Source organism: Ictidomys tridecemlineatus, chromosome 8 (genome assembly GCF_052094955.1).
Source record: "Ictidomys tridecemlineatus isolate mIctTri1 chromosome 8, mIctTri1.hap1, whole genome shotgun sequence".
In the NCBI taxonomy this organism is placed as follows: domain Eukaryota; kingdom Metazoa; phylum Chordata; class Mammalia; order Rodentia; family Sciuridae; genus Ictidomys; species Ictidomys tridecemlineatus.
Genome location: NC_135484.1, coordinates 89,972,921 through 90,117,099, shown reverse-complemented (window position 1 = coordinate 90,117,099; position 144,179 = coordinate 89,972,921).

Here is a 144,179-nt window from a genome sequence, read left to right as displayed (position 1 = left end):
TTGAAATATATTGATATAAATGTAGTAAGTTGATATATACTTGATTCTTATTCTAAGATAAATTATTTTCTTTCTGATCTGATCTACATAAAATACAAAAATATGTAACTAACATGTTTCATGTTAAAAACAGCTGACAGTTGGACATTTATGTTCAGCAATTGTTTTACTCAGTTATTTTAAGTGTGCAGTTGATTCTGAATAATTTCCTAATTGTGAGACTCCTTTTACAACTACATATTATAGTTACTCTTAAGCTATAAAGATATGAGAAATCTAATGCAATATTAAAATGAAGATTTGGGGGGTTTGATCCTACAGCTTGTGATGAGAAAGTATGGGTAAAATGGAGAAATCTATATGTAAATAATCTCTCCATATTATCCCTACACAGGTAGTCTCAAACATTTAAGACCTGTGCATTCATAAACAGTTTGCATAACAATTAAGAGACAGTTTGAGTTAGTCATTGTACTCCAATATATTTTGTTTCAGTGAGAAATTTTGTGAACTTCATAATAAATAGTGTTATAATTGGATGAATTTCATTCTTTAAACAATCGAATCTATATTCATAGTCTCCTATATAGATAACTTTATTTGAGACAGAATTCCCAGGGTGAAACATTAAGGACCATCTGTCATCTTTGCAGAACCTCATAAAACAAGGGGCACTGCAAGTTTTAGTAAATGGATTATGCTACATAAAACACTGAGAAAGCACCTTCATGCATTGAAACACCATACAGTGGATTTTACAGTCTTCTAGTACTAAAAAGTGGTTACTATTATACTACAATCTTCATGATAAACTTTCAGAGACTTGCTGGGAGAAACAAAGTGTCTAGGTGACTACAATGAAAAATAATAATATTCTATTTCAGAGTATATTTAAACACTAGATAAATTATTTAAAATATGCAAAGCTGGATTTAATGGCACATGATTATCATCCCAGAAACATGGAAGGCCAAGGCAGGAATGCAAACAGGAGTGCAAGTCCAGGGTCAGCCTCAGCAAGTTTGAGGACAGCTGAGACAACTTTGTGAGATCCCATCTCAAAATAAAAATGATGAAAAGTCTCAGGCTACAGCTCAGTGATAAATTACCCCTGATGTTCAGTCCTGGTATATAACACACACACACATACACACACACACACACACACACACACACACACATACATACAATAAATAAATAATAATAATAATAATAATAATAATAATAATAATAATTTGAGTATGTGCAGTTCAAATCAAAATAAGAAGCTGTGTAAGAACCAAATTATTCTTGGCTTCATCTTAAAATATATATTTCATTGTTTTTGTAGTTAAGATAAAATATTCCTGATGTATAAGCTAGCAATGAATAGACACTTTGTGGTAAAAAGTAAGAGACAATATTTATTTTCTTCTTACTGTTTTTCAGGCACTGTGCCCAAAATATTTAAGTCACATGACAGTTCTGTGAGTTAATATATTAATGAGTGTTCTGTGGAAGAAATGAAACAGTCATGTGCTACAGAACAACATTTCAACCAGTAATAGACTGTGTAGGTGCTGGTGGGCCCATAAAATCACATATTGTAGTGGTGTCAGAGCCATCTTTTCTGTATGAGTATACTCTATGATGTTTGTAAAATGATGAAGTCAACTAATGAGTCATTTCACAGCATATATCCCTATTGTTAACAACACATGGTTGTGTATGTGTGTTGTGTATTGTGTGTGTGTGTGTGTATGTAAGCACACATATCTATATTTTAATATACAGACAGACAGAAGTAAATAGAGATTTATTTTATGGAACTGCTTCATTTGATTATGGGTCAGGCTATAATCTCCATGGCTTACCATCAGGCTGGGAAGTTCCACAGAGTTTGAAAATTGCACTGTTGATCTAAAGACAGTACAAAGACAGATGGATTCTTCTTTGGGAACCTCAGTCTTTTTCTTAAATTCACATCAAAACTGGTTAAGATCTGCTCTCATATGGAGCACAGTCAAAGTCTACCAATTTAGATGTTAAACACATTGGCTACATAGGCTCATGACAGTATCTACAGTAGTATCTGGCCAAATAATTGGGCACCATAACATAGTCAAGCTGAAACAGAAAACTGGTCCTCATGGGTTAACATGATTGTTATTTCATTTTACGGAGGAATGAACTGAAGAAAAGAGAAATTGCAAAGATTTATAATATCATAAAATGTATAAAACATGTCCAGGACTCAATGCCAAGAGGTGGAACACCTGAACACACAGCACACAGATCTCTCTTCAAGAGAAGACTTGATGCACATTTGAGAACTTTGATGAGTGGCACAGTGTGGGACAAGCAATTTATGGGTTGTTTTGGATGGAACTCGACTATAGAAAACACTCTCTATGTAGAGGTAATCTTCTTCTCCTGATTTTCCTCCCTACCCCATTTTGAGTCACCCCCCTTATATCAGAGAAGATATTTGGCATTTTTTTGGGGGGGGGATTGGCTAACTTCACTTAGCATAATCTGCTCTAATGCCATCCATTTCCCTGCAAATTCCATGATATTATTTTTTAGTGCTGAGTAATACTCCATTGTGTATATATGCCACATTTTTTAAATCCATTCATCCATTGAGGGGCATCTAGGTTGGCTCCACAGTCTAGCTATTGTGAATTTTGCTGCTATAAACATTGATGTGTATGATATGTCAAGGTCATTGTACTGTTATACGTAACTAAATAAAACAAATAAAAAAATACAAAAAGAAAAGAAAACACTCTCACCTTTGCTTGGACAGCTGCATGTGGTGAATAAGGCATGAATGGAAGGGCTGTGCTATTCAGTCCTATGGAACATTCTGAAGGTCAATCACCAGTCTCTACCAGCTTCCCCATTTTCTGAGGACTGAACTGAAGTTTGATTTTTTTTCTTTGCCCAAATTGTTTTCTGCTTTTTCTTTCACTTTGTGTGTCTCAAAGTTCATCTTAGCATCTTTTTCCAGAAATTGCAGAGGCCATTTTCTCCCATGCATGAGCTCATAAACCACCAGTGATGTATCTTATGCAGCATGTAGTTATAGTTCTCTTTCTATAAATATAAAAATTCATGGGCATATGTAAAATAATTAAATTTTAATAAACCATGGCAAATTGCCTTATAGCTGCACAAAAAAAGAAAGTACATTTGTCAACTTTTGTTTTTGAACTTCACCTTGTGTTCCCTGCAATTGTAAAGAACTTGGCATCTGTATCAAGAAAGATAAAAGGCAAGTCAATGAAAGAGCCCATTGCAAGCAGTGGGGCTTTCCAGCAAGACCTGATGTCTCCGTTAGTTTTTTCATTGCTTTGATAAACAAACAAACAAACAAAAAAAAAACCTGACAAAAGCAATTTTGGGAGTGAAAGTTTATTTGGGGCTTATAGTTTCAGGGGTCTCAGTCCATAGATGGCTGACTCCAGTCCTCTGGACCTGAGATAAACCAGAATATCATGGTGGAAAACTATGGTGGAGGAAGGTGGCTCAGGACATGATGGACAGGAAACAGAGAGGTGTCACTCGCCAGATACAAAATAAAGGAATACCCCAGGGACCCACCTTCTCCAGCTATATCCTACCAGTATTCAGTTACCACTCAGTTAATCCCTAAGAGGGGATTAATTCACTGATTGGGTTAAGGCTCTCAAAACCCAATCATTTTACTTCTAAACCTTCTTGTATTGTCTCACAATGAGCTTTTGGAATGCACTTAATATCTAATCTATAACACAAAAAAGAATTTGGGGAAGGGACTAAAACAGAGAAAAAGCTGGATAACACTTAGGGACACATATCTTGCCTTCTTCCTTTTCTCCTTCCTTTTTCTCCTCTATCCTGTACTTTCCTATCACTACCATGTAATTGTGATGGAGTTTGGGAAATGTAAATGTACAAGCCAGTTCTGTAAGAATACAAAACTGGAAGGACTTAGGAAAAAGAGACTAATGATAGGAACACCACTGAGATGTTTAGTGAAGTCAGTGACAAAGACCAAGCTCTATAGCAAACTGCTATTCCTATCTCTATCATCACTTTGTGACTACATGATTAGTCAGTTAATCTCAACCCTTCTTATGAACATTTCATCTTATCACAGCATCTCATGACATAAATAACAGAAATAATATAACAGAAATTTCATAACAGAAATCACAATATGTTTTTTCTATGTGTTTGTTTATTGACCAAGTGGACTGGTAACTGTTCTCAAAGAAACCAGGTTTCATTGTCTTTTTATTCAAATCTGCAAAAATAACATTTTTAAGTTTACTAGATGAAAAAGTAGGCAAATTTTTCAAAAATTTCATCAGAATAATAAGGGAAGCTTGAAAATGTATGTAATCATACTACAGGTAAAAGCAAGTCTAATAAAATTTCCCACTTAAGTCAGAAAAAGTGTCTTGCCCAAAGTTTCACAAACTTTCTCTAGGATATTTGAATATGGTGATGTTTTATGTACATAGAAGTTAAAAAAGTTATTTGTAGGTGTTATGGTTTGGATATGAGGTATCACCAAATGTTCCCATTAATTAATGCAGGAATATTCAAAGGCCAAAGGATTGCATTGTCAGAGATATAACATAAAGAAGCCCTACAAGTAAGAATGGTTGAATGGGCTGGATCATAACTGTAGGCATGTGGGAAGGCTGGAGGAGGTGAGTCATTGGATAGGTGTCCTGGAAGGGCTCTTCTTCCTGAGTCCCCTTCCTCTGTCTCTTCATTTCTCTGTGTTTCTCTCTCTGCATCTCTGTTTCTTTTTGTCTGACCTGGCCATGAGCTGAGCAGTTTTCCTCTATTGGGCCTTTCCCCCATGATGTACTGCCTCAAAGTGAACAGAGAAATGAAGGTTGCATCTATGGACTGAGAACTCTTGAAAACATGAGCTCCATATTGACCTTTCCTTCTCTCAGTTGTTGTTCTTAGGCACTTTGGTCACAGTGACCAAAAATCTAACTAAAGCAATAGAAACACTGGGAAAAGAATTAAATACTAATTAGTTCAGGAAGTATTATGCTATCACTCATGAACATCTTAGGCATCTTTGTTAATAATTATAACAAAATAACATAAATAAATAAACATAAATTTTGATGAGACGTTTCTACCATTTTGGTTTCTTTTCTTTTTTTTTTCAGACCCTTTTTTTTTAAAAAAAAAAAACAAGGTCATAATTATTAGCAATTTACAATGAAAATGGAAAGTAATTGACATGTGATGTCTCTTCTACCTAACAGTTTAGTAAAACTATTGTGTCTTAAAACTTTAAAACAGACTGGGTGCAGTGGCACACACCTATAATCCAGCAGCTAGGGAGGCTGAGGCAGAAGGATCACCAGTTTAAATGCCAGCTTCAGCAATTTAGCAAGGCTCTAAGTAACTCAAGGACAAAGTGTCTCAAAGTAGAATATAAAAATGGCTAGGGATGTGGCTCAGTAGTCAAGAAAACCTGGGTTCAATCCCCAGTACCAAAATAAAATAAAATGATATAAAATAAATTTTTAAAAAGTTTAAATGTGTTTCATGGAAGTTAGTAATTAAAGCTAAATGTACTCAACATAAATACACATTTTGATGAGTTCTAATAAGTTCATGCAACAAATTACTACCATGCTTGATATATGAACAATTGTGTCATGCCCCCCACCCCCCCAAAAAAGTCCCTTACTTTCTTTCCTAGACCCAGGCTATAAGGGATCTTTCTTTCTTTTTTTTTTTAAATGTATGTTCATGGGTTGGAAAAATTAATACTGCTAAAATGCCCATACTCACAGTGAACTAGCATAACTCCTATCAAAATACTACCTGCATTCTTAGCAGAATTAGAAAAATACAATTATGAAATTTATATAAAACCACAAAATACCTAAATCACCAAAGCCATTTTAAGCACAAAGGATAAAGTATGAAGTCCATGATTCTACCTGTCTTTAAAACATGCTACAAAGCTGTAGTAATGAAAACAGCACAGTATTGGCATAAAAACAGACCCATGGATGAAAGAAACAGGATGAGTACCCTAGAAGTAAACCCACACATATACAGTGAACTGATTATTGACAAAGGTGCTAAGAATGTACATTTGAGAAAACACAGTCTTTTAAATCTCATTTAATCTTCCTCCCCCCACTCCTCGATTTCACAATTTTTATTCAACATTTAACTGGCAATTTTAGTTAGGGAAATAAGGCATGAAATGAAATAATGATATCCAGATTTGGAAAAATAAAGAAAAATTATCTCTACTTGCATGTTACATGATTCTATATATAAAAAATATTAAACCATCTACTAAAAAGCTATTAGAAATTACAAATGAGCTCAGCAAAATTTAGGGATACAAATCAATATAAAATTGATTATATTTATATACAATAGCTGTGGAGAGCAGTGATGTATATCATGGCCTGTCTGATTCTCATGGGTGCATTTGCAATGGGTCGCTCTGCGAAGGTGCAATTCAAGATGCCCCATTTGCTATTGTAATGCCATCCAGGTGTAGCTACTTGTAAAGGTACCTGATTCTATATGTCAAGACTTTGAGTTCACCACCTTCACCCAGGGATAGAGAATTCTGAAACCATGAGACCCTAATGTCTCTCCAGTCCTGTCTTCTTCAGATTGCTTGCTTTGCTGAAACTTTCCCACAATTAACCTTTTGATGATGAAACTATATAATAAACTTGCTGAGCTAGCTCTGGAGTCAGTCAAGACTCACCAAGGCTTGGCTGCTCACCTAGTCCTGCTTTTTCTCCCTATGCATGTTTGTCTGTCTCTTCTTTATCCTCCATTACCCTGTGGCTGGTATCTCTTGAATTAACAGTCAGGGCCCAAAGCAGAATAGAGATGGGGCCTTGGCAGATGGCACCTAAATAGGGACCAGAGAGACCTTGACAACTAACAAGAAGCACTCCAGAAATTAAATCAAAATTTTTATTTAAAATAGCATCTAAAGGCTGGGTACAGTGACACATGTTTATAATCCCAGTAGCTTGGGAGGTTGAGGGAGGAGAATCACAAGTTCAAAACTAGCCTCAGCAACTTAGCAAGACCCTCAGATCTTAGTGAAATTTGTCTCCAAATAAAACAGGGAAAAAAAAGCTGGAGATGTGACTCAGGGGTTAAGTGTCCCTGGGTTCTATTCTTGGTACACCACGCCCCCAAAAGTATAAAAACAACAAAGTACTTGAGAATAAATTTACTGCAATAACTTTAAAACTTATGCTCTGAAAACTACACATTATTGTTTAATAAAGTTAAAGATATAAATAAATTGAAATATATGGTACGTTCATCTATCAGACTATTATTAAGATGAAATACTTCCCAAATTGATATATAGATTTAGTGCTTTTAATCATGCTTTTAAAGTCTTATTTCATTCATGTGTGTGTGTGTATATATATATATATATATAATAGCCACTTTCATCATAAGGTCCTGAATGCAGGACTTCTTTTACATACCAGAGTTAGGTTATTAGGAATTCAGTCCCTTGGGTAGGAGCTGTAAAATTGGTTCATTCAATGTATACACAATGTGCTTTCTGGGAGAACCTGCAAAATTAAACTTTTTGCTGAAGGGGGGGAAAGCAATATAGGCATTGCTCACTCTTCCATTCAGACTTCCTGGGGTCTACTATTTCTCTAACTTGATAATCTCTCAGATGTGGGCTGGTGAGAAACCCTACCCTCAGGAGCAGCTAGAAAATTTCACAATAAATTCCTGTCCATGAAGAAACATGGTTGATTCTCTGCACTCATACTTAGGGGTATGTTTGCATGCCTGCTTAAAACCACTGATATGTTCTCTGCAGTCAAGGAAACTTGGCAAGTACAGACTCTTTTGAGTCTTGAAGTCCGGTCAGAGGAAGCCATCAAATTTCAGTCTTCCAGAGTTTTCATGATGTAAGGCCCATATCATCTTAGAACAACAAAAGTTGTCATGCAATATTTTTTAGGACCCAAACTCATTGGACCTAAGGAAGAAGCTGGGAGTTGGAGGTTCCTTCCTGATTATAAGGCAGTGTACCTTAGTTGGGATTTGTAATGGTGTGAATTGTAGCTTTTCTTATCTGTTTTTATATGGATATTCTCTTATTGTTTTGTGTGTCAAAATCTCTCAACCAGTTCTGAGTTTCTTTTAGAGACAATTGATCCCTGTGTACATGTTTACTTGGTTCATTTGTGGAGGGATGTAAAGTCAGGAGCTTCTATTCTATCATCTCACTGCCATCCTCAGGCCAGGATTTTATTTGAAACATTTGAGAGATTTTGCTCATACCAGGGAAAAATCACAAAGTCATGGATTTATAAAACACTACAATTAAAAGAAAAGTGAAGTAGCATTTAATAAAATATTTTATTTGCTTTGTGACAAAACTTGTAAGTTGAGAAAATATGGTATCTTGACCAGTCTTACAGAAAAGGAGTTTGAAAGACTGCTTGGAAATATTTTTGCACTCTCGTCAACTACAATGTTTTTTTTAAAGTCTTCTGGCTTACAATCACTACTCAAATTTGACAAAGAAAAATATTAGTACACATTGTCTGTAGATTCCAAAATACATATTATCTCATTTATAAAAGGCATACTAACACTTACTCAATTTTACATTTTAATTTTAACATTTTTAAATTTCTCAGAATGTTTGTACTTTTCTCCCCAGATTACTCATCACTATTCTGTAGGAGGTAGGACTACTTTATGTTAAAGTATTATTTACAGTACTTCATCAAAACTCAAAAATCACACTTTAAACTGTAAAAATATTTTTATAATCATTAGTATCTAGAGATTTCAATTCACTTACTCATTTAATGACTTTTGTCATTTATTACAGGATAAAAGTTCCTTCACTGTTGATGCTTAGAATTTCTTGATAAGATCCTTTGCAGTTGGCAAATTTTTCTCACTGCTAAAAAAAAAATCAAACACATTATATTTACTATTCCATTTGTTTCTCTATGATTTGCCTAAAACATTGAATATAGAAATAATCATGAATATTCTTATAGTTTTCACATGTAAATTCAAAATTAATTTTATAATAGATATACTGAGACTATTTTAGTCCTATTATTTATGCATTTGTTTATAGATAAGAGTATGTTTTGTATAGAATGAAATACACATGAATTCTCATTAAAGAAATATTTAGCCAACTATGTTGTTTTTATAGTGCTCCTTCTTCTTTACTTACCATTTATTGAATTCATGAATGCTTAGAATTCCTTGATGAGATACTTTGTCATGTACTGTTCTAAGCCCTTTATGTATTTTATTTCACTTAAAAGTTTCAGAAAGCTCTTGGAGTATGTACTATTATTATCTTTATTTTACAGATACAATAAAAATTGTATTATTGATAATTGCCATGTCTAAAATTAGTGATCATTCTACCATGTTGCATCCCATCTCCTAGTATCTTTTATAATGTTATATTCTATTACCACTGAATTACTCCCTTATATTTTTACAACTTTTAAAATATTATTTGCTGCATAGTAGAGTGTACTTCTGATCATGCTCAGAATGTTTGTACTTTTCTCCCCAGATTACTCATCACTATTCTGTAGGAGGTAGGACTACTTTATGTTAAAAATAAGTAAAAATTGAAATTTCAAGTTGTACTTCCAATCCTCTGGAAGACAACCATGTCAACAAGACAAGGAAAGAATTTATTACATGGTTTTTATTAGATGTATATTTGGAAGAAAATGATTCTTTCTAAAACATCATTCAAATACACTCTATTGCAATTCCACTTACAATGTGATTTAAAACCCAATCAAGACTTGTTTAAAATTTCATGTTTAGAAATAAAAGTCATACATTGGAAGGTAAAAACCTTAGGTTATTGCTAGAGCCATAGCAGCTTAAAAAGACACAGTGATTCTACCTGGGAAAGGTACCTATGTTGATAAAGGTGGACCATGTTAAATCTGTGGGTGGTTAGGGTTGGAAACCAGCCATTTTACAAAACATTTGAGTCATGTGCTTCTAGACTTTTATAAGACCACCACTAAACTGGTTTACATATTGCCATACATGTATATTTTTATTCTTCAAAAATTATATGCTTACCCACTTTGTTTATGGAGGAATCATCAGACTAATTTTTGATTTCACAGCTTTTGAGATAAATGTCATTGTTCATATGATGTATATATGTATAAATTATGATGTATGTGTATAAATTATGTATATCCACTTATATTTTTATATAAACATATGTATCTATACATAGATAAAAAGAGATATCTTACATACAGTATACTTTATGAATTAATTGAAAAGTGTATTATTTTATTTTCATGAAAACATACTGCCTCTATATTATTCAACCTATGCAATCTATCTTAAGTTTTTACAAGTATATTTCAAGTCTAACTATGTGAATATCTGAACATACATCCAACATCAAGTCTATTCTTAATAAGAGATATTTTGTTTGACAAATACATGCAAAGTGAATAGATACTACTTATATATAACACTGTTTTTTCATCTTCCACTTAAATTACTTACCTTTGTAAAACTTCATATAATATTTTAAAGGAGAAGCTGCTGATCAGAAATATAACTCCAAAAAGGCAATGCATATAGTTGGGGTCTAAGATATCTTGATACATAGAAACAAGTGGAAATTTTATCTTCAAAAAATATTATAAGAATAAGATAGATTCCATAAAGTGTTTAGAGAATTTCCACAAAAGATGGATAGAAGATTTGTGTCATTCTCTATAAAAGTATACATAAAAACTATGGATTGGCAGATCATTAGAAACAATGTATAGGAATGCCTGGTGGCAATAATGAGGAGCCAGATAAAGATTTCAAAATAAAGGAAACGAGAATTTTTTTGCTAAACATTTAAATTTGTCTAAATGAGATGAAACATTCTCAAGATAGAATCAAATTTGACTGCAAACGAGTTACATAGCTATTACAATAAAGAAAGAATCACAGAAAGATGTTTAGTAACTGAAATACAAAGAGAACATGGATCATAATAGCCATCCTAGACTCCTACAGTTTCAATGGACATAATTCTAACAACCTAATTTAAGGAAAAAACAAAAGGATTTTTTGTTTGTTTTGTTTGTTTTTCCACTCACTAAATAGGAGTGACTAGATGTCATTTTGGTTTCAAGAAATACTGAATCCCTGGAACGCAAAGGATATCAAACAAGTTAGTTGTCCACTTATAAAGTATGTTTGTTTATAGTTATGTTCATCCAAAATGGAAAATTTTTCAGTGCTGTGAACATGATGGATATCACCAACTATATCCTCTCATCATAACAAAGATTACCAGAAAAAAAAGATTTTAATTTTTCTCTTTGATATTAATAATGTAATGTAATCTGAATTACCTAATATGAATTCCAACCTCTCTTTGGATCAATAACTGAAAATCAAGGAAATGATAGTAGCACAAAACAATAATGTAGTTAGATCCAAATGTTCTATATACTTGGTATGCATACAAAAATAGCAGTTTTATTAAAAACTTTTTAAAAAGCCCCAAATGAATGAATTAAACCTAGTTTGTATATTTCAAATAAGTAAGAATTCCAGTGAATGGATCCACTCTCTTATTTTTGAGAAAGTTGAATATTGCTCTGTTTTAAAATGAATTTTCAAAATTGTCTATAAACAGCCTCAGGGCACACTAAGTTGAACCAAAAAATTAAGGAGAAAATAAGGGAGATTTAAAAACAAGACAAAACACCTTTTTACATTTCTTTTTTGTTTTCCCAGTGATACTAACAATGGAACACAAGTTCTGGAACATGCTAGTATTCTAATACAAAGCTACATCCACAGTCATCCTTGTTATTGTTGTTGTTGTTATTATTATTATTATTATTATTTTGAGACAGGTCTGCCTTAGTTGTCTAGACTCGCCTTGAACTTCTAATGTTTCATCTTCAGTCTCCTTAGTAGCTGGGATTAAAGGCATGTAACACTATGCCCAACAAACCAAATATTTTTATTTTTATTATTCCAATATTTATATGTTTATAATTCTTACATGAAAGTACACATACTTAAAGTTTACATTTTTATTGAGTTTGGACAAATGTGTACAACCATGACACCAAAGCTATAATCAGAGTACTAAACACATCAGTCACCTCTAAAAATGTTCTTGATTTTGTGTGTGTCTTTGTGTGTGTGTGTGTGTGTGTACATGATTTGGGGGGAGTCATAAGAGCAATTAAGATGTGATCTATTCTCTTAATAGTTTGAAATGCAAAATATCATATTTTAACTGTAGAAACTATTATGCAGCAGATTATTAGAGCTTAATCATCATGCATCACTGAAACTTTATATCTGTTAAGCAAAAATTACCCGTTTCCTCATTCTCTATAGCCCCAGCTTGTACCATGATACTTTCTGTTCAATGAAGTTTATTCTCTCAAAAGTTCATAGATGCAGAATTATGTAGTAGTCCTTCTTTTGTGACTGGCTTGTTTCATTTCACACAAGGTGTTCCAGGTTCATTCATGTGACAAGGTGTCCCAGGTTCATTCATGTGATTTTCTTTATTTTAAGGCTGAATAATATACTATTATATGATTATATGATAAGGCTTCATATGTTTTTTTGCATATGGGTATTTAGTTATTATAGAAACAATTGCTTTTCTATTGTGTATTTTAATATGCTTAAAGACAAATTGACCATATAAAATGATGAATAATGAGAAGGGATAATGATTTGTAATGCAAACATTCTCAACAACAACAACAACAACAAAAAAAACAGGAAAAGAATTTTTGTCTCATTGATTTCTATCATAATTAAAGATAAATTCATGCCATTCCTGAATTTTTCCAAAAAATTGAAAATACGGAATACTTTCATAGTCATTTTATGAAATCTGTATTCTGATACTAAAGCAAAAATGACTACTATAATAAAATAAAAGCATAGGCCAATATCTCTAATGAACATAGACACAAAAAATTTTCCTCAAATATTTGGGATCCTCCAATTCAACAGAACATCAAAACAATTATAGATAATGATCAATCAAAATTTATATCAAGGATTTTATATTTTTCAAAAAAAAATCACCAAATGTGATGCAGTACATTGACAGAACAGAGGAAACTCATATGATTACAAAAATAATTTGTAAAATATGATACAAAAATAATTTGCTCTTCTCTTTTGTACCAGTGAACTGCACAAAAGAAAGGAAATTAAGGGAATAAACCTATTTACGATAGTATCAAAAGAATAAAATGCTTATAAATAAACACAGCAGGAATGAGAATAAAATGCACACTGAAAAGTACAGAACATTGTTGAAATAAATTAAGATACAAATAAGTCAAAAGATAACCCATTCCTGGATTAGACGTTTTACTACTGTTTAAATGTCTATATTATCCAAAGCAATCTACAGATTCAATGAAATTTATCATGATCCCAATGGCATTTTTAACAAAAATACACACACATACACACACACACACACACAAAAAAAAGTTAAGTTCACATTGAGTTACAAAAGACCCCAAAATAGCCAAAGCAGTGTTTAGAAAGAACACAACTGGGTGCATTACATTGCCTTATTTCAAAATGTGAGCCAAACTCAAAAAGTCAAAAGAGTTGTATATTTTCTCTCACAGGTGAAAGGTGGAGGGGAGAAAAAATGTAGGGGGATTCTCACAAAAAAATAGAAAAGACCTCTGTAGAGGAAACCAATAAAAATAAAAAAAAAAAAAGAAGCTGTGGCAGGGGAAGGAGAAGGAAAGGAGAACTACTAGGGGATGAAATTGAGCAAATTACATTGCAACATTATGTGCATGTTTACAGCTATAACAACAAATCCAATAAAATAAATTTATAATTATGTTATTAAAACACGATAGTACAAGGAGAAAAATGTAGACCAATGGAACAGAATAGGGAAGTAGCAGATAAAAGACTTTCAAAAGTGGACAATATTCTTGAGAAAAAGTGCTATAATATAAAATTATACAAATAAATAAAATTCCATTATATAGGAATAGGAGATAAATTGAGAACTTGGAACCTACAAGTTTCTTCTTTCTGGTCTTTTTTTTTTTCTCTTTTTGTTTTTGCAGTGTTGGGAGTTAAACCCAGGGTCTCACACATGCTAGAGAAGCATTCTAATACTCATCTATATTCTAGCTCTATTTATTTATATTTTGATACAGGGTCTTGATAAATTTCCCAGGCAGGCCTGAAATTTGCAATCCTCCTAAATCAGCCATTTGACATAGTAGTTTTACAGGCATGTACACCTATACCTTAATTTTTCTCTTTCTTTTCTTCCCTTCTCTCATTTCTATTTTTTCTTTCATAATTCTCTTCTCTTCTCTTCTCTTCTCTTTTGGTGTTGTATGTCTACCAAGTTACCTTAAATCTCACAATTCTCCTACACTGTTCAAAGTAGCTGGGATTATAGATTTGTGCCACCACACTCAGTTCAATTTTATTTATTATGAACATAACAGTTGATTTATGAAAATAAAACATAGGTTACATTTATAGACAGATTGCCAGAATTATGATGTACGAGTCAGAATAATGAAATAGCTCTTAAAAGACTTTGTGTTGTATTGTATAAGCTAATCCTTTGTGTGGATTAGCAATGGTATCTCTCTTCTTAAATTATTGCTCCAAATTTATAAACATAGAAAATCAAATTCAGCAAGAACTACGCTGTAATTTTTGGAAATTGTAGCATATTTTATTGCTGATAAGATGAAAAATAAACTGGAAAACTTACATTGCCCTAACAACACCAAAAAATCTTTTGAGATATAATGGTTTCTGGAAGTATAATCACGTAGCAGTATCAATGAGTTCAATCTATTTTTGTTTTGTACCAGGAATTTAACCCAGGTGTGCTTCTCCACTGAGCCACATCCCCAGTCCTTTTAGAGACAGGGTCTTGCTAAATTGCTAATGCCTTCCTAATCTGCTTAGGTTGTTTTGAACTCCTGATCCTTCTGCCACAGCCCCCAGAGTTGCTGGGTTTATAGGAGAGGGTCACTGTGCCCTGCTCAACGTGCTTTTTTTTTTTTAATATGTTTATAATTTATTTTTAAATTTTAAATTAAATTTTAAATAATACATAAAACCACAAAAATTATACACCTTTATGAAGTACCATGTGATGTTTTGATACCTATATATATTATAGAATATGTCAAGTTAAACTTATCTTCTGAAATATTTATCATTTCTTTGTGATAAAACCATTCAAAACCCTTTCTTCCAGCTTTTTGAAATATGCAGCATATTCTTGTTATCTATTTCCACCCTACAGTGCACTAGCACAGCAAAACTCTTCACTATTACTTACTAGCCATTTATCATCATCTCCCCATCCCTCTGTGGCCACTAATTTCCCAGACTCTGGTAATGACTATTCTACTCTTGATTTTTATGAGATGAACTTTTTAAAATATATTGTACATATGAATGAGATTGTGTGGTACTTGTCTTTCTGCTCCAGGATTTTTTCTTTTAAGGTAATGTAGCAAATTATTGGAATTCATTTCTTTTCATGGATTAACACTATTTTTTTGTGTATATGCACCATATTTTCTTTTTTTCATATTTTCTTCTTTTTAGAAGACTTTACAAATCTATTGAATTTAATCTTAAATGGCGTGTCACAAATTATTGGGAATAAATGGAAGGATGAGTGATAAGAAGACATTCTTGGCAAACAGCACAGCACGTACAGAGCTCAAAGTTCTTCAAGAAACTAGAAATAGCCCACTGTTTCTGGAGCACAGAATTTGGGAAGGAGGTGGAAGAAAATCTACTAGAAATCCAGGGTGGGAACAAAGTACAAAGGCTCACTAAACTAAGTGGGAGCCTGTCATTCTACTGGCCATTAAAAACAGAATTGATATTCTCTTGTCTTATAGTAACCTAAAAATATTAAATATTATTTTGTAAAATTAAGATTTTACAAATGAAAAATATGATTTAGTAGTTAATAGTAAAACATTTATATATTAACATTTTGATCATATGGCATTAGAATAGAAGCAAAAAAAATGAGATCAGTCCCGAAGACATAAATTATACATATGCACACATGCATTTTCATTTTTCTTTTGGAAGAAAGTTGTTAAAATATTCAAGACACTGATTTTAAATTTTGCTTAGTTTGTGAAATTAATAAATTTAAAACTAACTGAATAACAGTTAGTTAAAATAATATTTACTGGACTACATTTTATACTTAAATGAGACAAAAGAATTTTATTTCACTATATAGATAAACTATCCTTTTTGTATCTTTGCAAAAAGAAGTTACATTTTCTTGATAATAACTTGAACAATTTTGAATTTCTAGTGCAAATATTTTTAATAACAATTTGTCGAACATTTTCCATGTATATTCAGCTATTATTGGTCTCTGTAAAATTATTACAAACACAATAGAGAGGGGATATAGTCCCTGACAAGAAAACTAATTTAGCACATTGTATACATAACAAAACTAAGGAAAGGATGTTTTAGACTGGATGACAAAACAGAATTAAGAAATTTGCACATATTACTTATTAGTATTATCTAGAATTTGCCCAATCTTAATAAGTAGCTGTCATCTTAAAATTGAGAAAACTAAGACTCCTGGTTACACATGAAGGATTGAAATAATTCATCTCTGTTTTCTTGAAAAGTTCATATGATATCATAATAATAGGATAAAATTGTATAAATAGATAAAGATGAAATGCACGAAGCATATGAAGTGAGTATTGAAGACTAGAAAAGTCAACACAATTTTGAAGATGAAATTCAGAAAAATAAATGCTAAAGCTATCAAAATAGGGGGTGCTGAATTCTGTATGCCAGTAGGAGAATATGCCAAGTTGAAGAAAGCCAACTGAAATCAAATATATTTTGAAAGTGTCATGAAACAGAATTATCTGATAGTTTAATTGTGTAAAATAGCAATGAAAGCAGGAGATTTTTATGAAAATAAAATGCAAAGATTATTTAGACTCTCACCTCTCTCTCCAAAATAAGCAGGCAGGAAACCATCTGTCTCACACACAAACTGGAGGACAGAGCTCTATATTCTGCAAAAGCTTAAGGCAAGAGGTTTTTAGACTCACAGACATTAGGGAAGTATAGATTAGGCAAGATTTATTAAAGTTAGGAGAAAAAAATAAAATTTGAATGCTATGAATTGAAATTTGAAGAGAACTTATCCAACTCATCTGAAACAACAACCTCAACTGTATTTATATTTATTAGAAAAGGTGTTAGCTGATTCATCTCCAAAAACCTAACTCTGCATAGAATTTCTGGGATTTGGGTTTGTCTTTCCAAGTCCACTTTCCATTCAGAGTCACCTAATGGTATTTGATTATGCTAGTTAGAAAGGTTAGTCAGGATGTTTCTGGGGCCACTGGCTAATTAGATTGTCAAGACTGAGGAGAGATTTCAAAAAATGCAGGTTATTTTTCGATCTTTCTTTTGTTCTTTCTTTCTTTTTAAGTTTCAGTTTCATTTATTCCCCAAATGGAACAGAAGAAAAATATAAAAAGCCACCAAGTGTCTCCCTTCCACCAGAGAAAATGTTGCCTTCTGACCCTACATAGCCAGCTTTATCTTCCTCTTTATTTAATTCCTCTCATTCAGAAGATAAGAATTGTAATCTGACATTTTGAGATGGGTACTGGGTGAAGTGGGTGAAGGACAGGATCCGTTAATTATCTTTGGTATATACCTATATGCATTTTACGATGTTTATTTTGAAGAAAAAAAAAATATATATATATATATATATAATATATATTTATATATTTATATTTCCCCTCCAAGTGGGCAAGTTCTCAAAAGTAATGTATTACCAAAACACTCAAGTTTGAAACACTGGTTGGAGCATGTTCCTTTTCTAAATAACATAATAAATAAATATAGTGTCCACATAGTGTCCATAAACCTATTTAATACAGTAGACTCAACAAATGATAGAGATTTAAAGCACTTCAACTAAGGTCTGCATAGTTGATTTTGAGACTCTCCAATTCATATTGAAGCAACAGGAAAGAATGCTCCAGGACAATAAATATCTCCAAAAAACAAAAAAGGAATAATTATATTATCTGATGTGTTTGCCACATCAAGTAAAAGTAATATGGTTCAATGTCCAACTAACAAGCTAAAAAATGATTCTCAAATATAAACACAAAATTGAAACAAAAAATTATTTCTTCTAGAGGAAACAGTGAGTGTCAGGAGTTTTGAATGAATCACTGCTTTGAGTTGCCCAGAGACAGAGGCTGACACCTCCCTTGGGAATCTCTATGTGTAAAGGCACCAAGAAAACCACTCATTTGTATAATGACACCCTATTTAAAGAGAAATTTCATGGTAGCCATGAAGTTTATCAGTTCATGACCTAAGGTTCAGGCACCAGCCACCACTGGCTCGAGAATTATGGGCACAAGTTGATGTCTGTAATTGGGCTGTTCAAACTTGTGACCTCGGTTCTGTTTTAAAGTAACTTTCTCACAATGAATTTGATGTAAAAACCTATATAATAAACGTTTGGAGCCTATTCATTGTCAGTTGTCCTCCATCAGAGTTCGACTGAACTAGCAGGTCCTGCTATCTGTATTTCTGTTTGTTCATCTTTTTTTCCAATCCCTTCATCAACCCTGTTTGGAGAAACTGAGTAAATGGTAGCACTGGAAGCAATAAGTAAGGTGTTCACAAAAATATAAATAAACTACATGCTTTCACTTATAAACAATAGTTACTTGGTCTAAGTAAGGTATTGATATAACTAAAGACTGAAACATAAATATAACAGAAATTTGGGCAATCAGGAAGTTAGAGAGAAAATTTGGAAGTGTGGAAGTGGAGGAGGAAGTCATTTAAAATGTAACATCAGCTGGGCATATGCCTGTAGTCACAGTTTCCAGGGAGCCTGAAATGGGAGAATCTTTTGGGCTTGATGTTCAAGGTCAGCTCACGCACTATAGCAAGAAACACCCCCACCGCTCCTCCCAAGAAAAGAAAAGGAAAAAAAAAAAAAAAGAAAGAAAGAAAAAAAAACCAGCAGCACCATCATTGACTGTGTTTAGAAATCAATAGATAATATATGGAATGAAACTTTTATGCAAAGTAGTATATTATGCTATTTAAGATAGGGAAGTAGATGTGAGAAAAAACAACTGCTGGAGTGTAGGTGGGGCTCAGCCTAGTGAGTGTGACTCAGGAGTGAAATGGATTTAGGACAGGGTTTCATGGGTTTATTATATGTCCTGAAAATAGCACTAACTTTTTAACTGTACACATATATATTGGATGAAAATAAACTGAGAACATGGAGATTCAAATATTTAAATAGTCAATTAGAAACAGAAAAACAGAATTCCAGCAAATGCTACGTTTAGCCTACTATTTCTTTAGTTATACAAACATTGCTAGGAGAAATTTAAAACCAGGAATAATCATGGTGAAATAGATTTCATGAGGAAAGATACTGAGAATTCCATATATTAGAGCTGTTTTGCCTAACATAGGATCTGCAAGCTCCATTCCTCTACTTGAGCACTTTAATGTAGCTGTTGGATAAATAAATGATGTGATTAAAATAAATGTTACCTATTCATTTTTATGTTTTAGTTGTAATTTAAAATCATAAATCACATATGTAATTCTTACATGTGTCTCATTTTCTATTCTATAGGACAAATCATTTCTATAACTGAAATGAGAATGAACAGAAAAGGAACTTCAATTAAGGAAAACGTGTGGACATTGTGTACACAAGGACATAAAGCAGCAAGAATGACACTTTTATCTCTGGAATGAGCTTAATCAGACTAAAACTACAGTGGAAGTGGTAATAAAACACTTAGGCATGAACAACCAAAGAGTTCAAGAGATCAGGGACCATAGTATACACTCAATTCATTTGGATGGATATAGAAAGAGTAAAAAGGTAACTAAGGAGATAATGAAAACAAGATGATAATGGGGTTACCTAAGCATTATGGTGGTGGTGACTGCAGATAAAATAAGAGTGTGGATATGTTAAGATGTCTCAAACCTAACTTTAGGCATATGGCTGTGCTCTGTTGTTTTAAATTTAGCTATGAAGAAAGAACTATATAAGAAAGAAACATTGCAAAAAGACTGAAAACATATTGATGAAAAAAGAAAACAAAACAATGGAACATGATAGTCTTACTATTTCAAAGTTGGTACTCTAAATATACTAGAAATTCTAGAAATAAAGAAATAATAAAAACTGATAACAAATAAAAAAGTTACTCAGTTTTTAATGCATTCTTGCTTGCAAACCAATTATTTGTAAAGGAAACTGGAAATATTGTATTGAAAAAAAAAGAATAGGAGCTGAATTGGGAGACAGGAACTTTGGAATTACTTTCACAGAACTGACCATTGATATTGTAAAGGCAATCATTTCTTTTCTTTTTCTTTTTTTTTCTTCTTTTTTTTTTTGGTATCAGGGATTTTACCCAGGGGCACTTTACCAGTGAGTGACATCCCCAGTCCTTTTTATTTTTTTTTTAATTTTTATTTATTTATTTATTTATTGAGAGAGAAAGAAAAAAAAAATATATATATAGTTTTTGGCAGACACAACATCTTTATTTGTATGTGGTGCTGAGGATCGAACCCAGCGCCACTCACATGTCAGGCGAGCACACTACCACTTGAGCCACATCCCCAGCCCCTATTTATTTTTATTTTTGACAAAGAGTCCCACTAAATTGCTGAGAGCCTTGATAAGTTGCTGAGTCTCTTCTCAAACTTCTAGTCCTCTGGCTTCAGGCTCGAGAGTTTCTGGAATTATAATCATGTGCCACCAGGCCCACTTCAAATGTCATCTATTTTATTAGACACAAAATATAAAAACTAAGGGAGCATTAGCTATAAATATGGTATAATGTGATCATTCAGGGATGAAATTAATACAAATGAACTTGTCTGATGTGTTAAGCATATTATCATTGTCAACAAAAACCATAAATAGGGTCCCAGGATTTTGGAATTCTTGGAAACTAACACACCTATAGGTCAAGGGACAAAAAAAGAACATTCAAGGACATGCTTCAGTTACTCTATAACAAAAAACAGGCTGGAAAATGATTGATTACTGATCAAGAGGCATTGTCTAATCTTTCCCTAAAATGACCACAATGTATCTTTAAGGTAACTACAAATGAAATTCTTCACAATAGTTTCTTTTTATTTTTATTGCTTTTGTTTTAAATATATATTATTTAATTTATCTAAGACTAATAAAACTAAGCATTACTAGGTTAAGAGGAACTATACAGAAGAAAGGTCAATAAGTGATATGACACTTAAGGTTATGAAAGTGATTTTTAAGTGCTAACAAAGAAAGAGCTATCTCACTTGGATAAAGCTGAAGGTTGGTTCCTTCTCTATTAATGTTACTCTTTGAATAATAGCATTATTACAACTTGATTAATGTCTAAGAGACATATCATTTTAATCTTTTGCGAAGTGCTTTCTTGTCATTCAGCAGTTTTCTCATTCCTATTTTTTCCCTTTGAAACCATTTCCATATTCCACAGGCTCATTTATTATGTTTATCTTTCTTACTATACATAATTGAATGTAATGGGATGATTTGGCTCATTCTGTGCACGATGTGGTCTCTGCAGGCATGCTTCTCAGTGCATTTTAATATCTTAAAAGAAAACCCTATTACTGCAAGATAACTTTTAGATTAAAATGTAAACATGCCAGTCTATTTCCTTACCTTGTTTAGAATCCCAGGAGTCATAAGACAGGAATTTTAAACATCTGATATGAACATCTTTGAAATAAGCATAATGAACTTTGTGTCAGAGAGAATAAAGCCTCAAATGAGTCTTTTATTTTCTCTGGCCATACAGAGAGGCTACACATAGTTTATCACATTGACTTAATTCACTTTCAGATTTTGGTTAAAGAAAAGAAGATAGGAAATGACTCTTTGGAGGATATGAATGGATTTTAACAAAACTCAATAAATAAGAGGAAGGTAGAAACTGTCAGAAAAGTCAAAATTTTACTGGTCTGCATGTCATTTCTAGAAACTGCTGGCTAAGATATGATAAAGACTATTATTAATTGGCTAAGAAATTGAATTTAAGGAAAACAGAAAAGACCTCATGAAGTATCATAATGCTAAGGACTAGTTTGTGTTAAATGTAACAATTAGATCTTTATAAATTTGAATTTAAAGGACACTTGGAATCAAACTAATTGATGAGATAAGGTCTCAAATTCATTTGGAGACTTTTGTACCTGGTATTAACATATGTTTCTGTATGACCTGTGTTAGATACACGAAGATTCCTATTGTGAGTGCCTACGGTGCAGGAAATGGTTTCATCTATACATTGCATTTGTGTTTTCAAGGACTGTAGAGAACACTGAACTAGTACAGCAGACTGACATCATGAAGAGGTAAAAGCTGGAGAGAAACCTGAAAGTAAAGGGACAATAAAAGTTTCTATAAGCTGGGAAAAATAAAATCCAAATCCATGAGGATCTATTGATAAGCCATGTGTGTCTGGCATGTTTGACATGCTTGTATGACTGTTTGTAGGTCCAATTTTGTGAGTTTTGTTGTTCATATTTTCAGAACCACTCAAAGTTAAAGTGAACCTTGACTTTGAGAGAACAAGGATGTGCTAAGGTTACATATTAATAATTTATGTAGCTATAATTATGTTGACCAGAAAATATATACTAAGAATACTTATTTGTGGGAAATATCCTTTTGAGACACCACTTGGCATTATTGCATCCTGGGATTCTGTTGTCTTTGCTCAAGTCAGAACATGAGATTTCATCGCATTATTTAATTCTCAGATTCTCTGAAAGAACTGAAGACACACCAGCTTCCGACTTTGACTGGGGGGAAAAAATCTGATCTGTATTTCATACCAGAGCTAATTTAAATTAATGCCAACACAGGTAGTGGAAACATTGTTTGTTCTCAGAATTTAGCATGCATCAAATCACCATGAAGGCTTGTAAAACTATATCTTGCTAAGTTCAAACGCTCACAGATTCTAAATTAGTAAGTCTGGGGTGGAGCCTGAGAATTTGAATGAGTAATGTTCTCCCCAATGGTGCTGATATTGCTGGTTGCTGGATCACATTTGGAGGATTAGTTGCATAAGACTTACTATATATGTGGTGAGCACACTAAGAAATTTAGAACAAACAATAAAAGTGTAGACCTAATTTATTGGTCTTGATTTATAATTTTTTTAGTATTTTAGTATGTACTATCTAAGTTGTACAAAATGGACATAGATATACTTATAACTTTCCTGAATACAAGTATGAAACATGATTGTATCAAATCTAAAATTTAATTTCTACTCCCAAAATTTTGTATGATTTTATTAAACCTTCATCATTGGAAGAATTTTAGACATTTTCACATAGAATAAACTTACTTATGGTTACTTACAAAAATCTACAGAATTTCTTGATTCACTGAAAAATTGCAACATATTACATTTTCATTTGCAGCTAAATATCCTTATTAGAAAAAGTACGTGAAAAGTTAGGTCACCAGAGTACTTTATAATGGCCACCTTTCCCCACAATAAATAGAGCAATTAATATAACTTAGAAAACAAATGAAAAAAATAACATGATGGTGAGGTTTGTTGCAAGATAAAAATCAATTTTATGAATAATATTCTTCCTTTGGGGATATTAATGTTGGAGCTGTGGTTTTAAATGAAGTCATAGTTGACTCAAGCCAATATCTGACAAATATAACAAAAAAGCAGTAAAATCTGTTAAACCTTAAATTTATAAACCTATACATTTTGTAAAAGTTATTGTTGGAATTTCATTTTTTATTTTTGTTCAGATTGGATATTTATACTTTTATTACTTTTCCTAACAAAAGTATACCATCTTGACTTTCTAAATTTTCCTCTAAATATTATTATCTAAAAAACTTAAATCCGTTTTAAAATACTTAAATAATTTAATATTGAATTGATTAATTTAGTAATTTAGCATTTATACTTTATGTCCAAGGTAAGCTGTAATGGATTTAGAGAAATCAATCAAAGTAGTTTTGTAGTATCATGTATCAACAGAAACACAAGACATGCACCTGTAGATTGTATTCCAATAAATTGAATAAAGGATTGGATTTGAAAAAATGTCAAATGTCATAAATATACTGAAAATCAAAAAATACCTAAAGCAATACATTCCTGTTGCAGAAATTTGTCCTATTCAATGTCACAAAATTACTTTGTGACATTGGTGTGCTTCCTCAATGAATATCAGCTGACTTTGATAATTACCTCACTCAATAAAATCAAACAAAAACAATGCTTACCCACAAGACTAAGTTTAAAAGACAATATAATTTCTATCTAGCATTTTTGTTTTGTTTCTATTATTCTGTTTCTGTATAATCTTCATCTAATTACTTCATTTTTATGGTATAATTGACATATTCTATTTACTGAACTATTTTCATTATTTTAAATATCTAAAATATATATTAAAATGAAAATCATTTTACATGACTCAATTTATATTTTTATTTATGTCAGTTTCTGCTAATCTACTTTCATCATGTGAAATTAGATACATATTATTTGTTTAAAAAATCTTTTGGAAACTCAATTGGAAAATATCATTTTCACTTTTTTAAATGACTCTTGTTTTCCTTAACCAATCCTTCAATCCTTAACACTTTTATTCAACATTGTACTGGAAATATTAGCCTGGCAAGGAGAAAGAAAAATAAAGAAATAAACAGTATCCAAAATGGAAAATAAGAGAATTATGCAGAAAACATGAGCTTCTGAGTAGAAAACCCTAATGTTACACACACACACACACACACACACACACACACACCTGTTAGATTAATAACAGAACAAGAACAACAAAAAAGCATACTAATGTGAGATATATATGAAGAGATGTTTCAACATCACAACTAGCAAGAAGATAAACATCAAAACTACAATGAAATATCTCATCATATTTGTGAGGATAGTGATTATCTTAATAAGAAAGGATAAGTATGGAAAACAATGTTGAAAAATTGGGATTTTTGTATACTATTGATATGAATATGAAATGGTATAATTTATATGGAAATAAGGATGAAGTTTCTTCAGAAAATTAAATTATGATCTAATAGTCTCACTTCTGGCTACATATTCAACAAAGAAAAGTCAGGGGCTAAAGGAAATACCTCTCATGTATGTGTACCATTATTTACAATTGCAAGATATGGGAAAAATTTAAATGTCCAGATTGTTAAATCAGTTAAAAAATTATGTGTGTGTGTATAATGTATGTATATATATGTGTACATACACACCCACAGACACAGATGCACTCACACACACACACACATACACACTGAAATCTTATTCAACCTTTGAAAAAGGGAAGTTCTACAATATTCAATATCATGAATGGATGTTATGCTAAGTGGAATCAGCTTGTCAGAAAAGATTAATGTTTATTACACACATTGTAGATATGAAACAATCAGTTCAGAGAAAAAAAATAAGGGTATTTTCTAGATATTGGGAAAAGGCAGAAATGGAGACTCCCTATTCAATGGGTACAAAACTTCAGTTATGTTAGAAAACAAATTCTGTAGATCTATTGTATAACATTATGTCTAAAGTTAAAAATAAAGTATTATACATTTTGTTAAGAGGATATATTTCACATTAAGTAGTTCTACCACAATTCTAAAAATTTCATACAAGTTTTATATTTTTATTTTCTAAACAACAAATTCAGATAAAATATAAAATCAAGACACATTATGAAGGAGATTGATACTGATATACATTGTTTATCTTAAAAAATATATATTTTTTAGATTTTGTCTCTGAAGCTGCTCTATTTAAAATAAATATAGACCAATCAAAGCTTCTTAACCAATTTTACTTTGTCTCAATAACTGTTTCCAATTCATCAAAAAGTACTGTTAATATTTATGTATTATATATAATATATCCAAATGCTAGTATTTTGCTTAAAATGTGCTCTATATGTCTTATTTCCCCAATATTTTACTTAAATGCACATACATCAATATACATTTTTCTCATAATAATTTTCTTCTTTTTTAAATTTAATTTTGTTTTACAATTTTTTTTTTTTTTTTTTTTGGAGGGGCTGGTACCGGGAATTGAACTCAGGGACACTTGACCACTGAACCACATCCCCAGCTCTACTTTGTATTCTTTTTAGAGACAAGGTTTCACTGAATTGCTTAACACCTTGTTTTTGCTGAGGGTGGCTTCAAAATGGGTGATCCTCCTGCCTCAACCTTATTACAGGCATGTGCCACTGGGCCCGGCAAAGATTTTTAATATGTCTGTCTTTTTGGAGAGAGAATTTAACATGTCTTTTTTTTTTTCCCCAAAATGTAATCATTGATCTTGTTTGTGAAGAATTTTCAATTTGTGGAGTATTTTCATTTTGCCTTTTTAATTCACCTCTAAGTTGAACATAATTATATAAAATTAATTATATATATCTTTTTCTGTTATTTGTTCACTTTGTATTTTTTGAGTCATGTGTATTTTTGCTCATATATAATTAAGTCATAATTTCATAGGAGATATATATTTATATTGGTCTGCTAAAATTTTTATATATTATTTAGATATCTTCAAAAATATTGTATTTTCTATATGAATGTAATTATGTATTTTATTATCTTTTGTAAACTACTTTTATTCTGAAAAACTTTATTAATATATTCTACATTTTCCTAATTTCATTTAATATTTTCTCATTTACTTAACTTCAGAAATTTATGTAATTCTTACATATTTTTTATAGTGATTTTCACTTCAGTGTTGTTTCAAGTTAAAGCCTCATATATTTCTTCATTTAAGAAGAATTCCAGGTAATGTCTGCTTGAATATTGCCTCTGAGATTTTTGGTATTATTTACTTCTGGAGCACATGTGAAATTTGTGTTGAAGTTCACTTTAATGAAACTAACTTAGTTTACTCCAAATAATGGATATCCCAGTAATTGCCTTCCATTTTACTTTATTTTTCAGACTTTCAAGTTATCTGTACATAGATTTCATTTTTATATAATCTTCTGTATTTAAATGGATATAATTATTTCCTTTACATTTGAGAAACTTAAACACACATCCCTTTTCACATTTTAGTATAATTAAGATTTCCTCAGGGATTTATTCTTCAACTTATTCGATTTCTTGGAATTGATGTAGTCCCATCCGTTCCAGGTTTTAAATTTTTATCTTCTGACTTTATTATTTCCAGTAATTTATTTTTCCCCTGCCTAATTCTGTTTTAAATAGACTTAAAAATACACTTTTTAATATTTTTGTTACAACTGAAAGCACTGAATATTAAACCTTTCCTCAGTATTTCAAGATATATTTCAAGATGCATATAAGCACATATAAGTGTGTACTTGTGTGTGTGTGTGTGTGTGTTTGTATCTGCATGAAATAAACTTCCTAAAAAGGAATAATGCCCGTCTACACATATTTAAACATAGTTTAAAATAAGTAATCGTATTCTCTAATCAGAAGAAGCATTGGATATAACTAGCCAATGGGACTCAATTTCTTTGGAAGAAATGCCAATTTAAAGAATAAGAGAAGGGAACTTGACCAAAAATAAATAAATAAATAAAATTTAAAGGTGGAGTATGTCAAAGTATGTCAAAGCAAAGAGAATATCTGAATAGCGCTTCAAGAAAATCCTCTGCTGCTACCTGGAGGTGGGAACATGAATCAAAGCTAAATATTAATATTCTTTCTTACCTCTACATCTGGAACATTGATTTAGTTTTATTTTTAAAGGTAATGCCATATTCACAAGTTTCATTAAAATTAATTGCTCTTTTCATTTTTAACCTGACTTGTCGAAATTATGATTTCCAAACTATGACTTTTCCACCTGTCATTAATAAGAACAAAGAACATGGAAATTTGAGAGTACAGCCAAAGAAAGTCATTTTAAAAAGAAAACTTATTTATACGTTAAAACAGCTATTTTAAAATATAAAATATTATAAGATATCTCTTTTTACTCACTAATGTATTTTTTTATATATCCATAGTTTAGAATGCTATTTTTACAGTTGATTTAGCTTTAAAAATTTAGTCTGTAATATTGTCAGTGAAATTATCAACCTCTTGGAAATATACAATTTACTTATAGTGAAATAAGTTGTCAATTCCATAAATTTGGATGAAATAAGGCAGATGAAGTTTGGGAGATATTATTCTCATATTCCTTACTTAAATGTATGTTGCTAGTCTCTACTAAAAATTCTTAAACTCACATTTGCTTCTGTTTACCTCTCTTTCTTTTTCATGGCTAGCCAATCGTCAGACAATATATTGTGTCCTCTAAACATAAAACATCCATTCCTCAAATTCAGTATCAATCAACATCAGTTTGTAACAATCTCTTAAATGGGAAATATTTTTACAATTTATCTCCTGATTCATTTACCCCTTCAGTCTCAAGCAACTTTTAAAATATTTCTAAATCTGAAAACTCTGGTTTCTCAATTAAACCCTAACAGGTTTATTTCCTTCAAATAAAACTGGCCTCCATATTAAGGTCATACATGCTTCATTCCTTTTATTTATATAATCAACACTTATGTCCTGTTTAGTATGCTTCAGGTACTGTTAAAGAGGTTTTCCTTGTAAATGCAGTATAATTTCCATTTCAACTTCAGAAAACTTAAGGCATGCAGATTGGTCAATAGTCACATTTACTAAATGCCATGGTCTGCATTTGAATCCAGGTTCTCTGGTTTCAGGATCAGTCCCTTTTAATCATCTTTAGTCCTGCCTTTTTTTATTTGTGCTTCATGAAAAAAAAATAGCCACAACCATAAACCAATATTATAGAATACCCCACTAGATTATTTATATTTCCTTTTTTTCTAGGTGCCTGTGATCTGTACTTTCTGTTTGGAACATATTTTGTACATGAGTGTATGTGTGTGGTTCTGTATTTTTCTGTATGATTTTTCTCACATTAGAGGACAAATTCAAAAAGGAATTCTCTGAAAATTTAAAGGTCAAATGTTTCTCTGCCTCCCTCCCAAATAAAAAAGATATCAAGTACATATCTGTTTTTTTTTTTCTTTTTTAAACCAGGGATTAAAGCCAAGGATGCTAAGCCATAAGCCACATCTCCAGCTCTTTTTGTTTTCTATTTTGAGACAGTGTCTCACTAAGTTGCTCACAGCCTTGCTAAATTTCTGGGGCTGGCTTTAAACTTCTGATCCCCTGCTGAGATTACAGGCATTTGCCACTGGGCCCAGCTCAAGTACATATCTTTATAAAGAAAAGACAGGATGAGAGAGAGGGATGGAGGAGAATGGACAAGGAAGGAAATAGGAGATAGGGGAATGGGAAAAGGGAAGGGAAGGGGAAATTTTCTCGCTCTTATTTAATTCTATGGCAATTATATAGCAAGACACATTCTTTGTGCATAGTTCTCAAAAACAACTACCACTACCACCACTACCACCACCACCACCACCACCACCACCAACAACAACAACAACAACAAATTTACCACCACCACCACCACCACCACCCAAAAAAGAAAATACTTCACTGTCATAAATTTAGAGTTTAATGAAGGGGACAAACTACAAATTGTGGGCAAGGTAAAAATAAACCAAATGGAGCAGTGCCCAGATGACTGCCATTCCTTTCTTCATATGTTCTGAGAGGTGAAAAAAATAAATTTTTGGAATAAACCTGTGGGACCCTGTGTTGGTAGAATTATCATGCAGCCTAAGGTCAACCTTCCTAGAGTGATTTAGGGAAATTAACTCCCCAACTTCAACTCCTTTCTTTCTACCATTGCTTCCCAGGACTCTCATTGATTAGAGCCCCCTGAAATCCAGAAAGCAAGGAGACTCACTGATCTAATGCATATAGCCTAGGAAGACAGCATGAAAGGAACAGTGGAGGATGGGACTACAGGGCAAGATGAAGATTTCTAGAACATATTTCTCACATTAGAGAAGGATGTTTCTCAATCATTAAGAGTCCACCAGATAAAAACTTCAAAATAGAACCCAGTACATTAATTATGAAATGTTCATGCTGAAGATTCATTATGCTGAGTGGAATATGTGGAAAGTAACTGAACAGTGTCAAGCTGTACTGTCAAAAGCTACTCCATATCAATTCCAGAAAGACAGCTAAAGTATTTGCAAATATAAGACTCCTTGCTTGAATACTTTAGCTTTTTATTTTATTATTATTATTAATAGGTATTTGTTTATATTCACTTTTTCCACTTAGGAAATATAAGATTGCAGATCTACATTTTTTTTACTGATTTCAACTTGCATATCAGAAAATGAATATCCACCACTATTGAAATTTTTTATGTCAATCACTAAACAAATTGTAATGTAGAAATTCAGTTTTGTTATAATATACAAAGCAACTAGTTGGATATTCTTAGCAGTCTATCATTATGGATGTCATTTGTCACAGTTATAGATGATTAAAGTAACCGAAGGAAAAATTAGTGACATTTTGGCCAATTAAAGCAAAACAGATGAAAAGAAAGGATCTCAAGGGTAGCAATTATAAGTTTAGTCATTCCTAGCTTCTTTTTTTTCTCTCTTTAAGTAGTATAAAATTCAAATATTTTTATGTTGTTAGTACATGCATTGATCCCTGTGTTCTTGTTATGGGTACTGAAATTTTACATAGGCTTGTAACATCTGTGCTCTTTCTTTGGAAGGGATTATTAAAAATGACTATACATGCCAAAGGAGAAAAAAATGATATCACTGTGGAAATTTATAATTATCCATGAATCTGATATTACCAAACCAAACTTCACATTTATATGTCTAGCATTATGTAATTTTAGATATCCAAACTGGTAATCTCATACTCAAACAACTAAATATGCTGGATGAAATTATGTATGCATACATGAGCTGGCAAAAGCTAAAGAATTCTCAGAAACTGAGTGCAAAGTGAAAATTTTAATCTGGAGAGATAAGAAAACAGTTGATTTGTTTCAGGGAAGTTCCCAAATCCTGAGTGACTTCAGCTTCAACTGCCACCTGCTAAGCACAGGAGATGAGGAAAATATGTGCATGTTACACTAAGCAAGACCATAATAAGAGTCTGCACAAACTATTTTTATACTTAGTGATAGAATGAAAAAGAAATAAACCTACACCTGAGACTAAAGTAAAGAAAATTTTCTAAGTTTACTTTGGCTCTGTCAGGAGGGACAAACATTGTCCCTTGAGAAATAATAAGTACAAACTATATCTCATGCATGTTTACAGGTTAGACTCAGACTTATAATAAATGGGTTAGTGTATTAGAGATACCATTCAACAATGGCATAAGCTGTTATAAAATAAAATCATGCTTAAGGGAGGTCTTGTCCTTAAAGATAAAAGAATGAGAACTGGTTCAAGAATGATCAAAGACAGAGGAAATGTGGCACCATGAGTAACAGAAAACTGAATCAATAATAGAATGAGTCAGCAATTTCACATATGAAATTGTCATATATCACAATGAAGCTAAAATGTAGCTTGAAACTTTGTCCCTGAATAAGCTTATGAGTTTGTTTTCCAGAGATATTCACTAAATGGCCTTGCATCTAGACAGTACTCATTATACTTATTATAGCATATTAGTACTTATTATAGCATATTAGTGAGGAAAAATGAGATGGTAAAACGTAGAAGAATATGGAAAAGAAATCTACACATATCCAAGATCAATTTAATTCTTAGATAATACATTTTAGGATTATTAAAAATTTTAATGTGTAACACTTTATTATACATGCTATACTTCAGTGTTTTAACCATGCATCTGACATGCCAATCCCCCAAAAAACAAATGCCGAATGTCTTCTCTGATATAAGGGAGGTAACTCAAAATGGGGAAAGGAGGAAGATCATGAGAAAAAATTACCTCTAGATAGGGAAGAAAGGTGGGAGGGAAAGGAAGGGAGAAAGGGAATTGCATGGAAGAGGGAAGGAGACCCCCTTCGTTATACAGAATTCATGTATGAAAAAAAAATAAGCAGGTCACATTAGATTGGGTAGAGAGAAGTAATGGGAAGGGAGGGGAGGGGAAGGGGAGAATGGAAGGACAGCAGAATAAAATAGACATTATTATTGTTGTGGCTATATACATGACTGCATGATCAATCTAATTCTGCAACCTGTACACTCAGAAAAATGAAAAATTATATCCCATCTGATTCAAATGTATGATATGTCAAGATCATTGTACTGTCATGTGTCACTAATTAAAACAAATTTAAAAAAAGAAATTATACAGTGAAACTGACAGAAACAAAGTTAACTTTTAATTATTCCTTTGTATCAAATTGTCAGTGTTATTATATAATCACCAAATAATTTTTTAAATAAGAATGATAATTATGTATCAAATATAAATGTGTATTTATGGTTAAAAAAAGAATTACAAATGTAAACTAGAACACTCACTTTTTAATTCCTTAGTTTCAGCCAGTCATAATTCTTCTGTTTTAAATAAAATATTTGATACATATATGACAATTTCTTCAATATAAAAGTATATTTTAAGTAATGCATTATGATAGAATGAATATCAGTAAACCACTTTCCAATTCAAGCACATGCACATGAACAAACTCTTACACATAATTATCATTCATCTCATGAAATTTCTTTTACCTCAGCAAAGAGACAAATGTTATCCTGAATTTTTATAATTTAAATTTTTGAATGTTTCAAATATATACATTATTGGCAAAATGCATCTATTTTGCTGCTTTGCTTGTTTTTAAGCTATAGATACTGATGTACTGTGTATAATTGCCTTGGACTGATCATTTTAGTTCCTTATTGCATTTTTAAGAATTAGTCCATGGAGTTGTTTGCATCTATAGTTCACTAATTTACTTTGTATATAGTATCCCAGAGAATAACTGTATGTGTTACAAATACTTTCTCAGAGTATTTACCTAGTATTTCCATATTTTTGTGAGGCTAATTAATGAATATAAGTATATATTATTTACACAACATGCACAATTTTATATATTTATGTATATAAACATATATATATATATATATATGTAACTATTTTGTGATTATTGCTTTTTGTGTCTTGTTAAAGAATATCTCACCTATCCAGAAAATTATAAATATTATTATTTTTGTTCTATGAGGTTTAGTATTGCCTTTTATGGGGGGTATCCCTTTGATTTAAAAATTCAATTTTCTTTTATTTGTTCTAATTTGTGATACATGACAGTAGAATACATTTTGACATACCATACAAAAATGGAGTATAATTTCTTATTTTTCTGGCTTTATATGATATAGACTCATACTGGTTTTAGTTATATATGTACATAAGGTAATAATGTCAGATTCATTCTACTATCCTTCCTACCCTCATCACTTTCCTTTCTCTTCATTCTACTCTACCTAATCCAGAGGAACTCGATTCTTTCCTAATCTTCTCTCACCATTTGTGAATTAGCATCTGCAAATCAAAGAAAACATTTAGCCTTTAGTTTTTTGGGGACTGGCTTATTTCACTTAGGATTAGTATTGCCTTTCCTTATACATATTTATTCCTCTGTATCTGATTTTACACATTCCACAATAATATGATGATTTATACTTTGGCATGCATAGTCATTTTTATGTACATAAAATTATGATTTACATAAAAATCAAGTTTCATCTTTTATTTCAACACAAAGTCAGGTTTTTGAAATGCATTTATTGAATTGTTCTTACAGTACCCCAAGAAATCCTCAATATCACTTTAGTCATGTAGTACCTATTTGAGCTTGGATCTATTTCTAGGTTTTCTAGTACGTTTTTTTTAATCGAATTTTTCTATTATTATGTCAATAGAGCTCTAAAGAAAATGATTCTATTGTATGTCCCCAAGTCCAGTAGATATGTGCCTTAAATTCTCCATCTTTAGAACTTTAACTTATTTAAGAAATCACTTGTTAAACTCCTTTTGACATTGATTATTGATTGGTCTTATTTTGCTCTTTTTTTTTCAGGTAGACTATGTTATATTGACAATATTCCATTTTCATTTTTGAAAAATAAAATCAAGTTCTTCAAAATATATGCAATTAGAATTGTTATATTTCATAATATTTTCATAATATTTTGAATACTTGCAGATGATTGAATCCAAGATAACATATTTTATATTCCCCAAATGCAATGAAATTTAAACATTTTTTATTTAAGTTACCTATTTCCCAATTTGTACATTGCTATTATGAGGTACTTTAATTATAAATTTCTCTGGTCAAGAAATATGTGTAATTTTCATTTTTCCTTTTACATACATATTAATAACTTTATTTGATCTGACTCTTGCATCTCAAACTATTTGTTTTTCTGTGATCTTTTGTTTGTTTATATCTAAGAATATTCTTCAGTTTTTTAATGTCTTCCAGATCAAAACTAACCACATATTTTCTTTATTTTGGAGTTAAGGAGATTATTGTTAGTTATTTCTCCATATATTTATAATCTCAGAAATGTATTCAAAGTATATCTTATACATAATCTGTTTTATAGCAAATGACCTTCAAAAAGCTGACCAAATTCATAATCATCACACTTCTGATACTTGTAATTTGATTTTGATGAGTTTTCTCAGGAAAAACTGTGTACCTAAGCAGAGATTTATGTAAAACACTTACTTTGCCAAATTAATCCTGCTTAATTTCCTGGATATTATGGGACGAAAAAGTATTAGGAAAAGTTAAAATTATTTATTTGCTTATTTATTTTGCTATCAAGTTTTTTAAAATGATGGATGAGAGGTTTTTCTTTGCATATTTATTCTTTTGTGTCTCTAATTTTTTATGTTATTGCCTATATTTTATTTTATTTTATTGTTGGTTGTTCAAAACATTACATAGTTCTTGATATATCATATTTCACACTTTGATTCAAGTGGGTTATGAACTCCCATTTTTACCCCATATACAGATTGCAGAATCACATCAGTTACACTTCCATTTATTTACATATTGCCATACTAGTATCTGTTGTTTTTGCTGCCTTTCCTATCCTCTACTATCCCCCCTCCCCTCCCCTCCCCTCCTCTCTTCTCTCTCTACCTTCTCTACTGTAATTCATTTCTCCCCCTTGTATTATTGTTCCCTTTCCCCTCACTTCTTATTGTATGTAATTTTGTATAACCCTGAGGGTCTCCTTCCATTTCCATGCAATTTCCCTTCTCTTTCCCTTTCCCTCCCACCTCTCATCCCTGTTTAATATTAATCTTCTTCTCATGCTCTTCGTACCTACTCTGTTCTTAGTTACTCTCCTTATATCAAAGAAGACATTTGGCATTTGTTTTTTAGGGATTGGCTAGGTTCACTTAGCATAATCTGCTCTATTGCCATTCATTTCCCTCCAAATTCTATGATTTTGTCATTTTTTAATGCAGAGTAATACTCCATTGTGTATAAATGCCACATTTTTTTTTATCCATTCGTCTATTGAAGGGCATCTAGGTTGGTTCCACAGTCTTGCTATTGTGAATTGTGCTGCTGTGAACATCAATGTAGCAGTGTCCCTGTAGCATGCTCTTTTTAGGTCTTTAGGGAATAGACCAAAAAGGGGAATAGCTGGGTCAAATTGTGGTTCCATTTCCAGCTTTCCAAGAAATCTCCATACTGCTTTCCAAATTGGCTGCACCAATTTGCAGTCCCACCAACAATGTACAAGTGTACCCTTTTCCCCACATCCTCACCAGCACTTGTTGTTGTTTGACTTCATAATGGCTGCCAATCTTACTGGAGTGAGATGGTATCTTAGGGTGGTTTTGATTTGCATTTCTCTGACTGCTAGCGATGGTGAACATTTTTTCATGTACTTGTTGATTGATTGTATATCCTCCTCTGTGAAGTGTCTGTTCAGGTCCTTGGCCCATTTGTTGATTGGGTTATTTGTTATCTTATTGTCTAATTTTTTGAGTTCTTTGTATACTCTGGATATTAGGGCTCTATCTGAAGTGTGAGGAGTAAAGATTTGTTCCCAGGATGTAGGCTCCCTATTTACCTCTCTTATTGTTTCTTTTGCTGAGAAAAAAAACTTTTTAGTTTGAGTAAGTTCCATTTGTTGATTCTAGTTATTAACTCTTGTGCTATGGGTGTCCTATTGAGGAATTTGGAGCCCGACCCCACAGTATGTAGATCGTAGCCAACTTTTTCTTCTATCAGATGCCGTGTCTCTGATTTAATATCAAGCTCCTTGATCTATTTTGAGTTAACTTTTGTGCATGGCGAGAGAAAGGGATTCAGTTTCATTTTGTGGCATATGGATTTCCAGTTTTCCCAGCACCATTTGTTGAAGATGCTATCCTTCCTCCATTGCATGCTTTTAGCCCCTGTATCAAACATAAGATAGTTGTAGTTTTGTGGATTGGTTTCTGTGTCCTCTATTCTGTACCATTGGTCCACCTGCCTGTTTTGGTACAAGTACCATGCTGTCTTTGTTACTATTGCTCTGTAGTGTAGTTTGAAGTCTGGTATCGCTATATTGCCTGATTCACACTTCCTGCTTAGAATTGTTTTTGCTATTCTGGGTCTTTTATTTTTCCATATGAATTTCATGATTGCTTTATCTATTTCTACAAGAAATGCCATTGGGATTTTGATTGGCATTGCATTAAACCTATAGAGAACTTTGGGTAATATCGCCATTTTGATGATGTTAGTTCTGCTTATCCATGAACAGGGTATATTTTTCCATCTTCTAAGATCTTCTATTTCTCTCTTTAGAATTCTGTAGTTTTCATTGTATAAGTCTTTCACCTCTTTTGTTAGGTTGATTCCCAAATATTTTATTTTATTTTATTTTGAGGATATTGTCAATGGAGTGGTTGTCCTCATTTCCTGTGGTGAGCCGTTCCTGCGGACTCTGGTCGCCATTACATGATGGCGCTGGCTCCGTTGTGGTCTGTGAAGGACAACTCCATATCAAAGAGAGTTGGCGTGTTCCCAGCTCCTTATCAGAGAAAGTTGGCGTGTCATTTTCTAGCACCCTGTGAGAAGGGTACACGTGGCACCTTTGCATTGGGGTTCGCGGTGCTTTATTAAGGCTGGGAGGGGCATCCGAGGTAGTAGTAGTAGAAGAATTATTAGAAGAATATCAAGGGCCTGAATAAACTGCTGAAAGAAGATTCCTGAGTCGCGTCTTCCTTGCGGGCAAGGGGGTCGTGACAATTTCCATTTCAGAGGATTTGTCGCTGATATACAGGAATGCCTTTGATTTATGCGTGTTGATTTTATATCCTGCCACTTTGCTGAATTCATTTATTAGCTCTAATAGTTTCTTTGTAGACCATTTTGGGTCTGCTAGGTATAGAATCATGTCACCTGCAAATAGTGATTATTTAAGTTCTTCTTTTCCTATTTTTATGCCTTTAATTTCTTTCATCTGTCTAATTGCTCTGGCCAGTGCAATGAGAACTATGTTGAACAGAAGTGGTGAGAGAGGGCATCCCTGTCTTGTTCCAGATTTTAGAGGGAATGCCTTCAATTTTTCTCCATTCAGAATGATGCTAGCCTGAGGCTTAGCACAGATTGCTTTTACAATGTTGAGGTATGTTCCTGTTATCCCTAGTTGTTCTAGAGTTTTGAACATAAAGGGATGCTGTACTTTGTTGAATGCTTTTTCCGCATCTATCGAGATGATCATATGGTTTTTATTTTTAAGTCTATTGATGTGGTGAATAACATTTTTTGATTTCTGTATATTGAACCAGCCTTGCATCCCAGGGATGAATCCTACTTGATCATGGTGCACAATTTTTTTGATATGTTTTTGAATCCGATTCACCAGGATTTTATTGAGGATTTTTGCATCTAGGTTCATTAGAGATATTGCTCTGTAGTTTTCTTTCTTTGAAGTGTCTTTGTCTGGTTTAGGAATCAGGGTGATGTTGGCCTTGTAGAATGAATTTGGAAGTTCTCCCTCTTTTTCTATTTCCTGAAATAGCTTGAAAAGTATTGGTATTATTTCCTCTTTAAAGGTTTTGTAAAACTCTGCTGTATACCCATCCGGTCCTGGGCTTTTCTTAGTTGGTAGTCTTTTGATGGTTTCTTCTATTTCCTCAATTGATATTGGTCTGTTTAGGTTGTCTATATCCTCCTGACTCAATCTGGGCAGGTCATATGACTTAAGAAATTTATCGATGCCTTCACTATCTTCTATTTTATTGGAGTATAAGGATTCAAAATAATTTCTGATTATCTCTGTATTTCTGAAGTGTCTGTTGTGATATTGCCTTTTTCATCCCATATGCTAGTAATTTGAGTTCTCTCTCTTCTTCTCTTTGTTAGTGTGGATAAGAGTCTGTTGATTTTATTTATTTTTTCAAAGAACCAACTTTTAGTTTTGTCATTTTTTTCAATTGTTTCTTTTGTTTCGATTTCATTAATTTCAGCTCTGATTTTAATTATTTCTTGCGGTCTACTTCTTTTGCTGTTGTTTTGCTCTTCTTTTTCTAGGATTTTGAGATGAAGTATGAGATAATTTATTTGTTGGTTTTTTCTTTTTTTAAGGAATGAACTCCAAGCAATGAATTTTCCTCTTAGAACTGCTTTCAATGTGTCCCATAGTTTCTGATATGTTGTGTCTGTGTTTTCATTTATCTCTAAGAATTTTTTAATTTCCTCCTTGATGTCTTCTATAACCCATTGATCATTCAGTAACCTATTGTTCATTCTCCAAGTGATGTATGATTTTTTCTTTCTTCTTTTATCCTTGATTTTCAGTTCCATTCCATTATAATCAGATAAGATGCATGGTATTATTTATATTGTACATGGTACTCCTTTATATTGTCTAAGAGTTGCCCTGTGACATAATATATGATCTATTTTTGAGAAGGATCCATGTGCTGCTGAGAAAAAAGTTTGACTGCTTGATGTTAAGTGGTATATTCTATAAAAGTCAATTAAGTCTAGGTTATTAATTGTGTTATTGAGTTCTATAGTTTCCTTATTCAACTTTTGTTTGGAAGATCTGTCCAATGGTGAGAGAGGTGTGTTGAAGTCTCCCATGATTATTCTATGGTGGTCTATTAGCCTCTTGATCTTGAGAAGAGTTTGCTTGATGAACATAGCTGCACCATTGTTTGGGGCATATATATTTATGATTGTTATGTATTGTTGGTGTATGGTTCCCTTGAGCAGTATGTAGTGTCCCTCTTTATCCATTTTGATTAACTTTGGCTTGAAATCTATTTTATTTGATATGAGTATGAACACTCCTGCTTGTTTCCGAAGTCCATATGAGTGATATGATTTTTCCCAACCTTTCACCTTCAGTCTATGTATGTCTTTTCCTATCAAATACATCTCCTGTAGGCAGCATATTGTTGGGTCTTGTTTTGTGATCCATTCTACTAGCCTGTGTCTCTTAATTGGTGAGGTTAAGCCATTAACATTTAGGGTTATTATTGAGATATGGGTTGTTCTTCCAGCCATATTTGTTTATTTATGTTATTAAACATGGTTTGTTTTCCTCTTTGATTATTTCCCCCCTTTACTGTCCTACTTCCCACTGTTGGTTTTCATTGTTATTTTGTTATTGCATATATTTTAAATGTCTCTTCAAAAAATAGTATTCAATCATCAATTGGTACTAAATCTGAAATTTTAAAAACACAAAAAATTACCTATGGTGGGCATCCATATCCTAATCCTCAGAATTTGTGGATATAATTGGTTACATGGCAAAGTGGATTTAAGGCTTCAGATTGAATTAAGGTTGCTAATCAGCTAATCTTAACATAAGGAGTTCCCTGGGTCATTTGAGGGGGGGCCAAAATTTACAAGTGTCCTTTAAGTAGTAGAGGTAGGTAGAAAAGCCAGGGAAGGAAGTATGACAATGGAAGTAAGGTCAGATCCAACAATTTTTTTTTATTGGTTGCTCAAGACAATACAATGATCTTGACATATCATACCCAGTTGTCAATGAATCCAAGCATCCTCCAGATGCTGGAAAAAGAATTGAAGTAAATTCTATCTTGGAGCTTCTAGTGGGGAGTGCAGCCTTGCCAACTTCTCAGTGTTAGTTAGTTCAGAGAGACCATACCAGATGTCTGACCTTCAGAATGGTAGAATAATAGGACTATGTTGTTTTCAGCTGCTAAATGAATGGTCATTTTTTTATTAAAGCAATAAAACAACTATAATTTCTAAGAAGGAGATTAGCCAACTTGTTCTTTTGCTTCTATTCTAACAGCATAAAGAAGACAGACTGGTAAGAAGGTCTATAAGGTCAATTAAGCTTTACTAAACCATTGCTATGTATTTCATGTTTTGTGGTGACAATAAAAATTAAATGTAGCCAGTTAACATCTACTAAAAATAGAGAAGAAAAGAAAATGTGCATGTATTAAAACATAAAAGCACATTTAAATGTTATAATAACAAATATGGCTTAAGCAATGAAAGAAGACAGAATAATAATTTTTAACTTGGTAGAGTTTGGTCTATGTGAGAGGGAATGAGAGTAATAAATGTACTTTCTGTCTAATTTAAGTGGAAGAAGAAAGAAAGATTGAGCATTTAACCTGGGGGAGTTCAGAGAAGGAAGAGCCATAGTATAGTCACCTGCTCAAAAACTCATAATTCTCCATCATACATAACTTCTCAGAGTTGGGTATGCTCAGCCATAATATAGGTGTGTGTCCACCTGTGTATAGGTATGTATGCAACTGTGTATGGGCATGATTAATCTTTAATATACTAATGCACAAGTAATTTTTCTCCATTTCCTATCATTTTTCTCAACACTAACTCTCTTATTATGATGCCATTTCACCTCTTACTCAATGCAAACATCATTCATCATACAAAATACAGTCCTTGAACTAATTTTTACAGTCATTTCTCCTCTTTACCAGGTTGCTTTGCCTATTGTCATGGGAAATAGACAATCTTTTTTAGTTTTTAAAATGATTTTATTGATGAATTTTAATTGTACATAATAGTTGGATTTGTTTTTATGTACACAAATATGCACACAATTGTTGAGTTTATTAATATGTCTCTTATGCTTTTGAATGATCTTCAATGAAATGATCTCTAGGTAAATATTCTTTGTCTTTCATCTCAATACACAGTTTGTAGTTCATACTAGGCATTACAGAAAGTATGGCTTTTGAGAAATCAGAAAACTCAAGGTGGTATTTATTTGTGCATCACAAGAGAGAGAGAGAGAGTAGTTTATTAAACCCTTTCTCTGTTATTTTGTTCAGGTGAATCTTTTGTTGGATATCCTTCACAAAAGATAGAGTAAGACTCTAAAACAATTTGAATGATGTTTCCTGTCATTCAAATCATGCACATTACCTTCATTGAGGTAAAAGTATAATGATCTCATTTTCAACACTAAAGAAAAATAAATTAATCCTTCATAATTAAGACAGAATCCCAGATTGATTAAAACATTTTTTTTTGTAAATTCATTAGGAAAAAAGTAAATTATTGTATTTAAAACAAATTAAAGAAATTGTTCTCACTGCTGAATATTGTTAATATAACCTTTGATTTTTGGTTGTTTCTTCTTCCTGCAAAGATTGGAACAGGCAACTAAACCATCCTTTTGAAAAAAGAACATTTTATGTAAGTTAAAAATAAGTAGAAGTATCATTTTTATTATATTTGCATCATATTTCATTATGTATTAATCTATTGACAATGCCTTTTGGAGGGTGAAAATTAAAATAATATCTTTGTTTAAACTCTTATAGGTGCTGAAGAGAAATAAAAAAAAATTATCATGAGATAAGTTCTAAGAAAATTTGAGTATTTCATGGGCATAGTAGAAAAATACACTATTTCAAAAAATATGGATTACCCAAGAGGCATACAAGCTAAGGCCAGAAGAAAAGGGAATCCCTATATATTTAAGACATTCTTTCCTTCTCTTCAGAGAATTACATTTTTTAAAACCCCATATATTTTTACAATAATATTCTATGAGCCTTTCCTCTATTTCTTTTGCAACTATTCCACAGTTAATCAGTTCCCTGTAATAATGTTTCCAGGGAAAATGAAGAGGAAATTATGTGCCTGAAAATGATAATAGTAAAAGCAACATAAATTTTATCTGCCTAAGCAGCATAAATTTCTATAAAAAGAAATAGATTTTCTATAGAACAACAAAAGAAATACAAGAATTGGGAATAGTCTCTGCTTTTCATGTTTTTGTGTCTATTTTTTAAGAAGGTAAGTTATAATGACTACTATAAAATTATTTCAAAAAAAGCACTGTGTACTAAAGGCAAACAGAAACTGGATATTAAATTAGTAATCATATTCTCCATGTTTGTTAAACAGATATGATCATAGACTGGACATTAATTGTGTTTGAATTTTTAAAAATTTCTTCACTGCTATCCAGAATATATTCTTATTAATTTGAGCAGCATAATATAAAGGGGACTTCATAGGTATTTTTGTTATCCATAGAAACTTTAACAATGAAAAAAGAGGTTTATATTACTCCTAAAACAAGACAGTATTTCATATACATCAAAATATTGCAATTTTGTTAGATTTGGTGATTACAAGTGATCTGGGGTTGCTCTCCTTTTGTGAGAGATTGAGTGTATTCTATTTGTGCGTTAAAAAAAGAATGGAATCTTTTATTATCTGGATACTGATTCTCTTCACCACTTGTTTTATCTTCTCCCCAAGCACAACTTTAGACCTCATTCTCCAGCCTCCTTTTCAGTTAGAGAACTCCATGTGGCTGAACTGTGTGCAAAGGAAGGAGAATAGAAGTTGGGTCTCACTTCCAGGACCATGTCATAATTCAATGGAAAAAAGCCACATATGGAAATTAGCACTATCATAATATAAAAGAAGCTTTAATTTTGGATAAGCACGTAGAAGAGCATTCCAACCTTATACTGGTTGTGCCAGCTCACTGAGATAGAGGTTTTGATCTATAGCAGCAGCTTAAGACTGTTCCAACTAATACAGGGCTATCCCATGGGATATCACACATTCAGAGTAATACCTTTTTAACAAGCAGTTTTCCAGGTAGAGGTAAAAAAAAGATAAAATCATTAAGAATTATAAATATATGTAGACTCAAGTTAAATTTTGTGTATATTTTTACCCTTGCAAGTAATATTTACGAGCCATAGTAATTTAAAATGTAACCAAATGTAAGCTATTAATAGTAGTTATTTTCATAATGTTTATTGGGGAAGGATGTTTTTCAGAGCACAGAATATTTGTAAATTTAGTATATTGTTAATGTTAGTGGAGTGATCAAATTATCAAATTGCTGTTTCTTTCCCTTTTTTTTTTTTTTTTGGTACCACATATTGAACTCAGGAGCACTTCACCACTAAGCCATATCTCCAGCTCTATTTTATGTTTTATTTAGAGACAGGGTCTCACTGAGTTGCTTAGCACCTTGCTTTTTTGAGGCTAGCTTTCAACTAGTTATCCTCCTGCCTCAGCCTCCTGAGCCACTGGGATTACCACCTGGCAAATTGCTGTTTCTTAATGTAAGAACTTTTAGTTCCATGTGTTTATTTCTCAGTTTTCTTCTTCAGATGTGAAATATAGTGAATCACAAGATGATGTTTTTATATGACTGAATCATTTTGAATTTATACATTTAATAGTGTTTAGTATTATGTTCTGCTATTTCTATTATATGCTCTTGTGTTTTTTTTAAATCTTTTAGTTTCACAGCTTTCATTTGCTATATTTTCTTTTATTCTGTTTTCCTCAAACAGGTACCCTGTAGGATTACTTCTTGACACAGTAACACTGTGGTTTAATAACAGGATCAACTCCCAGGGAAAACTTCCATAGCTTCCGGCAACAATTTGAACAATCCATATTTTGAAACTGTATTAAAAAGCTATCTCTCAGGCTTGTTCTAGAACTAAGCCTCTGTAAAGATGTAAGTCATACATCTGAAAGTTTGATCCAATATGTGTTTACTAAGACTTCAATTCTAAAATAAATGTTTTCTTTCATAATATTGGTCAATTATCTCTTGGTAAATAAGTACATGAAAAATGAAAAAATCGATCATTGGAATAAATGAGAATTATTTAGCTTACTGTTAGTTGATTGAGGTTTCAGCTTGATGCCAGATGCATTTATAAATGAGGTTTATGTGATATAAAGTATATTCATGTTTACTTTAAAATGCTAACCTCTACTCTTTCCTTAAGAAAAAGCAAATATATAAGAATTCTTAATAAAGGAGTCCACTTTCTGTGTTTTTCAAATATATTAGGGTTGAAATAAGAAATCATGATTTTAGTTTTTATATCATAGAGCTAGTTAAATTATATTGGAAATAAATTGTTCATATTTAGAAAAGAGATGTGGTGTTGCATGTTACGGAGATTAAGAGAGGTAATTTCCATGTTACCCAGACACAGAGCTTGGGATCTTGTTTACTTCAGCTGAAGTCTGCAAACTAAAAGGAGTTTCCTCCAGGAACACATGAAATAGGTGACAAGTGTTGACTTCCAGAGTGATCATGACTTTAATCTCTGGAGATCATCCGTCCTAGATAGGAAGAAACAGCAATCTGGGGTGAGAGGAAAGAAAAGTATCTATTGAAATATTTAGGCCACTATCGATGCTTAGAGTCTTACTCCTGTTTGAAATCCTTGCCCTGATAATTTATTTTTATATCTATCTCAAATGTCTTCTTGGCTTCTATATAATTAAAAAAAGCTACCTGTTTATTCTTTTGAATCTACTTTTAATCATTTGAAAGGCAACATGACTGCTTGATAATGTGCTGTAAACTAAAAAGCTAGGTGATGGCAGTTTTATCTGACACTGCACACAACTTTCTCTGAATAAATATTTTACCTTTCAGTACAGCTAAGTAATTCAAAACTATATAAAGTAATCGAATACAGCAGCTAATCACTTTCTGTTTTGTTATTCAGAACTTAGTATATAATTCTGTTCATTAATTCCATGCTCTAGAAATGAAATGATGAACAAGTCATATCTGAGGACAGTAGAGAGAGAAGGACAATAATGATTAAATAAGAAGTAAAATGGACAATTGTAAAAACACATAGAAACATTTTAAATAAATAAAAATAGGATAATGTGGGAGTGACTTGAGGAAAGAAAGGTTTCCTTAAATAGGACGAAGTCTAGGGAAAAGATATAATTGAATTATATCAGAATGTGAAAAGCAACTGGTGATAAACTTCCTGATGCAGGAACAGGCACAAAAAAACCGAAGGTGAGGCACATGCCTGTAATCCCAGCTACTCTGAAGACTGAGACAGAAGGATTGTGAGTTCAATACCAGCCTCAGCATGGCTAGGCACTAAGCAAATAAGTGAGACCCTGTCTTTAAATATAATACAAATAGGACTGGGGATGTGGCTTAGTACTTGAGTGCCTCCGAGTTCAATCACTGGTACCCCGCCATCAAAACAATAACAACAACAATAACAACAAAACACACAAAAAATATAAAGTCAAGAGAAATTTGAAAAACTGTGAAAAAGAAAAAAGGAAGTTGCCTTCAGCATCTGAGCACAGGTGAATCTGAGGGATACACAGAATTCATCTTTGGAAAGGTACAGTTATTTACCTCAAGTTTCTATCAAGACCTGGGTATACAGGTTAATACTCAGTCGATAACTTTGAAATGAATCCCTTTGGTCTTCTCTAGGCCACACTTATGGCAGTGAAACCAGTTAGACGGTACAGAAGTTAGAAAAAGAAGAAAGAACATTTTAGAGTAGGATGGCAACACAGATGATCAGGTTATGGATTATATATTGGAGGACTGATGATGTTTCAGTTAGTTTATAGGTGGAGGGGCCAAGTAAATAAAATCACTAAGGCAAATGGAATCACATTTTCCTTTGAGTTGTTTAGGAAGATGTGGTAGAAATCTCAGTGGAAATTTAAATTATCTATCAATACAATTGGTATCTCTATTAATCTTTAGATCATCAGAGATAAGTAATGAGGAAATGGGAATTGATTTGACAATGTGTAATCATGGACTAGAGTGTGCTTACTTGGAAAGAAGGCACAGATAGAATGTTGAGGGAAGATTCAGAAGAGGAAAAAAACGTGCTATCCTTTACAATAATAAGATGCTGCAAAGGAATTGAGGAGGAACTGAAACATTCACACATGCACAGACACAATTTAATCAATCTCATTTCCAGTTCCTTCCTTTTGCCTCCTTTCCTCTCTCCCCAAATCTGATCTCCCTTCTATTATTTTTATTAGTGCAATTATGTGTTTGTGTGTGTGTGCATGTGTGTGTGTGTGCATGTGTGTATATATATACATTCTTAATAATATCTGAATATTGCATATTTAATCAACATTAGTTATTATTATTATCATTATATATATTTTAAGCACAATATATTTAATGTACATACTACATCTATATATATACATACTACAATGAACTAATGAACCATGCATATATATATATATATTTCCTTATTTATGAAATGAGAAAGGTAATAGAAATTGCCTTCTTAACGGGGCTGGGGATGTGGCTCAAGTGGTAGTGCGCTCACCTGGCATGTGTGCGGCCCCGGGTTCGATCCTCAGCACCACACACAAACAAAGATGTTGTGTCTGTCAAAAACTAAAAAATAAATATTAAAATTCTCTCTCTCTCTCTCTCTCAAAAAAAAAAAAAGAAATTGCCTTCTTAAATCATTGTTGAAATTTAATAAATCAACACGAGTTCTTAATAATATCTGACTATTGGATATTCGATCAATATTAGTTGTTGTTGTTGTTATTATTATTATTATTATTATTATTATTATTATTATTATTATTATATGCATGGTTCATGATAGTATGTCCATACAAGGACATAATTTGATAGATTTCATTCCAAGTACTTCCCCAATTCATCACCTTTTCACTCCCTCTCAATACCCTTCTTTTACTCCGTTGTTTCATCCCTTCTATTTTCATGAGGTACTTGATCCCCAACTTTTTTATTCCTTCCCCATTTTCTCTTCCTTTCACATATGAGAAAAAAATTCAACCATTGAAATTCAAGGCCTGTTTCACTTAGCATGATATCCTTCCATTCCATCCATTTACTAGTAAGTGAAATAATTATATTCTTCTTTATGGTGGAGTAAAATTCCATTGTGTATATACATCACATTTTCTTTATTCACTTGTCTGTGAATGGGCACCTAGGCATGTTCCTAACTTGGCTACTGTGAAGTATACTGCTGAATTACTTAAAAATATTATTAGTATATCTCACATTATTAAATCATATTTTACCAAATATCTCTCTACTATTCACTCTCTCTAAAAAGTTGTAATAAACTGTGATTATAAGTTATGATTGAATCTATAGCAGTTAAATTTTTAAAAATTTTAACCATGAGAAATATTATTTTGTTTATTTATATTTACTTTTAAAAATCTACAAATCTAAGAAGAAGAGTGAATTTCATCTTGAATTGCTGTTTGCTTTTTGGAGCCAGTATGGGTGCATGTGAGGGGGTGGGGGGGCAGAGCATTGAATAGATGGGTTCAGTGAATAGATTATTTTGTGATTGTATCTTAGTATATGCTGATTATACAAGTGTTACTTGATATTCATGTATCTCAGTTACCTTATCTATTAAATGAGAAAGGTTATAGAATTTGCTTTCTTAAAGTCATTGTTGAAATTTAATAAATCAATATATGAGTTCTTAATAATATCTGACTATTGGATATTTGATCAACATTAGTTATTATTATTATCATTATTATTTAATTATTTTTGCTCTTAGCCTACATAAAGAGAAATTTATCAGATAATCTATTGGCATTTGGAATATATTTTAAGCACAACATATTTAATGTGCATTCTTGATGAAATTAATTACATAAAGCAGAGAGTAATTAATACAAAATTTTAGAATTATTTCATATTTTAATAGGTACTTTGTGAATTATATGGTATGTAGAAAAACTGCACATATCTACTGTTTTTTATTAAGTACTCAACTCATTAAAACATGGATTCTAAAGTTATTAATGAATCTTCTGGGTAGTTGAACTTCTAGATATGAAAATTAGATTAATGATATTGGGAGGTATTTTGTGTTGTGGGACATTTTCTTGTGATTTGATACACATAATTTTCATCAGCTCTCACTGCTGTGCACTGGCCAGATGGATAGCCAGTATTTGAGCTCCCCTGACTCTATTACTATACCACATGTGCCCAAACCCACATGGTTTTACTGTCACTAACATCTATTTACCTGAGTATATTCTTTCTTACATTAAGACTTCTTTTCTATTTGAATCTGAATAATTCTACATAAAATGTCCTGTTTAATTACAGTTCATTTGTGCTAAAGCCAAAATTTTCAAGGACAAGTTTAAATTTTGCTAATGATTAATGGTAGGGCATATTTTACCAAAGATAAATTTGACCAATGAGGAAAACAAATGAGATTACTTTTATAATTTGTAAAAGTTTCTTAGAATTAATTTGACACCTGATTAAGGATTCAGAAAAACTAAGAGGTTTTCCAAAGTGTGAGGCTAAAAGTCTTGTAACATTAATGCTAAATGATCAGTAGAAAGTGCAAAATAAGGTGGATTGGATTGCACTCTAGGTGGTACAGTTCTTTAACACAGAAACAACGTACTGTTGGTGTAATCAACATGGTCAAATTAATTGAACTTAGTTTTCTAGTTCAACAATTTGATTAAGCTTTCATTGACAGTCCATTTTCACAAAATGCTAAGAACATTACTTTCAAATGTTGACAGTATTACTTAGTCTTGCCTGAACAACATAATAAGAATGCCATATTTCTTTACTGGCTCTCATTTAAATGAAAATCACACCTCTTGTTTTTCTTTATTTTTTTTAATAGGGAGTACACTCAAGCATCTTTTATTGTCAAAAATTCATATGAAAGACTGAAAGATGTGACTGCTAAGAAAAGGACTGATCATTCAATGCATGTATGATAGAATCTAAAGTTATTAGAATGGCAACTATAGTTCTTCCTAGCCAGAGAAGAGCCATTTTTTTCAAACACATGAATTATTGGTAAATCCTTTATACTGGTCGCATAAATATTTCTTTCCTGTAATATGATGCCATATTTTTTTTTAATATTAAAAGTAATAATATACACTAATAAAAGAATAATATTGTATTAAAACATGTCTAAAATATTCAAGCTATTAAAAATGTTTCATTTCACTAACAAATACAGTCATAAGTATTTATAATATAGGGAACAATGCAGTGAAAGTAAATAGCTAAGCAAGTAAAATCAGAAACAAAAATGCGTGCATTTAAAAATCTTAATACCTCGTGATGAAAACAAGAGTGGAGATGTGGAGAGTAAGTTTGAACAAAGTAAGTAAAATAAGCTGTGATCAAATTATATAACTAGTTTACCTCTTCTGTCATTACAAAAAGCATCATTGAGATATGTATAAATTTATTGTTCAACTGCTTATGAAAGCATTAAATTAGAATGGTCTTTAAAGTTTCTTTAGGGTCAAAATTATATGAGTATTATACTTACAGCACTTGTTATAGAATACTCATATCCACTGAGTAGGATGTAGAATTACCAAATCAAGTAGTGCCTGTGCCTATTAAATAAATATTTTGTGTAAATAAATGAATCACTGCATTCATCATTTCCATACCATTTGTGTAACAGGTATTATTTTCTTGGTAATAGTGGTGAAGATCACTTTTGCTTGTTTTTATCCCAGTGCCAATGTTCCCTTGCCTATCACCTGCAAGTATTCTATTAGAAAAACTAGATTTGCATGCTGAGATGCTGACCAAAATAAGGATCTTAACACAATGTGCTCAACTCTGACATTTTCTCAACAAGGACATGATATTAACCTCCCATGCAATATAATAGTTCCACCCAATTTCCCAGAATGAGTTCTTAATTTAATTGGTCATTTGAAGTGCATCTATGTAGAAAGAGACTATTGCCTTATTTGAAAGGAGGAAACCACTTATAGATTAAAATTTCTAATGTCAAACAGAAATGTAAGAATAATATCGATGGAACTTGTGAAGGTGAAAAAGAAAATCTTAACTGAAATGCAAGTTTATTGAAATGTATCAGCACAAACAAAGGTATAGATTTAACAAATGTGTTTTTAAGAAAGATTCTTAGCGGTTAAGAAGCAGCTTATTTAATTATAAAATACATTAGTATTTGGAAGAACTTCTCATGGACAAAATTGCAAAAACTAACACTCACTTTATTAAGAGACTGTTTTTAGTACTTTTATTAGAAAAGAAGTACCCTAATGGTGCAACTGCTTCATTAACACACTTAGAAAAAACAAAACTGAAAAAAAAAAGAAAAAAACAAATAATATTCCCAGACCTATTGCAATAATTGGCAGCATTATCATGGATTTCTTGTAGTGTACCAAGAATAAGAAGCAATTTTGAATGTACCCTTTCCTTATTATGACCCTTCTTGAATTCTGGTGTTCTGATATCTCATATTTTGATTTTGGTATTTTCACATTAAACACTGCATTTTTTTAAAGAGAGAGAGGGAGGGAGCGAGGGAGGGTGGAAGGGAGGGAGAGAGAGAAGTTTTTTTAATTTGTATTTTTTAGTTTTCAGTGGACACAACATTTTTATTTTATTTTTATGTGGTGCTGAGGATTGAACCCAGCGCCCTGGGAATGCCAGGTGAGCGTGCTACCGCTTGAGCCACATCCCCAGCCCCAAAGATTGCATTTTAATAAAAAACTTGAGGCATTTGGTCATGATTTTTCTAGGAATTATTTATTACATTAGAATATGTGTATATATATATATATATATATATATATATATATATATATATAGAGAGAGAGAGAGAGAGAGAGAGAGAGATGTAGCACATGTAGGAACATACACAAAAGATAAGTACACTGTATCACTGTATTCTGGATATTTGTCTATAATTTAAAATAAAATATGAAGTTTTAAAGATAGGCATCTTTAACTCTTAATTTCTTAAATAATTGTGGATTAAAGTAACTGGCTGTCTTGTTGGACCAACCTAATATTTAGTATTTATTTTACTTTTTTATGAGCACGCAATAACTGCATGTCCTTCTGATCTCATGCTGATATTTCAAAATCTGGAAACAAGGGGGCTGGGGATGTGGCTCAAGCGGTAGCGCGCTCGCCTGGCATGCGTGCGGCCCGGGTTTGATCCTCAGCAGCACCACATACCAACAAAGATGTTGGGTCCGCCGAGAACTAAGAAAAAATAAATAAATGTTAAAATTCTCTCTCTCTCTCTCTCTCTCTCTCTCTCTCTCTCTCTCTCTCTCTCTCTCTCCCCCTCTCTCACTCTCTCTTTAAAAAAAAAAATCTGGAAACAACATGTACTGATCAGATTCAGATAAGTAGCATATCTATCTCTTTATTTCTTCATGGTTGGAGCCATTGAATAGCTCTTTTCTCATTCTTCATGCAATATTTATATCGTTGCGGATTATAATCATCCACTCTGCCGTGGAACACTAGAACTTATGCCTTCCATCTGTGTTTTTGTATTATCCAGACTCTTTTCTAACCCTCACCCTCTCAAACCTCTAGTAATCACTTTTCTACATTCAGTTCAACATCTCTAGTTTCTGCAAAAGGGAGCAAACATGCAGCTCTTTGTCTCTCTGATTTATTTCACTTAATGTCATGCTGTCCTTCAGTTTCATACATTTTCCTCAAATGAAAGTATTTTATTTTTCTTTATAGTTGAATAAGACTCCACTGCTTATATACCACATTTTCTATCCATTCACCCACTGATGGAAACCTAGGTTGATTCTATATCTTAGCTATTGTGAATAGTGTAGGGATGTCTTTGATATGTTAATTTAATTTCCTTCAAATATACTCAGAAGTGGGAGAGTTAGAGCATCTGGAAGTTGTTGGTTTTGGGGTTTTTTTTTTTTTTTTTTGCTTTTTGAGGAAGCTTTTTACTGTTTTGCATATTGGCTACATTGATTTTTCATTCGAATTAACAGCATATGAGACTTTCCATTTCTCTGTATCCTCACTGGAACTTGTTATTTTTATTTTCTTTCTGATAATAGCCATTCTAATTGGGATAAGAGGATATCTCATTGTCTTAATTTGCATTTACTCAAATATTAACAATATTAAGCATTTTTTCAAATGTCTTTGTCCACTTGTATGTCTTCTTTTCAGACATGTCTGTTCAGATCATTTACCCATTATTGATTGAATTATTTTGGTCTTTTGTTGCTGCTGTTGAATTATTTGAGTTTCTGATATATTCAGGATATTAATGCTTTGTCAGATAAATAGTCTGCAAATATTTTTCTTCCATTCTGTGGGTGGCCTCTTTACTCTGTTGGGTGATTTCTTTGATGTATACAACATTCTTCATTTGCTGTAATTCCATTTGTCTACTTTTGCTCTGCTATGGAGTTCTTAACACCCCACCCCCAACACACACACCATAATTTTCTATATCAATGTTTTCCTTATGTGTTTGAGGTGTCACATTTATGTTGTCAATTCCCTGTACTTTTTTTTAAATAAGAGAAACGAATCAAGCTCCAGACTTCTGCATATGTATGCCCAGCACTATTTATTGAAGGTGTCTTCCTTTATATCACTTTCTTTCTGATGTTTGATTGAAAATCACTTGCCTACTGATGTATACAGTATACATCAGTATACTGGTTTACTTCTAGGATCTCTATTCTGTCCTACTGCCCTATGTTTCTGCTTTTATGACAACATCATGCTGTTTTGGTTTATTCGGCTCTGTAGCATACCTTTATTTCAAGAATTTTCATGTATCCAGCTTAGTTCTTTTTATCCATCATTACTTTAGCTTTTCAGGGATCTTAGTGCTTCCAATGAATCTTAGGATTGTTTGCTTTGGGTTGGTAAAGAAATGCAATGAGGGTAATATTGAATCTGTATGTTGCTTTGGGTAGTGTGGACTTAGTGCTTATTTTAACAGAGGGATTTACTCTACTTCATGTTCTTAAGTCTTAATTTCACTAGTGTCTTCAAAATAGTTATGCAACTCAAATAATGCAAGATGATAAAAATTGAATTTTAAAAATAAACTCAATCTAAAATGAAGTTTTCAAAATCAAAATGTTTAATCCTTTTCAGCTCTTTTTTCTTTTCTATAATAGAAGTACAACTTTCTAAATCAAGTAATAACACAGTCATATATTAAACATACAATATAAAAAATTTTAAACTATTTTTTATTAAGAAAAAATGAAGAAGGGAAAAACATTTACCAAGAAAATTGGTTTTTCTAACACATTTGCTCCAAATTTTATTTCATTGCAGGTGGGCTTTGGCTACTCTAGAAATGTTTAAACTTTTCAAACTTGATTATAAACCCAACTTTCTTTCTCTTCTTATTTCTACATCTTTTCCACATAAACTGATTTGCCAGCCATTCTTGCTTTGAATAGAAATGGAATGATTTAGGAGAAATGGAAAGGTAACCAGGTTCACCACTTTTAAAATAATATATCATCTTACTATTTTGACTTAGATCTTTATAATCTCTTAAACATTTTAATTTTAAGAATGATATTATTAGTTAAAATTTAGTTCCTTACTAAATAATTTTCATTGTCTCGTGCTTTTGATATTTAAAAAGTGGCCTGTAAATTAGCTATACTAACATTCCATGGTAGGTTGTTAAAAATACAAACTCTCAGACTCTAGCTCATAAGTATTAATTTATAATCTATATATTTTAAGAGCATACCTAAATATTCACCTATACATTAATGCATGGGACACAAAAAATTTAAATTTGTTTGAAATTCACAAATTTCATGAAAATTATGTAATTTTTGTTATGAAACACATATTCTTATTAAGTAGCAAATGTTTATACCTCATAATATCTATATGAATTTGTTTAACCAAGTATATCATGATATAAAAACCAGAAAAAAATTAGCACGTTTAAGTAAAACCTGAGCACAATCATACTTGAAAATTAAATAACAGTATATTAAGTGAAATATGCCAACTGCAGAAAATAAAAACAAAACAAAACAAAGTAAAACAACAACAACAACAACAACACAGGATCTCAAATATATATGAAATATTAAAAAAGTCAGACATATAGATACAGTATAATGATGGTCACTACAGACATGGGTCAGATGTATGGTAGATTGGGATGTTATTTAAAGGATACAAAATTTTAGTTAGAATAAATTCCATAGGTACATTATACAATATGGTAACTATAGTTAATTCAAATGTATTGTACATTTGAAAATTGCACAGAGAGTATAATTTGTCCTCAACATCAATAAAAGTATGAGTTGAGAGAGAGAGAGAGGAGAGCTAGAGGAGGGGGTAAGAGAGAGAGGGAGTGAGTGAGAGAGAGAGAGAGAGAGAGAGAGAACTGAAAAAAATCCTTATATTTTCTAGTATAATTAAAAATTATACTTAAATTCAATATTTATTCTAAAGAAACAGGAATAAAGAAATATATGACCACTTACTATGAACTTTTAATATTTATATTATTGTCATTCTGTATTTTTGTAAATATGAAATATACATGAATGTAGTTAATACGTATATATAAATAGGAGAGACTGAAAATTAGAATGTTTAGTTGTTAGCCTAATTTACTTTGCACTCTTTCTTAATAATACAATCACCAAATTAGGCTATGCCTATAAAACCATCTTCCCAAGCCTTTTGCACACAGCTAAGTGTGATCCAGTTTGGCTACTCTCAGAAAGTATCCTTAAAGAGAAGGCTATCCTTTGTTTCCTTATCTTTTCATTTATTATTATTTTAATGAGTTAGAAAGTTGAAGAAATCATTAGAATTTCAGCAGATATCTAAGGGTCATAAACTTATAGTGCATAGTGGAAAAGCACTATGAAGGACTTGACAGCAACCCTGGATTGCTGACCTTTGGATTTTTAACAAGGAAGATAATAAAACCATGCATCTTTAGCCAATAATAATTGTGCTTTTCTCCTGTATAAAATAAAAACTAATTTTAAAAATAGCATAGAGCTTGACACCTGAAAGTTGCATGCTATCTCTGACAAAACTTAAAATGAGGTGTTGGCCAAAAGAATTGAAATCAACAAAAGAAATGGGATTGCCTCGAACTAAATTGTTTCTCACTGTACAGGAAATAATTAGTAGATGAAATAAATAACTGGAGAATGGAAAAAATGTAAACTATTTATTTCATGAAGGGCTAATATTGAAAATATGTAAGTAACTTAAAAATCTTAATGACAAAAAATACCCAATTTAAAAATTGGCAAATAATTGAATAGACCTTTCTCAAAAGAAATTCAAATGGTCAAAAAATATACAAAAAAAGGTTCAATATCATTAGCTATCAAAGAAATGGAATCAAAACTAAAATGAGATATCTTTGTAACCATTATGGAACAAATTATGAAAGATCTTTCAAGCACTAAAAGTAGACCATGCATATGACTGAAAGTTCCCAAATCCACATATGTAGATAATCAGAATAAATAATGCCAGCCTGCCAAACACATACTTTTATGTCCATGTTTGTTCCCACATCTTCACCTTTCACAATAGCTGAGCTAGTGAATCAATCTAGGTGATCATCAATGGATGAAAAGATAAGTCAAATTTGAAATATATATACAGTGGCAAGGAATTCAGAAATTATGAATGATATCTTATTTGCAGAAAATGTATGGAACTGGAGGACATTAAATAAACTACATCAGATTAAAAAAAATCACCATATGTTCTCTTTCCCATATGGAGTTTTAAAAAAGTTTATTGGAATGCAGAATAGTGATTATTAGAAATAGGAAAGAAATGAGGTATGGTCATAAAACGGAGGGTGGATTTGATTAGTGTACATTCTATAAATTATTGAAATATTATGTTGGTATAGTTATAGGTATAGTTAATACATATTAATAAAAAATAAAACTGAATAAAATGTGATTTTTTTTTCATGAGTTGCAGAGTAGATCTCAAGCGTTGATCAGTGTTCCTCTCAATTTGACTAATCTTTAGATGGCATGCTTTCTAAATATAAGTTCCTTACTGCCCTTATCTTAAAGCATTTATTCTGAAATAATTTCAGTTGTAAATATTTTTTCTCCCCTTTTGAATTTTAAATATTCTAGAGGTGGGAGGGGAAACACTGCTTTTAAATATAACTGTTAAGAAAAATAAGTTTTACTCCATGTACATGTAATGTGTCGAAATACACTCTACTGTTATATTTGTATAAAAAAACCAAATAATTTAAAAAAAAAATTTTTAACAACAAAAAAGAAAGTTAGCTCTCTGATCCTAGAGTATGGGAGTATAGGAGACCAACTTTAATGTATAATAATTAGCAAACACAGATGGCCTAGTTGCATTGATATAACTCCCTGCCCATCAACACACTCCAATCTCCCAATAGTTTTTCATTAGCTCATCCCAGCTTTTAAAAATCTTCTTGTCTTTTTATTTCTGTGATGTTAGATACAATCTTCTTCCTATTGTAGTTTCAAGTCCAATCCCATTGCCTATTTAACTGGTCTCGTGCAAGTTTTTCTTTTATTTGATTCAGATATTGTACTTTTGAAAGTATGTGAATTATGTCATGTCCTGGAAAATGTTGGCTAAAAACTTTCACTGCTGATGCCTTTGAAAGTTAGATTTGTGTAAATCTTAATAGAAAATTATAAGAAAATTTAGAAAGTTGGTGTAATTGGCTGCTTTTGACAACTTTATGTAAAATTCTCAATAAACAAGAAGCAGGATTTTGAAAAAAAAAATCTCCAACTGGAGATGCCAGTTGTAAGAAGATAAAGGAAGGCTACTTTGCAAAATATTACAGGTGATAAAGTTTCAAAATTTCAGCTTTACAGAGTTGAAGACTCAAGTACTTCTCTACCTCAAACTGAAATAGTTATAAACAATGGCACTGAAGCAGCAGTCTCAGCAGGAGAGTAAATTGATGTACCAATCAAAGGTTATGAGCCCTCCAAATTCTGCAGAGGGCCTTCTCAAGAAGCCTCTATTTAATGGTCATTAAAATGTGGGACAGAGGAAGGTGAACAGACTCACAGAGATCTGAGAAAAAAGATTAACAAATCATATCTGGATGAAATATTTGAAAGTTTATGTACATTGAAAATTAACCAGAAGAAAGTAAAATGGACACATATACCATTTTAGAGGAAACTGTTATATCAACAGGCTACAAACCTGGCCTGTAAAAATCAGAAGAAATTTAAAGTAATTCCTAGACTTCTGAAACTGTCATTGGTAGGAAGTGCGCTGTGAAAATTGCTGAGCCCAGGAGATTATATTGTAATCTCCAAAACAACTTCAGATATGGGAAGGGAAAAAAGTGACAAATTAATTTTTATGAGCCTAAATTGGGTGATTTGGGGTATACCTGACAAGGGAAATTATAAGCAGGTATTTCAAATTGTGCTTAGGAGAAGGATGTATTTCCTTGACACATGAAATCTTCACAATTCCTGAGCAGCAAAGTTTGATTCTACAACACATGACTAATAGTGTGTTTTCACATCCTTTGTCTTTCCAAAAACAAAAAAAGGAGGCAGGGGTTGTTTCTTGAGATAATGTTATCTCTGTTTCATTATCATATTATGTATTTGGGAGAATGTGAAATATCTACTCAGGCTTTGACCTATAAAATGAATTTCAAAATCAAATAGACTTTGGTACATTTTTTTTTATTTGAAGAAGTATTCAATATATTTTTCTTCAATACATGTGAGCATGGTTATTTTTGTAACTAAAGAGGACAACAAGAATAGAACCTGCTAGACTTCACCTAATATCTATTCTTCCTTTTTACTTGGCAATAAAATCCCTTGTATTTTCATTGAGTATGTGGCTACTCAAAATAAATACTACATTTCCAAGCACCCCCAACAGCAAAGTATGGTCATATGACTAATTTCTAGCTATGAATTTTTATCATAAATAGTATATGTAATGTCCAAGAAGTATTTTTAAAAAGTAGGTATGAATATTTTCTAATTTTCTCTTTCTTCTATTAAAGCTGTGATATAATGACTAGATATTCAGAATCTCCACTATATAACACTTAAAAGGGCCACTTAGTAGGCCCTTATAAGGAGAAAGCTGAAAGAGAACTGGGATCTTTGATGAATTTTTGGAAATTCCTCACCAGTTCTGTGCTGCTGAACTATATCTTTATTTTTATGTGAAAATATAAAATCTTGTGTATAAAAGCCAAAGTTAATTGTTGCTTTCTGTTATATGAAGTTAAATGTAATTTCAACAAATAGAATCAGTACCTAATAGCCCACATCACATATGTTATTTCACAATGGAAATATCCAGGACATTTCAATTATATTCAAAATTAGAATAATATTACCTATGATCTCTGTTACTTAATATTGTCTAGAAAGTCTAATATAGAATGCAAAAAAATTACTACATGGAACAGAAAATGATAGATATGTTTAACATTTAGTGATTTCCAATAAAAGATTTTAAAAGTAGCTATTGCAATGAAAAATGAAACAAGAAAACATAAATTTAACTAAATGATGCCTAATATATATTAAATGCATTAAAAAATGAAAATTCTTATGGCAGGGGTTGGGAGATTAACATGAAATTTATTGATATCCCCAGAATGTTGAGATTGGCTGCCTCTGAAAATATGGAATCCGAGTACTTTTAAAAAAATGTTTTAAAAAAATTCAGTTAAAAATCATCTTTATAAGTATTCCTTACCTTTGTTAAAAAGGAAAGTAAAACATACTGGTAAGGAACTAGGGTCCTAATTTTATTCAAAAACATTGTGAATAAATACACAAAACTTCCTCAAAATTCTAATTTAAGCAGAAGACCTTATTATTTGACAGATTAACCTTGTCACTATGCTTTATTGCAATAAAGTTTATTCTATAACCAATCTATAGAACTTTGTGGTACAGAAAGCTTTTTTTAATAATCTTGAACATAATGAAGAACCATCTCTTACAATTACACAGTGACTCAGTCTTCCTAGGTTTAATAAAATAGTTAATTACTTTATATAACTGAAATTGAAAATTTTGAGTTGACAGATTAAGTGGATTTTCCCAGTGTGCCTTGTAACCTTTCATGTCAACATATGATTTTGGATGAAATTATTGCTTCAGAAAGTTAGGCAGTTTTAATTACATCATAGAACATAAACTTAGATACAGCAAGAACTTTGAAGATTCAGACAATTGCCAACTGACTAATTACAACAAGGTCTTTGAAAATGTCTTGCAAGACATGTGAGAATCGTTCTCAGTGTTGTAAATGTTCACATGAAAGTTCTGCTTCTCTTAAAATTTGAGAAATGTTAGTCTTGTGAAAAAAGTTCTTTCAGAATTTGGGAATCCCCCAAAGTAGTGTTTTATTAAAGCTTTATAATTGTTGGGTTCATCACAACAAATGCATACATGCATGGAAATCAATTTCAGTTCATGATCCTTCATTTTCCCTCCCCCTTTCCCATCCTATCCTCCCTCTTCTCTCTCATTCTTTTTCCTCTACTCTACAACACATTATTTGCTTGTCTATTTATTCATATTTGATTGGTTAATTTTACCTACACATAAAGGGGAAGTTCCTGTAGCATATTTATATGTGCACATAGAACAATTTTTTAAAAAAAATTCGTTATGCATTGCCTCCCCTCACCCATTCTTTCATTCTGCCTCTCCCTGTCCTTCTACATTACTGATCTTCCCTTCATCTTCATAATATCCTATCCTTCTCTCCCTTTTCCTTTATTTTTTTTCTCTAAAATTTATTTTCCTATAAATTTTGCATAGGAGAAAAAACATTGAATCTTTGAGTTTCTGAGTCTGCTTATTTCACACAACCTAATATTCTTTATTTTCACTGGCAAGTGCCATAATTTCATTCATTTTTTTAAATTGAGTATTACTTCATTATATGTGTGGATCTCACAATTTCTTATTCAATTCATCTGTTGACAGGCATCTGGGTGGATTCCACAATTTAGCTATTAGGAATTATTATGCTATAAATATTGAAGTGGCTGTATTGCTGTAATATGCCGATTTCAGATGTTTTGGAAAAATACCAAAGAGTGGGATAGCTATGTTATCTGGTGGTTTCATTCGTAGTTTTTTGAGAAATCCCCATACCGTTTGTCAGAATGGTTGTACTAATTTGCAGTCCCACCAACAATGTACAAGTGTACTTTTTCCCCCACAACCTAGCCAGCAATTATTATTGTATTCTTGTGTAGTTTTGATTCCTATTTCCCTGATTACTACAGATATTGAACATTTTTTATGTATTTGCTGACCATTTATGTTTCTTCTTTTGAGATGCTTCTGCTTAGTTCTTTTGCCCATTTATTATTTTTTTATTTTTATTTTTTGGTGTTAAGTTTATTGAGGTATATGCTAAATACTAACACCTTATTGGAGGGGTCGCTGACCAAGATTTTCTCCCATTCTGTAGGGTCTCTCTTCATGTTCTTTATTGTATCCTTTGCTGTGCGGAAATTTTTAGGTTGATGGCATCTCACGTTTTAATTCTTGTTTCTTTTTTTAATATATATATATATTTTTAGTTTTAGATGGACACAATACCTTTATTTAATTAACTTATTTTGATGTGGTGCTAAGGATTGAACCCAGTGCCTCATACTTGCAAGGCAAGGGTTCTGCTTCTGAGCTACAATCCCAGCCCTGATTCTTGGTTATTTTCTTGCATTTTGGAGGTCTTAAAGAAGAAGTTAAAGAAGTTGGTGCCAGCAACTTTATGATGGAGTGTTGACTCTATGTTTTCTTCTAGCACTTGTAAGGTTTCTGACCTAAGTATTTGATCCATTTTGATTTGAGTTTTTAAAGAGTGAGAGATAGGGGTCTAGTTTCATTTTTCTATAATATAGCTATCAAGTTTTCCCAGTACCATTTTTTTTAAAAGGTTGCCTTTTCTCTACAATTTATTTTTAGCTACCTTTGTTAAGAATCAGATGGCTATGGTTATGTGGATTTGTCTCTCTGTGTCCTATTCCTGAGCAATATTTTTTACTAAATCTTTATCATACATGTGTGCTTTAATAGATCTTTTCAAATAACTGCCGAAGTTAAACTATCAAATCAACTGGTATTTTGAAATATAATAATTATTTAGGAATTAATATTTCTGTGTAAACAAAAGTTTCAACAAAAACTATGTATGTAAAGATAGATTTCTCAGCAGAAGTAGTATGTAATTATTTAAAGGATCTGCCTAGAAATGAGAAAATCATCACAAGATTATTTTCAAATTTGACTTTTTCTTTAGAAAGTGATATATTTGATCAGGTCATGATTTCTGAGCTCTTCTGTTCCTGATGATTGTATTCTGAATAGATTTCTTATACTTTAAGTTTTTGTATTTTGAGCAGTAAAAAGGTTAGTTTTTCCTTTTTATGAGCCTAAATGTGTGAGATAGTTTCAACCCTCTTTCAAGGATGCCATTGAATGAGAGGGAATAAAAGACTCATTTCCTAAGGTTGTTTTCTTGTCACCAATATTTAAGGAACATCCTCACAGGAAGTAAGTTGGAACAAATATATTTGTGAGACTTTATTTCCACCCAAGCAGATTTTTATTTTAACTTTTCCAACAACTCTTTGTAATGCATGACGGTATTTAGCTATTTCTTTCTTTGAATTATAATTTTCTCAGTCTCTTTCAGTTTACCTTTCATTAATGGGAAGAAACATGAACCTTTAGCAAACCTGAGTCAGTGAGTTTCAAAAGCACCAAAACCAAAACAATGATGCTGACACATCTGTTTTATATTTTCTGTGGTAGAGTCTTTTATGGCTTTCAATTATCACAATTGCCAGTTTGAAACCTGAAATTTAGGTGACAATTAACAAGGATATTTCTGTGTTAATGATGTTGGTTTCAAGGTATTTTTTTCATAATACTTAAAAAGTACAGCCACAGTTTTGTATAAATTTAGAAGTTAAAATAAAACATTTGAATTTATACTTAAAATTTTTTTCACAAATATTATTTTAAATCTACTAATAAATTCGTTTGACAAAATTTAATTCAATTATAGAACTAAAAGTATCTTTGTTTAGCAAATACACATTGAGCACCAACTCTATGATTTTGATTGCCTGAAAATTGGTATATTGCACCAAGTGAAGTATATAGTATCATTGACATTTTGTGGAATATCAATAAAAGATATATTAGATACAATTAATAACAAAACATACCTAATTAATTTTGTGTTTTCTCATAATTATCTTGTGAAAAAAATGGCATAGTTCTTTTTACTTTTTATTAACCCACTAAATGTACATATCAATGGGAATTTCTGTGATATTTCTGGTGAAATGCAATTTCTTGATGTCTTAAAGACTTTTCCTTATTTTATCTTCTTTCTCAAAATATTCTGTGCCAAGGGTGGTAGCATATTTCTATAATCCCAGCATCTAGGAGGTTGAGACAGGAGGATCTGGAGTTCAAAGGCAGTCTCAGCAAAAATGAAGTGCTAAGCAACTCAGTGAGACCCTGTCTCTAAATAAAATACAAAAAAGGGCCAAGGATGTGGCTCAGTGGTAAGTGTTCCTGAATTCAATCCTTGGTGTACCTTCAAAAAATTTTCTGATACAGATATCCCAATTAGAAGCAATGGGAGATGTAGTTAAAGTGAAACTTCTAAATCAAAAGATATGTGGGCTTAATTTTGCTAATTATGACCCTACTTGGATTAAGATTGTTGGAATTGTTCTTTCTAAACTGTAATGATACTACTTGTCTAAACTGCAGGAATAGTTAATACTGCCAATATTAAATTCTTTTAAATATTAAAATTTATTTTTATATCAACACATAAACATTAATTAATATTTTTTTGAATTTTAATGAGATCAAGGATTTATCAAATGTAGATAATTTGAATTATTTTGTGAGTAGCTATGGCCCTATGATTATTTTTTACATTTTCCAAATATATTTAGGAGTTTTTAATACCTCAGTAAAGTCAATGATTTATAATATGATGAAGATATTTTCTCACTCTGCACTTGGATGTTATATATGTTTGTGTCATTTTTGCCTTAGGATATTCTAAAACATTATATAATCATATATTGTGTTAGTTTCTTTTTAGAATTCTAGGTTTAAATAATACTTTATGGACTATTTAATTGTTATTCTGAAATTTTACAATAGTATTACTTTCTGAGTTTTTACCCTGTATACAATTGTCTTTGCATCTTATTACATAATTTGGGGAATATATTACAATTTTAGAGAAATAATAATGTTATTTAAGAAATGATTTTAGATTTTTACTTTTGCTAAGTCTTTTAGTAAGTCTGACGCTGATGACATGATCCTATACCTAGAAGACCCAAAAGGTTCTACCAAGAAACTTCTAGAACTAGTAAATGAATTCGGCAAAGTGACAGGATATAAAATCAACACACTTAAATCAAAGGCATTCCTGTATATCAGTGACAAATCCTCTGAAATGGAAATCAGCACAACTACCCATTCATAATATCCTTTAAAAAAATAAAATACTTGGGAATCAACCTAGAAAAAGAGGTGAAAGATCTAAACAATGAAAATTACAGAACTCTAAAGAGAGAAATAGAAGACCTTAGAAGATGGAAAGATATACCTTGCTCATGGATAGGCAGAATTGATATTATTAAAATGGCCATATTACCAAAAGCACTTTACAGGTTCAATGCAATTCTGATCAAAATCTCAATGGCATTCCTTGCAGAAATAGAAAAAGCTATCATGAAATTCATCTGGAAAAATAAGAGACCCAGAATAGTTAAAGCAATTCTAAGCAGGAAGAGTAAAAAAGGTGGTATAGCGATACCAGATTTTAAACTATACTACAGTACAAAGCAATAGTAACAAAAACAGCATGGTACTGACACCAAAACAGGCTGGTAGACCAATGGTAGAGAATAGAGGACACAGAGACCAATCCACAAAATTAAAACTACCTTATATTAGACAAAGGTGCTAAAAGCATGCAATGGAGAAAGGATAGCATCTTCAACAAATGGTGCTGGAAGAACTGGAAATCCATATGCAACAAAATGAAATTGAATCCCTTTCTCTCACCATGCACAAAAGTTAACTCAAAATGGATCAAAGAGCTAGGAATCAAAACAGAGACTCTGCATCTAATAGAAGAAAAAGTTGGCCCTAATCTCCATCATGTGGGGTCGGTCCCCAAATTCCTTAATAGGACACCTATAGCACAAGAGTTAAAATCAAGAATCAACAAATGGGATGAATTCAAACTAAAAAGCTTTTTCTCAGCAAGAGAAATAATATGTGAGGTAAATAGGGAGCCTACATCCTGGGAACAAATTTTTACCCCTCACACTTCAGATAGAGCTCTAAACGAAGAACTCATAAAGTTAAACAACAACAACAAAAAAAATAGATAACCCAATCAACAAATGGGCCAAGGACCTGAACAGACACTTATCAGTGGAGGATATAGAATCAATCAACAATTACAAGAAAAAATGCTCACCATTTCTACCAATCAGAGAAATGCAAATTAAAACTACTCTAAGATACCATCTCACTCCAGTAAGAATGGCAGCCATTATGAAATCAAACAACAAGTGCTGGTGAGGATTTGGGAAAAAGGTACACTCATACATTGCTGATGGGACTGCAAATTGGTGCAGCCAATTTGGAAAGCAATATGGAGATTCCTTGGAAAGCTGGGAATGGAAAACCATTTTACCCAGCTATTCTCCTTCTTGGACTATACCCAAAAGACCTAAAAAGAGCATACTACAGGGACACAACCACATCAATATTTATAGCAGCACAATTCACAATAGCTAGACTGTGGAACCAACTTAGATGCCATTCAATAGATGAATGGATTAAACAAAGGTGCCATTTATACACAATGGAATATTACACAGCACTAAAAATAACAATATCATGGCATTTGCAGGGAAATGGATGGCATTAGAGCAGATTATGCTAAGTGAAGTTAGCCAATCCCTAAAAATCAAATGCCAAATGTCTTCTCTGATATAAGGGGGGGTGACTCAAAATGGAGTAGGGAGGAAGAGCATAAGAAGAAGATTACCCCTAAATAGGGAACAAGGTGGGAGGGAATGGGAGGGAGAAGGGGAATTGCATGGAAGATGGAAGGAGACCCTCATCGTTATACAAAATACATGTATGATGATATGAGGGGGAAAAATATGTCACATTAAATTGGGTAGAGAGAGGTAAATGGAGGGGATGGAGAAGCGGGGATAGGAAGGGCAGCAGAATAAAATAGACACTAGTATTGCTGTATGTATATATGTGTCTGTATAACCAATGTGATTCTGCAACCTGTACAATTGGAAAAATGAGAAATTATACCCCATTTGATTCAAATGTATAATGTCAAGATCCCTTGTATTGTCATAAGCAACTAATAAAAAAGAAGTGATTTTAGATTTTTACTTTTGCTATAAATTTGTAAGTCTGAATAAATTAATTGGATGATGATATTTAAGATCAATGATATACAAATAACTACTGACATTTAAATTTATGGAGTGGGTATATGTAATCATGAGTAGTAGCTTTCCTTCGAAGATTTGCCTAGTGGAATTAAATTTGAATTAGCATGTTTTATTCAATTTTTAAGAGATTTCAGAAATACTTAATGAACAACTTTATAACTTTGTATATGAGTATTGTATGATGATGATGATACTGCCAAAAACCCCTTGAAAATTTAAAACCATTATGCCAAAATGATTCTCATACAAAATGCAGTAGAAAGACTTTGCTCTTTAATCTTGTGACTTAAAAAATTTTTTCTGAAAAATATCTCCTAAGGTATTTATGAAATCTATGAATGACAACTCATAAATTCAAAATAAATCTAGATTCAAAAAGACAGCATAAGAAATTCAAGAAAAGATTTTTTTTAATTAAAATGGCAAGCTTATTAAATACAATCAACCTATGTTTCCAATGGAAAGTTACTTTTCAAATGTTGAAGTGATCATAGATATTAGACTTTGTTAATTTACTTATCAGTTTATTAATCACACATTTGTATATATGGTTTTAGCTTTGTTATAGTGATTGGTGTCTTGATGTAGAGGATAATAGAGTCTCAGACCTTGGAAGCATTCAAATTCATAAAAAATATATTGTATGTATGTACATATTACATACATATTTACATACACACATACACATGTGTGTATGTCTTTTTAAGACAGCATTTTGAAAGTGCAAAGTAAATGTTACATATTTTGTGTTCTGAGTTGAAAAACGAAAGCTATTTATACTAAAAGAATGAATAGAAAACTATCAGATTTTTGTTTCTGTTTTCACATGACAGGGTATTAAACCCAAGGATGCTGTACCATTAATTTTTTTTAAAAATTTCATTTTGAGACAAATTCCCACTAACTTGCTCAGGCTAGACTTGAACAACCAATCATCTTGCCTCAGCCTCATGGGTAGCTAGGATCACAAGCATGTACCAATATGCTTGGCTCTCCAAGGCTGGAAAATATAAAACCTGAAGTATTAGAAGTGAAATACCTCAGGACATTGTATATAATAGGATTGTTTGGTTGATAACTCAAAAGTCTAGGTAACAAAAACCAAAAATAGACAAATAAAAGGACTAAATCAAACTAAAATGTTTTTGCACAATGAAGAAAATAACTTACATAGTGAAGAAACAACTTACAGAATAAGAGAAAATTAAAAACTATACATCTGACAAGGGATTAATAGATTAATGTCCAGAATTTATAAGAAATTAAAATAACAACACAGCAAAAAAAATTAACCCTATGTAAAAAAATTAATCATAAAGACCTAAATAAATGTTTTTCAAAAGATGACATACAAATGGCTAACAGGCATATAAAAACATCCTTATCATCACTAATCATCAGGGAAATGCAAATCAAAATCACAGCCAGATATCATTGTAAACACATTAGCATTACTATTAATAAAATGACAAAACATAACTGTTACCAAGGATATGAAGAAAATATAAACTTTATGCACTGTTGAAATGTAAATTAGTACAGCCATTATGGAACACAGTATGGAGTTTCTTCAAAATATGAAGCATACCAAGATGTGGTGGAGCAGGCCTATAATCACTATGGCTCAGCCTGGGAGACTGAGACACTGAGACAGAGATTTTCAAATTCAAAGCCAGCCACAGATAAAAAGGGAGGAGCTAAGCAACTCTGTGAGAACCTGTGTCTAAGTAAAATAAAAAATAGGATGTATTTTTGGGGGATGTAGCTCAGGGGTGGAGGAGTGCCCCTGAATTCAATCACAGCCACCCTGCCAACCCCCAAAACTATGAAGCATAAAACTACCATTTAGTTTAGCAGTATGATTTATATATATATAAACCAAATGAAAGTGTTTTGAAGAGATATCTGTACTTCCAGGTTCAATTAGCACTATTCAACACAGCCAAGATAAGAAATAAAAATAAGTTTCCATGAATGTATAAATGGATAAAGAAAATTTAGTGAAAATACACATGGGAATACTATTCAATTGTAAAAACATGTAATACTGCCATTTTGACACCATTAGTGGAACTAGATATTATGATGTTAAGTGAAATTAGGGAGGCACAGAAAGACACGTAATGCATAATATCATTCATTCATGGAATTTAAAAAAGATGACTTCATAAAAGAGAGTAGAATAATTCTTACAGTGGCTAGAGAGGTGAAGAGGAATGGTAGAGATCTTGGTCAAAAGTTATATAATTACTGTTAGGAGGAATACAAAATATCTAGAATAGGCAAACAAATAAATTCAAAATTGAAGCCAGGCACTGTGGCACACACCTGTAATCCCATTGGCTGGATGCTGAGACAGGAGGATTGCAATTTCAAAGACAGCCTCAGCAAATGCAAGGCACTAAGAAACTCAGTGAGACCCTGTCTCAAAAAAATACAAAATAGGGTTGGGGATTTGACTCAAGGGTCAAGTACCCCTGAGTTTAGTCCCTATTTCTAAAAAAAAAAGAAAGAAAGAAAAAGGAAAAAGAAAGAAAAAGAAAAAAGAAAGAAAGAAATACAAAATAGATAGGTGATTTCCTGAGGTCAGAGGGTTGTGTGGTAAAGGATAAGTAGGTGGAGTACATAAATGGGGAATTAATCATCAGTATTATGAAATTTTAGTTTTGGATTGCCGCAGTCTGGCTGCAGCAAAATAACCAGGGGGTGACGAACAACTTGTGTACATTGATACAGCAGGAGTGGGAGCCGTTTATTGTAGGACAGGAGGGGTATATATACATTTCACACAGCTTATCTTAATTAACATAAACTAGATACAGCAGTCAACCAATAAGAAATCTCCACACTTAATGGCTTGCTGGCATTACTTCACAAACCACTCCCTCTGCAAAATGCCAGGTGCCATCTTGAATTGTTTACAGACTCTAACATTGAATAATTAAAATGTTTTAAATCTGACTATCATGATAACTTCATAAATCTATCAGCATAACAAGAAACAATTAATTTTATAATTTTGTTACTTATGTGTGTACTATATATCAATTCACCTGTTTTTTAAAAATGAGACAGAGTTTGGATTTTTACCTGAAAGATGTGTCTTCATTCTAAACCCAGAAATGCATACACACACACACACACACACACACACACACACACACACACACACACAAATTACCACAGTGCTGTTATGTCCTGGTGTATTTATTGTCTATGAAATTGACTTGGGGTCATTGAAGAAAATAGAAATATAGTCATGTAAAAGAAACAAAGACTCAGAATTTAATCTGATTATAAAGAAATAAATTATATGATATAAGCAAAATGAAGATACATAACTTACGTGGCTATTTTGAATATTACCACAGAAGCTGAGAGTGTTGAATATCAATCATATATTTAAAAAAAAAACAAATTGGACTAGGAAAATTTTTACAACAAAGGTACAAGAACAAGGACACAAACCCCATTATACAGATTAGCCACAGAATCCTTTTTAAAGGATTTTTCATGCAATATTTATTGTAATTGTAATTTATAATTGTTTATATTTTCCATATATTTTATCTTACATTTTTATTTTTACTCATATGCATCAGATTTTTCCATAGTGTATAAGCACTTTGAGGTTAGAACCATGCACATTGCTATTTCAAGAATTTTTAGTCTTGTCATCATAATGCTGAAGATGCATTAGCCAAGGTCTCACCTTCTAATATGAAATTAGAAGGACTTTCTTTATGGTCCCTTTAAAATCTAAAAACTAATCCTGACAATATTAGCATTATGTGCTCAAAAATCGTAACACTTGCTGATTGATTTTATAACACATATCTTACTTCTTCATATTAAGAATTCTTAAACAAGTCAAATATCTTTTCTTTGGCATTTTGTAAATGCAAGTGCAACAGAGAAAATGAAAAATACATACAGATATTTTTGGAATTTCTATTAAAGTGACATCCTTTTAAAATATGTTGCATTTAAGTCTGTAAAACTTAAACTTCATGTGTTATAATTCAAAGTATTTTTGGTATTCTTCCATGATATATAAGTAGATGTTTAACTTTAAAATTATTATTACTTCTAAATTTGTGACAAAGTTACATATTACGGGGAGTATATTAAAAGATAATAGCTAATGGCTGCTCTTCCAAGATATATTTCCTTGAATGCCTGGTTTTATGTTAACAAGCATAAAAGTCATTTCTTAATATATTCTTTTAAGCTATTTAGATGGATTTATAATACCTAGCTTATTGAAATACAAAATATTAACAAAAAAAAGTGTGGAAAAGTATGAGTCCTGTAGAAAATGGAGTTGTTTTTTGTTGACCACAACAAGGTCCAAAAGTTGTTTTGAGACTCTCCCTTCCTGTGCATTAAGTAATAATTTATTATTATTTCAAATATTAGATTTTATTATAACCTTTGATCTTTATTAAAATGCCTTTAATAGTATAATTTCTCTCTAATTCCTACATGAGACATAGATCATAGGTACTGATATTACATATCAATTTTCATACTGGAGCATTTAGTTACAAAACTTTTAGACTTTGTTTGCTTTTCAGTTTAAGCTAAGAGTATAAAAAACACCTGAGTGTTCATATAATTTACTGGGAAATATATCCATTATTATACAAAATAAAAAGTAGTCAGCAAATATTTTCCCACACTTTAGCATTTGTTTTCAGTCTTTCATTTTGCTTCCGCATCAACAGTTTGGAACTCATGATATCAAGCCATGTAGCAAAGCTTTAAGAGTTCAATGTGTAAATGCAGGTTGGTTAGTTAATTCCTAAATCTAATACTCTAGCTGTGATTTTGGACAATTTATTTGCCTTAAATTTGTGTTTCATATGTCTCTAATATGGGAATAATGAGAATAGCTACACTGATGATATACTTAAATTTATTTTTTATGATAGAGTAAATAATAAATATCTGTTATTTTGTATTTGTTTTGATTTTTAATCTTATAATAAGGTACAAATATAATCAAATTATTGCCTGAAATCTATATTACAGAGAATATTTTATTATCTAATGTTGAGAAAAATCAATAATTGTTTAAAAAGCTTATAAAGTGGTTTTAAGACACTGAGATATACACATATTTTTATTTTACATATTTTATAAACTTTCCATGAGCTTATTGAGTTTTTTTATGGAAAAAACAGGTTATTTCTTTATTTTGCATTTATCTAATATAAACCAAATTGTTTTTTCTTTGTTTAATGGCTATTTAACAAAAATCAAGTAACCAGGAATTATAAACATAAGTGACTTTTCAACCAATATGCTAACAAATTCAAAATGGTCAGTATGAATTTTCCCCTATTTTTATTTTTTGTAACTACTAGCAATTATAATCAAGAAGCATAGACATTTTTATAAATGCTGACAGAAATGCTCACTTAGAAAACGCATGGCATCTGAGAATTTACGAATGCATGTGTTAACCCAAAAGGTAGTTTGGGCTGAAATAGATGGCACTCAACTATTTCCTGTTAGAAGTAAGAAAATGTGTTAATTGCATTTAATATAGTTTATTGCACTGTAGTCAACACAGGCCATCTGTCCATAACAGCTGCCTCTTCATGGTTTTAGCAAAGCAAGTAACTGTATATATTTTAAGGGCCGCTCAACTGAACTGTGCCAAACAACCTTCATTGAGTTTGTTTTCTTATAAGTATGTGGTAAATAAATTTAAAACAATTATACTGCAATGAATATATTGCATGCCAAATATTCTCCTTGTGTAAGAGTTAACTGTATTTAGCAATGTATATTGTGAGAAATAAACAAAAGATTTTCCATTGACCAAAGACAAAAAAATAAAAAAATACAACTAACTACAGTGATTAATATGTAAGGGAAAATGCTATACAAAACTAGATAACCATGCAGACTTGTCATCTCCTCAAAAACCCACAGATGCCTTGAGATGCAAGTTTTGCTAACCAGACAAACCTTAATGAGTGTTAGTTGATTTATTTTACCATAGTCAATATAGGTTTACTCCAAGGGGAATTTACCTCAGCAAGTAAGTGAGCAATATTTCTTTTAGAGAAAAGACAGAACAGGGTAAAACACTCATTTAAATACTCGTTGAATGCTTTTTTGTGCCAGATGCTATTATTTTAGAACACCATGTATATCAAAGTGAATAAATTAGATAAAAATTAGTGCTCATATAAAAAGGGGTTAGAGGGGAAGGGAGGAGGCATGGGGTAATTAATGATGGTGGAATGTGATGATCATTACTATCCAAAGTACAGGTATGAAGATACGAATGGGTGTGAATATACTATGTACACAACCAGAGATATGAAAAATTGTGCTCTATATGTGTAATAAAAATTGTAATGCATTCTTCTGTTGTATATAAATAAAAAATTTACATAAAAAGATACATTCTAATGAGGAAAAGAACAGATACACAAATACAGTTGAGTAAAATATGCAGTATGTGAGATGATGTTATGTTTTGTGTACAATGAAACTGACAAGGTAGTGCTGGAGAAGGGATGCAATTTTAATTTGAACAAACACCTGAAGGAGGTGAGGAAATGAATTGAATGAAGATCCCTATAAAGACAGTTCCAAACCAGAAAATTGGAAAACTTTGAGGCTCAACTTGACCTGGATATTCAAAAAGGAATAAAACAGTCTAAGAACACAAATTATAAGAGTCTTAAAGTTAATTGCCTCATGTGTTAGGTAGTCAGATTTCCAAGTTTACAATCAATGCATATTTATTTCATAAACAGAAATACTAAATAGAATGTAATGATATTCATCCAAGTGATTTATAACCCCTGGCCTGCACCAGGGCATATATTACTTTGAAATATTACTGAAACTTTACTGTTTTTCTTTCTTCTTGATAAATAATTAATTGATATTTTGGATCCCTATCTCATTTGATTTCATGGTTATAAAAGAGGACGAGTCAAAATATGTAAAGAATTTCTGGGACACTTTATTCTCAACTAATAAGAATAGAACTGATAGAGTGTGAGAGAGACCAGGGAAAAGAAGCAAGAGATGTTTTATAAAATATCCATACATTCACTTATCCATTTTAACATATTTATTGAGCAACTGTGACATGCCAGTATCATGTTAAACACTGGGATTGTGGTAATTTAAAAATTAAACATGAATTTGTCCTTAAGGTCGTTACATACTATTAAGATATTCATATATTATAGAAAAGGCATCTAAAATTTTGAAAGAGCAATCTATGAGTGTGTGCATGCAGTGGCCATTACTCCACTTGTTTTGAAAATTGGGAAAGACTTTAAAAAATATAAAGGTGTTACAAAAGTTTTCTGGAATAAAAATATTATATTGGTCCAAAAGAGTAATCCAAGAGGCACCATGACCCATACCTGTAATCCCAGAGGCTCAAGAGGCTGAGGCAGAGGATCACAAGTTCAAGCATAGCCTCAGCGATTTAGCAAGGCCCTAGCAAGTTAGGGAGACCCTGCCTCAAAATAGAGAATAAAAAGGGCTGTGGATGTTCCTTAGTGGTTAAGCACCCTTAGGTTTATTCCTCATATCAAAAAGAGAGAGAGAGAGAGAGAGAGAGAGAGAGAGAGAGAGAGAGAGAGAGAGATAGGGGTCGGGGAGAAGAGGGAGAAAGAGAAAAAATAATTAATCAAAAAGGATAAACAATGTTGATCATAACAATATTCCCTGTTCTGAAAGAGGACCACAGGAAGGAGAGAGTCAACATCATTTGTATCTCTGCTAAGCACAGTTGGGGTGAAAAATGAGAATGATAGCTTAATGAAGTAGAAGAGAGAAAATAGAGGCTGCAAACATAGAAAACCCGTTTGAGGAGTATTGTGATAAATGGTGTGAAGGAGGCAAGAAGTGAAGGTACCTTAAAAATGAATTCTATTTTAAAGATTAAAGTTACATAAAATTTTTTGTTTGTTTGTTTAGGACCTATTTCAGAGAAAATTGATGATAAGGCATAGGTAGCGGTTCAGGAATAAGTGGATTTAATTACAGAATGAGATGAAAAAGCATTTAGTAGAGATATGGCAGAGTTGGCATTGGGAAACAGCAAGATCTGTCTATCCAGAACACAAAGTATATGGCTTCTGATGCAATTAGGCTCATATATGTAGACAAATCAAGAGTTTCTCTTCTAAATTCTTCAACTTTCTCACTGAGGAAAAACAGTCTGATTATCATCTAAGTATGACAATTGATGAGAGGGTACTTAAGGAGAGACACTCTACAAAATAGTTATTGTGTTGTTTGGCCCTCTTGAAGGAAGTTCATTGGGTAAATAATTCTTGTCAGTTCTCTGAAGACAAGAGGTAGTCTAGTGATCTCAGTAAAAGTTGTCAGGAAACTTCAAAAAGTCACAGTGTCTTCAAAGAGTCAACAATAGTATTCTGTTTTCAAAATACTCATTGTTGAAAGCCACAACCAGGTCAGGATGGTGCCTGGCATTTTGCCAGAGGGAGTGGTTGAGGGGTAGCGCCAGCGAGCCATTGGTATGATGATAATTAGGTTGAGCTGTGTATAGTTATTGGGATAGTGACTGATTGCTGTAACTGGATGATGCTAAATTGAAATAAGCTGTGTATTCGGTTGTGTATATAAACCTCTGATGTCTGGCAATAGGGCGGCTCCTGCTACCTCGGGTGCCTGCTACATTTGAGTTCCTGTTGAGTTCCCATCGAGTTCTCAAGGAGTTCCCATTGAGTTCCCGTTGAGTTTGCATGGGTTGTGGAATAAAGTTCGTTCCTGCTTGAATCTACAAGTGGCTCGTGACCTCCCGGTTATTCGTGCCCAGCCAGACTGCGGCAACTCATCTTGAAGACATTGTGTGACATGAAAATCTCTGAAATTTACATTATTGGAAAACTACAATATTCAGGATAAATCCATTTTACATTTAATATTAATAATTTGTTCATAGCACTACACTAAGAAATGATTGTATATCATGTTTTATATCCATTAATGAAAAAACAATATTAATATTTTTTCATATTAAGTAATCCCCTGTAGTGAACTTCTCACTGCAATCCCTTATGCCTATCTCCTCCCATATTTTATAATTGTATACTCAGCCTGTGCTTAGAAAAGTAGGACTTCTGGGGATATATCTCAGTAGTAGAGCTCTTTCCTTTTGACTAGCGTGCATAAGGCCTTGAGTTCCTTCCCTGGCACTCCCTCCCCATAAATGACCAAAAGTAAAAGAAAGGGAAATATCATGAAATAAGAATACTCTGATATTGAAGTAAGAAATGATGTAGGCCTTATAATTAATTGACAACTTAAAAATGTCCACACAATTATCAAGCTGTTATGATCCAAACTCATGAGGTTGACATCATTTTTCCATAAAAACAAAATTTTGCACATTTATATGCAATTTCTACCTGATTTATTATAGTCTGGTTCTCCAATATAGAATAATATTTTCAAAAAATTATCATTGCCTAGAATCTACTCCAAATAGATGTATTTAAAATTCTTGATTTGTGATCCAGTCATCCAATCCACATGTTTTCTTCTCTGTATGTTTGTTTTGTAGCTTTCCGGGGGGATCCTGATGTGTAGAGAGCACTGCAGTGTACTACTCTAACAAGGCTTTTCATACTTTCTTCCTATGTATATAAACCACCAAATCTTGTTAAAATTGCAGAGTCTGTTTCAACAATTCTTGGTGGGACCTGAGATGTTCATTTCTAGCAAGATCTGTCATCATTTACTGGTACTATTTTAGGGTTATTCTCTGACAGAAGGCTTCCTAGTTTACATCACATTTTAAATAAAAATTTGGAAACATCTACTTTGAGAAAAAATATAATTCACATGTGAAACATCTTTTTTGTGTGTATGTGTTTGTGTGTGTTATGAGTGTGAGAAAGAAGAGGAATATGCACTTACAATGCTGATTTTTTTCACAAATCAGTTTGATTTAATTTTCTGAGAAGAAAATTATCATATTATTATTTTATTCAGTTTCTTTTGCAGTGACTTTTATTTTTACTTCCTGAATTGTAATGATATGTTTTTGACCCCTACTTTTTAAGTTTCCTAATGGCATATCTACTCTATTAAAAATTTTATTGTAGTTTTTTTATAATATGTAAATATTAGACTTTTGTTAGTTTTCCAAGTTATGAATTTCTAACATTATTTTTCCAACGTATTAGAAACAGTGTTCTGGGGTTGTTTGTTTGTTTGTATTTTTTTGGGGGGATGGCTGGTAGTGCTGGGATTTGAACCATGCTAGGCAAACACTCTACCATTGAACTATATTCCCAACCCTCTTTGTACTAAGTATTGTTCCTGTTCCACTAAATTATTTTTCCAGAGTTTCTTACATGAAGTTTATCATTTTCCTATAGCATTTTTCAATAACTAATTGATCAAATATCACTTTCTTATAAATATAAGTCTTCTAGATTTATCCACATCATCTTTTTTTAGTCTAAAAAATATAGTATTTAGGGCCAGTCATTGTCAGAAATAAAAAAGGAAGAGTAAATGAGAAATCAGAAAGTGACAAGTGTTAGTTTAATCTATTCTTTCCATTAATGTGGTTTGGAAATTATGCAAAGGTAAGTGAAAAGGAGGAATTTTGAATATAGAAAAAAATTATGATTTCGAAAATGAAAAATGAGTTTATCACTCAGTAGCTAATGAAATGTGGAAAGAGGATACAAATGATGCAAAACAATTGAAATGTATTCTCTAAAAGTACAGTTTATACATCAATCAACAAATGTGTTTGTAAACTTTTAAAAACATTATTTGTGTTAGGAGGGTGGCAAAAGTTTATAGAAGGCATGCCAAGTCAACAAGAGAGTAAACTCAACTACACTCACACATTCTTTAAAAAGTGAAACCAGACATGTCATTCAAATTTTTCCAGACAGACAAATATCTCTTCTCTTAGGAAAATGTTGCAAAATTTATTAACTGAACAAAAATCTTCAAATTCTTATGCAAAGTAGACTGGTACATGCTTATAATCACAGCAATGGGAGTTTGAGGCAGGAGGATGGCAAGTTCAAGACCAGTCTCAGCAATTTAGTGAGCTCTTCCGCAAGTGAGAAAGATCCTGTCTCAAAAGAAAAACAAAAACAAAAACAAAAAACTAAACTAAAAATTACTGAAGGTATAGCTCAGTGGTAAATCATTTATGGATTGATACAATCTATTATCCCCCCTCCCAAATATCTTCCAGTATTTTGAATATCACTGTCTAACATTTGATATGTACTCAGTATAATTGTATAATTAGCAAAATTAGATAAGTAGATGCTCAACAGAGACATTATGTTAGCTTTGGTACATTCAGAAATTTTTTATTTTCTTATCATCTCAAAACTACCCTCTATTTTTTTCCCTTAAGATCATCATCAAGAAAAAAAAACAGATAAAATTAGTAATCCAATCATAGTCTCTTAGTGTCACACAGAATAATTTTTATGTATTCAGAGATTTATTCTGTGCTTTAATTCCACTTCTCATTTTATTGGGATGATAGAAATGTTATTTTTCTCTAAACTATAAACACTTGGGAATTAGAAATTATGATGTGTTTATAACCTTCTCAGTAAACAAGTTGATGATTGGATAGAAAATATGCAATTAACTAAATCCTTACAAGTATTTTAGTAAGAGAGATAAAGGAGGATATTTAACAGTAAGGCATTTTAGTAACTCTTTAGGAGTTATGAATAGTAAATATCTTATTAAGAATATTCAATTTTTTTAACTCGACTGGTTTGGTTCCAATATACTTGTGTTCACATTATAAAATATTATATGTTGAATAATTTGTGAATATTATGTCAGCAAGTGAGTTTCAGCAAGGAACATGGACATATTTGTAAATCTTTTTTAGGTAAATTATGTTTCAATTTTGTAACAATGTATTTTGCAAGCAATTTTAGACCTAGATACAAAATGTTCCTACTTTGAATCTCTGGGCACCTTTGGTTGAACATGTCTTTATATGTACTCACACACATTACTGGCTTGTTAAAAAACTTTCATCACACACTTCCTAACTTCTCTGAAGTTGAATTCATATTTCTCCCTAGATACTCTCGGGCACTCTTGGTTAGGATTATTGGTTATTTATGATTGTATATGGTAACCATAATCCAGTTTCTACCCAAGATTCTATTTCAGTCTTTGTGGTGAGAATAACTTTCCTGTTTCTTCTGCTTTTATGTTCTTGATTTCAACTCAGCAACATAAATTGTTATCATACTTTTTAATGCTGTACTATGTGGTTTTATTTTATATGGGATTTTTAACCTGATGTTCTTTATTTTTTAATTTTTGCATTAAATGTCTGTCCTTCATTCTCCAATATCCATCTGTTCCCGCTGTTTATTTCTAGACTTAAATAGTGAGTGACATCATTATAATTTCTATGGCAACCAACTGCATTGACATTAAAAGATGATACAGCCCTCAGATAGTACAAAAACAGCAGAAGCTTGTGAACTGTTAAAAACAATGTCTTCTGTTCAGGCAAATGTCTTTAATGAAAAAAGAAAGGATTTGTTGAAACTCTTCAAAGGTGTGCATAGTTTGAGGGTCTGAAATTCTGATGAGTGAAAGAAGTATTTTGTATTCTAAATGTTGTTAACATTTCTACTTGGATATTTTCTCCAAATTCTAAAAGAGCATTCCATTTTACTAAATTTGAAATTTTAAATTGTTAGGGCATAAAACACTGTTTTAAAAATGTCATTTAAAATTTTAATATAGTATTTCATGAGATCACTCAGACATTCTGAAGTATTGAATCTGAGGTCATATAAAATTAAGTCCTTATGTTTGTGCACATAAAGGTTTTTATCAGAAACCTAATGGAACAAAATACGATTCAAAATTCAGAGGGCAGTGATGTGAAACAATGTGTTCTAAGATATATCTAGTAAGTTCTGTGGTGGACTTGTAATCAAGGCCATAATGTGAATGCATGTGCACTCACATGCATAAGTGTTAGAGAAAATATTCTGTGAAAACTGATGGGAAATGTGAATAGGAATGTTGAAATGTTAGAATGAAAACATATGCTGCACCACCCAGATCTCCCATCCAGGCATTCCCCCCCAAATTCTGGAACTGCTTAGTAGATGATCACTCTCAAATCAACATTTGTACAAATATTGACTAAACAGAATGGTCTCATCAAAATGTCACTTTGTGCCCTATCCCCAACTGTATTCTATGGCAGGTCTTGGCAAGTATACAAATATTTTCTAATGGAGAAAATGAATACACTTACAAGACCTATAGGAACTATGTAATATGTACCAACACAAGCCCACAGGATCAAATAGGGCTGAAAGAAGAATAAAAAGCTTATATAAGAAAGAGAAAGAGGGGCTGGGGATGTGGCTCAAGCGGTAGAGCGCTCGCCTGGCATGCGTGCGGCCCAGGTTTGATCCTCAGCACCACATACAAACAAAGATGTTGTGTCCGCCAATAAAATAAATAAATAAATAAATAAATAAAAGAGAAAGAGATTATCAAAATGGTCTTACCCTTTTATGGGATAAGGTTTAACTCTGGAAAAATCCCAAGAAATTGTGCTTTCACACTCTTTTTATGGCCCTTGGAAGCTTGGGGACAGTAATACCAAACATTAAGTAAGAGAAGTACCTTAGGGATCAGTGGAAAAAAGGATCAAAAGATTCAGAGAAAAGAGTGGATATTCTAAGTAATATCTGAAAACTCACAAGCTACATTCTCTGGATGCTAGGTGTACTCTGAGGACTCTGTGTCTATCAAAGCAGTTCACACTATGCTGAAGAAAGTGGCAACATCACAGGGAAACTCATCACAGTTCAACACATTTTCTTAGTGACATGGAATAGGGCCAGCTTTTAGTGAGTTCCAGAGAAGGAAAAAGGCTTACAGCAGATAGAAGACATCTAAATGATACTGGTTTAAAAGTAGATATGGTGTCCTACTGGGTCTTGGAACAATAAAAGCCACCTGACTTTGGGACATCTGGTGGATAGGTAGCCAGAGCATCCTGTCATAGACCAACGCCTGTTAAACCCAACAGCATTGCATCTTTTTATAGAAAGGCTGTGCTCAGGATTGAAAATAAGAATGTTCTATATTCGCAAACAAGTTTCATAAGCAGGTGCCCAAGAACCTGGAGCCACTACCCTTAATTGTACTCCCACTCAGCTCATGCATTAAAGGGTGGGTCAACCTCTAACCTATCTGATTGAAGGCAAAAATGATCAGCTTAGGTCAAGAGGTGTTGGCATTGATGAGTACAAATTGAAAATAGTGTAATAGTTTATAATATGGCCCTAAAAAGCAATGACAAGGAACAATGCTCCCAGTGTCAGACCTTTGGATACGGATCCTTCTCATCTACTTTGTAAGAAGAGAAGCAGCTGAAGAAAAGAATATGCATATAAAGACTCATAAGTGCCTGGACTGGATGATTAGAGGTGTTGAAGGTAGAAGGACTTCATTATCAGTGACAAGGATATTTGGAAAGATTTAGTATGCATACATTTTACAATCTGTGAATTATATGTTAATTAAGCATCTTTGCATTATATGTTAATTAAGGATCATCTAGGGAAAGGCACTAAGCAATCAGGAAAATAACATGGCTCTACCAGCCAGCCTCTTTCATCAGTGTCCAGTATTGGCGCAATGGCTGCAGCAGTGGAGTTCCCATGGTAGCATGGATGTTAATAATATGTAGAGCCTACAGTTTGGTACTCAGTCAACATTTCTTGCTGAACATTCATCCTGCCAGCAACAGAGACAAACCCTTCTTCCCTACATGGCACCATTAAGAAGACCTGTCAGGCACTCTAGGCTACTTAATCTTTGGTACCTTAACTTAAATGTACATATGTGCCTGGCATGGATTAGCTCTTGCTACTCTCAGGCTCTTAGCCACTATCAGAGCGCTTATATAGTGTTTGACTTCCTGAAAGGAGAACCCTTCTAACATCTCATCTGACTAAAAACATCCAATTGAGCCTGACACAGTGATGCATTCGTGTAATCCCAGTGACTTAGGAGGTGGATGCCGGAGAATTACAAGTTCAAAGCCAACCTAGAAAATTGAACAAGACCCTGTATCAATATTGAAAGATTAAAAAATAAAGACTGTGGTTGTAGCTTAATGGTAGAGCCCCTCTGGGTGTTCAATCCCCAATACAAAAGAGAGAGAGAAAAAGGAGAGAGAGAGAGAGAGAGAGAGAGAGAGAGAGAGAGAGAGAGAGAGAGAGAGATCCAATTGCAGTTGGTAGCACAGGAAATAAATTCATAGAAACATGGCAGTGAGATCCACCAGTACTCTGGTCTCAATGTGACTTAAAAACTTATCTGGTGCAACTTAAGTCTCAGTATGAGAGTATTTAGAGATAGAACCTCCTGGTGATTAGGCCATAAAGATTATAGCCTCATGAGTGGGACTGCTGCCTTATATAAAAGACAAATGGAACTATCTAGGTCATTTTTACCCTTCTGTCCTACTCTATCATGTAAGAATAGCATTAAAGCTGCCAGTTTGAAACAAACAAACCCGCACGAAATCCCAACATGTCTTGATCTTGAACATCTTGTCTTCTAGAACTGTTGAGAAATAAATTTCTATTTTTTTTTATGAATTACTCAGTCCTGAGTATCTCCTCATAGAAGCACAAAGTAACTAACAAATGGGTGATATCAAAGTCCTGTCGCTCAGTAGCTTCTAACTTGAAAGCATTAGCATTGTCTTTGAGGGGGTAAATGAGTGATGACTTAAGTAGATACTGCCAGCATGGATGGCTATCCCTTAGGATGCTTCCTCCATCCTAAGTCGAAGGGTGCCCAACTGGAAGCAAACTAGTGTCTTGGACTCATTGTAAAAACAGAAGTGTCCCTGCTTACCATTGTACCCTTGTCTGCTTAATTTCTTATATCTGCTTAAGGAATTTGTACCTCTCATGTTGGTTATCTATATTAGAGGTATTTCTTATTAGAGAGGGATGAACACTCCAGAGGGTAAAATAACTTTCCTAATAACATTGGGAGATGACTTCCACTTAATTAGTTCAGGCTCCCTTTGCTAGAACATCACATGGAAAGAAAAGGAATGTTCTCTTGTCTAGGGTAATTGACCACAGTTAACAGGGCATATGACTGCTAAGAAAGTTTGGGAACATGGAGGAAGACATGTGGCTCTTCAGATGACCTTTTAGGGCATCTCTTGGTACTCTTTCATGCATATTTCCCCATAAATGGCCATTATAATTGCCATGATTGGAAATGGACGTGGTTTCCAGGGATATAGGTCATCAGAAATGATATTCTTGACAATTCATCCACAAAAGCATTAGTCTATGTTAGGAAAAATCTTGAATGAAAGTGTTTTTAAATATCAGTTGATTACTCTGTTCAATGTCAGAGATGAGATAGTTTGGTATAAGATGCAATTTAATCCACTAAAGGTTTTGAAAGTACTCCCAAGAAAGGGGATTAAGCAGAACGTTATTTCACTATTTGAAAGTTTCATTTTTAAAAGGGCATGGGTAATCCCATGAAAATAAAATAGAGATCACTGGAGTGAAGGAAGCAAGTTGTGGGGGAGGGAGGAGGGACAGAAAAAGGGAGCAATAGTAGAATAAAACTGACCCAAATTGCCTTATGTGTGTATATGTGATGTACATTAATATACCACAGCGGATTTCATCTTTATATATGACTATACTGCATTAATTTAAAAAATAATAAATAAAGAGAAGAAAGACCCCTAAACTAGAGGAAAGAGGATGGCGGAGGGAGGAAAGGATGGAAAGTGGTAATGTTGGCGACTGAACTGGAACTATCTCACTACATCCTTGTATAATTATATCAAAATGAACTTCAATGTTATGTCTAACTACAATGCAATAAATAATGATAAATTGTTAAGAAAAGGCAATGGCTCTAAGAGACTCAATGATTGAGCCGAAGAAAATCATCTATAATTCACACATTTCCATCCTTTCGGGTTCAAACATTCATTACCTCAGCTGCTACTTGTGCTGAAAGCAGACAACTCACAACTAACTTGTTCTCTAAGAATTTCTGCCTCTGTAGAGGTCATAGGGCCTCCCCAGGAGAACTGTATTTTCAGTGATTGGTTTTTAGTGTGGCATAAAGCATGAGCTTCTGTTTCTGGAGAAAGGGTCATGCTAGCCCTAGAGTTCTGCTGCACAGTGACTGAGGCCTTTGTGCAACTGCCTGACAGTTTAATTCCTCTCTCTGTGTAATCCTTCTTTCATTCCCTTGCAGAAGTTGATTCCAAGGGCACTTCCCTCCTACACTGAATGAACCTCCTACAAGGAAACTTTGGCAGCCCAATCTAAGAAAAAACGTCTACAAAGTTAAAGTCATTAGAAGAATACGTCATAGTGTAGTGTGCTCTCTATTACCAGAAACAAGCACAGATTATGCTAACTCCAAGTTTTATAACAGAAGAGAATTCTTACATAGGATGAGGATATGATTGCAAGTGTACAATATGTATAAACATGAATTTTATCCATGTTCATATGTGTATGTATATATATGTAATGGATATACAATAAATTGATCTATTTTTCTATTTTCCCATGTGTGTTAAAATAAAAACAACTCATCCTCCAAGCCAAGACTATTCCCTCATTTTCCAGACAGTAAGCTTGTATTTATTGAAATGAGATGGTAGAATTTTGAATCAAGATTAATTAAATAAATAAAAGAGAAATGATGATTAAACGTAAATTAATAAAACTCAAAAAGGTAAAATTTTGTTGAAAATTACATGCATTTTGAATCACTTTTCATTAGTGTTTTAAATTAAGACTTACATTTTTATTTTTATCTCAGATCTCTTATATTGGTGCTACTCTCAGCACTTTTTCTTCCTAAAAGAGTCAGGCCTCCATAAATGTGGTTAACTGCTTGACTAAGAAAATAAATTAAAATTTGAAGATGGTAATTTAAACTTCAGTTTATTTGATAGAGGAAACTAATGAAAGGAAGTGAATGAGGAATTTGCAGCAATGTAGGCTGCTTGTGACTCAAATCTATTTTGCTTTACATGTTCTGTCCAACTAGTTTTTTTCCACATTGTGATATATTTGTGACTGGTGGAACTATAGTTTATAATTCCAGATACATAACTACTTATAAAGATCACTTTAAATTTTCTAGCACATGTAACAAACACTATTTTTTCTGCAAAAATAATTATAGCATCCTCAGAAAAATCAATAATAAGTGATGCATGTATGTTTCTGGTTTTCTTAAATATCTGTATTATAAATTATTATATTATGTTAAAATAGAAGAATTTTCTTTTTTTCTGTTCACTATTTAAATTTTATTTGTTGTATTCTTCAAATCCTTCATCTCAAATGAAATGAAACAAATATAAGTATTTTTCTAAAATATAAAATGTATTTATGTAATTATCATATATTTATGAGAGAAACAAAATCTCATGTTCTTCTACAAATTCAATGCAATTACTATCAAACTCTTAACAGCATTTTAGCAGAAATAGAAATGCCAATTCTAAGATTCATATGGCATCTCAAATGTCCCCAAATAGAAAAAAGGGGGAAAAAAACCTGAAACAGAAGACAAAGAACCTACATTTCCTGATTTCAAGTTATGCAAATTACTGTAATCAAAACATCACAGCAGGTGCATAAAGAGAGATCAGTACACCAGTGGATCCACTGGAGCGCCCCCAAACTAATTGTTGCATAAATACCAGAAAATTTTGATAGGAGAACCAAGAACATTCAAAGGGTAAAAAGCAATTGCTCCAAAAATTGTCATTAGGAAATGGATGTTCACATGCAAAAAGATAAGATAGACCCATGATATAGTCAAGTTCACTCAAAATGAATAAAAAATTCAACTATCATAATTTAAACTAGAAATTTATTAGATGAAAACACAGAGTAAAAGCCTCATAGTGTTTGATTTGGTGGGAATTATTTAGTTGTGGCTTTAAAGTCCATGTAAGAAGACAAGAACTAGACAAGAGGGACTTCACATTTTTTTAAAAAATTGTATCAAAAGATACAATCAAAAGGGTAAAGTGGCAATATACAGAATGAGAGAAAATATTTGCAAATCTCATATCTAAAGATCCCAAATAAAGAAGTCCTAAAACTCAATTACAAACAAAAAAGCATAAATCAGAGCTGAGCAAATAATTTGAACAGACATTTCTTCCAAGAAGATGTATACATGCTTATAAGAATATTAAATAATATTCAATATTACTAAACATTAGGGGAATGTAAATGAAATTTATGATGAAGCTGTTTCATACCTGTTAGGATAGATACTGTCAAAAAAAATAGAAAATAACAAGTATTAGTGACTATTGGAATGATTGGAACATTTGGGTATTATTTTGGGGAAATAAAACTGATAAAAATACAGTAGATGACAAAATGTTAGTTGTTAATAATCAAAAATAAAAAATTAAGAGAGCTGCTATTTGTTTTAGTAATTCTGCTTCTAAATATGTCTTCCCAAAGAATTAAGAGCAGGGTCTCAAAGAACTAGTTGTTCAAGTATATTCATAGCAATACTATTCCCAACAACTTAATCATCCAAGCAACCAAATGTCTATCAACAGATGACTCAAGGAGGGAAATGTCATACCCACACAGGCACACACACAAATATACACTAGAATGTTATCCAGTCATAAAGAATAAGACAATTTCTTGCAAATATTCCAACATGGATGAACCTTGAGAACATATGTTAAGCGAAGTATGAAAGTGGTGAAAAGATAAATACTGTGTGATTCTACTTAGATCAGGTACTTAGAGTTGTCAAAGTAATACAGACAGAAAACAGAATGGGGATTTCCTGGGTAAGGTAGAAGGAAAAAGGAATTGTTGTTGAGTGAGTAAAGAATTGGGCATGGATGATGGTTACAGTTGTACAACTTTATGGATATATTTAATAATATCGATTAAAGTATTCTTAAAAATGAGGATGATGATAAATTTGATGCTATGCATATTTTTTACACAATGAAAATAATTCAAAATTAGAAAAAAGAGTTAAATTTCACAAGCATTTTGAGGTCATATGTAATACAATATTGGAGGGGAAAGAACAGGTGGTCCTTCAGTTTTTTGCTCTAGAATGAGGTAACATTCTCACTTGCTCCTAATTAGACAAAAGTACATTTTTTTTCTTAGCTTATTCCCTTTTTCCTTAAGATAAAATTTCCCTTGAGTTGTGATGTTTTATCAAATGGTTAAAAAATGTGCTCTCTGAAAACTTGAAAATCCTTGTGTTAAAATTTGAAAGAATTAGAAACTGAACATCAAATCATACCATCTGTGCTAGAAATTCTATTATGTGCATATAAGGTTTCTTTACAAATTTCTCCTTCCTGTACATGTAGATAACTCACTTTCTGACCATTGACAATTAAGTTGTATGGCTAAATACAAGCAATAAATACAAACAATACAAATAAATACAATATAAATAAGTACAAATAATAAGTGAGTTACAGTGGTGAATTCCCATCCTGGCTGAATCAGAGAAAAGTCCCTGAATGACTTTCCAGGCTCTTCTTCTTCTTAGTGGATGAGAAAGATAAGAAAGAGCTCTTTTTTGAGAAAGTAAATCTCAAAATAGTAGAGTCTCAATCACATTGAAACTGTAGGTGGCTTTTTGGAACAAATTTACAGACTAAATTGCAGTAGATCTGTTCAAGTGATATCACTCTTTACCACATTGTTCTAACCTAATGAATTCTAAATAATAACACACGTGCCAAAAGGAAAATAATTTGGAAAATTAATATTTGATTGAGTCAGATAGCAACAGAAAGACCATGATTAAAAGTATTATTTTAGAAATATGAACAGAATTTTATGTTTTGGCTTAATTTATTTCTTTCATCTTCTTTCAACCAGTCCTGATATTTGAATTCTTTGCTGTTGCAGAGAAATTAATCAAGAGTTATAATACGTCTTATCCTTTGGGGCTTCTTTCATGTACACCATTATATTTCAAAGGGAGAGATTACTGGACATGAATGAATGTATGGGCCAAATGGGTTTGGGAAAAGTATGGTTTTCATTTTTGTACTGTGTGAAGGGATACCACATGATGACCTGGCATTGGCATGTTGTAGAACAGAACCTCAGCTCTTTATTCCGAGGCAGAGCCACACAAACATGCAAGGAAAAAAAAAACTAAGAAGCAGAGATAAAACAAATCAATAGGACCTGCAGATTTCTATACCATAGATTATTACAGACATGACAAAATTATTATAGACATGACAAATGTATGTGAGTGGCATTAAAGTAGAAGATCCAACAAATATGTAAAGGCCTATAGAGTAGAAGAGAAATGTGTCAGGTTGAACTGTCTGACTGCCATGACTTGGGCCCAAATAGAATTGGCAGCATTGGGATCCCATATGTGGATTAATGACAAAAACTTGATAAAAATTATGAAATTGGGAGAGAACGGAGCAGACATCCATAAATACTCCTCCAAATAATGCTAGAGTTCAGAGAGAAATTTGCAGCATGATTTTGAATTCCTAAGATTCTTCAGGTCTGTGGGTTCAAAATAGAAATTATTGTATTTAAGTTGACTATGATTCTTAGCTGTGGATCCAATCTTCATTCACAAAAACAAAGTAAGTGGAAAGAAGACTTACAATTTTGGTTTATAAATATCTGATTTGTCTACAATTTACTTAAAACTAAATATTTAAAATTGTCCAGAGTTTTGTATCCAAAGCACAAGGTTAAAGATGACCAGTTTTGTGTACATCTATTCAAAGAAATATTCTACTATTACTTTATAAATCAAATGGCATGCATGAATCTTAAGAAAAGTAATCTCATTTTAACCATTGAAGAGTCAAATAAAAAATGGCAAAAATAAGTATGTTATACTTTATAGATGTTAGGTTTTCCTTCACAACTCCTCCACTCCACCTTTGCAGCACAGAAAAGCAAAAGCATAGATAATTCAGAAGCCAGTGAATGAAAATTGGCTGTGTTCTAATAAAATTTTTACCTGGGGAAAAGACCATGGACAGAATTTGGTAACTAGACCATAGTTTTGCTACCCCCAGTATAGATTACTGCTTAATTTTCCTAAAAATTAAGTTTAAGTTTAAATCATGAATGTATTTTTTTCAATTTATGATTTTAATTAAAAAAATTTTAACATCTTACTTTCATGTATTTATATATAAAATTTATTTGTTTTTCTCTAGTGACTTAACTAATCTGAATTATTTCTGAAGTTTAAATGAAGTGATTTTATGTTTAGGAATCTGGAATGAGTAATGAGTGCATAAATTTTTGAAGAGAATTGGAAATTGACAGACAACTGCTTTAAATTGGCAGTTAGAGGAAAATACAACATAAAAGGAAAATGTGTAAAGTTGGAGTACCTTTTGAAATATGTTGCAACTTGTAGATTTGTTTTTTGTTATTAGCAATGCATCTATGTGCTCTTGCATTAATTCTGAGGCAGATACATTATCTCTCTGAAATACTGAAACTAACAAAATTTCAATACATTTCACAATTAAAAGTCTACTGTACAGAGTGTATTTCTTTTGCACAGTTAACAGCATTCTTAATGAGCTGTTAATGAGCTGTCAATTTCGAATATATGCTAAAGAGTCAAAGTAGTCACTGAGGATTTCCAGAAGTAGAAAATGTGGAAATATGTTACATTCCAAAAACATGATTAAATGAATCATTCCAACATTTATGATTTCTCTTGTTATGCTTGGTTTTTTAATTACTTCCAAATTAGTACCACTTTTTGAAGACAAGACCATGATCTAAAATATTTTTGATACATATACAATGTTATTATTCTAACATTTATTATTATTTTAATTATTGTTATTTTTAATCTTAATTTTTATTTATATATGACAGCAGAATGCATTACAATCCTTATAACACATATGGAGCACAATTTTTCATATTTCTGGTTGTATGCAAAGTATATTCATGTCAACTCATGTCTTCATACCTGTACTTTGGGTAATAATGATCATCACATTCCAACATCATTTCTAACCCCATGCTCCCTCACTTCCCCTCCAACCCCTCTGACCTATCTAGAGTTTGTCTATTCCTCCCGTGCTCCTGCTCCCTATCTGACTATGAATCAGCCTCCTTATATCAAAGAATACATTCAGCATTTGAATTTTGGGGTTTGGCTAACTTCACTTAGCATTATATTCTCTAACTCCATCTATTTAACTGCAAATGCCATGATTTTATTCTATTTTATTGCTGAGTAATTTTCCATTGTGTATAAAAACTCAAAAAACTAAGCACCAAAAAAAAAAAAAAAAATAACACAATCAATAAATGGGCCAAGTACCTGAACAGACACTTCTCAGAAGATGATATACAATCAAACAACAAATATATGAAATAATGTTCATCATCACAAGCAATTAGAGAAATGCAAATCAAAACCACTCTAAGATTTCATCTCACTCCAGTCAGAATGGCAGCTACTTTGAAGACAAACAACAATAAATGTTGGCAAGGATGTGAAGAAATAGCCACACTTATTCTTTGTGGTGGGACTACAAATTGGTGCAGCCAATATGAAAAGCAGTATAGAGATTTCTTGGAAATTGAGAATAGAATCACCATTTGACCCGTCTATCTCTCTACTTGGTCTATACACAAAGGACTTAAAAACAGCATACTACAGGGACACATCCACATCAATGTTTATAGTAGCACAATTCACAATAGCTAAACTATGGAACCAACCTAGATGCCCTTCAATAGATGAATGGATTAAAAAAAGTATGCCATATAAGTATTGTTAAATATTATAGGCCAAGGAGCTACTTTTTGCCAGGCAATGTAGTCTTGGAAGTTATTATATACTGAAAAATATTCTGAGGTGTGTGATTATTTTAATAATGATGAGAGATACTATGATAATATTATTGAAGGGTAAGCAGTGCTGACTGATAGGGTTTTCCTTTGAGTATCCATAGAAAACCATATGAAGCAAGTAGAGTAGAACGTATTTTACCTAATTCAGACATGCAAAGAAAAAAAACAAATATGAGAACATAGAAAACTAAATACTCCACATTTTAGAGTAAACTCTGAGGACAAGTAATTCCCCTATGTGTTGGCTAACTTGTAGAATTTATGGAAAATGACAGCTCTTTAATATATTTACTCTCTGGTGTATATAAAGGATACAAGGAAGAGCAGAGCAGGAAGGTAATGTCTCCTTGAGGGAGATGATTATTTTTGAAGAAGGCAGATTATCCTCTTCACTGCCCAGTACATATACAAAAATCATGATGACCCAAATGCTCAATCCAATCCATAAATCAGAACTATAGAGAAATAGGCAGGGAGAAATTATAGAGTATAGGATCTGCCAATGAGCCTCAATGCATTTCTACAGTGTAGGCCTATACATACAGGTAACTTCACCTGCCACTCTTGTATCCCACTCAATAGTTTAATTTTGGGGGAAATAACACTCAAGAGCAAAAATGTGCAGGGCAGTAGAAGTAAGAGTGAAGAAACTCTGAAATAAGGCAGGGTACTTTATCTGAATGAGAAATGCACAGTGAAGAAAGTCACATGGGGTTATTTAAAACATATGTAACAAAAATCATTTCATCTACTGGTTAAACAAGGAATATCTGTAAGCCATTTGTAAGAAGCCCTAGCAACCCAAAGAAAGAGGATAGCCACCATGCAGCAGGCAATCACATAGGACTTGTAGTTTCCCTCCTTCATTCCTCCTGGATACCTCAGGAAAGTGACTGGAAGAAGAGGCAGGAAGTATGGAGGTATGTGATGGCATTTGTGCCCATATACATATTCTAAGAATCTTGAGCCACAGTTATATCTTGCCCACAAAATGATCAGAAGAGAGACTTATGTAGGATTAACATATTTTTATAGGTTCCTTTTATTTATACATTGTTAGTTATACATTCCTTATGGGTTGACTGCTGTATCTAGTTTATGTTAATGAAGATAAGCTGTGTGGAATGTATATATACCCCTCCTTTCCTACAATAAATGGTTCCTACTCCTGCTGTATCTATCTACACAAGTTGCTCGTCACCCCTGATTATTTTGCTGCAGCCAGACTGCGGCAGATGGTGGCCCATACTGGAAGCCCCGGGACACTCGGGGGTAAGTGATGAAAAAAAAGCTGCCCGTCCCTAGATAGGATGGGAACAAATCTGCTCATCCCTAGGCAGATAGGGCAAGAGGAAAAATGGCCATTTTGAGAAAATGGAGAAGATTGATCCAGTATGTTTGTGTCTTGTTTTGTCTTGAAATGTTGTATTGTCTTTGTGAAGAAAATATGGAAGGGGTGTTAAGTAAATTGATAAGGGAAAGAGGCACCCCAGTGGAACCAAGAGCAGTTAGGGCATGTGTTGATGGAAGCCCAGGAACTTTAGTCAGAAAGAAGAAAGTTCAGAAGAAGAAGGATTATCAGGAAAAAAGTTGCAACAAAAGGCTATTACTGGATACTTTTTGTTACCGGAGGGTGCGTGAGTCGGTGCGGTGGCTGCCAAGTGAGCCAGCCGGTCATGGAGCAGCAAGGACTTTCCAAGTGGTGGCAGCTGGCTCTTCCCCACGCCCTGCCCGGGGAGCAGGATGCCACTGCAAGAGCCCAAATCCAAACCTGACCCGGAGGCACAGTTTTGCAGGCTCCCTGTGCCCAGTGGCATTTTGAGTCCGGAACACTCCCCCCCACTCTCCCCAGGGCCATCTAGGGCTGCCAGGGACACTGCAGGCCTGCAGGTGGAAGATGGCCCATTCCCTGAAGTTTGATCATTTCCAAGGCCAGTAACTACAATGGTTCTCCCACACCTGAAAGCTAATGAATAATGAGCACTATTAAGGCTTATTTCAAATATAAAAAACCTTGAGATAATGTACTAAATCATTCAGAAGGTTGTTTCTTAGTGCCTGCTGGAATACTACAGGATTTTCTTTAGCATCATTGCTGGAGTTCCTGCCTTTGTCCCAGTGCCAGTGAGGATGAGGTGGAGAGATTTCCAGTGTTGCTGAGAACCAGAGGAGACTTCGGATCAAGCTAGCTGCCTGCAGAACTTACCTGGACTGTGATTTAAGCTAGCTGCCTGTAGAATTTTCAAGGGCTTCTTGCATGGAGCCATAAATTGGCTTGGTATTGTGGCATTTTGTATCCTCCCCTTCTGCTTGTAGAAGATTATTTATGGTGTTTGTGTAAAAACCACTATGGTCATTATTTAAATTAAAGTGAAGGGGGAAATATTAGTGTCTGTAAACAAGTCAAGATGACGCCTGGCATTTTTCCAGCCAGTGAGCCATTAAGTGTGGAGATTCCTTATTGGTTGACTGCTGTATCTAGTTTATGTTAATTAGATAAGCTGTGTGGAATGTATATATACCCCTCCTTTCCTACAATAAAAGACTCCTACTCCTGTATCAATCTACACAAGTTGCTCATCACCCCCCGGTTATTTTGCTGCAGCCGGACTGAGACAATACATGACAGCAGAATCCATTTTGATATAATTATATAAGCATGTAATATGTTTTATTCTAATTAGGGTCTAATTCTTGTGGATGGATACAATTGTAGGTTTCATAATATTGTTTTCATATATCTAAATGGAAAAATTATGCCCAATTCATTCCACTGTCTTTTCTTTGCTTCTTCCCCCTCCTTTACCTCCACTCTCTATTGTCTAATCTATAGCATGTCTATTCTTTCCCTCACCAGCCCCCTTATTGTGGTTAACTTTCACATATCAGAAAAAACATTCAACCTTTGGTTTTTTGAGACTGGCTTACTTTGCACAGCCTGATAGTCTCCAAATCCATCCATTTTTTGGCAAAGGCTATAATTTCATTCTTCTTTAAGGGCAAATAATAGTCCATTGTGTATATATACCACATTTTCTTTATTCATTCATCTATGAAAGGGCACCTAGGTTGGTTCCATAGCTTAGCTATTGGGAATTAAGCTACTATAAATATTGATGTGGCTGCATCACTGTATTATGCTGAGACATATATATATCAAGGAGTAGAATAGCTGGGTCATATGGTGGTTCCATTTCTAGTTTTTTTGAGGATCTCCATACTGCTTTCCAGATTGTTTGGCCCAATTTCCAGTTGCAAGAGCAATATGAGTGTACCTTTTCCCCCACATCCTTGCCAACATTAATTGTTACTTGTGTTCTTGATAATTGCCATTCTGACTTCAGTGAAATGGAATCTCGGTGTAGTTTAAAGAATTTGCCTTTCTCTAGATGGTGAACAATTTCGTTTTAAACATTTGTTTGCTTTTTGGTGTAAGTTTTTTTTTGTGTGTGTGCGTGTGTTCTTTTTTGTCATGAAAATTAATGCTATATCTGAGACACAGGTGGCAAAGATTTTCTTCCATTCTGTAGGTTCTTTCTTCACATCCTTGATCATTTCCTTTGTTGTAAAGAAGCCTTTTTAGTTTGATGCCATTCCATTTATTGATTTTCCTTTTTTGCACTTTTGTGGAATTATTAAGAAAATTAATTCCTGAGCTGATAATTTGGATTGTTGGGCCTATTGTTCTTCTAGTATGTGCAGGATCTGGTCTAATACCTCCATCCTTGATTCACTTTGAGCTGAGTTTTATTCAGGGTGAGAGATAGGGTTAAATTTCATTCTACTACTTATGAATTTCCAGTTTTCCCAGGACCATTTGTTGAAGAAGCTATCTTTTCTCCAATGTATGTTATTGGCACCTTTGGTACGAGATAAACTTTATTTTTGTGGGTTTGTCTTTGTGTCTCCTATTATGTTCCATTGGTCTTCTTGCCTGTTTTGGTTCCATATTATGCTGTTTTTGGTAATATAGTTCCATAGTATAATTTTACATGTGGTATTATGATGCCTCCTGCTTTACTTTTCTCACTATGAATTTCTTTGACTATTGTGAGTTTATTGTTTTTCCAGATGAATTTCTTTAAAGCTTTTTCTATTCCCATGAAGAATGTCATGAAATTGTGATGGGAATGACATTGAATCTGTGTAGTAATTTTGATACTATAATAATTTTAACAATATTAATTGCGCCTGAGAACATAGAATGTGTTTCCATTGTCTAAGGTCTTCCTCAATTTCCTTCTTATTCTGTAATTTTCATTGTAGAAGTCTTTCTCCTCTTTTGATTAACTGATTTCCACATATTTTATTTTTTTATGTTATAGTGATTGAGGTGATTTTTCTAATTTCTCTTTCAGCTGATTCATCATTGGAGTATAGAACAGTTAATTTATGAGTGATAATTTTGTATCCTGTTACTTTACTGATTTCATTTATAAGTTATAGAATTTTTCTGGTAGAGTTTTTGGATATTCCTCAATGTGAAATCATATCATTGTCAAACAGAGCTAGTTTTAGTTCTTATTTTCCTATTCATATTTCTTTTATTTAATTCTTTTGCCCAATTGCTCTGGCTAGAGCTTTGAGGACTCTGTTGAACAGAAGTGGTGAAAGTGGGCATCCTTGTCTTGTTCTAGATTTTAAAGGAAATCCTTCTGTTTTTCTCCATTTAGAATGATGTTGACCTTGGGTTTGTAGTACTTAGATTTTACAGTGTTGAGACACAATACTGTTATTCCTATGTTTTTCTAGTTATATCATGAATTGATGCTGTGTTTTGTCAAATGCTCTTTCTGCATCTGTTGGGATAATCATGTGGTCGTTAAGTCTATTTATATAATGTCTTACACATATCAATTTCCATATATTGAAACAATCTTGCATTCATGGGATAAAATTCACTTGATCACAATGCCCTATCTTTTTAATGTGTTTTTGTATGTGATTTGTCAGTTTTTTTATTAAGAATTTTGCATGTATGTTCATCAGAGATATTGGTCTAATGTTTTGTTTCCTTGATGTGTCTTTGTCTGATTTTGGTATTAGGATGATATTGTCTTTATAAAATGAGTTTGTAAAATCTCTCTCCTTTTATATTTCATGCCATAATTTGAGGAGGATTGGTACTAGTTTTATTTTAAAGGTTTGGTAGAACTTGGCTGAGAATCCATCTGGTCCTGGGTTTTCCTTTATCCATAGGCTCTTGATGACTTCTTCAATTTCATTACTTGAAATTGATCTGTTTAAATTTTCTATATCCTCCTGGTTCAATTTGAGTATGTCATATGTCTCTAGGAATTTATCAGTGTCTTCAAGATTTTCTAGCATATTTGAGTACAGATTTTCAAAATAGCTTCTGATAATCATCTGTATTCCAGTAGTGTCTGTGGTGATGTTTCCATTTTTATCATGGATTTTTATCAGTTATTTGAACTGTTTCTTTCTCTTGGTTAGCTTGGTTAAGGATTTATCAACTTTGTTAATTTTTTCAAAGAACTTCTTTATGATTCATTGATTTAAAAAATATTGTAATCTCAATTTCATTGATTTCAGTGTTGGTTTTAATTATTTCTTGTGTTCTGCTGATTTTGATGTTGTTTGGTTCTACTTTTTCTAGGTCTTTGAGAAATAATGTTAGATTACTTGGTATATTTCTGCTATGTTAACATATGAGCTCAATGCTATGAACTTCCTAATAGAGCTGCCTTCATAAAATCCAAGAGATTTTTATTTATTTCTAATTATTTTTTATCTCATCCCTGATTTTTCTCTGCTATAATTAGTGTATTAACCTCATGACTGATGCAAATAGTATTTTATTACCTACTAATGTATTAATACTTTGTGTGTACATGATGCATATATGAAGTGTATCAGAAAAATTAAATTTTGTGTTAGATTTATATAGATTGTATTGAAAATTTTTCAAATTAAAATGCTGTTTTTACAAATGTATTTTCTTAAAATTGACTAATTTCATGGTATTGTAATCTAGTTTTACAATACAGAATGGACTCTAGATATATTATAAAGGTATGCAAGCATGTCAGAAATGTAAAATCATCAATATGTCCCATAATGTGGATAGAGTAAAGAATTTATTCAGTTAGAGATTGGGTTTTGAATTAGAACTAGTAGATTTAGATTTATGTAGGCATTCTTGCACACAACATAAAGAAGTATTTTTATATAATTATGTATTTTTATGCATTCAGTCATATGTAGAAATTTCTATACATAAAATAAAATGTTCATATACAGATAATTCTCATTACTTTTTTTTACACATAAGTAAATTTAACTGCAGGGAGGGGGAAAGTAGATGAATTCTCTCTTTTTAAAACTATTTAATTTTAGCCAGGTATAGTGGCACATGCCTATAATTCCAGATATTTGGGAGGCTGTGGCAGGAGGATTTAAGTTCAAAGCTAGCTTCAGAAAATTAGTGAGACACCCTAAGCAACTTGGCAAAATACTGTCTCTAAATGGAATAGAATAAATGGCTGGGGATGTGGCTCAGTAATTAAATGCCACTGGGTTCAATTCCAAATACCAGATACACATACAGTATTAAGATAAGTTTGTTGAAGTGAATTAAATTATTTTTCATTGGGAATTACTTTGACGATACCAAAAAATTCATAGACCTGATGCTAGGAGTCTGCATTTGGTACCTGGTGGTATGGATTATACCAATATACCTCTCTATTGCAATATTGCACATTGTTATATAGTTTCTTGTTAAACTACTGCTTTGTCCCCAGTGAATTAAAAAGAAAGCCAAAGGAATACAGTTGCATTTTTTCAGTTTCACAGCAGCAATGATGGTTTGTTTTTATCACATTGCTTACATGTTGCTTAGGCAATCTCATAAAAAATGGCTGAAACTATCTTCCATATTAATTAAACATACCTAACACTCAGAAAAAAAATGTTAATTTGTGTTCTTGTAAGGAGGTTCTCAAAATATGGCAATTATATCATTTTAGAAAGCTGAATCACAAATGTATAAAAAGGAGGTTTGAGAAAATTATTCAAATTCAAAATTCTTGGTGCATATAAACCTTAACTGCATTGAAAAATTATATAGGATAACAGACTTCAGACATCTCTTTCCCTCACTCAAATACATTGAAAGTTCTGATTAAATGCCATAGAATGCTTTAAATATATACTTTATCTCTATAGCAACCAAGGGAATTTCCACATTAGTACTAATTTTACAAATGTAAAAAAGGACACAAAGTAAAGCCCCAAAAGTTTGAAGAATATTGAAATGTGGTAGTTTTTTAAAGCAGGGTTATGGCTAATAAACAAGTTATCAACTCATATTAGTGGGGTCAAAAATGTCCTTTTCAGTGTGGAGCTAAAATGACAAGCAAAGACAGATTGTCTCATGTAAAAAGTCTAAGAATAATTTCAGCCTTTGTTCTAGGTATATTTCACATAAATGAGCTACTGTTGCTGAGGTTGTGCCAGGTAAAAAGTGTCACTGGTAACAAATGAGAAACTTAGTGACACCACATGCCAATACAGGTCTACACACAAATACAATGTTATTTAAGTGTATTCTGAGATGAGAAAACTACTTAAGTGGAGGAATCAGAGTAAAAAGAGTATCACATTGAAAAACAAAGTCTGCTGAAGACTCTTACACATTCTAAATTACAAACACAAACAGAAACAAATTCCAAGAGAAGAATTAGCAGATGAAACTACTTGAAATTTGACACTCAGGAAGCAGGTACCACATTAACTGAAAGATGCTTTTAAAAATGTGATTGTGTGTTCAAAAAATTTGAAGTCAAACTGATAAAGCAAGAATGGTACATTAAGCAAAAGCATATGAATTAAAAAAATAAAAATGATGAAAGTATTAAAAAATTAACCATTGAAATATATACTAAACTATGATAGGAGAAGCTGTAAAGAAATGAAAAGAGGAAACCACCCAAAAATATCAAAAGAGCTAATTTGTAGCCATCAGGAAGTTATGAATGTTTCTTAGATTCTATTGTGATTACTAGAAATAAAATTTAAGGTAATATAGAGTATCTGGTATATATTTGATGAATCATTGCAGTTACTACTACTTATTATGATCATGAAAATGTTTTTCAAACAATAAAATGATGGTAAGGAAGAACGACAACATTCTACATGAATGTGTAATGATTCCGGTTTAAAAAAATAGTGAAAAAAGGAAGAAAGAAAGAAAAAAAAGAAAAAAGGGAGCAGACAAGATTTGGGATAATTGGATAATAGTTTTTCAAAATAAATAACATGAAACTTAAGACTGAAGAAGAACTAAATTAGACACGTTATGTAGTCATAACACAGAATATAAAATTAAAGAGAAAATGGGTTCTATGAGGTACAAAGATATTAAATAAAAAGGAATTTAATTAGAGTTTATATTAGAATTAGTGTCAAGAAACAACTGAATATTTTAATTGATAAAAAATATATAACTAAATTATATTAAAATTCTACAGTGTATTTTAAATTTTATCAATTTTTTCACATTTATGAAAGTATTTACTTAACTGTTAAAGTACTTATTTCACTTTTAGTTCATTTTTTGTAGTTTCCATTTCTCTAAGAAAAACTCCAGAGTTGTATTAGTAATTATTATCTGTGTTTTATAATCCATTATTTGAGGTATCTATGGAAAAGATTTTATTGTTTATTGTTTTTGTTTGTTCTTACTCTTTTTTTTTCTTTTCTTTCCAAATGACTGATTTCTTTTGAGTTGAATATTGTATTTGAAAATTTATATATAGAATAAAATTGAGCCCCAGGATTTTACTTTCTTTTGCATGTCCTTTTGTTCCCTCTTGTCTATGCTCAACAGCACAGCAACTGTGGATCATATTGATGGGGTGTCTGTGGAGACTGCCTGAGTAAATGTGCTTTATCTGATTTAGTGTTTTCCAATTTTTGTTTTGTTTTTTTTTTAAGGGATAATTATGAATGATTTTTTGTTAAAGCCAGGATCAGTTAAACAAAGCTTCCTTTTTTTATTAACCCGCTAGAAGAACATGAAGATTTAAGAAACAGAAGTTAGGCAGATTCTTTTAAAAGCACAGGGGAGTGAAAATGAGAATGAGATGTTCACATTCCTACACTCTTTGTTCCAGCACAGAAAAAGAGAGAGAAGTTATCTAGTTCAGTGCTCAAATCATTTATACCTTGTAAAAGGACTTATCCAAAGTAGCAGATTAAATAAAAAAAAAATATTGAATCTAATGAGTGCCTAAATTCTGAATTACATAAATAGAATACACAGCATTGCCGAATCATGTATGAAAACTCTGGGTGCGCTGATAAGGAAGGACTGAGTCTGTGATAACAGGAAGGGTCCCTGGTGTTTGAACTAGATATGAGATGAACAAGAGTCACCCAAGACGAATTGAGCTGCCTTGCCAGCTAGGGTGGCTGTTCTTACCTTTATCACCTCACCTGAAGAAGTTATCCTGTAAAGTGACGCCAGTTGAGTCCTCACTCATCACCAGCCTTATTTTCTTAAATGTCAAATCACAGCACATTCAGAGAAATTGTGCTCTTTTGCTTTAGGTTTGTGTCAGCTTAGCATCTCTGTGATTCAGTGTAGGTATTGGAATTCTAACAGGACAAGTTTCTTGGTCATAAGAGACCCAAATTGTACTGACAGATCCCCGTGTGCAGGGAGCAACCATCTAGAGTTAAGTTGGTACATGAATGTCAAAGTACAGGACACACAACCCACGAAAATACAATGACTTGCCTTCTCAACAAAGCTCCCCAGTGCCCAGCAGTCTATAGGAATATCTCCTGCACAATAAAAGAAAACATGCTGCACTTTTTATAGTCTCACTTTACATGTGAGTTGTTAAGATCTATTCAGTTGGAGATTTGAGAGAATGCTGTTAGGGCCCTAAAGGGACAAGAAGTTCAGTGACTTGGCAACTTCCACTAAGACCAGACAACCCATGCAGGTATTGTTAACTTTTATAGAGTCTGTTAGATCAGACAGCACAAAGGGTTTCCTAGCACTTTTTGGTGGATGAACATAAACTTTTCAGCAACTAGCTATTCTTACTGTGTGCTTATGTGCATGTGCAAAGACTTTGATTAACAACAAAATTTAACACATATTAAATATATAAAAAATCTAATACATATACACATATGTGTGTATGTGTGTATATATATATATAATTATATGTAAACACACTCATAGAATGATAACTCTGATTTTTAAGGGGAAATGTTTTACAATGTTGTATGCAGCATGATGTCAATTTTATATAATACCTACTAAAATCAGATATTCAATCAGATTTACCTCATTAATGAATGAAAACAGAAAAGCCCTTGTTCTCTTAAAATGATCAGTTCTTTCTCAAACACAGGATTCCCTTATTATATCACCCTGCTTTTCTTTTCCAGAGAATAAGTTGTGCATGTGAGTGTGTTTTTGGTATATCCAGGATGTTTTAATCATTCCTGAACTTGGGATGAAAGTTTTCTCAATAATTTCTAAAAATTAGCATGTGAGAACAAAATGTTTTAGGTTTTTATAAATTTATACTTGACACGGAAATTTTACTTGGTAAAGCACAATAACATAACAACTTTAACCTTATTGCTCTCCTCAAAACTTCTCTTTTGGTAACATGATAACATATATTCCTGCCTTGTGTTCCTCACATATTTGCTCTTTCCACCCACTGCAATCTGGTTTTCATTTCTATATTCCACTAAAATATTCTGGCAAGTATGTAAAATGATCTTGCAGTGGCTGTATCCAAAGACCTCTTAGCTGTCTCCCTATAACTGCTGCCTGCTTCCTTTCACTCTGTGAACCAGCCTCTGCTTCTTCCTCTCTTCCTGTGCTTCTTCAGACAGCACCAATGATCTTTATTTTCTCACCTTCATGACCTTTTCTGCCTGTCCTTTGTGTATGTTCCTCTTCCTCTACCTGGTCTATTAGTGTTTGTGACCTTCATTCTTCTTTTAATCCTGTTCTCTACCCATCATTTCATCATTCAAAGAGCTACCATTTCATGTACCAGTTAATTTTTAAATTACATTTCCACTGAGCTCTGTCTTGAAAGAGATCTAATTTAATGTACTCACTTCATTATTCCCCCCCTCCTCAGCATTTCTAATATTAGTTAATGACACTTTCTTCTCCTGACATGTAAATCAGTACCAAAGAGTAATGTCACTCTTACCCTCTACTCTATGAACACACACTATATTTTTATTTCACTTCATTAAACTTTCCTCCCATTCAACAAATTCTCCCCATTCATTCCCATTGCCCTCCCTTACATTAAAGCCACCCAAGCATTCCTTGGATTATGGTGTTGACCTTTGGTTTAGAAGTTACCTTCAATTATACTTCTCTGAAATTCATACAACTTGTAGTGGAGTAACAATGCAAAGACTAATCTGATTTTAAAATTTATTAACTTCAAGTTGAAATTATTCCCTGTTGCTAATTTTAAGAAAAAAAAAATGCTCAACTTTTTCTCCAGAATTAATAAGAATCTGTGACTGTCTACCTTTTCAGATTTAACTTCAGGTTGCCCTTTTAAAAATCTCATTTTATTTTTCATCATAATTTTTCACCCTGACCAGCTACTGTTGTTTAAAATTCTGCCAGAAGAACCTCTGTATTTTCTTCTTCTTCTTCTTCTTCTTTTTTAGTTGTCGCTTTAGTGGCAGTTCTCCTATAACATAAGAAATTGTTTTTCTGATATTATTTATATGTAGTGTTTGGGCTTGTTTTGTTATGATATTTAAAAGAAAACTATATGAGAAAAGTCTCCCTAAATCCTATGTAGAATACACTTTAGACGTTATTTCATCTATATTATCGAGGTTGATGAATTTCCACAGGTTAACATATGTTTTTCTCTTATTTTTTTAACTTATTATTTTCATAAAGTTAATCCTGGATCAGTTTTGCATTCTGACTTTTCCTTTCCTTCTGAAAAGTACATAAGAAACTCTAAATGCTATTCTCAGATAACCAGATGACAGTCACAGTCCAGAAATTATAAAATGTAATATTTTCCTCTTTGATTTTCAAATGTACACAACTTCACTTGTGTGTATACACAGATACAAAAAAATATTGTATCTCAAGTTTCATTTTAAACCTGGAAGAAGAAAGTCATAATGCCATATGTTGTACTCATAAACAAAAACAACCCATGACAGTCAGAAGACAGATCATGTTAAAACATTCTGTAAGGGATCCTCACTCTCATTTCTTGCTGTTCCATCTTAGAAAAAAATAGGATATACCTCAGTCCATATGTGTATAAATCTTGTAATTTTTTTTAAAAAATATGTATTTATTTTGGTTAGGTATATATGATAACAGCATGCATTATGATTTATTGTACACAAGGCATCACAAATTTTCTTTTCTCTGATTTTACAACATGTAGCATTGCACCATATGTGCAGTCATACATATAACTAGGGTAATAATGTCCATCTCATTCCACCATCTTTTCTGTCCCCATATACCCTTCTTCCCCACTTCCCTTTGCCCAAAGTTTCTCCATTTTTCCTGTCACCTCCCTCTCCTCCATTATGAATCAGCATCCACGTATCAGAGAGAATATTTGGCCTTTGGTATTTTGGGATTGGCTTACATCCCTTAGTATGATATTCTCCAACTCCATCCATTTACCTTCAAATGTCATAATTTTATTCTCTTTTAATGCTGAGTAATATTCCATTTTATATATATATGTATATATATATATATATATATATATATCACAGTTTCTTTATACATTCATCTATTTAAAGGTATCTAGGTTGGTTTTATAGTTTAGTTATAGTGAATTGAGTTGCAATAAACATTGATGTGGCTGCTTTAGTATAGTATTCTGATTTTAGGTATAGACAGTGGATAGGATAGCTGGATCAAATGGTGATTCCATTCCCAGTTTTCCAAGAAATCTGCATATTGCTTTTCAGATTGGTTGCAATAACTTGCACTATCACTAGCAATGAATGTGCCTTTTCCCCCGCATCCTCCCCAACACCCATTATTCTTTGTATTGATAACTTGACTGGCATGATATGAAATCTTAGAGCAGTTCAATTTACATTTCTCTAATTGCTGGAGATGTTGAACACTTTTTCATATATTTGCTGATCAATTGTATAACTTCTGTGAAGTGTCTGTTCAGCTCCTCTGCCCATTTATTGATTGGGTTGTTTGTTTTTTGGTGTTCCAAGTTTTTTTTTTATTTCTTTATATATCCTGCAGATTAGTGCAGTATCTGATGATCATGTGGCAAAAAATTTGCTCCTAAGCTGTAGGCTCTCTCTTCACCTTATTGTTTCTTTTGCAGAGAAGAAACTTTTTAGTTTGAATCCATACTATTTATTAATTCTTGATTTTATTTTTTGTGCTTTAGGGGTCTTGTTAAGGAAGTTGGGCCTAATCCAATGTGATGAAGATTTGGGCTACTTTTTCCTCTATTATGAAAAGGGTCTCTGGTCTAATTCCTAGGTCTTTGATCCACATTGAGTTAAATTTTGTGCATGGTGAGAGATAGGGGTTTAGTTTCATTTACCTGCATATGGATTTCCAGTGCTGCCAGCACCATTTTTTGAAGAGGTTATTGTTTCTCCAATTTTATGTTTTTGGCACTTTTGTCAAGTAGGTGATAACTGTATTTATGTGGGTTTGTCTCTGTGTCTTCTATTCTGTACCATTGGTGTACATGTCTATATTGGTGCCAATAACATACCATTTTTTTATTATAGGTTAAGGTCTGGCATTGTGATGCTTCCTTCTACACTTTTCTTGCTAAGGATTGTTTTTGATATTCTGGATCTCTAATTTTTCCAAATAAATTTAATGATTGCTTTTTCTGTTTCTCTAAGGAATGATGTTGGGATTTTAATTGGGATCATATTGAACCTGTACAGTACTTTGGGTAGTATGGCCATTAGACAATATTAATTTTGCCTACCCAAGAGCATGGAGATCTTTCAATCTTCTAAGATCTTCAATTTCTTTCTTTAGTGTTCTGTAGTTTTCATTGTAGAGTTCTTGGGAATTATTTTTAATTCTAAATGTTATAGAAACAAGGCAAGATTTATTGAAGATGACTAAACATATGCTAAAAATTATATATGTATATATTTATATATTAATTTTGTTGTATTGTGTAAACATATGAGGATGAAAAGCTCTGTAAGCTTATGGCTCAAAGATAGTCCACTAAATCTAACATAAAAAAGTTTCACTAAATATCAAATTTATATGGGCACATTAAAAAAAATTTTCTGTCTTATTTATACATACATAGCCATAGATAAAGCACACCTAGCCACAAAACGAAGCAAAAACAATATAATTCTCTTGATGGCTTTCTATCTCCTAATTTTTACAAGTGATACATCTATTTAATTTGTGTTGGGGTCTGACTATTTTTGATAGTTTCTGAAGTATTCTTAAGTGATGCTAATATATGAAAAGCTTCAAACTCTGGTTCAAGAGAATGGTTCTATTTTGGTTGTGCTGTGTTACTTCCAGGATTTGCATGCCACTTCTATATCTTCTGTGGCATCTAGTACCAAGATTTGGTGTGTTTCTGTTAGGTCTCTTCATTTAAGTCTATTAGGTCTGTTCACTAACTTGCCTGTGAAAACACTACAAATACTTTAAAACTGTCTTTATATACTGAGCCTGTATCATATATTTTCTATAGAAGGCTTGATTTTCCCTCAATGTTTTTTTTTTGAAAAAATGAAGATCAAGTTTAATAGAATTATAAAACTGTCTCTCCATCTTAATCAATCCATCTTTTCATTGATGGTCACATTATTTCTGATCATAGCAATCTCTGTGCCCTCCAGGCAAAGGAGGGGCAATTCTTCCCAATTTGTGTGAAGAGTAATTTCCTGAAAATATTTTCTTCCTGCCTGGGCCCATTTAACTCTCCTATGTTCAGCCATTAAACATTTCCCAGTCCCAGCAACTCAAAGGCATTTCTGTTTAATGAGCTGCTTCCTGATGAATTTTACTCTGTGGAGGTTCTGCAGTTTACCATTGCTCAGTGCATTATAGGAACTTGTAGACGTCGTTTTTTGTTTTTTACAAATCAGTGTAACCTCATATAAAAAATGGAGAGCTGAAAATTGTAAATATGATTTAAATACATTTATAAATTTCATTGAAAGTATACTCTATTTTTTGTTTTCTTCTTTCTCTACTCCATCCTAACTTGTAAATATTTTACCATAAAGCAATATTTATAGTAGAGTATGCATATATTTCACACTTAAACAATTAGCAATTTTAAAAATTGAACAAATATATGGAAAGCTGACTCAATAACTGAAGCTTTGATTATTTATCTGTTTGCACCAGAATAATATTAACATTCACAAGTAATAGGTATAAGTAATTTTTATATATTGAACAACTTTATTTCTAAATTATACATATTTATAGTGTAATATTAAACCAACTATGTGTCTTGAAATAGAAAATTAAGTGTATTTTACTTCTAAAAATTCAAGAAAATATTTCCCAGCTATGGTTTCTAACAGAGCTGTCAAGTGATTAAGACAAAAGTCTGAAGATCTGTTTACCCTTTTCAACCAAATAGAATCAAAATAAGTCTTTCAGCAATTATCGTAAGTGAAACATTCAACTTACTGTGAATTCTACTGTAAATACAATTTAAAACTTCAACATTTATTCAAAAAATCATGTTTTCAGAGATAAAGCAAATAAAAATTCTGGCAGAGCATTATGAAAACATAATATATTTCTAAATTAAGTAATATATAAACACAGAAATATACTTCAAATTTTCAAATAGTAATACTAAAATATTCCTATAAAATCAAAGAGTTGTTATAATTAAAGATGAGAGTTTACTTCTCGTAGTAAACACAATTCAAAATGATTGAAATAATTTAAGATATGATTTTCTAAAATAAAATAAATTGGTATTCAACGATGAAAGAGCAAAATCAAAAAGGCTCATAAATTTGAATATAAAATGTGAAAACATTCAATAACTATAAAGAGATTCTATGGATACATTTGGAATTTTAAAAAATTAAACATTTTAAATTCTAAAAGGAGGCAAAAATACAAATATTTGTAAATATAATTTGGCTGAAATATTTACATGTTTCACTATAAAAAGAATACAGATTTGAGAATGATTTCCACAGCATAATTTTTCTTGATTTTACATTATTGAAAAATCTCATGAACCTTAGATTAAATTATGTGACACAGTAAATTATTTAAAACAAGTTTTAATTTAAGTATAATAAGAAATTTTAAAGAAAAATGCTAGTAATTTTTGAAATATTAAACTTATAAATAAAATACTGAAGAAATCCTCAAGAAAAGTACTGAACCAGTCATAAATCTGATTTGACTAAGTAATAAGCTACATAGATATATCAAGAAAAATTTTAATGATATTTTAAATGTTTCATTGCAAACTAATGAATTTATTTTGCTTATTATACCTGATATGTAATTTAATATTTTAAAGTTATGGTACTACATTTTGAAAATAATTTGAAGATATATTTTAAAAGTATACCAAAAGTTACATAATTTCAATTTGTTGGCCGGTAATTAATTTAAATTTTATATGAATTTAATTATTTTTAATGCCTCTTGCATTGTCAAAGCTATCACTTTGGGGAAATAATTTAGGGAATCAACAGTTTCAGAATTTGTAATCACAGCAACTTGGAAGCCAGCCCTGTTTCAGCAATGGTGAAGACTCATTTACTTCTGGGTCTCTCATGTTGTCCAGATTACAAACCCCAAAAGAAAGATGCATAAACAAGGGATTGGAATTTACCCTCTTTCCATCTGCTCTTGAATTAATCATTGGCTTCATTCTTATACTTCCTTGCATTTTGACTTATGTTAGATACTCACCAATTTTTTAGTCTTTTGATACTTTTCAAAGATGTACTTTGTGTTGTATTTAGACATGTGCTTTTAAAATTTTCTTCAAATTTTGTCTTGGAGTCACAAGTCTGCCCTTATGTGATATCTTTGCAAGGAAGTTTAAACTAAATCTCAAAAACTGCTCACAAGATCCCCAGTCTTCTATCTTTTGATATTCCATAATGGTACAGTTTAAACCAGGAACTCATTTCTCTGTCTTCCTTCGAAGAGTTATTTTTAGAAAACACTGTCACACTTATATTTAATTGAACATTTTTTAGAACATGGCAATCAGATCTTACTTATGTTTGATTCTACATAAATCTGTACAAAACAAACTGATCTTCTTGGAAGTTGTAAAATATCCTTTTTAAAATTAAAAATATACAAATTGTTCAGAGAAATATTCCTATGTATAAATCCATTACAAATTAATGAAAATAGCCATGTATAGTGGCACACACCTTTAATTCCAGCTGCTCTGGAGGCTGAGGCAGGAGGATCACAAATTCCAAAGCTAGTCTGAGCAATTTAACAAGGCCCTAAGCAATTCATAGAGATCTGTCTCAAAATGATAAAATGAGAAGGGCTGAGGATATAGCTTAGTGGTAAAGCACCTTTGGGTTCAATCCCCTGTATCAAAAAAAAAAAAAAAAAAACTAAATGAAAATTTTTTTCCTCTAAAGAGCTTATAAAATAAGTAATTTATTAAAGTAATAAGCCAGTATACAATTTAAATTTTTTCTATTGATTTTAGGTAAGCTGCTCTTCTTATCTTATTTTAATGAAGTAGTAAATATACCACATCAAAGTCCTTTTGAAAAACTTAAGTTTAAATTATGTAGTTTTTTTCCTTTGTCAATGACTTAATTTAGAATTCATCAAACAATTGTTTGGTATTCTCTTCCTCAAGTTCTAATGTCTAATCAAATAAGACTGATACATTCTTTGCTTCAGGACAGTTAAATAGATAGCTTTGCTATGGAATGGTTAAAATCCATAAATATGATCATGTGTAATATTCATTTGCAAAGGAAGACAAGGAAGCAGTCATCATAAGTATTCAAATATATTTAACTACAACCAGTTTTTCTCTTTTTGAAATAAAAAATATCTTATTTTGATGTCTAATTAGAATATCCATCATTAAATCAATTAATGTGACACAGAAAGTCTGGGGTTTTATCTGTTTTTAAATGAGCACTCTAATTGGTTAACAGAAGCAAACCCAGAGAGAATCTAGATATAGGGGCTGCCAGAAAGGTGCAATAAAATATTAAACTACTTAAAGAATTTACTTTAAAAGGAAAGTAGGAATAATTAAATGGGAAATTTAGCAAAAAGAAGATGAATGGAAGCTATGTGTAAATGTATCTTGGTGAAGTTTCATAGAAATTATTCAAATTGAAACCAAAACACAAGAGAATGTCAAAAAAAACAACTCTAGAAACTATGTATTTAATATATTTAATTGTAGTCCTAGACATAAATAAATGAACCATGATGGAAGAAATCCATGAAGAAATAATGCCAAGAAATTTCTATATGTGTTGAAAAGCTTAGAAAAAGTTCAGTGAAATATATATATATACAAAGAAAATCAAAACTAGGCCTTTAGAGTCAAACTCCTAAAACCAAAGAAAAAGAAGAAATCTAAAAGCTATCAGAGAAAAAGACACATTACCTAAAGAGAAACAATGATAAGAATGATATCTACTTTTAATTAAAAAAAACCCATGGAACAGTTATCTACAAAGCATTGGAAAATAAAAAGACAGTAACCATCTAGAAATTAATTTGGAATAAAATTAAAACTAAAAATATGCACAAAATTTTTTTAAATGGACAAAAGCTGGGAAATTTGTCCTTAAAAGGCCTATACTACTCCAGTACATAAGGTATAAGAAAAATCATACCAGATGGAAGTCTGTATCTACAGGAGGGAATAAAGAATGTCAAACAAGATAAATATATGAGAAAATCTAAAAAAGAACTTAAATTTATCATTATATTCTCTATGTGTGTGTATATATATGTGTATATGTGAGTCATATGTGTATATATGATATATGTCATAATGTAGATATGCTTTCAAAATATTTTGCTAGGGGAAAGGAGCCAGATGCAAATGGTCACATTTTTTTCTCTATTTTCATGAATTATTCAGAATAAACATAACATGGATTGTTTGTTGCCAGGAACTGAAAGGACATGGAGAATGGGAGAAACTTGTTTTTGGGTAAGGGATTTTACTTTGGAATTATGCAAATATTTTGGAAACAGATGGAAATGGTGATTGCACAACATTTTTAATGTCACTGAACTGTAAACTAAAAATCAATAAAAAGAAAAAAAATGCATTGCACACATGCACATACACAATTGCAGAAACTGAAAACACTTTAAATATAAAGAAAAATACCTGAATGTAAGTGGATGGAAAAACTATACCATGAAACATTAACAACAACAACAACAACAACAAAAAAGGTGTGGCTCTATTCAGATTAGAGAAAAAGGCATTTTATCTTATTACAAGGGCAAAGGCATCAAGGACACCACACCATTTTCAATGCAGATATATATGAAAGAAGCATCTTTAAAATGTGAAACAAAAATAAAGCTAATTTGAAAAATTAATAAATATACAAAATATTTTAATGCCAGTTTCTTAGAAATTAATAGATCATATATTTTTGAAAATTAAGGATATATACAATTTGGATGGTACTATGAAGCAAAACAATATAATCGACAATGCCAGAATATACATTCTTTTTTTGTTCTGGTACAGAGATGAAGTAATACAAAACAAAATCTGAGCTATAAAATTCTTATTAATAAATTTTGAAAAACAGGGAAAAATACAGAATTTGTTTGTATCAGGATAATTAATACAGAAATCAATACAAATAAAAAATTTAATAATGAAAATTTGGAAATTATGCATATTTCTGCTTCCAACTCTTAGTAATACATCAAAGAAATACAATAAATATTAGAAAATACTTTTCATTGAATAGAAATAAAAACATAACATGTAAATACTCAGTGTTTGTTTACATATATACAGTATATATGTAACGCATTTTTCCATTGTAAGGATTTAAAGTGTACGAACCCATGATGGTTACAATGCTATACAATCACCACCTCTATTCCCACAATATTTACATAATTCTGAAATGAAATCTAAAATCAGTAGAGAAAGAAAATTGTGGGAGGAAAAGGTAAGGAAATGGAACATACTGTGGAATGAAATGAAGCAAATAATTTTATGTGCGAATATGAATATTTCACAAAGAATCCCATTACTATATAATTATAATGCACTAATAAAAATGCCAATATATGTAGATATTTATTGATCTTTTGGGGGGAAACAGCTGGAAATTGAACCCAGGGCATTGTGTATGCCAGGCAAACACTCTAAAAACTGAGCTATATCCTCAGCCCCCTAGATATTTATTAATAAACACACAGGTGAATAATAACATATTAAATAGATAAAGGATTAACCAAAGTGAATGTTGAGCAAATGGAGAAATGAATGAGGAAGATATATTTACTAGATTTCTGGATCCCTATTTAACATGCTTAATCATTTCTAAATATTAACACATATATTAATATTTAGAAATGATTAAGCACGTTAAAATGTTATGTCAACAGTTCTGGAAAAAATTAATTTGACGTATGTTGAAAAAAGTACAACCTATAAAAAGACACAGGAATTTGATACAGCTTTCTCAGTATTAAAGCATTCAACATAAGAAAATTTACTTTATATATGGATAATTCTAGGCACACATAGTTTAAGCAGTGATTGCTATTAAATACTCAACAAAGATGCAAAATTTGCGAAATAAGAACTTTCAGAAAATGAAAGATTTATGAGTCCTGTATAAATAACAAAATATAATAGAAATTACAAAAATATTGTAGAAATAATATTCCTCATGAATATAAAAGGTAATTCCTTTTAAATAATAGTAAAAAAAATTAACAATTTATAAAAATATGAGATACATTATGCCAAACTGAACTATATTAAAGATATACAAGTATTTACTTTTCATTAAAAACTCAAACAATGTAATTCACCAAGTTAACAATATGATGAAGTAGGCATCTTACATAGAATAATAATTTAGCATAATTCAGTAGACTTTGATGATCTAAACTATTAGAAAGCAAGAAATACATTCATCTTCTTCAATCTGAGTGGGGACATTTATATTAATCTGATTTCCAACATCATCATATCAACTAAAAAACTAAATGCTTTTCCATAAGATACAAAATAAAATAAACTTTTCCAATTTCGCTACTTCTAGCCAACATTATTTATATATAAAAAGTGGTGTTAAAATGAAAGGTAAAGAGGCATAAATTGTATTTTCCAAGATTAAGAAATTGATATTTTAAATTAAAAACATTTTATTTCTATAATTAGCAACAAACATTTGGAAACTTAAATTTACAAATGAATATAAAAAAGCATCAATAATTATGAAATCCTAGGAAGTAACCTCACAACAGCAGGTGAGTCAAGTCTAATGGGAAAGCTACAGTACACTGCTCAAAGAAATTAAAGCTGAAGAAAACGAAAACCTAAATAAATAGGAAAATGTGCCACAGTCTGGCTGCAGCAAAATAACCTGGAGTTGACAAACAACTTGTGTACACTGATACAGCAGGAGTAGGAGCCATTTATTGTAGGACAGGAGGGGTATATATACATTACACACAGCTTATCATAATTAACATAAACTAGATATAGCAGTCAACCAATAAGGAATCTCCACACTTAAGGGCTCACTGGAATTACTTCACAAACCACTTCCTCTGGCAAAATGCCAGGCACCATCCAGACTTGTTTACAGACTCTAACATTTCCTCCTTTTGTTTAATTTAAATAACGACCATAGTGGTTCTTGCACAAACACCATAAATAATCTGCTACAAGCAGAAGGGGAGGATACAAAATGCCACAATACCAAGCCAATTGATGGCTCCATGCAAGAAGCCCTTGGAAAAATGATACCAGCAATGACACTGTTAGCAAAGATACCAAGTTACAATTTGTTGTAGATTACAGTTTGTTGTCTCAGTCCAGGTAAAGCAGTGTCTCAATAGATTAACTCACAGTCCAGGTAAATCACAGTCCAGGTAAGTTATGCAGGCAGCTAGTTTAAATCACAGTCCAGGTAAGTTCTTCAGGCAGCTAGCTTGATCTGAAGTCTCCTCCGGTTCTCAGCAATACTAGAAATTTTTCCACCCTCATCCTCACTGGCACTAGGATGAAGGCAGGAACTCCAGCAATGATGCTAAAGAAAATTCTGTAGTATTCCACTAAGAAAACAACCTTCTGAACAATTTAGTACATTATCTCAAGGTTTTTTACATTTGAAATAAGCCTTAATAGTGCTCATTACTCATTAGCCTCCAGGTGTGGGAGAACCATTGTAGCTTAGCTCTTGGCATTGAAAATGACCATGCATCAGGAACACTGGTAGTTACTTCTGCCGGCTGTAGCATCCCAGGCAGCCCCAGATGGCCCTGGGGAGTGTCCCAGACTCAAACTGCCAATAGGCACAGGGAGAAAGAGCCTGCGAGACTGTGCCTCTGGGTGAGGTTTGGATTTGGGCTCTCGCAATGGCATCCTGCTCACCAAGGGGGGGGGGGAGGAGGGGGCAGGGAAGAGCTGGCTGCCTCTGCTTGGAAAGTCACAGACTTTGAAAGCGAAAAGATCCTGGAACAATGTATTTCAGATGCTGAAAAATAATGGATTCTAACCAAGAATACTGTATCCAGCAAAATTAAGCTTCAGATTTGACAATGAAATTAAAATCTTTCACGATAAACAAAAGCTAAAGAATTTGTAGCCAGAAAACCAGCACTGCAAAGCATTTTGAGCAAAATACTACAAGAAGAGGAATTGAAAAATTGTACCCAAAACTAACAGTGGGAGGTATCTCAGTAAAGGGGGAGGAAAATAACCAAAAAGTAAAAAGTAGCCAAACTAAAATAAATAAATAAATAAACATGACTGGAAGTACAAATCATATTTCAATTGTACCCTTAAATGTTAATGGTCTAAACTCACCAATCAAGAGACATAGGCTAGCAACCTGGATCAAAAAAACAAATCCAACAATATGCTGCCTTCAGGAGACTCATATGATAGGAAAAGACATACATAGGCTGAAGGTAAAAGGTTGGGAAAAATCATACCACTCACATTGCCCTCGGAAGCAAGCAGGAGTGGCCATACTCATATCAAATAAAATCAACTTCAAACCTAAGTTAATTAAGAAGGATAAAGAAGGACACTATATACTGTTAAAAGGGACCATCCACCAACAAGACATAACAATTATCAATTTGTATGCACCAAACAATGGAGCTGCAACGTTCATAAAACAAACTCTCCTCAAGTTCAAGAGTCAAATAGACTACAACACAATAATTATGGGTGACTTCAACACACTGCTCTCACCATTAGGCAGATCCTCTAGACAAAAACAGAATAAAGAAACTATAGAACTCAACAGCACAATCAATAACCTAGACTTGACCGACATATAGAGACTATATCAACCATCATCAAGTGGATACACGTTCTCCTCGGCAGCACATGGATCCTACTCAAAGATAGACCATATATTATGCCATAGGGCAGCTCTTAGTAAATATAAAGTTGTGGAGATAATACCTTGCACCATATCTGATCATAATGGAATGAAACTGGAAATCAATGATAAAAGAAGGAAGCAAAAATCCTACATCACATGGAAAATGAACAATATGCTACTGAATGATCAATGGGTTACAGAAGACGTAAAGGAGGAGATAAAAAAAAATTCTTAGAGACAAATGACAATACAGACACAACATACCGGAATCTATGGGACACAATGAAAGCAGTTTTAAGAGTGAAATTCATTTCTTGGAGTTCTTTCCTCAAAAAAAGAAAAAAACAACAAATAAATGAACTCACACTACACCTCAAAAACCTAGAAAAGGAAGAGCAAAACAACAGCAAATGTAGTAGAAAACAGGAAATAATTAAAATTAGAGCAGAAATCAACGAAACTGAAACAAAAAAAAACACCATTGAAAAAAATTATAAAACTAAAAGTTGGTTCTTTGAAAAAATAAATAAGATTGACAGGCCCTTAGCCATGCTAACGAAGAGAAGAAGAGAGAGAACTCATATTACTAACATACGGGATGAAAAAGGCAATATCACAACAGATACTACAAAAATACAGAAGATAATTAGAAAGTATTTTGAAACCCTATATTCCAATAAAATAGAAGATAGTGAAGATATCGATAAATTTCTTGAGTCATACGATCTGCCCAGATTGAGTCAGGAAGACACACACAATTTAAACAGACCAATAACAAAGGAAGAAATAGAAGAAGCCATCAAAAGACTACCAACCAAAAAAAGCCCTGGACCGGATGGGTATACAGCGGAGTTCTACAAAATCTTCAAAGAAGAATTAATACCAATACTTTTCAAGCTATTTCAAGAAATAGAAAAAGAAGTAGCTCTTCCAAATTCATTCTATGAGGCCAACATCACCCTGATCCTGAAACCAGACAAAGACACTTCAAAGAAAGAAAACTACACACCAATATCTCTAATGAATTTGGATGCAGAAATTCTCAATAAAATCCTGGTGAATCGAATACAAAAGCATATCAAAAAAATTGTGCACCATGATCAAGTAGGATTCATCCCTGGGATGAAAGGCTGGTTCAATATACGGAAATCAATAAATGCTATTCACCACATCAATAGACTTAAAGACAAGAACCATTTGATCATCTCGATAGATGCAGAAAACGCATTTGACAAAGTACAGCATCCCTTTATGTTCAAAACACTAGAAAAACAAGGGATAACAGGAACTTACTTCAACATTGTAAAAGCTATATATGCTAAACCTCAGGCTAGAATCATCCTAAATGGAGAAAAACTGAAGGCATTCCCTCTAAAATCTGGAACAAGACAGGGATGCCCTCTATCACCACTTCTATTCAATTTAGTTCTTGAAATACTAGCCAGAGCAATTAGACAGACAAAAGAAATTAAAGGCATAAAAATAGGAAAAGAAGAACTTAAATTATCGCTATTTGCGGTGACATGATAATATATTTAACAGACCCAAAAGGGTCTACAAAGAAACTGCTAGAGTTAATAAATGAATTCAGCAAAGTGGCAGGATATAAAATCAACATGCATAAATCAAAGGCATTCCTGTATATCAGCAACAAATCTTATGAAATAGAAATGAGGAAAACCATTTACAATATCCTCAAAGAAAATAAGATACTTGGGAATCAACCTAATAAAAGAGGTGAAAGATTTATATAATGAAAACTACAGAACCCTAAAGAAAGAGATAGAAGAATATCTTAGAAGATGAAAAATGTACCCTATTCATGAATAGGCAGAACTAACATCATCAAAATGGCGATATTACCCAAAGTTCTCTACAGGTTTAATGCGATGCCAATTAAAATCCCAATGGCATTTCTTGTAGAAATAGATGAAGCAATCATGAAATTCATATGGAAAAACAAAAGACCCAGAATAGCAAAAGAAATTCTAAACAGGAAGTGTGAATCTGGAGGTATAGCGATACCCCAGCTCAAACTGTACTACAAAGCAATAGTAACAAAAACAGCGTGGTACTGGTGCCAAAACAGGCAGGTGGACCACTGGTACAGAATAGAGGACACAGAAACCAATCCACAAAATTACAACTTTCTTATATTTGATAAAGGGGCTAAAAACATGCAATGCAGGAAGGATAGCATCTTCAACAAATGGTGCTGGGAAAACTGGAAATCCATATGCAACAAAATGAAACTGAATCCCTTTATCTCACCATGTACAAAAGTTACCTCAAAATGGATCAAGGAGCTAGATATCAAATCAGAGACACTGCGTCTGATAGAAGAAAAAGTTGGCTACAATCTACATACTGTGGAGTCGGGCTCCAAATTCCTTAATAGGACGCTCATAGCCCAAGAGTTAATAACAAGAATAAACAAGTGGGACTTACTTAAACTAAAAAGTTTTTTCTCAGCAAGAGAAACAATAGGAGAGGTAAATAGAAAGCCTACATCCTGGGAACAAATCTTTACCCCTCACACTTCAGATAGTGCCCTAATATCCAGAATATACGAAGAACTCAAAAAATGAAACAATAAGATAACAAATAACCCAATCAACAAATGGGCCAAGGACCTGAACAGACACTTCACAGAGGAGGACATACAATCAATCAACAAGTACAAGAAAAAATGCTCACCATCTCTAGCAGTCAGAGAAATGCAAATCAAAACCACCCTAAGGTACCATCTCACTCCAGTAAGATTGGCAGCCATTATGAAGTCAAACAATAAGTGTTGGCGAGGATGTGGGGAAAAGGGTACACTTGTACACTGCTGGTGGGGCTGAAAATTGGTGAGGCCAATTTGGAAAGCAGTATGGAGATTCCTGGGAAAGCTGGGAATGGATCCACCATTTGACCCAGCTATCGCCCTTCTCGGACTACTCCCTGAGGATCTTAAAAGAGCTTACTATAGGGATACTGCCTCATCAATGATCATAGGGGCACAATTCACAATAGCTAGACTGTGGAACCAACCTAGATGCCCTTCAATTGATGAATGGAGAAAAAAAATGTGGCATCTATACACAATGGAGTATTAGGCAGCACTAAAAAATGACAAAATCATAGAATTTGCAGGGAAATGGATGGCATTAGAGCAGATTATGCTAAGCGAAGCTAGCCATTCCTTAAAAAACAAATGCCAAATGTCTTCTTTGATATAAAGAGAGCAACTAAGAACAGAACAGTAAGGAAGAGCATGAGGAAAAGACTAACATTAAACAAAGACGAGTGGGGGGAGAGAAAGGGAGAGAGAAGGGAAAGCATATGGAAATGGTAGGAGACCCTCAATGTTACACAAAATTACATATAAGAGGTTGTGAGGGGAAAGGGGGAGGACAAAGGAGAGAATTGAACAATAGCAGATGAGGTAAAGAGCGAAGATGGGAGGGGATGGGAGGGGAGGGGGGATAGTAGGGGATAGGAAAAGTAGCAGAATACAACAGTCACTAATATGCCATTGTGTAAAAATGTGAGTGTGTAACCAACGTGATTCTGCAATTTTTATTTTGGGTAAAAATGAGAGTTCATAACCCAATTGAGTCAAATGTATGAAAGATGATATATCATGAGCTTTGTAATGTTTTGAACAACCAATTAAAAAATTGTAAAGCAACAGTGTATTTACATGGAAAAATTGTAGCTCTACCCTTTGTATTCCATATCCAAAACTTACTACAAATGAATTCTAAAATACAAAAATTTTATGTTTAAATACAAAAGCATTATTTCTCTAAACTTATAGGTGAACACTTTTGTAGTTTTTAAGAAATTGGTCAATGGGTGTATGGAATGTTTCTCTAGCTTGTTAGGTATCAGAGAAATGCCAATCAAATCTTGATGAGATGAAGTATTTTCCTACCATCATAGTGACTTACATAAAGTATGGAGAGAGCACAAATAAACACACACACACACACACACACACACACACACAAATAAGAATAATCCATCATAAAATAAATCAAAAAGACCTGAAGAATCATTTTACTTAGGATACTATAATAAAAATCTTTCATTTGACACTAGAAAATAGTAATAGAAAATAAACTAGTAGTTGTTAGGAATAAGTGGGAGAGGTGTTGAATAACTGAGAAGTGAAAAAAGTGGAACTTATTTATTTACATAAGTGTTTACCTTTGACAAAAATTATTAAGCTGTACATTTAGAATGTGTTCATTTCCTTGGTATGCACATAGTATGCTTAGCTATTGAGATGGCATAGAATTCCAAAAGGTTAATTTTCTCCTACTTTTGTCATTACATTCTTGCTAAAGTGAAATCAACCAAATTAATAGGGATGTTTATAGGAATTAACAAAAGAATGTTTGAAATACAAAAGGTATTAAAAGAATGGCATTGAAAAAAAATATAGGACACACTACAGAAAATTCACTGTAGTTATTGGGCATTAATATGGTTTAGATATGAGGTGTTCCCCAAAAGCTCAGTATTAATGTGGGGATGTTCGGGGGTGATTATGTAATCTGTAACATAATGAGTGAATTATTGGATCAATACTTTTAATAGACTAACTGGGAGGTAACTGTAGTTGAAGGAAGACAGGTCAAGGGGATTATTTATTTTGACCCTGGCTGTTCCTGCTCTCTCTTTGATTCCTTGTTGCTATGAGCTGAGAAGATTTCCTCTGCCATACCCTTCTGCCATTATGCTCTGCCTCACCTGGAGCCTAGATTAATTGAATCAGCCAAACGTGGACTTAACCTCTGAAAATCTGAGCTCCAAATAAACACTTTTTCCCCTAAGATGTTCTTGTCAGGTATTTTGGTCAGAGAAATGAAAAATGTTGACTAACACAGATGAATAGCATGTAAAAAGGAATCTGTGGGGGAAATGTCTAATAAGTAAAATATCTATTGTACTATCTACAATTTATTATTTTAATTACATTAAATGTAGATTGTTGATTCAAAAATGAAAATTGTCAATAAAAAAGGAAGTGGACTGACTAAATTCTCTACCAGTTCTTCAATATTTTGTATAAGAATAAGAAAGAATAATGATTGTGTCACTGATATTTTAAGTACTGCTCTTCATATATTAGAACAAAGAATGTCAAATAATTTAATAAACAAAGAATGGTAATTTAAAAAGTGTCCATTAGGTGATATATATATATATATATAAAGAATTTTTTTCCAAACAAGTCACATAATTATGCCTCAGCACAGTATATTTATAAATTAAAACATGACTCATAAATTCTGTTGAGGTTATTATTAGGGAAAGGGTTAACCAAAGTGAATGTTGAGCAAATGGAGAAATGAATGAGGAAGATATATTTACTAGATTTCTGGATCCCTATTATGTTAATTTAAAAATATATGAACAATAGTTTTTATTACTTTTTATTACTTTTATACTTTTTAAAATTTATTACTTTTATTATTACTTTTTTCATTGTTATGCAATATTCCAACCTACTTTCAGTTTTATTTTATTAATAATAACATGAATATTCACAAACCAATCTTTTTGCTTACATGTGCCAGTTTTCTCTAGGTATGGGCATAGGTGTAAAATTGCTGGGAAAGGATATGCACTTTTTCTAAGCTATGAGATTTTATTAAAGAATTCTCCCAAGCATTAGTAGCAAAGTAAAATAATGTTAGTAACATATGTTCTAAGTGTTCTACTTTCTAGACAAAATTTTTATGGACAAACATTAATAATTTGATTCTTTTCAATATGATGGTTTTATTGTTATTGTTATTTAATTGATTTAAATAATTAGTGAATTTGAACATCTTTCCACATGGCAATCAGTGTTCATATATTTGGGATTATCCTGTTCTAAATTTTTATGAATATAATGGCCTATTGTCTATGTTTATCTTACTTTGATGTATAAAAATTATTTATATGTACTCAATTCTCTTTATTCGTTCATGAACTTCAAATATCTTTATCTAGTTTCTAATTTATGCTTTGATTTTTACAAGGTAATTTTTGATAAAAGTAAAACTGTATAATGTCCTTTTGCTCACTTTCTTACTAGATTACACATCTTTTTTTATTTATACATGGAGAAAATTGTTATAAAATTTTTCTGACACAGAGAATATGAAATACATAATTTAGAAATAATAAAATATGCAATAATCAGTATGGAAATCCCTAAAATATTAAAAATCAAACTATCAGTAAATCCATTTGTCACATTTTTGGTATATATAAAAAACTATTAAAGTAAGCATCACAAAGAGGTGTCTGGACTTCCAAAGTACATTGTAATATTATTTACAATAACCAAATATGGAAAAACTAATACTTTTTTGTCAGAAAAAAATGGATAGGAACTTTCTACAAGCAATGGCATATTATTTATATATTAAGTCCACTATACATTATTCTCTATAGGCACTATGTTGTACAGCAGTATTGTAGCACAGGCTTAGTTGTTCTTACCAGACTCACAGACCCACCCCCACCCCACTCACACATGCACACTCACATGTATAGATACACAAAGTAAATGAGTAGTATGAAGAAACTTTTGGAAATGAAGGATGTGCTCATGTGTGCTCATTATTTTGACCATATGGATTATTATGTTGTTGTGCAAATACTATAAATCCCGTTTCAGCAGTTTTCAGGTTTCTTTATTTAAGACAATTGTCCTTTATTTTTTTCTCTTCTCTTTTTTTTCGGGGGAGGGGGGTTGATGCTGAAGCCAGGGGTACTGTACCACTAAGATACATCCCTAGTCCTGCTTAGTTTTTATTTTGAAACAGGGTCTCACTAAGTTGCTGAGACTAGCCTTAAACTCAAGTACACCTGCCTCAGTCTCTGGAGTGGCTGGAATTACAGGGTTGAACTCCATGCCAGGCATCATAATAGTCCTTTATTAGATATTTCTTGTAGAAATATTTTCTCCCCTGTCTCATCTATGGCCTCTCTTCTTATTTTCTTGATATTGACATTGACTTTCACAGAAAATATTTTTTAGTACTAATGAATACTTCCTGATTATTAATTGTTCTTTAGGTTATCATGTCTCTGATGTTGTATCTAAAATGTCATTGCCAAACTCAAGGTCATCTATATTTTCTTCTATATTATTTTCCAGGAGTTCATATATTTTTTTCTTTTATATTTAGATCTGTGATCCATTATGCTTCAATTTTAAAAGGGTTTAGGATCTGTATCTAGATTCACTATTTTGAATATGGATGTCCATTTGTTCCAATACTATTTATTGAAAGACTATATTTTCCTTTATTGATTTATCTTCTCTTTTGTCAAAGACCATTTAACCATGTTGAGGTAGGTGAATTTTTTAGTTTTCTATTAGTATTTTTTAAATTTATTTTTCTATTCCTTGAGAGAGTTCTGCTCTCATGAACTTTAAATTTACAGTAAGCCCTCATGGTAAGTATTTTTCATTGGGATTATATTGAAACAATTTGGGAAGAATCAACATCTTGAAATATTTTGACCTTTTATCTATGAACAAGAATTTCTCTCCATTTATTTAATTCTTTCATTCATTTCATTGAAGTGATTTTCATAACATAGAAATTCTACATATTTTGTTAGACTTATAGCTCAGTATTTCATTTTGGATGCTAATGTAAATGGTATTGTGTTTTGAATTTTAAGTTCCATTTGTTCATTGTTGTTATATTGAGAAACAATTGACTTTTGTATGTTTACTTTTTATTCCACAATCTAGACATTATTACTTAGCATGTTTTTATAGAAACTTTTAGATTTTCTATATAAATTATCACATCATCTTAAATAAAACAGTTTTGTTTGTTTCTAATATGTATACCTTCATTTTATTATCTGAAACTTTGTATATAATTTTGAAAATCAGTGGTGAGAACAGCACATTCTTATTTTGTGATTTTATAAAAAGTTATAATTTTTTCTCAAAAATAGGTATGATATTAGCTGTAGACTTCTTATAGTTAATTCATTATCAAGTTGTAGGAATTCATCCCTAAATTTGCATGAATGATTATGGAATTTTCTCAAATTATTTTCTATAGTTATGGATAATTTTATGTAATTTTTCTTCTTTACTATGTTGATACAATAGACTACAAGTGAGTTTTACATGCTTGAAATAAATTCCACTTGTTTTGGTGCTTGTATATTTTTACTTTAAAGAGACAAAGTTATATACATATATGGAATACAAAATTGTATGGTGTTTAAATATCTGGATTTGATTTGCTAATACTTTGGTGAGGAGTTTTGCAGCTGGGTTTATGAAAGATATTGGTCTGCAGTTTTCTTTCTTTAGGGCTTTGGTAGGATATTTCTCTCTTCTGAATCTCCTTTATGCATACTTGTTTCTAATGTGTATATATATATATATATATATATATATATATATATATATATATAATTTTTATTTTATATACTGGAATATTCCTGCATTCTTTTATTAGTTTTATTAGCTTTAGTAGTAGTAAATTTCTTCTATACTTACTTTGTTAATAATTTTTGCATGTTAAGCTGTAGAACTTAGTAAAATTATTTTTATGCATCTTTTGAGATGATCATTTTTATTCTTTTTCTGATAAAGTGGCATATTGCATTAATTGGTTGGCACATATTCAACCATCCTTGCCTCTCAGACATAAATCCCATTTGGTCACTGTATGTGACATTTTCAGTTTGTAGTTTAATTAAATTTGCTAGAATTTTGTTGAGAATTTTCACATATATGTTCATCATGTATATTGACTTTTAGTGTTTTATTTTAAAAGTGTCTTTCTCTAACTTTGTGTGCAAATAATAGCAGTCTCATAAAATTACTTTTTAAGCTAAACATTAAAATAAATATATTTGCTCTCTATAAGATGACAGAAGGTTATAATAAAAATTCCTAAACCATGCTCTTTGCTGTTATTGCTGTTTCTTTGGACCAGCAGTGGTAGTTATAGAAGAATTAATATAAATAATGTCTCAAAGAATTATGGTTAAATTAAACAGGCTAACATAAGTAAAATTAACAACATTACAATACCCCTTTTCCTTCTAGTGGGTGGAACATGGCTGAACACAATAAACATGCAGGCACTCAGAACACATGAAGATAAAGGATCACTTTTGCATCTTATTCCAAAGAGATTTTTTCCCATGAAAATTGGCAATTAAGTGCGGTAAATGTGTGATGGAGTCATGACTTTTCTTTTTCCTACCTTTATCTTATATTCTTTCTTTGTCCTGTTTTCTTTTGGTCCACATTCTTACACTTCAATGTGAGTTCTCACTTGCTTTATCATCCAATTCTATCCAAGAACCTTAGCAGTAAACTCATGAAGTTTTGATTTCAGCTGTGCATAAGCATATTGGAGAAGTAAATATTAAAATATCATGCTGAAATTTATGACAACTTTTGGCAAAGTTGTAAATTTTGCATCTCTCAAACTTACATGTCTGTAAAATAAACATATTCATAGAAATACTGGTGAGGTTGAAAATTTTCCCTAGTTACTATGAAAGCAATATTACTAATAATATTTTGAAGCTTAATAGAGTATGAATTCTATTTAATTAGCACAGATTTACTATGACTCTTTGCTATTTTGTAGGAGTTTGATTTAGGATTTTTTTCTTAATCTCTCAGAGCTTGGAATATAATATATATAGAACTGGGAATATGATATCACTCTATTTACCTCATAAGATTGTTTCTGTTTGGAGAAATAACACAGGATAAAGCACTTTGCAATCTGCAAAACTAATGCACAAAATAAGCTAAAATAAAATGCAATTTTATTAAGTTCTTTGTTGCTCTATATCTATGCTTTCCATTTATGTAAGGAATAATACATGAATCTAATAGCAGTATATCTTGTTAAAATTATAATTTTTAGACTACACATTTCTCAGTTCAATAAAATATGGAATTTTGAATTGAAGAATGGTATTCTGAACATTTTTCTGGATATCTTTTAATAGGAAGTGTCCAATGATGGCACTTGATTTTTTTCTTTTGAAAATATTTCCCTTTGAGAACATACTCAAATGCACCTCATATATGTTGAAATCTAAATAATTATACACACACACATACAAATATATATAATTTATTTTATATAATTTATATATATATTTTAATAGTCAAATTTTTATATGAATAGGTATATGTAACACATGGCTGTGGTAGAAAGACCACACTGCATATATATAGTTTTCTATACAATATACAATATACAAAATAGTATATTGTTTTTAAAACACCATGAATTTTTTACATAATTTTTACATATATATAAGATTCTTAATTAGTTTGTGATGATATTTGATTTATTACTTTAATAGAGTCATGAACATTTATATGCAAAGCATCCTGTATTATAAATAATTGAAATAAATAAAACTTAAGAATTATCAGAGATATATGATTTTGTTGGGTACTTCCTCAAAATTATAGATTTTCCAAGTAGCTATACATTTCCCATGCAAGGGAGGGAAACTTGTCCTTTGGAAGGACACACAGTTGTAATCTTCATTTGCTCCTTCTCAGTAGTTTTGATCATTATCCTTTGCTGTGACTTACAGTCTCCTCAGAACATACAATATAGTAATAGCCACCTCATGATGTGCTGCAATACTAGGCAGCCACGCTGCTTGAAGGATAGGAAATCTCAAAGTGCTCTTTTTTTTTCTTCCTTTCTTTTTATTTTTAGGTAACTTATTCTTTTCTTTTACACTAATATGTGTACTTTTTTATTAATTCCTGCACATAACACAGTTTGATCAGACTCAGTCCACTTTACTTCCCTTTACCCGCCTGTCTCCTTCTCACTTCTCTCCCTCCTCTGTCCCAATGGTTTCCCTTCTGCGTTCATGACATCCTTTCTGTCCCATGTATCTTCCTCATATGAGAGAAAACATTGAAAATTTAAAATTGTTAAATCTAATAGTTTCTCTCAACTGTTTTTATAAATACATTTTTTCTAAATCCAGATGCTACCTTGATATGTCACATGGGTAAGTTCTTACCACTTTTCCGTACTATCAATACCACTAATAATTAGTAGAGTAAATAACTGCATTATTATGAGGATTTTCAATTGAGTGTTTTACCAGTTCCAATCTAGAGTAGTTTCCTTTATATCCACTATGTGTAGAAAGGCTTCTTCCAAGTATTCCAAAGTCACACAGTTAATTACCTCATTTATTTCCCAAATTTATTTTTAAAAATATGTTCTGATCAAGAATAAAAATAAAAATAAAAAGTATCTTTAAGGAAACTGAATGAAATTTATTATTCTATTGTGCTTTTGGCTGCAGCCAAAAATTTTAAATTTCTATAATAGGAATGAGAAAAATAAATACAGTGTACTTGCTTCTAATTTGTTATTGCTGAGTTTTATATTACTATACAATTATATATTTGGATGTTGCACACTAAATGAAAGGTAATCATTAAATAAAAACTAGCTCACCAGCACAAATCTCAGCAAGATTGAAAATATTATTTAACTATTTCAACATGGGTAACTATCCTTATGGAGTTATTGCTCCTGCCAATTTCATATTGACATATATATGTCTGTTATATAAAACTAGTAAAAAAAAATTTAATTACATGTCTTTTAATAGTATTTCACCCTTTATTCCATGAATTGTCAAAATCTTTAGAGTACTGAACAAGAACAGACTTGAATATAGATTTTGTCTGATATGGAGTTTTTGAACTATTTTTTCCTATATGCATTCAATAAAAAATAGATTAAGTGTTAGAACTTTCAAAGGTTCTTATACAGAATCGAAATAAGAACTGTCCCCTCCCAGATCCTTTTGTGGTCAATAGAATCTCCCTTGCTAATATATCTAGATATTGGCTGATATCTGCCAGGAGAGCAGTTAAACTCTTAGAGCAGCTTCTCACTGGGGCTATGATTTTAGAGTTACTGTGTAATGGAGTGTATTACCATTTACCATATGATGAGATAGCCTGCCTGTCAGCCAGGGAGCTGTTTAAAGTTATATATAGGTCAAATGAGCCAAAAAGAGCAAAGGAAGATCAAGAATATTGAGCATCTCAAAAATGAAACCATCAAAACATTTCGGGCACCAACTAATTTCTTCCAATGTTTGTCTTTAAACTATTGACGGAATTGATTGTGAATTGTTGAATGTATTAGGAGAAATGTATTTCAAGGGCTTTCATTTCTCCCCATGAATCATCTATATGTTGTATATATCCTATTTCTATGATTTGTTTTGTGTATACCTATTCCTCCTTACAGTAAATGTGTCCTAATATTTCCAATTTCCACTTCTTGGACCAAATTATGTTAATGTCATAGTTTCTTTTCCCTGAGTTTTTTTTCTTAGTTAAAACACCATTCATTTACCATTAACTGTTTAAAGATGCTAAATAGATTATGTTAAATGATAAAAAGGAAAATACTCTGTGTCTTTCCAAAGGCACCTTCATTATTAAGAAAATTGTACTAAGTTGCAAACATAATTATGTTTAATATGTAAGTACCTGAAGATTTTACCACAGACATATATAATTTTTGTTATTGTATAGAGAAAGTAACTGGGACTCTTAAGAATTATATTTAAAATTTCATTAATTCTAGACCATATGAGCACTGATATTAAAGACATTGTAAGAATGTATGTATTTAGAGATTTTTAAAAAATATTTTTTAAATACTTTTATTTTACTTTCATGTGGTGCTGAGGATCAAACCCAGGGCCTCCCACGTGCTAGGTGAGAGCTCTACCTCTGAGCCACAACTCCATCCCTCATATTTAGAGATTTTAATTTACCTTATTATAGTGAATAATTAATGTGACTTTTATGTATGGTTGTATATCTTAGTTTAGTGTTAACTAACTCCATCCATTTACCTGCAAATGCCATGATTTTATTCTCTTTTTTTGCTGAGTAACATTTCATTTTGTATACATGCCACATTACAATTATTTTATGTTAGACAAAGGTGCCAAAAACATAAACTGGAGAAAAAGATAGCCTCTTTAACAAATTGTGCTGGGAAAACTGGAAATTCATATGCAACAAAATGAAACTCAACCCCTATCTCTCACTACACACAAAACTCAACTGAAAATGGATCAGAGATTTAGGAATAAAACCAGAGACTCTGTATCTAATAGAAGAAAAAGTAGCCCTTAACCTCCATCATGTGGGATTAGGCTCCAACTTCCTGAATAGGACACCTGTGGCACAAGAATAAAAATCAAGTGTCAATGAATGGGATGGACTCAAACTAAAAAGTTTCTCCTCAGCAAAAGAAACAATCAATGAGGGTAAAAAGAAAGCCTACATCTTGGGAGCAAATCTTTACCTCTCACATATCAGATAGGACACTAATCTCTAGGTATATAAAAAACTCAAAAACAACAAAACACAACAACAACAAATAATCCAATAAGTAAATGGGCCAAGGACCTGAAGAGACACTTCTCAGAAGATTATGTATAATCAATCAACAAATACATAAAAAAAAGTTCATCATCACTAGCAATTAGAGAAATGCAAATCAAAACCAAATCAAAGATTTCATCTCACTCCAGCCAGAACAGCAGCTATTATGCATACAAACAACAACAAATCTTGGAAAGGATGTGGGGGAAAAGGTACACTCATTCACTGCTGGTGGGACTGCAAATTGGTCAGCCAATATGAAAAGTAATATGGAGATTTCTTGGAAAATTGGAAATGGAACCACCGTTTGACCCAGCTATCCTACTCCAAGGTCTATACATAAAGACTTTAAAAAAGTATACTACAGGGACACATCCACATCAATGTTTATAGCAGCACAATTCACAATAACTAGGACAGTCTTAATAGTTAAAATGTATGATAGTGGAAGAGAGTTTTGCTTGGAAGAAGTTCTTTGTTTTCTCTCTACCATCATTTATCTTTTCCTCTTAAGAATACCAGACTTTGGGGCTGGGGATGTGGCTCAAACAGTAGTGCGCTTGCCTGGCTTGTGCGCGGCACTGGGTTCAATCTTCAGCACCACACACAAATAAAAATGTTGTGTCTGCCAAAAACTAAAAAAATAAATATTAAAATTTCTTCTCTCTCTCTCTCTCTCTCTCTCTCTCTCTCTCTCTCTCTCTCTCTCTCTCTCTCTCTCTCCTTAAACAAAAGAATACCAGACTTCATCTTTGTTGAGAAACACTTCTATGATTTTTGTAAGACAGGAAACATTTCTTAATTGTACAATCCTGTGATATGCACTGAAAAGTTAATAAGCATAAGCATCTGTTTTAAACTGTCTAAGCTAGACGCAGTGGCACACACCTGTAATCTCAGCGACTCAGAAGGCTGAAGCAAGTGAATTGTAAATTTGAGATCAGCCTATGCAACTGAGTGAGGTTGTGCTTCCAAAGAAAAACAATTAAAAGTTCTGGGGATGTAGCTCAGTGGTAGAGTACCAGTAGGTTCTCAGTACTTAAAACAAAACAAAAAATCTAAACTCATTCAAATTTGAGAATAAGCTATTTTGAGATTTGATAGGAAGCATACATTCCTTCATTAGGTATGAAAAATAAAAGAAATATTCTAGGTTTTTGGAGTATGAAAGGGTTACACAATTGAGGAAATGTGGAAAAAGATAGATTAGAACATCATTTCAAATGTAAGTCACTCCAGAATTGAAAAAGTGGGAAAGAAGTCATTGATTATCCCTTCAGTTGCTAATAGCACTGAGGAAATATGTGGTCTTCACAGCAGGTTGTTCTGAAGCTGTTGACAATGCTTCTGTCAACTGATGGCTGATCTCATACAATCACTGGCTATGTTTGCTTGCTTCTTGTCAGAGTAATGGGAACAGAGATAATGCTAAACCAATCACAAATAACCCAGCAGAGAAATTGAGATACATGGGAAGGTTAGCATTGGTTCTAATTCACAGGTGAACTAGAAATCTGTTTGAGAAATGGCAAGGAAAGTTGAGAAGATGAGTAAATCATATATACAGAGCAAATATTAGACATCCAAGTAACATTGGTGAGTGTAAAAATGTGTCCAGAATTATGCTATGCTGTATATATAGATACATCCTTTATTTAACAAATATATAGCAATTTCTAAATGTCAGGGACATTGATTACATATTCTTACTTCTCCTTTAAATGAGTAATGGAGATCACACAGTAAATAACTTGCTAGAGTTCGCAGAGCTAGTTTAGAACATAGGAAAGATTCAGACCCAGGCAATTTGGCTCCAACAATTATGCTGGATATTGTTCAATATAGTACCTCCTGCTCTGTTTCTATATTATCCATATGATGAGAAAGATACTCATTTTGAATTGTTAATTAAGGAAATTGATGCCCAGAGTGTTAAGTCACTTACTCAATAATTCATATAACTAGTGATGTTTGTATTTTGACTTAACTTTCAGTTGCAGGATTTGGCCACCAATTAATCACAGAAAACAAGTAAAGAACAAATTTGAAAATAAATGTAATATAACCAATAATCTCACTAACTATATAACTATGTAGTTATATGTAATGTACTAATGAAAATAAAAAAGAAGAATTATTTAAAAATAATTTTTAAATTGTCTTACCCAGGAGATATGAAGAATAATGATATCACTGAAGAAAATAATATAGTAAAGAGAGGAACAAACCTGACAAAATTGTCTTCATATTGGCATGGGTGACTTTGAAGCAATAATAGGACATTTAAGTGGAAATTTTTAATATTCAGTTACACAAAAGAAATAGAAGCCAGAATGTTATGTTTGAATCTGGAAAAAAATCTTAGTTCATTATTTGGTTAGAGGTAGTATTTTTAATTGTCATATTTACATATCATGGATGACTTTCTCCCAAAGGTAAAAGAACTGGTGTAGTGCATCTGAAGCCTTGTCCAAGGCCTGAATATTAGTGCAGGCTTGGCAGGAGTCTTACTCTTGTGATGACCTAAGAACTTTTTTTTTTGGTAGTGGGAATTGAACCCAGGGATACTTAAACAATGAGACACATCCCCTTTCCCTCTCCCCACCTTATTTTGGGGAATGGGGCGACTGGGTATCAATAAATTGTTTAAGGCTTTGCTAAATTGCTGAGGCTGATTTTGACTTTCCAATCCTATTGCCTCAAACTTCCAAACCCTGGGATTATAATCCTGGCAAGAATTTTTGAACTAGATTCAGGGAATAAGGGATAGACTTTCTTACCTGGAATTCTAGAAATAGGATAGATTGATTTATGTGAGAGGCAGGGAGAAGGGCAAGGAGAGAAGGAGACCATACCATCCTAGAAGGAGGACCTGGCCTTGAAATATCCTGTTGCTGCCTGTCAACTCCAGAATGACTCTTCCTTGGCTAGCTCTAGCAGTGGCTAAGCCCTAAATTGGCCTCTTCTTCAAGCACTTCCTCTCAAGAACAAAAGTGCCAAATCCTAAGGCTGGGCTGTTCTCTTAATTATGAAAATAAGGGATTAAAGTTGTGCACTTCTATTTTTACATTCAAACTCACTGTTTAAGAAGCTTGACTGGTCCATGCTAGCTAGCATCCCTCATTTACATAAGTTCCACCAATCACCTCTACTGGGCCATCAGAACTGTCTTTAAAAACTCCCAAATAACAGCCAATAGTACCCTCTCTTGGTACCTTTCGATTCTGCAGGAATCTTACTCGTTTTCAAATAAATCTTGCTATTCTTCCTTGTCTTGGATCTCATTCTTTGAAAATGTGAAACAAAGAACCCACATGAAACCATACTCCATGTTACATTATGAATCCACCATGTTACATTCCATGTGGGTCAAATCAGAAAAAATGGAATCTTCCGAAAGTAATAAAACAATACTGTACAACTTCACACTCCTGTAATCCTTAATCATTCCCTAGATGACCACATATTCGTCTATTTTTTATATTGCATTAATTTTGTGTGTTTTAAATTAATGACTCACTCTCTCTATATTTTTTAGTTCATTATAATTATATATTTTAGTGGAGTTCATAATAATGAATTTATATATGCACATAACATTATTTGTTCTAGTTCATTTTCCAATATTTACCCTTTTCCCCACATCCACCCTCCCACAACCTGCTGCTTCTTCTCTATGAATTTGGTATTGTATCCACAAAGTGTATATATGTGTGTGTGTGTGTGTGTGTTTGTGTGTGTGTGTTTGTGTCTGTGTTTTCAAGGATGAGGGAGAAAGAAAGGGAGAGGGAGAGGAAAAATACTGGGGCATAAAATTGACCAAATAATATTACATTCAGGTATGAATATGTCACAATTAATGTTACATTTAAATATAATTGTAAATCAAAATATACTTATTTTTAGGTGTTTTTTTTTTTTTTTTTTTTTATGACAGTGACTGAATCCAGGTCCCGTACAACCTGCTAGGCAAGTGCTCTACCACTGAACTCTTGGCCATATTTTTAAAAATTGTTCTCCCATCTTCTTTATTTTCATTGATACAACTTTTATACTTAAACTTAATGAAAAATAATTTGTGACATATTCTCATGCTATTTAGTGGATGTTTCTCCCATTCCATTAGCCTAGTAGGAACATATGATCCTTTATTACTCTATAAATGATAATTGAGAATTTTTACAGACTAGCCTGTTCAAGGAAATTCAGACTTGGGATTTAGAACATTCTTCATTCCTTAAGGTCTTTCCTGGATCATCAGTCACTAAAATATATTGTATATCATTTAATGACTTAGTTATTTTATATTTATTGAAAATTTAGAAAATAGAGTTAAAATCATAATAGTCTACCATTATTTTGGGTCAACTAAAGTAATATTCAACTCTGACTTAGGTAGTGACACCTAGTTCATCATTAATTCTCATGTTTCTTTGAAATCTTGTTTAAGTCTGCTAATCTGTATTCAGTTCTATCATTCTCTACTCACTTACCACCTACTCAGTTACCTAAACAAGGAATCCAATATCATTGTGCTTCCTTCTTTTATCACTTTCCATTACTGTTAATCATCACAGCCCATACATTCTATCAGCTTTATGGGTTTCCTTATATTCCCTATAAATACCCTAGGCTAAGCTACCATTACACTTTATTTATGAACGACAACTGAAATGTCTTCATTATTTACTTTTAATCCATCCCCTCTCCAATTGATTTCTACACTGCATACATAATGATACTCTCAAGTACAAGTGAATCTTGTCATTTTTCAGTTTCACACCCTTGATTTTCTTTCTAATGCCTGCAGCAAGGGTCAACAAACTTGTTCTGTAAATAGTTAGATAATATTTTAGGCTTCATAGGAGATATGGTCTTAGTCACAACAGATCAATCCTAATGCTGTAGCACATATTAAATCATAGACCATATGTAATATTTAACCCAATGAATGTGGCTGGGATTTGGTTAAAATTTATTTACAAATACAAGTGGAAGGCATGATTTAGCTCATGGTTTTGGTTTCCCTACCAGTTGCTTTGAAGTTTCTATTACACTGGTCATTCTTTCATATGTTCTTTCCCCAATATGGAACATTATGCCTGAATCAAATTCATTCTCTCTCTCTCTCTCTCTCTCTCTCTATATATATATATATATATATATATATATATATATATATATGCCTTTTTTTCCTTTTTTATTTTTTAAAATAAGTATTGTGTCTGTATCACATTTTTCCATATTTTTCTTAATGCATTATAGTTGTACATAATGGTGGCATTTGTTGTTACATATTCTTACATGCATACAATATAATTTGGCCAGTAACATTCCCCAGAACTTCTGCTTTCCCTCTGTATCACATTCTTATGCAAGTTATGTAAACTTTCTATGTCTATTTTGCTTGTATAGAAAATAAGCATATAATAGTGGCTCTCTTACAAGATATTATAAACTTGTAAAGACCTAACATTAGACAGTGTTTAGAGCAGTGCCCGGCACATAAGTGCTAAATAATGGGTTATTTTCATAAGTTTCCCTATTTCTGTGAAACTATAAACACTAGAAGATAGATGTATATGTCTTCAGCTCATTACCTTATTTCCAAGATACATCCCACAAAATATATACTATAAATATTTTGTAAATGAAAAAAAATATATTCATTATTAAATCATTATACAAATTGCTTCTTCTCTTTACATTTTACCTATTCAATTTATTGTTTCCTTGACTGTTGTCTATTAAATTCTCTAGCATCTAGAATATAAACTCTAAGAGGGCAAAGACTTTAGCATTCAAAACTATATGCAACACAGTAGTTGATATGGATAATCATGTCCTAATATAATTCTTATGATAAAGCCCATTCTGTAACTCTGAGGTTCTTGGTGATGTGGCCACTGAATTCCACTTAAGCTTAATCTTTCAAATTGTGTGTGTGTGTGTGTGTGTGTGTGTGTGTGTGTGTGTGAACCACACTGAAATATTTGCAGTTCACACTAAAGTTCTGATAGAAGCAGTTCATACTCTCTTCCACTATGCATACACATGGGCTCTTTTCCTCTTCTGGAACATCTCTCCCTCCATTGCATTACACATACAACTAAGACAATCAAATCTCTAATACAAGAAATATACAGAATATTTCTCAACCACAGAAAACTAGATCAGGTACCACTCTATGTTTCTGTAGCAAAACAAATTGTGCTTACATTTCTGTATTCCCCACTAAATTGAGCTTTTCTTTGTTAGGGATCACATTTTTTTAATAATTATGTCCCAAGAATTTAACATAGTGACTTACAAAGAATAAATATTCAGCATCTATTTAATGAATAAATCAAAGTAAATATTTATTGAATATATAGTAGATTATTTAGTGTAACAAATGACAAATCACCATACCGCATTTAAGGAATCTATAATTTGGTTTATGATTTGAGATATAAAGTATATTATCTACATTGTATCAATATTAATTTTTATTGATATGAAGCTAATGTCATCCCGAAAACTTAGAAATGATATTATTCCTCTAGAATGTAGAAATGTGGTACTTGTACTTATTAGATGATTAGTTCATTTGAATTTATAAATCTCACAAGTTTAAGTAGTCATTTTCATGAGGAACTATAATGCTGATTTGTCTACTTTAAGCAGATTGTAGATGTTATTTTACACCGGAGATATACTCTTCCTGGTTAATATTTTACTAGTCATTTTTATTATGCTCTCACTTTACATTAGAGAAAATTTTTATCTGTTAGAGTGATTTTTATGTGACATTCTAAGCTTAACTGGTCTCTTGCTCTTCAGAGATATGGAAGGAAAACAACCTTCTAAAATACACAATAAATTCTTATTGAAATTTATTTTTTATTATCTTTACCACAGATTCTCCTTTAACTTCTTGACATGCTTCTGTGGATACCAGATAGCTTAGGTATGATGAGTCTGGCTAGGTGAGAAGTTTATAGAAATTTGATACAGCTGAAAATGTCTTAATTGTGTCATTTTGAATTAAAACTTGCTTTAACTGTATAAAAATGTATTTTAAAAGAATATAGTATGTATCTCAAATAATTGTTCAGGCATCAAAAGCATCTTCAATTAATCTGTTTATTCCTCTTTTCCTAAAATTAGTGAAAAATGGTAATATGTATGTAATTTTTTGTTATTTAAAATTTTTTTATTTGTAATAAAAATAAAACCAAATGTATATGTTTGTGTATATATGTGTATATATATATGTATAAACTTTATTCCATTTCACTTAATATTTTATTTAATTTACTTTATCTTCACTTTCTCTGTCTCTGTGACCCTAGTCTCTCTCTTTCTGTCCTTAGGTTAAGTTTTGTATTTTGTGGCATTTTTCCCTCAAAACATCATTTGCAAATTTCTCAGAATACAATGTTTTAATCAAAATCATAGTATAGTTATTCTTCTGTAAATTTATTATTGATTCCAAATTTTATTTGATATAATATTCATACTTCAGTTTTTCAAAAGATGCTACAATGTTCTTGACAATTTTTGTTCTCCAATACAGAATTTAGTGTAGACATAAGGCAATTAGTTTTCATGTTACTTAGTTTACTTTAATCTGGGACATTTTCAAAGTCATTCTTTGTCTTTCATAAAATTGATATATTTGGAAGAGCATTATTGCCTTCCCCTTTAAAAAATAGAACTTTTCCTTTAATTTGCATTTGTCTAATATTTTCCTCATAATTATAATCAGGTTATAATAGGTATTATTGGCTGGATTATAATCAGTGCTGTTTGTCCTTCTCAGGAATTTACATTTAAATGCATAATATGTCTGTCATGTCTGGTTGGTGATGTTTATTCTGATGAGCTTATCAAGATATTGTCTGATTTCTTCTCCATATTTATACTCTCTATTTTACCTTTGCACTAATTAGCAGTCTGTGGAATAACACTGTGAAAATATGCAAATAACCTGTTCCTCATAATAATTTCCTCATAATTATACTATCCACTGATGATTTTTGTTTTGTCCACTTTTAATATGACAACTACAAAACGCTGGTTTCTCAACTTGACATTACCTATCTCCTGCAGCTACATATTCACATTCTTATTTACTGATTTGTTTTTAAATAATAAATTTCATATTTTAATAGCTTATAACTTATTGATGTATTAAACTATTTTTTGCATCTCATAGTGTTTCAGATTTTCTCAACAAAATGCTTCACATTATTGCTATTATTAATTCTTTATTTTCTGGCATAAAACATCTATATTTATCTTGTATGATCCCTGAACCTAGAAGAGACATTTACTTTTGGATTCTCTGTTTTGTTTTTTGCTTTGTGTGTGTGTGTGTGTAGAATAGTATTAGTAACCAATATTCAGACATTAAATGTGATCATTATTATTGGAATACTATTTGTCTTGATCTTTTTGGATTAAATAGTATCTGCATACAGAGAGCTAAAAACTATCTGCATACACACACACACACTATATATATATATATATATATATATATATATATGTATGTATATATACATATACATATATAAAACACATGTATACAGTACATAAATATATATTGCTTAAACCAGTACACATATACCCCTACATACACACATTCATGTGTAAAATACACCTGAATAAAGTTATGCAAATAAATATTTTATAAATTGTGAGTGTAAAGTAGGGCCTTTAGTTCCAATTCACCACTATGTGGTTCGTTTTGCCTTTCTCCTCTACATATTTGTCATGTGTTCTTCATTGGTAATTACCTTCACTCCTAATATAAACACATAAAAATTTTTGTCCAGTCCTAAATATGACTAAAATTGTTTCAAATATTTCCACACCATGATTAAAATAAATTTTCTAAAAACAATTGAAAATTAATTTGCAATTTTCACTCTCCATTATAATACATTGTATATTGTCAAATATCACTTTCACACAATATATATGCATATACAAATACATTATCCTATGTTTTCCCTTTTACACAAATGGTAAATATTCTTACACATATTTAGCATTAATTTTCCCTCATGCTATTTCCTAGAAATAATAACACAATAATTGTTGTATATTCAGTTTTCATAGCTAAATATTCTACTTGTACATTATGAGTTGTATCTTCCAGATTTTATCCATCCGCAGCCTATTATTTCATCCAATATTTTATGATTATAATAATTCTCCACAGAATTATGCAGGTGGGATTTTGTGTTGCTGGTATTGTATCTGCAAGACATACTCCTAGGAATGGAATTGCTGAGCTGAAAGGCAAAAAACAGGCAGTATCCTCTCCAAAAGGATCACATCATTCTTCATTTCCATCAGAGTTGTAATGCCCTATTTCTTAATCCTTGCCAATTGTTAGGTTTCTGGTGTGGTGCCAGTCCCATGGGTGATAAATGAGATTGCAGGGTACTTTTAATTGCATTTCACTCAGTATGAGAGAAGCTGAACATCCTTTCATATGTTTAAGAGCCATTTTATAACAATAAGAATTGCTTTTTTATATTTTTCCCATTTCTAAGAGATTTTGTGAACTCAATTTTATAAAGTTATTTATATATTAAGGATAGTAATTGTGCTATATATTGTAAATATTTTCTGTTGGTTTGCTATTTGTTGTTTGACATTGTTTCTGGATCTTTCCACCATGGTATATTTTTCTTCATTTTTGATCAACCAGTATTTTCTGTTGATCACATTTGAATATTGTGGTTAAAAAAATATTTTAATTTTTCCACATTTTTTTGAAACTTTGTGTGTGTGAGTGTTGTGTGTGTGTGTGTGTGTGTGTGTGTGTGTGTGAATGATCCATTTATAGTCTATTCTTGTGTGTGATGTGAGAAGTTTTAGATTATTCAAAAATTACTCAGCAGTCCCAATGTCATTAATTTGCCAGAAACTTATCTTTGTCTCAGTGATTTGAGGCATAACTGTTGTCATAATTGTATTTTTTCTGTAATTAGGCTATTTCCAAATTTTCTTTCCAATTTCTTTGATTTTTCTATTTTTAGACCTGTTTAGATCAGTGGATTTGTTTTGATATCTGATAAGACTAGTTTCCCTTTGTTGATCTTCCTGTTGACTGTTTTACTGGAAATTCTTATATCACACTTTTTAAAGTTTGTTAAAATTATGAAATATTACTTTTGTTTGTACTGCCTATAATGTCTATATATCTCTTCGTTATTGTTAATTCTTAGAGTACTTCCAAAAAACCCCAATATAAACTAAGCCTGAACAGTTTACACTTTTATTGTCCCATTCATAATATGTACCAACATGCCAATTATATATTTTTAAATATATATATCCCATTCATAATATGTATCAACATGTCAATTATATATATATATATATATATATATATATTTAAAAGTATATGATTCTCCTGAGACATTTATTTAACATCTTGCAACAACATGTGACACTTGATGGAGGAGTATTAGATACACAGAACAGAACATGGAAGGCACTATACATGGTTGAAAACCTTGCCTATAAGTACATATGTTGAAATTGAATAATAATTGAATAAATAATTTAGAGCCTTTGAAATAAGTAGTAAACTTTCCATAACAAGTAAGACAGAGTTAATGAGCTCTTTTGTAAGATTTACAGAATAAAACTTTCTCTAACTTACATGAAATAAAATATTCATGAATAAAGAGTAGGGAATGGGTCATAACTCCCTACTGAGTTGATGAATATCTGTGAAGTTATGGTGGATAGCCTGACGAGTGAAATGAGGTATGAAATAGTTATTGCCATCACCAGGGATTCCCAATGCAGTGCTATGCTATCAGCATCCTTTCCCAATTCACCATGGTTACTCGTGACACATGTTAATAATGCAGCGTTTTAAAGTAGAACTCTGTATAAAAGATCATTAAACTATCAATGACAAAAATACAATCGCTGGGGCTGGGGTTGTGGCTCAGAGGCAGAGTGCTTGCCTCTCACATGTGAGGCACTGGGTTCGATCCTCAGCACCACATAAAAATGAAAAAGCAAAATAAAGATATTGTGCCAATGTATAGCTAAAAATATTTTTTAAAATACAATCGTTGGTGGAAAATAGGTTAAACAGGAGAAAAAACTTAGCTTGGAATAAATATAATCAAAGTAAATTATTGTATGTAATCATTGTTACAGGTATTACCCTTTGCTTGTATAACACAGGTATAACTCTTTCATTTATATTTATCTCTGATCTTTATAGAAAGATCATTATAGAAAATTATAGACAGTCATTATAGAAAGTCATTATAGAAAGTCATCCACTTAAAAAAATACTGGAAAAGTATTCCTTTGTAATCATTGCAAGTTGTTTCCCAGAATTGTGTGATTAGATGAAATATATCTCATTCACTTGTCCTTGCCAAATTCTATTCAGTAACTTTCATTATTGGAGGGGATTAAATCTTGATTTCTGCCATATGATAAGGAAGGTCAACAGTTTTCAACTCATACCGTTTAATACTTATCATTCATATTTTTAATACGACATATCTTAGCATATGTCAGATTTAGCAATTGAACCGATCCTGACATTGTTCCAATGCTAATGCCCTGTTCTCCATAAATTACTGTTTGATAAGTATTAATGATATGTAATATTTATAAATTATCTCAATAGTGGTATTTTTTTAAAATTCTTTGAACTTTTGAAAGAGAAGTTGCTATACTTCCAGTTATTCATAGCAAATAGGATAGACTATTCAATTTCTAAGTAAACCCAGTGAAATACAAATAATTAATAGGTTTATATTAAAGATGGAAAAGTGCATCCACAGTTAAAATCTAATTATAAAGATCGATTATCATATAAGAAATGGTTTGAGATCTTAAGTAACATACTGGAAATTCAAGACTTGGGGATTTCTAATCTTCCATTGAGAGAAGTTAGAAATTAAGCATAGTGAAGAATAAATTTTCTTGTAAATTTCATGTGTTCACATTATAGTCCTTAGAAATCAAGCAAATTAATGCCTTCAGAGTACTGGATGACTTATCTATACACCTAATATCTTGAAAAGTTTCAGAAATGGTTATTTTATTTCAGTTTCCTGGCACAGATAAATGTGTTTCATCAACACGGGCAAACAATAAATGTTTAGCATAATTTTTTGTATAGTATACATTCATTAATTAACTAATAATTAACAATTTATAAAAGTTATCCTATATACCTCAAAACCTGAATAAGGGAAGAATCATATTAAAAGAAGCATGAAGGAAGACATTTGAACTAACGTGAATAAATTTCTATGTGTTTTAAAAGTGTTTTAAAAGGAGTGTGTGTGTGTGTGTGTGTGTGTGTGTGTCACACACGTGTGCATGCATATATACATGAATGAGTGCTTTTTACATTCTGAACTAATATAACTTTGGTTAGAGCTCTTTGTTTAAAGGGTGCCTGAAAGACCAATTGGTTTAAAAAGAAAAGATAGAATAGGACTGGAATTTGTGCTGAATAAATTACTGATAGATATATTCACATAGTTTTTTGTCTTAAATTGATTCTTCTGTCAGGCAATTATCTCATTTCCCTCAAAGTTAAACAAAACAAATGACAAATGTCTGCTTAATTAGATAGTAAAATAATCCACAAAGCAGTAGAATTGACTTAATTCTATCACACAGAAGGAGCAATTCAATAATTGGCAGATTAAAAGATTTAGGAATTTACTTTAGGGGTAATAGTGTACGTGTATCTATAGGTCAGCTTTATATGACTAAAAGGACTGGACTAGTTGGAAATGGTGGTGGATATCTGTAATCCCAGTGATTTTGAGGCTGAGGCATGAGGATTATAAATTCAAAGCTACCCTTAGCAATTTAGTGAGGCCTTAAGCAACTTTTTGAGACCCTGTCTCAAAATAAATAAAATAAAATAAAATATAAAGGGCTGCAGAAGTAGCTCACTGGTTAAGAACATCCCTGGGTTCAATACCGGTGCCAAAAAAAAAAAAAACATAGAATATGGCCAATGAAATGGGCCATCTTGGATTTCCATGAGTGGTTTTAAACAATCAAAATATGTTGATAATGGATAGAGTAACCAAAAGAGTGCATCTGCCAAAACAACTGGTAACAGGTAGACCAGAAAAATGATCAAATGGATCTGATAACTTATTATTTCAGTTGTTTCAGTCATTTATTTCTTACATTTGGTCTAGGAAGTAGATTATGCATTGGGAGACTCAGGTTCATTAACTCTTAAACACTTTAGGGTATAAAAATTACAGTTCTTCATTTCTTATGACAAAATTTAATAAAGAACAGAAATTAACACAACGTTTATCAATTCTCATGACAAGGATGAAATATAAATGGGGCTGGAAAAGGTTTCTTAGTAATTAGAGTCTTCAGAATTTAATTTAATATTATTCTCTATTTTACATGCCTATACATAAAATCATATTACTTATTAGATTTTTATGAATTATTATATAATGTATTTATTTTTATGCTTATTAACATTCTTTAATTTAATTTTCCTTCTAAGACTTCCTGTCACCATACTGCAAAACATTATGCATAAACAGTTATAAACATTGAATTAAAAATGAGGAAAGCAAGAAACTGAAGTATTGGGAAAAGGTAAAGGATAACATTGTCTCTAGGTACGTACTTCAACTTTAGAAAGATGATGGAATCAAGAATCCTGACAGATCCAATAGTGTTGCATTAAGGTAGTGTTTAATTTATTAAGAATGCCTTAAAATATTTTATATTGCCAAAAAGTCAACACAAGGACATTTCTGGAATTTGTCTTATCTTCTAAAAGTATTAGAAAACACTTAAATACATACATAATCACAAAACATCTTTGATTTTGTAAGAGGTATGGTTGGGTAATAAGTTTGAAAAAATGTAATTTTTCATGTAAAAATAACTTTAGTAACTATTAGTAAATTTATGAAGCATTATGTTCTGCCAATAAGAACAAAATCTAAATCAATACATATTTCAGGGTTTTGAATGATTACATTCACTATTAAACAAATATTTGATTTGAAAATCAATCATTTCCTAGATTACTGTATAGTAACCATAAATTCAAATTTTGAAGTAATTATTACCCCTTTTATGCAAACTGATTTCTTTGTCATGTAGCCATCATAAACATAATTATGTAAGTTTTTTTTAAATAATCAACATTGAATGCATATCATATATTTAAAAATTTCAAGGTTACTCTATATCAGGATGTAGAGTTCTGCTAAGTTTCACAATATTATATAATCCAATTTAATCAGGGCAAAACATATTTCTAAGGTCTCCCATTAATTAAATCAGACTTGGGTGGCTGCCTCTCAGAGAGAAATTTCTAATGCTTTATGGTTTTCCTAAAACTGTAAATATTCAGGCTTTTGAAGTTTCGCTTATATTCTCAGGTAAAAAGAAACTCATTTAATCAAAGTTTCTAATCATCAAGACAAGAAAAACACAAGATACTTACTTATCCTGTTAAGGATACTGCTTCAAAAATACTTTTACTTTGATAAGAAGTAAAAAGAAAGATTAATAAAAATAGTGAAGTAATGGAAAAAATAGGAATTAAAATTAATAAAGAAATTTGGAATGAAGAAAGTAAGTAAGATTAATAAAATAACAGACTAATTCTAAGAGAAATTAGGAACAATTTCTAAACTTACTTTACTAATTTTATAACTAATAATAACTAATAACTAACCTTACTTAGTTTGTGAGGGAGAAAATAACCATAATACCTACAGTTGTTGTAGTCTTTTGGTAAGCATGATAAGGGCAGGGAGATTTGAAACCTTACATCCAGAAACAAGGGGAAAGAATGGAAATCAGTTTTTTAAAATAAATTTTCAATAAATATAATTTCTCAATGAATGACACCTAAATTAGATGACCAAACAAGACTTTTGAGAGCATAAGAAACCAATAAATATTTTTTTATGTTTTCATTGATTTTAGCATAAACTCTCTAGCACACATTCATGGCTTGACTACAAAACTATATATGACCAATATGTCTTGCATATTCCTTCTTGCATATATCCCCCTCCAACCTCAGCCTATACAGATACACAACCTTTTCTATCATTATTTTTATTCTGTCCTCAACTGGAAATATTCTCTATTTTGGCCTTGTTCATACTTTTATTTTTCTACAAAGGTAGCCAAATTTATTTTGCACTTATGATATAGTATCTTCCAAATGCTCTTGGTTTACATGTAGTTATACATTAATATTACTTTTCCTTTTGAATTTAAATCTAGAGTGCATTAAGTAATCTTTTAAAAATCCAGATGTTTTATCTTATATTTTTGTTTCTCACAATGTCTATTTCTGTGCAGTAATTGTGAGGATAAGAAAAATAGCCATGTTAGCAAATATTTGCACTTAACACACTTCCAAGCCCTACTAAGAGCCTTACATATAATCACTACATTTTAAACTCACTTCATACAAGCTAGCATCATTATTAATGCTATCATATTTCAAGTCATATTAGCCATCTGCTTTAAGTGATAGAGTCTATCAAAATTTGAGATTTTATTTATCTGTTATAAAAGATCAAGCTTAAATGAGATGTTTTAGAAGAAAATATTTTAGTGGTTGATCAGAGCATGACCTACAGGTAGATCCAATGGACATTTTAGCCACTAAGTAGTCCTTTGATAGGACTTAATTCATACGCACTCTCTGATGCACAATTCCCTTAACTCTTAAATGTGAAAAAGTAATTCTTTCTTCATGAACCTACAACAAAAGAATGTGGGATTATGCAGGCAACTCTTCAGATATTTTATTTTATTTATCTATCTATCTATCTATCTATCTATCTATCTATCTATTTATTGGTACTTGGAACTGAACCTAGCGTTGCTTAATTTCTGAGCCGTATCCCCAACCCTTTCAATATTTTATTTTGAGACTAGCTGTTAGAGTCTGTAAACAAGTCAGGATGGCACCTGGCATTTTGCCAGAGGGAGTGGTTAATGTTAAGGTCTGTAAACAAGTCTGGATGGTGCCTGGCAAAATGCCAGAGGGAGTGGTTTGTGAAATAACGCCAGGAGCCATTAAGTGTGGAGATTCTTTATTGGTTGACTGCTGTATCTAGTTTATGTTAATTAAGATAAGCTGTGTGGAATGTATAAATACCTCTGTTGTCCTACAATAAAGGGCTCCCACTCCTGCTGTATCAATCTACACAAGTTGCTCATCACCCCTCCCGCTATTTTGCTGTATCCAGACTGTGGCCACTAGCTAAGTTGCTAACGGGCTCACTAAGGTGCTGAGGCTGGCTTTGAACTCATAGGATCCTCCAGCTTCAGCCTCCTGAGTGCTTGAATTTCAGGCATGCACCATCACAGGCGGCCAAATATTTTAGATAAAGGGATATATTCCATAAATTATGCTTCTTCTTATTGTTGATAATGTGATTGTTTTCAAAATTTCCTTCTTTCTAGAGAATCAAAGGTAACTGTAAGGACAAATGAGGGGAACTGAAGGTAAAAGAGAAAACATGTATATTTTTATATATTTTCAAATAGAACCACTCTTTTAAAATTATTTTATATAATTATTTTTAAATTGGCATGTTTCCAAAATAAAAACAAGTATAGAGGGGTTGGGGTTATAATTCAGTAATAGAGTGCTTGCCTCACACATGAGAAGCACTAGGATCGATCCTCAGCTCCATATTAAAAAAAAAAAATGACAAGATATTTTCCAACAATTCTTCAAAACTTGTGTAATAATAGCATTCTCCATCAGTGTAGGAAGGCCCCTAACTTCCCATATTACATCATATTTGGTAATTTAAACTTAATTTTGTCAATATGTGGGGTTTGAAACGTTATCAAGTTGTGGTAAGACATTTGAATTTATGTTTATTTAAGATACTGATTGCATTATATTTATTTTAAGTTGAGGAACTCAAATTCATAGGTTTTCTTTCTGATTTTTTTCCTGTTAATGACTTACTTATGAAAGCTAATTATTGGCACTCCCCAGAATATCCATGACATTTCTCTAGCTCTGTTTATTTTCCAATATTTAGACTATTTTAGTATTAATCCCTAGTTTCCTTAAACTCAACCACCAAACTCAAGCACGGATTTTAACTTGACTTCTTATTTCACAAAAATCAATTCAACTCACATAGGAACGTTTATAAAGAAGTGAATCAGCCTTCCTTGCCTAACTGCACCCATGTCTGTTCTCTTTTATCTCTTGTTTTCATGAGTGACCCATCTACATCCTCAGGGATTACTGATGCTTGCACTGTATCCCATTCCCCATCCCCTTCTCTAGCGGTACTCCTGAAGTTGCTTTTTTCATCTTCTGTTTTATGTTTAATCAGAGGTTCTGTATACTAGATTGTTGTCATCAGTATAAAAACGTTGT